Source organism: Camponotus vicinus, unplaced genomic scaffold, assembly GCF_025532165.1.
Source record: "Camponotus vicinus isolate PSW18456_S1 unplaced genomic scaffold, iyCamVici1.0 SCAF_1, whole genome shotgun sequence".
In the NCBI taxonomy this organism is placed as follows: Eukaryota; Metazoa; Arthropoda; class Insecta; order Hymenoptera; family Formicidae; genus Camponotus; species Camponotus vicinus.
The window spans coordinates 28,704,995-28,849,173 of record NW_028141945.1 but is presented as its reverse complement, the minus strand read 5'-3'; the positions used below and the strand labels follow the sequence as shown (position 1 = coordinate 28,849,173).

General features: G+C 32.5%; 8 protein-coding genes and 1 pseudogene across 12 annotated transcripts in view; 4 read left to right on the top strand and 5 right to left on the bottom strand.

Annotated features, from left to right (window-relative positions):
- The window catches only part of Kdm5 (Lysine demethylase 5), a 23,898-nt gene extending 3,131 nt beyond the window's left edge, over positions 1 to 20,767 (top strand). The window contains exons 2-18 of one of the 2 annotated variants that reach the window (XM_083101865.1): positions 3,292 to 3,508; positions 3,594 to 3,754; positions 3,994 to 4,362; positions 4,461 to 4,739; positions 5,361 to 5,853; positions 6,124 to 6,251; positions 6,503 to 6,697; positions 9,099 to 9,553; positions 9,632 to 9,893; positions 9,972 to 10,800; positions 10,875 to 11,083; positions 11,159 to 11,383; positions 11,515 to 11,596; positions 11,697 to 12,106; positions 15,678 to 15,804; positions 16,142 to 16,284; positions 19,161 to 20,767. In XM_083101865.1, the coding sequence (XP_082957991.1) occupies positions 3,292 to 3,508; positions 3,594 to 3,754; positions 3,994 to 4,362; positions 4,461 to 4,739; positions 5,361 to 5,853; positions 6,124 to 6,251; positions 6,503 to 6,697; positions 9,099 to 9,553; positions 9,632 to 9,893; positions 9,972 to 10,800; positions 10,875 to 11,083; positions 11,159 to 11,383; positions 11,515 to 11,596; positions 11,697 to 12,106; positions 15,678 to 15,804; positions 16,142 to 16,284; positions 19,161 to 19,208 (4,632 nt within the window). In that variant the 3' untranslated portion in view covers positions 19,209 to 20,767. Of the gene's footprint in view, positions 1 to 3,291; positions 3,509 to 3,593; positions 3,755 to 3,993; positions 4,363 to 4,460; positions 4,740 to 5,360; positions 5,854 to 6,123; positions 6,252 to 6,502; positions 6,698 to 9,098; positions 9,554 to 9,631; positions 9,894 to 9,971; positions 10,801 to 10,874; positions 11,084 to 11,158; positions 11,384 to 11,514; positions 11,597 to 11,696; positions 12,107 to 15,677; positions 15,805 to 16,141; positions 16,285 to 19,089 lie in introns of both variants that reach the window. The other variant, XM_083101946.1, reaches the window with a different exon arrangement.
- A 19,586-nt stretch (positions 20,768 to 40,353) lies between these two features.
- On the top strand, positions 40,354 to 41,624 carry LOC145968517 (uncharacterized; annotated as a pseudogene).
- Positions 41,625 to 51,600: 9,976 nt separating this feature from the next.
- On the top strand, positions 51,601 to 96,838 carry Fim (plastin-2 fimbrin). The gene is made up of 4 exons (XM_083101735.1): positions 51,601 to 52,052; positions 87,462 to 87,892; positions 91,852 to 93,067; positions 93,889 to 96,838. Exons 1-4 carry the CDS (start codon positions 52,002 to 52,004, stop codon positions 94,084 to 94,086), a joined length of 1,896 nt encoding a protein of 631 aa, XP_082957861.1. The 5' UTR covers positions 51,601 to 52,001; the 3' UTR covers positions 94,087 to 96,838.
- Positions 96,839 to 99,396: 2,558 nt separating this feature from the next.
- On the bottom strand, positions 99,397 to 100,110 carry LOC145968459 (uncharacterized). Its single transcript, XM_083093966.1, has one exon. The coding sequence runs from the start codon at positions 100,108 to 100,110 to the stop codon at positions 99,397 to 99,399; it is 714 nt and encodes a 237-aa protein (XP_082950092.1).
- Positions 100,111 to 101,801: 1,691 nt separating this feature from the next.
- Positions 101,802 to 106,818, bottom strand: LOC145974115 (uncharacterized). Of its 2 annotated transcripts, XM_083103922.1 has the most exons (8): positions 104,483 to 104,945; positions 104,213 to 104,368; positions 103,589 to 103,961; positions 103,174 to 103,497; positions 102,876 to 103,066; positions 102,463 to 102,694; positions 102,199 to 102,361; positions 101,802 to 102,111 (listed from the first exon to the last, which is right to left on the bottom strand). In XM_083103922.1, exons 3-7 carry the CDS (start codon positions 103,873 to 103,875, stop codon positions 102,286 to 102,288), a joined length of 1,110 nt encoding a protein of 369 aa, XP_082960048.1. In that variant the 5' UTR covers positions 103,876 to 103,961; positions 104,213 to 104,368; positions 104,483 to 104,945; the 3' UTR covers positions 101,802 to 102,111; positions 102,199 to 102,285. The 2 variants fall into 2 exon arrangements, with proteins under 2 accessions (XP_082960048.1, XP_082960040.1); XM_083103914.1 differs by lacking the exons at positions 101,802 to 102,111; positions 102,199 to 102,361; positions 102,463 to 102,694; ... (1 more) ...; positions 103,174 to 103,497; positions 103,589 to 103,961 and having other exon boundaries at positions 104,220 to 104,368; positions 104,483 to 106,818.
- Positions 106,819 to 116,099: 9,281 nt separating this feature from the next.
- LOC145968395 (uncharacterized) lies at positions 116,100 to 117,240 on the top strand. Its single transcript, XM_083093841.1, has 2 exons — positions 116,100 to 116,524; positions 116,691 to 117,240. The coding sequence occupies exons 1-2, from the start codon at positions 116,100 to 116,102 to the stop codon at positions 117,238 to 117,240; spliced, it is 975 nt and encodes a 324-aa protein (XP_082949967.1).
- Positions 117,241 to 124,534: 7,294 nt separating this feature from the next.
- LOC145974101 (protein GVQW3-like) lies at positions 124,535 to 125,725 on the bottom strand. Its single transcript, XM_083103891.1, has one exon. The coding sequence runs from the start codon at positions 125,567 to 125,569 to the stop codon at positions 124,853 to 124,855; it is 717 nt and encodes a 238-aa protein (XP_082960017.1). The 5' UTR covers positions 125,570 to 125,725; the 3' UTR covers positions 124,535 to 124,852.
- Positions 125,726 to 134,973: 9,248 nt separating this feature from the next.
- On the bottom strand, positions 134,974 to 137,948 carry LOC145972102 (uncharacterized). 2 transcript variants are annotated; one of them, XM_083100413.1, is made up of 2 exons: positions 136,895 to 137,948; positions 134,974 to 136,806 (listed from the first exon to the last, which is right to left on the bottom strand). In XM_083100413.1, the coding sequence occupies exon 2, from the start codon at positions 136,310 to 136,312 to the stop codon at positions 135,209 to 135,211; it is 1,104 nt and encodes a 367-aa protein (XP_082956539.1). In that variant the 5' UTR covers positions 136,313 to 136,806; positions 136,895 to 137,948; the 3' UTR covers positions 134,974 to 135,208. The 2 variants fall into 2 exon arrangements, with proteins under 2 accessions (XP_082956539.1, XP_082956621.1); XM_083100495.1 differs by having other exon boundaries at positions 135,233 to 135,435; positions 135,527 to 137,948.
- Positions 137,949 to 141,249: 3,301 nt separating this feature from the next.
- Bet1 (blocked early in transport 1) lies at positions 141,250 to 143,742 on the bottom strand. Of its 2 annotated transcripts, none has more exons than XM_083100200.1 (4): positions 143,704 to 143,742; positions 143,529 to 143,578; positions 143,284 to 143,450; positions 141,250 to 143,196 (listed from the first exon to the last, which is right to left on the bottom strand). In XM_083100200.1, the coding sequence occupies exons 2-4, from the start codon at positions 143,566 to 143,568 to the stop codon at positions 143,041 to 143,043; spliced, it is 363 nt and encodes a 120-aa protein (XP_082956326.1). In that variant the 5' UTR covers positions 143,569 to 143,578; positions 143,704 to 143,742; the 3' UTR covers positions 141,250 to 143,040. The 2 variants fall into 2 exon arrangements, with proteins under 2 accessions (XP_082956326.1, XP_082956413.1); XM_083100287.1 differs by having other exon boundaries at positions 143,656 to 143,714.
- Positions 143,743 to 144,179: the final 437 nt, after the last annotated feature.

Sequence of the window (144,179 nt, the reverse complement as noted above, 5' to 3'; positions counted from 1 at the left end):
AAGTTTGCTGATGTGTGCTGTTGAATTATAAAATATTTTCCATCATTTATACCGCCTAAATTTATGTGTTAAGACATTAATATTCTCGTATATACATATATCAAGAAAAATTTCTCAAAAGATATTTTTAATTAGCTATAGTTGGGTGACATATTTTAGATATTTATTATGATTATTTTGGATTTTTATATATGATATATTTTTCAAGTATTTATTATTTCGTCACTTTTTTATCATCTTATCATTATGATAAAATTCCAAATTTCTTTTTCATTTTATTAATACTTAAATTTTTTATTATTTAGGGATTTTATTATTCGGAATAATTTAAATAAAAATGCTATGAATTGTATGTGTGTGAAAAATGTATCATCAATACATGAATTAAATAATAATTTAATATTATTTAGAATTTATTTATTCAATTAGACTTATGATTTAATTTACTCAGTTAAGTGATATTGATTAGTTGAATTTAGTTCCTTCCCAGAAAAGGTACAGTTTAGCATAAAAATTAAATTTAAATTTTATGATTAAATGGAAAATATAAGGATTTATAATTAACAATCTATTTATATTGTCAGATAAAATCACATATATCATTTTTTTATATTTTTAAATTCAAGTAAATATTACTATGATATTACGTTATCATACAAGGAAGCTTTCGGGGCGTTTATCGATCATCTCGTTTCGTCGTTTCATCACATAATTCTTATGGACGGTTTATATACAGTGTATATATTTTTAGAAACACGATTCTACAATTTTTACGCGAGCATATATTATGCACTATTGATTAATAGTATATATGTATATTATTTCATGAGAGATATAATTTTGATTTTACTGCACTAAACAAATCATAAAAGTTTTGAATCCACTGTGTATAAGCTATAAAATAACAATTAATTTAACTGCCATTTTACAATGAAACAAAATGATGATCGTAATATATATCTTATCTTAAGTTATAGAACTTTCCATTTTCAATACAGGATTTTTTTATAAATCCTACATATATATGATTTTGAAATATGAAGTTTTACATTGATATATGATGTTTACTATCTATCTATCTATCTATCTATCTATCTATCTATCTATCTATCTATCTATCTATCTATCTATCTATCTATCTATCTATATATATATATATATATATATATATATATATATAGATAGATAGATAGATAGATAGATAGATAGTAAACATCATATATCAATGTAAAACTTCATATTTCAAAATCATATATATATATATATATATATATATATATATGATTTTGAAATATGAAATTTTACATTGATATATGATGTTTACTATCTATCTATCTATCTATCTATCTATCTATCTATCTATCTATCTATCTATCTATCTATCTATCTATCTATCTATCTATCTATCTATCTATCTATCTATCTATCTATCTATCTATCTATCTATCTATCTATCTATCTATCTATCTATCTATCTATCTATCTATCTATCTATCTATCTATCTATCTATCTATCTATCTATCTATCTATCTATCTATCTATCTATCTATCTATCTATCTATCTATCTATCTATCTATCTATCTATCTATCTATCTATCTATCTATCTATCTATCTATCTATCTATCTATCTATCTATCTATCTATCTATCTATCTATCTATCTATCTATCTATCTATCTATCTATCTATCTATCTATCTATCTATCTATCTATCTATCTATCTATCTATCTATCTATCTATCTATCTATCTATCTATCTATCTATCTATCTATCTATCTATCTATCTATCTATCTATCTATCTATCTATCTATCTATCTATCTATCTATCTATCTATCTATCTATCTATCTATCTATCTATCTATCTATCTATCTATCTATCTATCTATCTATCTATCTATCTATCTATCTATCTATCTATCTATCTATCTATCTATCTATCTATCTATCTATCTATCTATCTATCTATCTATCTATCTATCTATCTATCTATCTATCTATCTATCTATCTATCTATCTATCTATCTATCTATCTATCTATCTATCTATCTATCTATCTATCTATCTATCTATCTATCTATCTATCTATCTATCTATCTATCTATCTATCTATCTATCTATCTATCTATCTATCTATCTATCTATCTATCTATCTATCTATCTATCTATCTATCTATCTATCTATCTATCTATCTATCTATCTATCTATCTATCTATCTATCTATCTATCTATCTATCTATCTATCTATCTATCTATCTATCTATCTATCTATCTATCTATCTATCTATCTATCTATCTATCTATCTATCTATCTATCTATCTATCTATCTATCTATCTATCTATCTATCTATCTATCTATCTATCTATCTATCTATCTATCTATCTATCTATCTATCTATCTATCTATCTATCTATCTATCTATCTATCTATCTATCTATCTATCTATCTATCTATCTATCTATCTATCTATCTATCTATCTATCTATCTATCTATCTATCTATCTATCTATCTATCTATCTATCTATCTATCTATCTATCTATCTATCTATCTATCTATCTATCTATCTATCTATCTATCTATCTATCTATCTATCTATCTATCTATCTATCTATCTATCTATCTATCTATCTATCTATCTATCTATCTATCTATCTATCTATCTATCTATCTATCTATCTATCTATCTATCTATCTATCTATCTATCTATCTATCTATCTATCTATCTATCTATCTATCTATCTATCTATCTATCTATCTATCTATCTATCTATCTATCTATCTATCTATCTATCTATCTATCTATCTATCTATCTATCTATCTATCTATCTATCTATCTATCTATCTATCTATCTATCTATCTATCTATCTATCTATCTATCTATCTATCTATCTATCTATCTATCTATCTATCTATCTATCTATCTATCTATCTATCTATCTATCTATCTATCTATATATATATATATATATATAGATAGATAGATAGATAGATAGATAGATAGATAGATAGTAAACATCATATATCAATGTAAAACTTCATATTTCAAAATCATATATATATATATATATATATATATATGTATATATATATGATATTGATATATAAGAAGATATGAAGTATATTGATATGAAGATATTTGTTAATGAACTTTAAAATCAAAATATTTTTAGAATTTGATCTTTTCAATAAATATAAAAATAATTTTCTTGAAATAAATCTACTTCAGAAAAATCATATTTTTTTATAAGACAAATATTTATAAGGTCTAATGTTTGTTGCAGAATTGGCAGCCACCATTTGCCGTGGACGTAGACAAATTTAAATTTGTTCCGAGAATACAAAGATTAAATGAATTAGAAGCTAAAACCAGGATAAAGCTTAATTTCTTAGATCAAATTGCAAAATTCTGGGAGCTCCAAGGTTCCTCCTTGAAGATTCCACTTGTAGAACGTAAGGCATTGGATTTGTATTCCTTACATAAAATAGTTACAGATGAAGGTTAGTTTTATTTATATATGTTTTATTTATTATATGTTTCATATTTTACAGACTCATAGCTTTAATCGTTATATGTTACTTACAGGGGGTATAGAAACTGTAACAAAAGAAAGAAGATGGGCAAAAATTGCCAATAAACTGGGTTATCCATCAGGTCGAAGTGTAGGCAGCATATTAAAAAATCACTATGAGAGAATTTTATATCCATTTGATGTTTTCAAACAGGGAAAGACATTGTCAGATATTGTAAGTCAAAGTTTCACCTGCAGAAAAAAGATTTATTTACAAAAACAACAAATCGTGAAATCAATTATTTATAATTTAATAATATAATTTAATTATTAATAATAATAATTAATTTAATAATAATATAATTAATTGTAATTAATTATTTAATAATAATATAATTTAATAATAATTATTATCTAATAATTACTTGTGTGTGTAATTTCAATTTAATATAGAAGTGGTTTTGTTTGATATAGAAAATCGAGCCAGAATCAGACATGAACGAGAAGAGGGATCGAGATTATAAGCCGCATGGTATAATATCTCGTCAGCAAATTAAACCACCGAACGAGAAATTTTCGCGGCGATCGAAACGGTATTCCGGCCAAGAAGAGAAGCAGGATGTATCAATTAAACAAGAGGACTATAAAGAGGAATGCGATTCAGACAACGAATGCAAAGATAAAGTTAAAAGCAGGCATTTCAGTTTTGAAACGGATAAAAGCAAGGAGCTTAAAAAATTACAATTTTATGGAGCAGGACCGAAAATGGCAGGTTTTAATACCAAAGAGGGAAAGAAATCTAATAAAACACGCGGTTTGAAGCTTGTTTACGAGTTTGATCCTGTAAATATGATTTAACAATCTCCTATATTGTGCATTTTTAGAAAATTAAATCAGATAATTTAATTAGATATTAATTATCTTTTTATCTTTTACTTAAGTTGGCAAAATACATTTGTCACAATTGTGGAAGAGGTGACAATGAAGAGAACATGCTGTTGTGCGACGGTTGCGACGACAGCTATCACACTTTTTGCCTTATGCCGCCTTTAACAGAGATACCAAAGGGTGATTGGCGATGTCCTAAATGCGTCGCCGAAGAAGTTTCTAAGCCTATGGAGGCTTTCGGCTTTGAACAAGCGCAAAGGGAATATACATTGCAGCAATTCGGAGAAATGGCCGATCAATTTAAAAGTGACTATTTCAATATGCCTGTTCATGTAAGTTCTTATTGTTTAGACCAAATTACAAAATATATTTTAAAAGATTGCGGTGAATATAAATTAACACATATGTATATATGTGTCTATATATAATATAGGGTGCCCTGAATTTAAATATCAAAACTTTGAGAGCATATAAAGAATAAAGTAAGTAAAAAAATCCTTTTGCTCCTTTTTATTTTGTTTTGGAATCGCAATCTTATTTATTTATGTTGTCACTTTTTTTAATGAAGATATTTAAAATATAAGTAATATAAATGTATAAACATAAACAAACTATAGTAAACAGGATACAATAATCCTATATTGCCGTGTATTTATTTACGATTCTCTAATTTTACTTTAAAATGATTTTAATTCACTCTCTTTTCTTAATTCTATGCTCTACAACTTTTCGATAAATTTTATAATTTTAATTTTTATGTTTTTTTGATGAAAACTTTTTTTTCCATTTTCTCCAAAATGAAGCAAAAATGATCAAATCTTTAAAGAGATCTCTAAACTTTTTTTCTTTATTTACTGATCTCCTGAAATTTTGACATTTAAATTTGGGATATTGTATATTTATTTTATATTTATCTTCTATTTATTGTATATTTAATAAGTTTTTGTTTGCAGATGGTTCCAACATCATTGGTGGAAAAGGAGTTCTGGCGAATAGTTTCATCTATTGATGAGGATGTGACTGTAGAATATGGCGCTGATTTGCATACGATGGATCATGGATCCGGATTTCCGACTAAGACCAGCGTCAATTTATTCACCTGCGATCAGGAGTATGCCGAATCTTCATGGAATTTAAATAATCTGCCAGTCTTGCGTGGCAGCATCCTAGGTCATATTAATGCTGATATCAGCGGCATGAAAGTTCCTTGGATGTATGTTGGTATGTGCTTTGCCACATTCTGTTGGCACAACGAAGACCATTGGAGTTATTCCATCAATTATTTACATTGGGGCGAACCAAAAACATGGTATGGTGTACCTGGCTCTCAGGCAGAGCGCTTTGAACAATCCATGAAGTCTGCTGCACCAGAACTGTTTCATAGTCAGCCTGATTTATTGCATCAGCTCGTCACCATCATGAATCCGAACATATTGACGAACGAAGGTACATCACTGTTCATTAAGCTTAAAATTAAACAAGAAAAGTTCCAATAAATTAAAAGAAGAAATAAGATGTTTTTATCTCGTTAAAAGAAAAATTGAATAAATTTGGCTAGGAATTCCTAACAATTTGTTTATATCTATTTAAAATAATTTTTTTACTAAATATAGTTTATTTTATACCTATTTGAAATAAATTTTTTACTGAAACACTTTTCTAAATATATGTGTATCAAAATATATGTATCAAAATAATTTTATAATTATTTATTAGGAGTGCCAGTATTTAGAACAGATCAGCATGCAGGCGAATTTGTTGTGACATTTCCAAGAGCATATCACGCAGGTTTCAATCAGGGTTATAATTTTGCTGAAGCCGTCAATTTCGCACCTGCAGATTGGGTATGTAAATTGTTGCGCAATCAAATTCGCTTTTTTAGACCTTATTGAATTAAAAACATGGGTGTAATGTATTAATATATTCAAGAATTCAATTTAATTATTTAAGTATAAATAAAAGGCATTATTTGTATAAATGTATTCTATTATAATTTTGTTATTTATATATTTAAATATTTATTATTTATATATTAAAATATTGATATATATTTAAATTTCATGCAAATTATAATAAATTATATATCTTATTCCAGCTTAAGGTTGGACGAGAATGTATCACGCATTATTCGAATTTGAGGAGATTTTGTGTATTTTCTCACGATGAGTTAGTTTGTAAAATGTCATTGGATCCGGATTTGCTAGATATTGGTATCGCAACAGCTACATATTATGATATGCTGCAAATGGTTGAAGATGAGAAGAAATTACGAAAAAACTTGCTGGAATGGGTAAGTCTATATCTATTTTCTATATTTTTTGCTAAATAATATTTGAAGTCTATATAATTAATAATTATTATCATAAATTTCTAACAATAAGTGAAAAACTTTGACATTCTACATGAAATATTTTTTTTAATAAGAATTTATTTTGAGTTTTTAAATATTTAGCTTTAATTTTTTGTTCTTTAATTTTTAATTAAATAAATATATTTATTCTTATGTATTATAATTATTAATTTATATTATTCACGTTATTAGTTGTATTTATTTGTATTAGGTGTATCTATTTATATCATTACTTATATATTTATAAATATTAATGCATATACATACACTTATATGCTGCTTATATAAAGTGTTTGATATGTAATTCCAAGATTTAAAACCACTGCACATGAAGAAGTTTTAATTGTAACTATAAAACTCTAAGCAAAAACCGAGCAATCACAATCAAATATTCTCACTAGTAGTGTAAATGCTTAATTGTGATTCATTATTACATTTATAGTCTTACGATTATGACTAAAACTTTTTTACATGTAATAGCTTTTGTAGAAAGAGAAATTTTATGGGACTCTATATATGTATTCCATACTAATCATATACATACTCTACATTTAACACTAAATAGCTGATTCTATGTTTTATTTAATTTATAAGGATATAATCCTCGTATGTGTAGTTTGATTTTTCACACAAGAAAATCAATAGGTTTGTTCTTTTGTTGCTTCTTGTACTTTTCTTTCCTCTCTTTCTCTTCAACTTCAAAATATACAGTACAAATGTTTTTGATTTAAGAATATATACTCAGTTATTTTTTTAAGTAATAGAATTTTTAAAATGTGTTTTGAATAAAAGTTGTATATTGAAAATCTATATGATATGTGAATTAAAGAAAAATTTTAAATTTTAAATTATTTCTTCTTAAATATTGTCTATAATATTTTTAATAGAATATTATATCTATTTTGTTGTAGTTCTATAAGGTGTCTTACGAGAAATACAATAATATGCAATAAAGTGAGATATTTAATAATCATTCATAAGATATTGTTACTGTCATATTGCTTTTTTTATATGAGCAGAAAAAAACTATTATTAAAAAGAAAAGAAAACATTCTATTATTATTATTTAAACAATTTACAACTATTATTATTATTTAATTATTATTCTTATTACCTATTTATTATAGTTAATTATTTAAACGGTTTTAATAATTTAAACAATTACTATTGTTAATAATTATTTAAATAAGCCTATATATAAATTAGTTATTTAAAATAGTTATTAACTAAATTATCTGCATATCATTAAAAAAAAAATAACCGAGTATGTACACTTAAACTGGAAACACACTGTATAGAAGGCATCATTAATGTTTTCTCGCCCCTTGAAATAATAACTAGCATTGCATCTAGTTTTTTGTACATCATGGTTCAAGAAATTTTTACATAATTATGTAAATACATACATACATACATACATACATACATACATATATATATGTATATATTTCTTGAATCAACAGTCATGACATACAAATAATTAGACGCGATGATTCTAGCTATTATTCGAAAGAGGCTAACTTCAGAAACTAATGGCTGCGTTCAGCAGGAAAAGCTGCTTTGCAACTGTTGTAAAATTCGTGAATCTGATTGGTGTATGCTCTTAGATTCAGCCAAGATTAAGAGCATACACCAATCAGGCTCACGAATTTTACAACAGTTGTAAAGCAGCTGTTTCTGCTGAACGCAGCCAATGATGCCTTCTATACATCTCCATCTCATTTTATCTCATTTCAGTTTAGCTACATACAAGAACAAACCTAATGATATCGCACTTAAACACGCGGTCTCATTTCCAACATCGAAGAAATCGCCACATGCGAACACTGGCAATATATCTCCTACGAGAGAGAGATCAACATATTCAGGTCAAGCAGTACATACGGAGCGCGCGCTCGCAGCTCACATATGTACACATGCACACGTGGCGTGCGTGCGTATACGCGCGATATTGTCGTTGGACGTGTTGGAGTTGGCATAGGACTGACCGATCTCGTCCACGTTTATATAGATCCTGATTAATGCCGCCACGTATTTTTAATGTTCTCTCAATATTCTGTCAATTTATCATGTTTTCACCATCGATGTAATATTCGTAGTTCGCTTTACCGTTAGCCTTCATCGAAACCGATGCCCATTTGTCAGACGCGTCTCGGCAATTCTAGATTATGTAACTCACGTACGTACGTACAGAGGGTCAGGTTATGTTTTCGAAGCCTTGTGCCGTGTGCCATGATGCTAAACACGCATCTTGTCACTTATGCGTGAAATTAAGGGAATAGTGGGGAGAAGATTTTTCGGTGACTTTGAATTTCGGTTGAACCTGCTCTTCTCGTTCTAGGGCGTGACAGAAGCGGAACGGGAGGCGTTCGAGCTTCTACCGGACGATGAGAGACAGTGTGAGGCATGCAAGACTACCTGCTTCCTGAGCGCGGTTACATGCTCGTGCCATAACTCGCAGTTAGTGTGTTTAAGACATTTCGCTGATCTGTGCACCTGTCCACCAGAGAAGCACACTTTGCGTTATCGGTATACATTGGACGAGTTGCCCATCATGCTGCAGAAGTTAAAACTAAAGGCCGAGTCGTTCGACTCGTGGGTGACTAAGGTGAAAGAGGCGATGGATCCCAAAAATGATAAGATTGAGCTGAGCGAATTGAGGGAACTTCTCAACGAGGCTGAGAACAAGAAATTCCCTGAGAGCGAATTACTCACGGCTCTAACCACTGCTGTGCAAGATGCTGAGAAGTGTGCGAGTGTTGCGCAACAGCTGTTGAACAATAAACAGCGTACAAGGTTGATAGAATAAAAATTTCATTTTTGTAGAATTTTGTGATGATTCGTGCAATTTTATTTGCTTTTATACAATTCCAGGACTAGGCAATCGGTTGATACCAAGTATAAACTCACTGTAGAAGAATTAACACTTTTTTACAAGGAGATCACCAATCTGTGCTGCGAACTTAAAGAATCGGATGGTGTAAAGTTTATACTCGATCAAGTATTGCAGTTTCAAAAGGATGCGGAGGAATTGGAGTCGAAAGATGAAGAGTGTGATGTTGAGAAATTGAAGAAATGTATCGAATTTGGAGACTCTATTTGCATTGATCTGCCTCAACTTGTGCTATTAAAACAAGTATGTAATAGTAAAAATATATAGTTTTGTCTCTTGAAGAAAGATTAGATATATTATTACATTTTCTTTATTTCGCAGAGATTAACACAGATACAGTGGCTAGAAGAAGTAAAATCCCTCCAAGACGATCCGAAAGCAGTCAGCCGCGAAGAGGTGGCCAAGTTAATCGAGAAAAGCATGACGATACCGCCTCATTTTAGAATCGAAAATACACTGTCGGAATTGCATGCTTTAACAAAAGCAATTGATAAATGGGAAGAGAAGGCTAAAATATTTCTTCACTCGAAAAATAGACGAACAATTGTCAATGTGGAAGAGTTTATTCGCGAGGCAGATGAAGTCGAGGCATACTTGCCGAGCTTAGATAGTCTTCAAGACACACTGAATAAGGCGAAAAATTGGACAAAGCTCGTAGATGACATACAAGCGAAAGAGAACTTTCCATATTACGACACTCTGGACGACCTGATAAGGAAAGGCAGAAATATTTCGTTGCATTTGGATGCCCTTCCGACACTGGAAGCTACGCTATCACAGGCAAAAGCATGGAAAGAGAGGACTGCGAGAACATTCCTGAGGAAAAACTCCCACTACACGTTAATGGAAGCTCTATCTCCGCGAATTGGTGTTGGTGTGCAAGCGATGAAGACTAAAAAGCATAAGGGCGATGAGTCTGTAGGGGCTGTTTATGTCTGTGATACAAAATTGGATGACTCTAGTGATTCGGCAAATGTGGTTGCTGCCTTTAAACTAGCAGAGCAACGCGAGATGGAGGCAATGAGAAGCTTGAGGGAGAGAAATCTAATGAAGATGAAAGCCGATGTGGAAGATTCCAAATACTGCGTTTGCCGGCGACCAAGATTTGGCATTATGCTTCAATGTGAGCTTTGCAAAGATTGGTTTCACAGTAAGTATGGCAACATATATTGTAAATCATAAGAAAACATGATTTTCGCTATTATTAATCATCAATTTTTGCAGCAAACTGCGTGCCTTTACCTAAGACATCATACAAAGGTAAACCACCAGGTCCCAGGGACATAAAATTCTTATGTCCATGTTGTTTACGTTCTCGACGACCTCGTCTAGAGACGATACTAGCCCTCTTAGTGAGTCTCCAGAAAATTCCAATTCGATTGCCAGAGGGAGAGGCATTGCAATGCTTAACTGAACGTGCAATGAATTGGCAGGTAAGTATATATCACTTTTTAATATTGTTTAACTAAATGACATCTATATAACATTAATAAACATATAATATATAGGATCGAGCGAGACAAGCATTGGATACTGAAGAGATCTCATCGATATTGGCGAAACTTTCTGTGATGTCGCAAAAATTAGTTGAAGCGGCAGCGAGAGAGAAAACGGAAAAGATAATCAGCAGCGAGTTGAAGAAAGCAGCAAATAATCCTGAATTACATCAAAGAGTGCAAGCCATCGCACCTCTCAGTGGAGTGCATTCGGATGATAGCACACTTAGTACTGCTGTGAGTATCAATTGTACAGTGCGACTTGTCAATTTATATTTTCATCTTTTACATTATAAATAATATTGTAGTTTAAAATATAATGTATAAACAAAATATAAAATGTATAAACTATATTTTTAATATTGTAGGATGACGATGATGATGTCATTGCTATGGATGACGAACCAACGTGTAGCACTTTCAACAGCAACGAACATGCATATTCATATAGTAAGTTTTTAATTGTGACAAAGATATACGATATATTTGAAATATATTGAATAATATTTACATTGAATAATAAATATAATGTTTTGTGTTATTACTTTAGTTTCAAAAATTCGGCGGAAAACTCAATCGGATGACAGCGGTGGCGAGTCGTTTGGCCTATTATCGTCAAACGCGAGATTACGTTTAGAAGAACTGATGATGGAGGGTGATTTGTTGGAAGTTGCTTTAGACGAGACGCAACATATCTGGCGTATTTTAAGTCACATGAATAATCATAACACTATGAGAAAGTATAAGTCATTCGAAGAGGTTCAAGTGAATGCCAATCAGGAGATAAAAGACATAAAAAAACGAGGAAGGAAGCGGAAAGAGGAATTCGAATTGTTGAAAAAAATTGGACGGCAGAAAGTCGAAGAAAAAAACGCGGTTAAACGAAATAAAAGCAATCCTGTCATTAAGGAGAAGAGACAGAGCAGTTCACCGGTTCTCATGAAACGTGGACCTCGCAAGGTATTTGACTCTCTCTTTCTAATTTATATATCAATAAATTTTTATTTTATTCATACACACATACACGGAAGTTATTAATTTATACAAAAAAAATACAAGATGTAACTCATATCCTTTAAATACATAACGGGAGAATCTTGTTAGCATATTTGAATAACATATATCCATTCATATCAATTGATAAAATTTTTACAAAAATTCTCTCTTAAAAGTGTTTCTCTCTATTTTGTACCTTTCTTTTGCTAATGTTTTTTCTATGTTGATAATTTTGTCTTTATAATGTAAGCAGTTGGCAATTGCCTGATAAGCCAAATTGTGAATTATGTCTTTAAGATATAAATATATTTCTCTTTATATATTCAATGTGTAATTGCATAACTACTTGTGTTTATATATTTTTAATAAAGTACTGAATATGCAGTACATATTCTTTATTTTAATTTTTAATGATAAATGAAAATATTATGCAAGTGAAAAATATTTATTTTCCATTCAGCTTTTTTTGATACATTTGTAAATCTAATTTAAACTTAAATGGCTTTGTGTTTTTTTTCTTTTGTATGAGTGAAAAATTGCACCAAAAAATCTTTAAAATATATATACAGGGTGGCCCCGGACGTTTCGACCAGACTTTGGGATCTTATAGAAAATTTAATTCTGAAGAAAAAATTTCATATAAACATGGGTCGAAAAATGCTTCCTTAAGAAGTTATCGCTCAAAAATCTCTCAAATCGTGATTATTTTACACATTTTTCCAAATATCATGGAAGATATGCATCTTTTAACAAAAAGTACCGAAACAAAAGTTGTAGAAAATTAAATTATCTTTCAAATGAGATAAAAATGATTGTTGTACGTTCCACAGGCGCGTGTTCGGTTATTTTATAAGAGCGGTGTTCTCGAAACTTCTGGAAATCTTGAGAACGCGATGTCGAGTCGTGAGAAGGTGACTTTTATTGTTTTGTATTAGAACTTGGCTGTCGTTCGAGTTCTTAAATTTCTGACTGTTTGCATGGTAGAAAGAATACATACAATAGTCAAATTCTCATACCCGTGTTACGGATTTTATCGTGATTGATTTAACGCACAAGTTAATGCAGAAGATTCGCTTTGACTGTGCTTAATGATATTTTGAACAGTATTGTTTAAATCAATTATCATAGGAGAATGAAAGGAAGAGTAGAAGGTGAAAAGAAAATGAAATAAAAAGAAACTTAATAAATTATTTGAAAAAAAGACGAAAAAATTAAAAAATAAAAATCTTTTTTTAATAAAAATAAAATAATTTTTGAGCGATAACTTCTTAAGGAAGCATTTTTCGACCCATGTTTATATGAAATTTTTTGTTCAGAATTAAATTTTCTATAAGATCCCAAAGTCTGGCCGGAACGTCCGGGACCACCCTGTATACAGGGTGACCCATTTTAACATAGGCAGCCAAATAACTCGAAAAATAAGCAAGATAGAGAAAAATGTTTTAGACAAAAGTTGTATGGTTTCGAGGGGGCCATAAGATGGTATCATTGGTTTGACCTTGAAGAGTCATTTGAAGGTCACGTGAAGGTCACTTCAATTTTTTTAAATGGAATACCCTATATATTTTTGTACATTCTTGTAGCTTATTTCGAGAGCTTTCCAAAACACTATAATTAACTTTTATGTACAAAATAATGAGAGGAATCAATTGGTGTAAAGAAAACACATAATTGTTTTTAAGAAAAAATATGGAATTGTTAATTGCAAATTACATATTTTTTCTTCGAAACAACTATGTGTTTTCTTTACACCAATTGATTCCTCTCATTATTTTGTACATAAAACTATTAAGGTAAGGTAATCGAAAAATGAATATTTTACAAGATATTTTACGGTTTATGTAAAATTAAGAAATTATTTCAAGCCTCATAACTCAAAAAATACTTAACGAAAATGTACTTAATTATAGTGTTTTGGAAAGCTCTCGAGATGAGCTACAAGAATGTACAAAAATATATAGGATGTTCCATTTAAAAAAATTGAAGTGACCTTCACGTGACCTTCAAATGACTCTTCAAGGTCAAACCAATGATATCATCTTATGGCCCCCTCGAAACCATACAACTTTTGTCTAAAACATTTTTCTCTATCTTGCTTATTTTTCGAGTTATTTGGCTGCCTAAGTTAAAATGGGTCACCCTGTATACTGGGTGTTAAAAAAGTCTGGACACGATCGAGAATATCTCGATAAGGAAGAGTTTTATTAGAAAGTGTTTCAGACAAAAGTTGTATGGCTTCGAGGAGGACATAAGATGGTGTCATTAGTTTGACCTTAAAGAGTCACCTGAAGGTTACGTGAACAATACATAGTTATTTTTAAGAAAAAATGGGTAATTGTTAATTGCAAATTACATATTTTTTCTTCGAAACAACTATGTTTTTTCTTTACACCAATTGATTCCTCTCATTATTTTGTACATAAAAGTATTAAGATAAGATAATCGAAAAATGAATATTTTACAAAATATTTTACGGTTTATGTAAAATTAAGAAATGATTTCAAGCCTCATAACTTGGAAAGTACTTAACGAAAACTAACTCAATTATAGTGTTTTGGAAAGCTCTCGAGATGAGTTACAAGAATATGCAAAAGCATATAGGGTGTCCCATTTAAAAAGTTGAAGGTGACCTTCACGTGACCTTCAAATAACTCTTCAAGGTCAAACCAATGGTACCATGTTATGTCCCCCTCGAAGCCATACAACTTTTGTTTAAACACTTTCTAGTAAACCTTCCTTATCGAGATATTCGGCCGTGTCCAGACTTTTTTAACACCCAGTATACAGGGTGTTCCTAAAAGGTCTCGTCAAACTTTAACCATAGATGCTACGTATCAAAACAAAGCAAAATGTCCATATAAACATGGGTCCGGAAAGGCCCCCTTCTGAGATAACACAGGGTGAAGTCACGTATCTTCATAGGCCTATTTGGCTCAATCACTGTAGTAATGATTTGCATCAGATAAGATGTTCAAAGTGGCCACCATGAGCAGCAATGCACGCTCCACAGCGTCGCACTATGGATTGTCGAACATTTTTGCTTTGTTTTGATGCGTAGCATCTGTGGTCCACAGATGCTGACAGTGAAGAAGTTTACTACTGTACGTATTACGTTAAGTACGTGCTCACTATTGCTGCTCATGGTGGCCACTTTGAACATCTTATCTGATGCAAATCATTATTACAGTGATTGAGCCAAATAGGCCTATGAAGATACGTGACTTCACCCTGTGTTATCTCAGAAGGGGGGCATTCCCGGACCCATATTTATATGGACATTTTGCCTTGTTTTGATACGTAGCATCTATGGTTAAAGTTTGACGAGACCTTTTAGGAACACCCTGTATATATGTATATATATATATATATATATATATATATATATATATATATATATTTATTTGTTTATTTATTTATCTAAACAATATATATTTTAAATCGAAATAGTTTATGACAATTGATTATAATTGATATTATAATTGATACAATTTACTTTCTGAATATCAGTTTGAATTCAATCAAATATGAATTACAGATGAAGCGTAAGAGTGAAGGTGAAGAAGGTCCTAGGAAGCGAGGTGGTAATCGCACGAAAAAAACCAAACAAGAAAGCTCAGATGAAGAGGATGACTGCGCGGCAGTTAACTGTTTGCGGCCTAGTGGTAAGGATTATTTTCTATATATTAGTAATGTATATAGTTGTGATTTTCTATATATTAGTAATATAATGATGTTAAGTTACAAATGTTTTAAACATAATAATGCTTTAAACATAATTTTATATTATTATATAAAAATATCATAAATTGTCTACACAATAAATATTATCAGTGTACATAAATTTTTTAGATTAAATATCGCATATTACATAATTTGTGCATATACTTGATTGATTGTGTATGTGTGTGTGCGCGCGCACATTTTAAAAATTAGATATTATTTAAAATTACGTTTTCTTTCAATGTTTCAAAAGATATATTATTTTATTTTGTTGTTTAGGTAAAGAAGTTGATTGGGTTCAATGTGATGGTGGCTGCGAAGGTTGGTTCCATATGCATTGTGTTGGTTTGGATCGTACAGAAATTGCTGAAGAAGACGATTATATTTGTAGCAATTGTAAAGAAGTCGATCAAAATGCATCGGTAAGAGAAAAAATGTTCGCAAAAACATGAATCGTATTTTGCTTTATTTTTCTTTTATCAGATTCTGTATGTTTTCGAATTATGAGTCTTTATTTTTCTATTAGTATATCTTATGATCTATTTTTTTATATTTTGTGATTTTATATTTATTTTGTGAATTACACACACACACATACGCGAGATCTGTCTGGAAAATATTCCTGAACTTTTCAGAAAATAGACCATTTTCTGACTCATATAAAAACTATTCAACCTTGTTACATTTAAAATGTTTCTTTTTAAATCTATCTGTCATATACCTCTTTTAAGTGCCTTGTTTAAAGTTTTTTTTCAAATTTATCTGTTATATATCAACTTTCTTTTATGTTTTTATGAAATTGTGAATATTTCTGTAAGTTTCACAAAATCATTGCATCAATTCACGATAATTTATTCATTGTTTTGCTTGTCGGAAAAATTTATAGTGAACTATATCTTCAGAATTGAAAAAAAAAATTGTCAGCATGAATATAATGTTTGATCGCATTTGCCGTGTTTTAAAAACTTTTCCATCACTCATATATTGCAATCTTAAGGTCTTATCTCCAAAAATATTTTCAATATTTCAAATATCTATAAAAGATTTTTTTAATTGCACACAAAATTTTATACGAATTTTTTGTTCCTTCAAATTACTCATTTTAATCGAACAAAAAATCGCCAGATGCATTAAACATGTACTATAAAAACAGACTAAATACAATGACTAGGCGAAATAGAACAATGGCTTTTTCTAGAAATCTTACTAGTTAAGAATAGAATAAGCCGCGTTTTATTGGCGGTTTATTTGAAAATTTCGTAAAAATCATACATTAATTTCAAAATATCACAAATTTTCTAAATTTGCAACATAATTGAATATGCATCAAACAAAAAATTGTCCAAATATAAATTGTTTGGTTTCGAGGGAAAAAAAGCACGATTTTTTTTTTATTTTGAATGGACCTGCAATTTCAAAATCATTTAAAGATCAACTTTAATTTTTATAATACAAACTTTTTTACATATTTTTCACATATTTGTACGTGAAAATTAAAACTTATTCTCTCCCCGACATTTTTCTCCTACCACCCAAGTACTATAATTTTTAAAATATTTCAAACTGAATAAATTATTCTTTTCTTATTTTTTGGATGTTTATTTGGAAAACTTCATTCAAGATAAAAAAAATAAGCCATATTTTTTCTTCTTGAAATCAAACTTTTGAAAAATTTTTTCGTTTCATATATGTATGTTTCTTCAGTTATTTTCAAAAGATATTAAAATGACTGACCTTGTATATATGTATGTGTGCGCATGCGCGCGTGCGTGTATATATACAAGGTCAGTCATTTTAATATCTTTTGAAAATAACTGAAGAAACATACATATATGAAACGAAAAAATTTTTCAAAAGTTGTTTGATTTCAAGAAGAAAAAATATGGCTTATTTTTTTTATCTTGAATGAAGTTTTCCAAGTAAGCATCCAAAAAATAAGAAAAGAATAATTTATTCAGTTTGAAATATTTTAAAAATTATAGTACTTGGGTGGTAGGAGAAAAATGTCGGGGAGAGAATAAGTTTTAATTTTCACGTACAAATATGTGAAAAATATGTAAAAAAGTTTGTATTATAAAAATTAAAGTTGATCTTTAAATGATTTTGAAATTGCAGGTCCATTCAAAATAAAAAAAAATAGTGCTTTTTTTCCCTATATATATATATACAGGGTGTCCTAGACCACCCGTACACCCCTTTTCTTTCAAAAACTAAGCATTTTAGAGAAAAATGTTTCAGACAAAAGTTGTTTCGCTTCGAGGGGGCCATAAAATGGTACCATTGGTTTGACCTTGAAGAGTCATTTGAAGGTCACGTGAAGGTCACTTCAATTTTTTTAAATGGAATACCCTATATATTTTTGCACATTCTTGTAGCTCATCTCGAGAGCTTTTCAAAACACTATAATTAAGTTAGTTTTCATTAAGTACTTTCCGAGTTATGAGGCTTGAAATAATTTCTTAATTTTACGTAAATCATAAAATATCTTGTAAAATATTCATTTTTCGATTACCTTACCTTAATACTTTTATGTACAAAATAATGAGAGGAATCAATTGGTGTAAAGAAAACACATAGTTGTTTTGAAGAAAAAATATGTAATTTGCAATTAACAATTCCATATTTTTTCTTAAAAACAACTGTATGTTTTCTTTACACCAATTGATTACTCTCATTATTTTGTACATAAAAGTATTAAGGTAAGATAATCGAAAAATGAATATTTTACTAGATATTTTATAGTTTATGTAAAATTAAGAAATTATTCTCATAACTCGAAAAGTATTCAATGAAGAAATACTTTATTATAGTGTTTTGGAAAGCTCTCGAGGCAAGCTATAAGAATATGCAAAAGTATATAGGGTGTCCCATTTAAAAAGTTGGAGGTGACCTTCACGTGACCTTCAGGTGACTCTTCAAGGTCAAACAAATGGCACCATCTTATGTCCCCCTTGAAACCATACTACATTTGTTTAAAACATTCTCTCCGAAACCGCCATGGTTTCGAATTACTTCGATGTCTCAAGTTAAATGGGACACCCTGTATATATGTGCACCTGTATATTTGTAACAATGGTTTACATAAAGATTCCTGTAAACACAGCACAGATCATTACATTTTCTTTGACAACATTTCATATATACATCTTTTGTTACATTATTTTCTCAATTATACATTCTATCATATAATTTCAATTAGAGCGAGGTTTTTCTTTTTTTTCTTTTAGCATTGTAGTCGAGATCTGCGCTAGATCTGACTGAATCATTAGGTCTGGATGCACTTCTTTCCCTTTCTTAGCCCCAGGGATACCACGGCAGCACCACCGACACTGAAGCAGGCGTCTAGAAAAGCGACATCCCTTGTCCTAGGATTTATTAGCCCACTTCATGTCGTCCGTTAGCTCTGCACGAGATTCCGGGGTGTTTCCGATAATTACGACTCTCGATCTAAAAACTCGCGATACGAAAATTAATGTTTATGTGATTGTCTTTAAACCATTATCTAAGAAACCAGCGACATTATTCGAGGTCGTACATTATTCGATTACTACAGTTTTACGAGCAGACAAACTTAAAAAGTAAAGTATTATAGTATAGTCGAATTACAACACATCGATTACACATTATGATAAACGTTTCCTGTTAACAGTGGCTTTCGTTTATATTGCGATTATATTTTTTTTAGATACTAGTAGTACCACTAGTCAATCATCTATTTGCATTTATATCGATATGTAAAATTTTCGTTCACGTAAATACGAATAATGTTGCACAATGTATAATAATATCAAAGAATCGTTTTTTTCCGTGCTTCCATATGCGCGTACACTTTATGCACGTCCTCGAAATTCGATTATACAGAGATAAGAAGCGCCCATTTTACTTTAATCTGCACGACTGTGAGAGTATTTGTCTTTATGTTTCATTGAATTTGTTCTTTTTTTTTTAAATTATCAACTTTGCATATTTCGCGCCGAGACGAATCACGGATGAACCGTTGATATACGTCATTTTCATAATTTTATAATTTATAGAAAAATGTTTTCGACATTATTATTTTACGTGTATTGCATCACACTGTGAATGATCGAATGAAACAGTTTTCTACGCGAGATGAAAGATCTGCAATCACGTATCCTTTCAAGCGATGTTAACAACACGATCCATAATGTGTGTTACCTTATTTTATCCATTGGACATTGGATAGACATGATTCCAAAATGGGAATATATCGCGAGTTAAAGTGACCTGGACAATGAGTGATACGTCGTGAGAACGTTTTCAGTCTATTGATAAAATTTGAAATCAATCAATTTCAGAATATTGTGTCGTGTTATGACAGAAAGGGATTTGGTCGGTCTTTTATACCGGCTTTTAAGTGTCTCTTGAGCGCACAAAGCGAGGATTTTCTTTGCGCCAAGTATATTATGTACAGAATAAAGTAAGAGATGTGTGTATTATGATTTTATATATATATATATATATATATATATATATATATATATATATATATATATATATATATATATAAGATGTATTAAAGCTATCAGATGGCTTTAATAGCAATTTCTCCGGCCAATTTGGAGACAATTTTTCCTTTGCGAAAAGATATTAATAGTTTCCATGTACGAGAACGATAAAATAAACAAAATAAATTATTCAGTTAGTGTTCTTTTAAATGGAACTTAATAGAATTTTAATCTATTACATTAAAAAATTAAAAATGTTTAAAAAGTGATTTGACATTTTCGCTAGGGAAAAATTAATTGCAAATTGTTCAAAGAATCTGCTATTAAAAAAATATCTGGAATTTTTGAGACACTATATATATTAGGATATATCAGAACACGTAGAATAAGTAAGCTATAGTTTGTATAAAATAAAAAGAAACGATTAACAAGCAGATATATAGATATAGTATCTACTCTGCCTTCCCGAAATAATAATCTGTTTCCTGTCAATTTTGCACCAGAGGCTATACAAGTGTATTGCGTTTTGCGTTTGTTCTTTCTTGCATTTTTATCGATTTCTTTAGCTATCTTTTCCCATTATCTTTGTTATTTAAAAAAAATATAATCTTTACAATCTTTCCTAATAATCTAACTAGCTAGTAGCTGTACATTTATTTTTCCTTGATATATCTTGAAAAAAAAATAATAAATGTGTCCACATGTAAAAAAATATCGTTCATACACATAACATTCATAAATGCGGATATTATAAGTGGTTATCATTTTTCCTATTTGTTTTTCCTATCATATTTTTTAAATAAAAAATTGAAAAAAAGTAATACTTGATTTATTCATCCCTTATAAGTATGAGTTTAAATTAGTGAATTCAAATATAGTTTAGGTAGTGATCAAAATAAAGATATTAAATCATTAATAAATGTAGAAATTTTGAATTTATATATCGTGATATATTATGATAAAATTACTAGTTTTATATCAATGTTTTGTTTCAAATGTTGTGTATCAATGTGTACAATTAGAATTAGGAAAATATTTTTTTATTAATTGTAAAGTTTCTTCATTAATGAGTCGATTTTAAAAAAATTTTTGATAAACTAAAAACTTAAATTTCTGCCGAAAACTGTCATTACTTTATAAACTCATATTATAGAATATCTATTTCCTGAAAAAACCTGAAATTTTCAGAGTTCCTTTTTATCTACAAAAATCAGGGAATTCTATTTAAAATTATATTTTATTAGAATTCAGGTATTAAAAAAAAATATGATAATTTTGTTCTTATATTGCGAGCAATAATTCACCGATTGGCCAAGTTGTAAATTAAGATTGCTTGCAATATAAGGGCAAAATTATATCAATTATAATTTTTTTTAATATTCTTGAATTCTAATTAAATATCATAAGAATTTCATGACATATATATATATATATATATATATATATATATATATATATATATATATATATATATATATATATATATATATATATATATACATACATACATACAGGGTGTCCCATTTTAACTTGGACAGTAAAATATCTCAAAAACTAAGCCCAGCAAACAAAAATGTTTCAGACAAAAGTTGTATGGTTTCGAGGGGGACATAAGATGATACCATTGGTTTGACCTTGAAGAGTTATTTGAAGGTCACATGAAGGTCACCTTCAATTTCTTGAATGGAACCTACATTTTCTCATTACATATTCTTGTAGCTTATTTCGAGAGCTTTCCAAAACACTATAATTAAGTTAGTTTTCATTAAGTACTTTTCGAGTTATGAAGCTTGAAGTCATTTCTTAATTTTACATAAACCGTAAAATATCTTGTAAAATATTCATTTTTCGATTATCTTACTTTAATACTTTTATGCACAAAATAATGACAGAAATCAATTGGTGTAAAGAAAACATAGTTGTTTCGAAGAAAAAAAATGTAATGTGCAATTAACAATTACATATTTTTTCTTCGAAACAACTATGTATTTTCTTTACACCAATTGATTCCTCTCATTATTTTGTGCATAAAAGTATTAAGGTAAGATAATCGAAAAATGAATATTTTACAAGATATTTTATGGTTTATGTAAAATTAAGAAATGATTTCAAGCTTCATAACTCGAAAAGTACTTAATAAAAACTAACTTAATTATAGTGTTTTGAAAAGCTCTCGAGATGAGCTACAAGAATATGTAATGAGAAAATGTAGGTTCCATTTAAGAAATTGAAGGTGACCTTCATGTGACCTTCAAATAACTCTTCAAGGTCAAACCAATGGTACCATCTTATGTCCCCCTCGAAACCAAACAACTTTTGTCTGAAATATTTTTCTCTCCCGGGCTTGGTTTTCGAGATATTCGACTGGTCGGATTAAAATGAAACACCCTGTATATATATATATATATATATATATATATATATATATATATATATATATATATATATATGTATGAATGTATATTTTTTTTCTTTTTGTTTATGTATTTAACGTCTTATCAAAATGCCGAATATGCAGTATACATTTTTCGTTGTAATTCGTAGTAACAAAAAAAAAAATGTATTATGGAAAGAAATGCTATCCTTACGAAAGCCATTTAGTTCTTTTTAGTACAAATATTTAATGCATTTCAAATATTTAGTACATACATTTTTAAATCTACTATTTGAAATTTAAGTGGCTCTTTATTTTTCTTCGTATAAATGAAAAACATTAACGTAAAGAAACGTAAACAAAAAGAAACAATAAGAAAAACATTTCAAAAAATTTTGAAAAACATAATTATAAAATAGAAATGTCGAGGAATTTTTTTCATAAAATTTGATTAGACAGCTTGTATTATTAAAATTAATTTTGTAGGATAATATTCAGACAAATGATGATTTTAGCATAAATCTGAATGTTTTTAATTATTACTCGTACAATTTCTACACAATTATTTCCAGAAAAAATTCTACATATAATCTAAAAAATAAAATATATTAAATAAATAATATATTAAAAATATTTAATATATTATTAAATAAATATATTATTAAATATATTAAAAATAAATTACAATTTAAAAATGTATATAATTATATATAAATAAAATATATATATATTTTTTGTATTAATATAAACTATGTATTAATATATACTATGTATTAATAACTCTCTATTAATATATACTATGAATAGGAAAAATGATAAGAAGAATAGTTAAAGGATAATTAGAAGAATAATTTTCGTATTGCTTTTTTAGAAAGAAATTTGAAAAATTAAAAAATTGCCTATATTTATATATATAATTATATATAAATTTATGTATAATTATTTATAGATAACTTTTATAAATTTCATTTTCTAAAAAAATAATGCAAATATTATTTTTTAAATTATATTTTTATTATTTTTCTTGTACAAGATATTTCAGAAAAAATGGCCCAAATTTTAAGAGTATCTATAAATCATAAGAATGAAGAAAAGACATGAATGTTGAACCCTGGAACTCTGGAAACGCTTTTTTTCAAAATTATAAACATTTTTAGTTGCAACAAATAACATGCCTCATATCGACATCTTATGAATTGTACTTTTATTCACTAATTACATAGCCTATACGTTCTCTCGATTTAAACTTGTTGGATTTTTAAGAACATCTTACAACTTTTGTTTACGATACTCCTGTTATTGTTGAAGTACTTTGAAATCATATTATCGTTTTGTGTGATAAAGTACGAAATATTCCGGAAATTTTTGAATGCCTTTAACAATTCATGAGACATTGATATGAGATATGAATTTTAATGCGGAAGAAAGTCGCTAACAATTTCTCTAATAAAATGTTCTTATAATGTTTATTGTAAATAAAAAAGTGTTTATAATTTAGTAACAAAGTGTTTCCATACTCATGTTTATATGAGTTTTTTTTATTCTTGATGAGTAATATATGCTCTTAAAGTTCCCATTTATTTCTGAAACACTTCGAAACTATGTATACAGATTATACAAAACAAAGAAATATTTATGTGGACATAATATATATGGATTATTTTTCGGGATGTAATATTTTATTTTATATACAAATTTGTCTAATGTGAAATTTCGCGCGTAGAACACTTTAGATATTGAAGAACAATATCCTTATTTAAGTCAGATTTATAAGAGAAAATTTTGTACAAAATTTTGTAATTATTTATTAAAAATCTTGAGTTTTTTCTAATATAGATATAAAAAAACCTAAATCAATTAATGCATTATTTTAATATATTTGTATAATGTGAACATACTTTATACATATATTAGACATGTATATAAATTTACATATACATGTATATATGTATATATGTTTATATAGGGTGTTTCATTTGAAGTGATGCAGCTGAATATCTGTTAAAGTAAAAAAGATGGAAAAAATGTTTCAGACAAAAGTTGTTTGACTCGAAGGGGGACATAAGATGATGCCATTGGTTTGACCTTGGATAATTGTTTGAAAAGGACACCTTTAATTTTTTAAACGGAATCCTCTATTTTTTATTACTTATTCTTATAGTTTATCTCGAGAACTTTCCAAAATACTATAATAAAGTATTTTTTCATTGAGTACTTTTCGAGTTATGAGGTTTGAAATAATTTCTTAACTTTACGTAAACTATATCTTACCTTAATACTTTTATGTACAAAATAATAAGAGGAATCAATTGATGTAAAGAAAACACATAGTTGTTTTTAAGAAAATATGTAATTGTTAATTGCAAATTATATATTTTTTCTTAGAAACAATTATGTGTTTTCTGTACATCAATTGATTCCTCTCATTATTTTGTACATAAAAGTATTAAGGTAAGATAATCGAAAAATGAATATTTTACAAGATATTTTATAGTTTATGTAAAATTAAGAAATTATTTCAAGCCTCATACTTGAAAAGTACTCAATGAAGAAATACTTTATTATAGTATTTTGGAAAGCTCTCGAGATAAACTATAAGAATAAGTAATAAAAAATAAGGGGTTCCGTTTAAAAAATTAAAGGTGACCTTCAAACAACTGTCCAAGGTCAAATCAACCATTTTATGTCCCCCTTCGAGTCAAATAACTTTTGTCTGAAGCATTTCTTCCATTTTTTTTACTTTAAGAGATAATCAGCTGCATCACTTAAAATGAAACACTCTATATATACGGTATTTCATATAAAGTATTATAAGATATTTCCTCCGAAACTTGATGTACAAAAAATATTTTAGACAAAATTGATAGAGTTTTGAGGAAAAAAATTGAATTGTGAATTTTTTTTAACTAATTGTAAGTTAAAATCATTTTTTAAGCTCATGTAAAAGTCAATCTAGATTTTTGGAAATGGAACCATGCTATTTTTTTATATAAATTGAATTTCGGCGTAAAAAGTTATAAGGATACGATGACCAAAAGTTAAATATATATGTATATTTTATAAAATATTTTATACTTTATTATGATAATATTTGGTAAATGTTTACTTTACGTCACACCTCTCGAAAAATTTTTATTTTCACATATGTTGTAGAGGATACATTCCTAAGTAATACACCGTTTGAATTTTGCGGCGCTCTCTCTTCGTTCCTGAGATATGCACTTTTGAAGTTTCACACTTTTATGTCATCTTTTCGTTATATCCTATTTATATATTTACATTTTTTGTTTACATTTGTTCATCACGGTTTCATATTATATTTTCCTTGTGTGTTTATATTTTTTTGTTTACGTTTGCTCGTTGTGACTTCCATGTCGCTAAGCTATAGAAATATCACAAATGTATGTGTACACACACACACACACACACACACACACACACACACACACACACACACACACACACACACGTGGGGGTGCAAGGGGGGCCTTCGGCCCCCCCTCCCGCAACCACCCCGCCGGTAGTCAAGGTGGACCTCGCTTTACAACTTACAGCATATATCCATTGTGATTGAACTCTTCGCAATGCGTCCCCTACCGGCGGGGTGGTTGCGGGAGGGGGGGCCGAAGGCCCCCCTTGCACCCCGCGCACGCGCGTGTGTGTGTGTGTGTGTGTGCGCCTATATTTCTTCTTAAACATACATGATGTGGTAAAATTATATTCTATTCTTGAAACTTTTTGTTAATAACTATTTAATAAATAACAATAAGCGGCTAAAACCTTCTGAAAGTTATTCAGAAAGATGACCTCGGGAAATGTAAACAGAAAAATATAAACATATTTAGAAACTAACGAAAAGATAATACAAGTAAGTATAAAATTTCAAAGTTGCATATCTCAGGAACGAAGAGAGAGCGCCACAAAATTCAAACGGTGTATTATTTAGAAATGTATCCTCTACAACATACGTGAAAATAAAAATTTTTCGAGAGGTGTGACGTAAAGTAAACATTTACCCAATTTTTTACGTAAACTACAAAGTATCTTATAAAATATTCATTTCTTGGTTATTCTTTCCTTATAACTTTTTTGTCGAATATTGTGAAGAAAATTTATTTATATAAAAAAAGGATGATTTCATTTAAAAAAAATTAAGCTCACGATTAAATGATTTTGAAAAATGATTCTATTAGTTAAAATTTAAGATTATCAACTTTTTTCTCTCTGAAAACTATAAATTTTATATGAAATATTCAGAAAAAATACAATAATACTTTATGAGAATCACTGTATATACAAGTTTTGTATATTATGCAAAATATTGTGAGAAATTTTGATACTTTATGAAAAAGCCCTGTTAACACACAGACGGAAAATTATTATATTACACTATTGAATGTGTAGTATAAGAAGGATATCAAAGAATTTAAGTAATAGAGAATCTATCGTAATCGTGAATGCAATTTTGTTTATAAATCGTACATGAATATGCTATGTTTCATAAGTATGCCATTTCATTTAAAATAGGCTGTGAAACAAAAATTTTCGATGATACGCATACGATATTTTTGTATAGATCGGTAAAACCGAATGATCGATAATTTTGATTATTGTGCTGAAAACATAGTGCAGAAAATGCATGTATACATATTTCTAATGGATAAGGTATATTACCGAAAACGTCAACGTATTAATCTTTAAGTTTCGATTTTTCTTTTTTTTGTATCCTTCCCCATAGAATGGCCGCAATGTTGTTGCAATGTCCTGTATTGTATGGCTTATTTCTATCTCATATAACGATGTATATTTGCATTTATATATTCGGTAATTTAAAATAAAATATTTTGTGTTTAACAATATTAGTATCTTCATACATATAACGAACATTATCATAAACAAGATTACCAAAAAAGTTATATAGCCATGCAACACAGAATATTACAGTAATGTTACTGCAATGTTCTATGCTGTATGTGTATGTTATAAAATATTTGTATTATATATATATTATATCTGAGTATTATCGTATTATTGTCTGCGTATTATCGTATATATTAATCCATATTATTATGTAATCACTTGTTAAATATCTAAGGTAAGTGCCTGTGTATTTTCAGCATACTGTTACATGCATTGATTTTTGTCGTTGTAGTATCGTTTTCCATAATTTGATGAATAATGACACTCGATTATATATAATTGTGCAAATATATTAAATTAGGGTAAATTGCTTGAGATTATTTCAATCGATCAAGTCATGACGACATAAAGTGTTGCATTTTGTTCGCGGTTAGTTTTGTAAGTATATTTTGCAATCTTGTGTTACGTATACGTGCACATTCATATATAACGAAATTGTTTTCTAATCTGTACATGTTATATTTTTAGAGCGAAATGTGTGTGTGTGTGTGTGATTTGTGTTAGAAATTTTTAAGAAAAGAAATATTTTTAGAAATTGACATTAATTATTCTTGGTTTATTAGATAATTTTTATACTTATTAGCACTTTTTTTAAGTTTTTTTTTATGCAGATTATTATTATATATTTGCAGTTTTCTCTATTAAATGAATATTAGTAGCGAATTCTAATATTCCGTGAATTATGTATTTTAGGCCTTTGTAATTTTACTAAAATTAATCTGAAAATCAAACGATGCATAATTTATTTATTATATAAGTATATATTGTATAAAATAAGACAATTTTATAATTTTCGATCGAAGACTTTAATTTAATAAATGTAACGATAAATATATTACTTTACGCAATAGGACTTTATTTATGGATCTATTTCTTTCGATAAGAAAGCAATTTACTTCTTGTTGTGTATATTATTTATTATCATATTTATCAATAAATCAGTTAAGGTTAGTGAAACTATTTAATTCTTGAAAGTACTTTTAATTCTTTGATATTACTTACTTAATCTTATTCCTGATTTATTTTATGCTCTTTTTCTCATTTTCTTAATATTTGTTAACGTCTCTCTATTCCTCATTATTTTCATTTTACTATTACTTAATCATTATAAAAACTATCACAAAATATATATTTTCTTAAAATTTTATAAACTACAATTTAAATTAGAAAAATTCTATATTATTTATATTATTTTATATTATTTACATTATTATATTACTTTATATTATTTATATTACTTTTTGAATGTAATCTTTTTCAATAAAATTTGTTTATGTTTTTATTTTTTCTGCCCTTCCACCCTTGTTAAAACTATTTTATATTTTTATGTTATTATTCTAATACTTGTAAGCGTTTTTCGAAACAACTTTTTTTTTTATTCAGAATAAAATGGCATAGGCAGCGCCATCATGCCTGTACATCTCTGTAGATATGTACAAAGTCGATAAAGTAGTACAAAATCGATACTAAGTGTAGTTATAAATATCTGAGTAGTATATATAAAAAAAAACTCCAATCAGAACCGCTGCACTAGTCCCATACAGCACACAAAGATTGCATACCCATTGCAGCAATCTTTCACCGCAACGTTGCAAATTCACTGCAAAATGTTGCTGCACCATTGTTGTGGGATTGCAGCAACGTTAAAATGTCCGCTTTTAGGAATATTGCAATATAAGATTGTAGCAATGTTACGGTGCAACGTATTTGTAATATTAAAACGTGTTTTGCTACAAATGCAGACACCTATTTAAATTTAATAAATAAACTTTGAAAATATAAAAAAATGTTTAAGAAACATAGGAAAAAATGCCTTTAAAAAAACATATATTAGTGTTTTTTATTAGATTTTTCTTAAATATTTATCTCAATAATATACATACAATTATTTTACATACATTCGACACCAGAATATTTTAATACGTGCAAATGAACTATTTTCTATTTACCCATTCAATTGAGAAAAATCTGTTTAATATTCTGAAACCCAATGAAGGATCCAGATTATTAAACAAATTATTTGTTTAATAATCTAGATCCCTCATTAGGATTCAGAATATTAAATAAACTAAGTCAGTTTATCAAAAATTAAACTGACACGAGACAAGAAATATAATTACTACATTAGTCCTTTGTAGACCTTATATCCACTTTAGATGAATTCGAATACGAGTTAGTTAAATTTGGTGTCGCCGCGTAGCGGCAAGTAAAGAAACACGTTATACATTTTCGCTATGTTAAAACGTTGCTGCAACATTGCCAAAGTAATATTACAAAATACCCAGTAAGCAAAATGTTAGCAGATTGGCAGCACATTGGCAGCAAATTCGATCAAAATCCCACACCAGAACCGTAGCCATCTGTGTCCGCATTAAGTTTTTGTTTTGGGGACAGAGTCTGTAAAACATAACCTCTGAACAAACTGTCGGCAGAAATCGAGCAGGATCTGCGCGATGCAACTTGATGGCAAATTGACAGCAGAAACTGCACAAGATTTGCGCTTACTTTTATTAATGTTATATAAATGCAACAAAATTGATTATTACAGGTGCTAAATAAGAATATTATATCGGCAAATTAATTATAATTTTCTTCTAAAATGACATATATGTCATATGTTATATCGTAATATATGTTAATGTAATATATGTTATATCGTAGTTATATCTCATATAGCGAAGGACTAATTCAATTTAATTAAATTAATAATAAAGTAAATGATAAAAGTAAATGTAACTTGTAAAACTGGAGATGTAATTTATTTAGAATTAAATTCTTGCTTTATGCCTCAAATAGGCAGTACATGAATAATTTTCCATTTATCATATTGATTCCAATCAGTTTAATATTTTGAATCTCATCTGCTTGTATCAGATATCAGAAATTAAAATGATAATTACTATATTTTTAGTCTTTTCTTCATATTCGCGACTTTATATATATTTCTGACAGAAATTAGATTACGAGAAAGTACAGCTCACGTAGCGGTAAGTGAAGGAACTATCGAATCATGCAAACTCTGTTCCGTTTCTGCCGTCAATCTGCTATCAGAGATTGTGTGCGCAGATTCTGCTCGATTTTTGTAATCAATTTGCTATCAAATTGCGCTTCACAGATCCTGTTAAATTTCTGCTATCAATCTGCCGTCAGTTATATCTGTAGGCTTTACTCGATTTCTGCTGATAATTTGACATCAAATTTCATTGCGCAGATCCTGCTCGGTTTCTGCCGACAATCTGTTGTCAAATTGCGTCGCACAGATCCTGTTCGATTTCTGCCATCAATCTGCCGTCAGTTATATCAGCAGGCTCTACTCAATATCTGCCGAGAATTTGATATCAAATTTCATTGCGCAGATCCTGCTCGGTTTCTGCCGACAATCTGTTGTCAAATTGCGCCACACAGATCCTGTTCAATTTCTGCTATCAATCTGCCGTCAGTTATATCAACAAGTTCTGCTTGTTTCTGTTGACAATCTTTTGTTTAGTTATGTGAACAGATTTTGTTGTATTTCTGCTGACATGCTGGCAACACAATCGAATATATCAGTTTCTTTATACAAACTGTAATCTTTCTGCCTTTAAAATTTGTAATGGGCATTTGACGAAAATCTGTTCTAACAGATTTGGTTATCTGGGATCTCTGCATTATTTTTGCAACATTACACTGCAGTGAGCAATGTTGTAACATTGCAGCAATGTTGATGCAAGTTTCTGTGCTGTATGGGGTAGAATTAAACCTAGTATAATATTAATATAAAATAATAAAATATTTTACAAGCGTTAATTAGACTTTTAACTTATAATTTAACTTATTAATAAGTATTAAATATTAAATGCTCTTGTTATATATGTCGCTATCACAAGTGAATAAATTTGTGTGCACCGTTTATAACTAAAAAAAAATACCATTGTACTGATTAAAATTAAAATGACAGTTACAATTACTGTTAGAACTTACATTAACTTTAACTTAAATTAAATTAAATTAAATTGTTATACTTTTAGTTCGCTGGCGTATTACAATACAATAAGAGAGAAAGTAAATAATCATTGCACAGTGTAGCGTACAATAGTAGGATATATATACATAAATAATAACTAAGCTAAAAATATCTATAACTAATTATCTCTTAACCTAAATAATTACTTTATTATCTATTACTATTTACCCACTCAAAACACTTCAATTATGTACGCATAGAGACCAGAATGGAGAGGGAAAAGAAGCTAGGTATTGATACGATTTATATCCGGAAAGGAATTGTGCTAATGAATTGATCCAGAGCTGGGACAACTTGAATATCATTCAATTGGAGCAAAATCTCTGTACTTAAATTGTTGTTGTAGGAATATGGTTTGAGATATTCTGTACGAGAGTCTCTCTCGATTTTTTTGTTAATAAACATTCCTAAAATACATGTTCCGCAGATTGATTTCCCAAACCACAATCGCATTCCGGTGAATCGTTGATATTATGCAACCATAGGCTCTCGGCCAGTGAAGTATGTTTGGATCTTAATCTATTAATTGATACAATAACTTTACGGCTTAACTTAGCCTTGTAGAACCATGGCTTCCTACTCTTTTTGAAGAATTCTTGGAAAAAATATGTTCCTTTATGCTTGCCTCTTTCTTGGACCCAATTCCATAGTTTGTTGAATAATTTTTCTTTCGCCAAAGATTTAGCGTCGCTAACAGATATTAGAAACTGTGTATCGTAGTCCGTAAAAGCCGCATCTTTAGCCAGTTCATCTGCTCTTTCGTTATTTTCAATTCCTACATGGGCTGGGATCCAATAAAATTTTATTTCTTTGCCCTTAAAAAATAATTTGTATGTTGAGTGAATAATGTCCCATATTAGATAAGATCTATTTCTGTAATTTTTAAAAGAGACTATAGCTTCCAGCACGCTTTTCGAACCTGAAAAGATGTATATTACTTGAGTGGGATCCGATTCTACTTTTTGTAATATGCTGTTAATATGGCCATGGCTTCGCAAGTAAAAATAGATGCCTTGTCTGAAGTACGATATTTAAAGCTTGTCTTATTAGCACTGTTATATACTGCAAATCCAGAAAATGGAAGCCCTTTAGTTTTTGAGCCATCTGTAAAAAAGTGAACTTGTGACTCTCTAGTTGGGAATAAATTATGGAACAGAGTGACTGAATGATAACTATTTTTAAGGAGGTTTCCTTCCTGAAAGGAAACATAAGGAATGAAAAATTTGAATTTGTATGGGTATAAACAAAAAGTAGGCATATCTGCTTAATAGAATAGATGATCAATTTGAGAAAAATTAAAAAAAACAATTATATAGTAACGAAGGAGGAAACCTTTTGACATTAATTGGATTTTCTAAAAAGCTCTGTACTCTGTGGAAAATATTATTAAGTGGATGGCTCGGTTGGGAGATTATTTTAGCTATGAAATTCATGCCTAGGAATTCCACTCTATCAGCGAAAGGAGGCTTGCAAGATTCGGCCATAATAACATTTACCGGGGTGCTTTTTCTGTAACCCATTGCCAGCCTTAGTCCTTGATTTTGTATGGTTTGAATTTTATTCCATAAATACTTAGGTACGTTGTACCATACAAAAGCGCCGTATTCTATTCTCGATCTAATAAGGCTTCTATAAATTTTTAGTAAAAGTGCAGGATCGGATCCCCACCAAGTGGAGCGAAGAAATTAGTAGGTATACTAGGAGAGTTCTAATCCAGGTCCTCTCAGGGGGGGGTGAGGCGCGAGGGGGATTTCGGAGGTGCGGGGGAATGACGTCACGCGGGATGGAGGGGATTTCAGCGGCGCGGGGGCTGCGGGGCGGGGGACGCTTGTTTCGGCGCGTGTTGGATGTTTTATCGCAAGTATAAGCAATATTATATTACATACCCGGTTTATAAATAATATAAACAGCGGTATTCCTTAAGCAATATTGTATTACATACCCTAACGCGTCGGGACATGTTTTCGTAAACAAAATAGCTCTCGCGGTACGCCCCCCCCCCCTCACCCCCAATATAAGTAATTCTAGATTTTTTCCGTTCGACGTATCCTTACAAAATAGCTCTCGCGGACCCCCCCTACACCCCCCTCACCCCCAATATAAGTAATTCTAGATTTTTTCCGTTCGACGTATTCTTTTCTCTCGCATTGAATTACGCGTCGCGCGAATTTATAAACAATATAAACAAATGACGCCCCCCAGAATCATCTTCCACGATTTTTTCTCGGAAGAAATGCAACGCATATCAGCGCCGATGTTCGGCTGCTTTGTGCTCTCGCGGTACACCCCCTCACCCCCAATATAAGTAATTCTAGATTTTTTTTTCCGTTCGACGTATCCTTATCTCTCTCATTGAATTACACGTCGCGCGAATTTATAAACAATACAAACAGCGATATTCCTTTGAAGAGGATTGGGCGGGTGGGAATACGTGCGAAGAAATTACATCATGATTTAGAGTTAAAACTCTTTATTCTTCTTTTTATACATATTTTTCTTACGTACTATGTGGACTAAAAACTAAAGCTGCCAGCTCGCAATCGACGAGTTGATGCTTGTTGAAAGCGTCACTCGCGCGTATTACATTCGATACTTCTTTCGGATTTATTACAGTGGACGCGATATTGGAGAATTGCGTAAACTTGACATCAACTGTTTCGATAATTTTATCCAATCGAGCAAAAGTTACATCTATGCATTGATCGAGATCGAACATACGATGTAACGTCGATTCGATCATCATCATGCATACGTTTGAAGATTCGAGACTTATGAGTTTGACGTCGTTAATCGTACGAACTCTCACTGTTAGCGGTCCAACGCTTATGAAATTGTAGTCATCTTTAGAGTCGTTCCGAAGGAAATTTTGAATATTGCGACGTTGCTCGTAGAGCATCCCTTCCACGTTTCGAGAGATAATATCAGTTCCTTTCTCCTACGGCAATCTCCACGTAACTCGGTGGACCCACGTTGATATCAATTTCGAGGAATTTGAATTCCGTAGCTGTCAAGGCGTATCGTCTACCTAGTATACGAACCGCACGACGCTTCAACGAAATGCTACGGGAAAAATTAAAATTAAATAATAGTAATAATAATACAATTTGTAAAAATAGAAAAATAGAAAGAAGTTAAACGAAACTTACTCGTCACATTTGTTCTCAAACGATGGAGTTTTATCACGATTCGATACATAATTATTCACGCGTCTTCCGACGCCGCTGCTGCTGCTGCTGCTTCTTTCGACGTAGTACATTTCTCTGGGGTTATGAAAAGTGAACCACGAGCAGTTAACGCGACACTGATCGTACAGGAATTAACCGAGTACGTGACGCTCATCTTCCAAAAGTATAATGTGGTGGGGGATCAATGCTTCTAACGCACTGAAATTTAAGAGAAGGGGAGATGGCGCTCGGACAAAAAATTCTTAGAAACGCAAGGAAGGATTAGAGTGGGGAAATAAGAGATAAAACATATTAATGTTTACATATTTTATTTGTCTTGCAATTCTTTCTGGCGTTGCGACCACCAGTTAAATATTTTGAATACATTTTGTAATGCGCAATTCTTAACATGTATTCCACATCGCATACTATTGGTAATACCTAATTTATTTAGAGAATCAATATCTTCGTAATCTACATCCATTTCAATAATATAGCCGTTTCTCGCATCGTCTAGTATATCGGTCAGCCATTTTCGCTTTTCAAGTCCTTTAACGTACACGACAGACAATTCTTCTTCTTCTTCGTGTATCGTACCAACGACAGCTGTTGTAATTACACGCTGAGCCAAGCCATACGGAACGTTTCCGTCTTTCCATTGTAATCCATGATGATTTCTAATCACCCATGAGACTTGACATCGCTCAGATTTTGTAAGCACGCTCCACGGTACGGGACTTGCGTTGTGCTCGTCGGTGCCGTTTCATACGGAAGGCTAGTCGGAAGCCAATATGCACGCGAATACCTCCACCGGCACTTATTTGGTCAGCAAGCGACCTTTTCAAGGATCCTCCATGGCAATCGGCATTGCATCCATCGAGCGAGATACCAACATCGCTCTGGAGTCGCATATCACTGTGTTAAAAAGCAGCATTAGGTGTGAGGTCTGGATAGCTCAGTGGTCTAGAGCAGTTGCCCGGAAAGCGAAAGACTCGGGTTCGATTCCCGATCCAGCCACTTGCGCCTCACATATTTTTCTAGCCTGCGAATATTGTTTTCTAGCAATTATTCGTTAGGCTGAAAAATGTGTGAATGCTCTCTCCACAGGATATGCGTCAATGCTGTTGCCACGGATGGATTCTGTCGCTCGTTGATCAAATGGGCGTAAAGACACGTCTAACCTCCTCCCACATACATCCCTATCTTTCTCTGGTCCACGGTACGGGACTTGCGAGAGAACATATCCCTTTCTCAGAACCGCAGCTTCCTTCACGACAAAATTTCTCCCGACAATAAATCCTTGTAGATCCACAAACGTTGGTACGGACATGACGAGATCTCTCGTCGAGAGGAATGACGAAACTCTAAAACCAATGCCTCGCAACACTTTGATTTATATCCTGCTCCTCTTTCCCTCTCTCTTGTGTCGATATTGTCGCGAACACTTAGGTGATTTTGCGTACAACGTTGGTCAATGGATTGTACTGGATCACGCGATCGTGTATGATGAGACAGTACGCAGTGGTATTCGTCGGCACGTTCTCCTTACACTCGAATTCCAATCTCACATCCACGGTTGCGCTCTTGACCGATTCGTTTTGTCGAGAACAATCGATAATCACGAACGGACCGTTACGTAGAAACATCGAGACGGTGAGACTCGGCTCGAGATACTCGTATCCGTAATAATTCTTGTAGAAGCGCGTGTACGTGTCGTACAGAATGGACCATCTGTTTTTATCGAAATCCAGGTTCATATCGTCGTACGGATAACATTCCGAGTTCAGATAGAGTTTCACGTTGATCAATTTGCAGTCGTCGAATCGACTCGTATCCTCAGACATAACATTTTTCCGGCCTGTTTGCAGAGCGAAGACAACGTAGCGTGGTTTCTCCAGCTGAGTCGCGGTCTTAATGGCCCACGAATGCTTGGTTGTACGCTGCAATAGCGGATACTCGTACAGATTCCACGAGCGAAAACCCATGCTGAGATATCGTCCGCTTTCCAGAGCACGCAGCATCGACAGTTTTTTAATCTCGCTCAACAGCACGTGTGGCATTCGCCATTGTATCTTGAATATGTTGATTGCAGGCTCCAGCGTCGAATCTCCAAGCAGACAATTGTTGCGCGATCGTATTAAGATCAATTCGTGACGAGCGTTAATCACCACGCGTTTGTAATCCTCGCAAAATCCCAATAACATGTAGAGCGGTACGCAAAAATTGAAGTGTCCATTCGCATTGGTCGACGCATCCTAGCCGGCGTTCCTCATAATCACGCTTCTATCGGATGATACCGTTACATAGTTTTTGAGCGTAGTAGTTATTCCTACGTTTCTATTGCGATCAATCTCAACGCCATCGAGTTCGTATCGAATCTCATCGAACATGAATGCGACGCAATTATTTCCCAGTGCCACATCAGCTCCTCCGTCAGCTGGTGGTCTGTTTTTCGTTAGTTCTCCCTCGATGTATAGGAAACTCTCATACGGCAACGTATACAGATCCTGTTGTTGTATGGGTATTCTTATCTCGTCACTGTATCCGAACATTGTATTGGCGAACGGGTTGTACGTGTGAGTCTCGATCTTGACGATACGATCGTCGAAGATCGGTTCGTCACCGATGTTGAGGATGTCGGTCATCGTTCAGCTGTTTCGCACCGGGAATCCCAAAGATTGTAGAAACGCAACGTTCGAAGTTTCTTTTTCTTGGATGATTGGATATTAGCGAACGTCGACGTTGTTGTTGTTGTCGCTGGCCTCGTAAAGATTGCGTTATCTCTCATGTCTTTCAATCCGTTCAACACGAGCATCTCATACGTCGCATACGTATGTTATCGCCGTAGCCGTCGTACGTGTAATCTTACGGTGATCTCTTCTCCTCGAAAATCGAGCAATCATCCGTTCTGGTCGACAACGCGTAACATTAAATCCGTAATGCTCCGCGCGATGATCAGCAGATAAATGATCTGCGCCGGCGTTTCCGATACCTTATATCCCGGTGGTACCCTCGGTGAAAATTCATGTATCGTATGAACGAGTTTGCCGTTGTTGTACGCGCCCGCGGTCACGTTACATTCTACGCGGATAATATTCACGTTGATAATGTTAATCGGCATGTTCAATTCGTTTTCGCGGCTCGAGAATACGATTCGAGAATCCTAGCAACGATCCAATGTTGTTGGGCTTGCTAAAGTTTATTCTGTATGCGCATTTGATCTCGCTCTTCATCGTATTGTAATTAGCGCGGAGCACTATCGGATATTCTCCATCTTCATAGTCACCGTCGTCAATGTGTTTCTTATCGCGATGTTTCCGTGAAATTGCATGTTTCAAAAATGCATGTGTATCTCGCAACTCGTAGAATCCCTCGGAATCCCGGAGAATCGTAATTTCCGCGTCGTCTTTGCCAAAGTAAAATTTATTATTCGAGGAATTCACATTCGGTATCGTGTGATAAGTCTCAAAATCCGTTAGACCGAGTTCGTATGCATCGTCGCCCAAATCTACGGCGGGAAAGAAGTTTGCCGCGAGAACGCTACTCTTCCCAGTCAACGTGAATGTCATAGACATGTCGGCAAAACTGTTTAACGAATACTGAATTAAACAGCGCAATATCCGTCTTTAAATTCGCACGCATCGACCGTTCGAAGAAACTGCAAGCACAATTGTCCGCAGATGCTCTGATCGTAAGTTTGAACAGGTGTGTGATTGTACTGTATCTTCGTTACGTTTCATCCGAAATATCGCACCAATTCATTCGGTGGTCGAAGATTGCCGAAACTGTCGAAATATATAACGCAATTCCCCCTCTTTGCGTACACTACCCAATGAGTACCTGGTTCTTCGACGTTATCCAAATTTACGATGCCGCTCTCGTTTTGATATATACCACCGATCGGTAAAGAGTTGAGCATGAAAACACCTCTAAAATATGGAATGCGCATACGTTTTGCCAATTGTAGCAATTATACGTTGGTAGTTGCGCCCTGCGGCATTTTTAGCGTCTCTTTGATGTTTTTTTTTTCTCGTTGAGGCTCCTCGTCCGTATTTGTATGGAGCGAGATATAATTCGCGACCTTCCATGGCGTGATTGTGATGTAGCATCTCTTGCAACTGACGTTGCGCGGCTTTTCCGTCGTTCACCGCCTTTGCTACACCAGCCGATCAGGGATCCGAGCGCACCCAACATTGGTAGAATCGGCAACACGCTGCCGCATTTCGCTACCGGAAGTATCCGTTTCTTCGCCGTTTTTTTCTTCGTCTTCGTCGTCGTCCTCTTCAAACCCATACCGAGCTTCGTCTTGGCTTTCATCGCTGCCCAGACAGCTGTGGCGGCGGCTCTCTCACCGAGAGTCGAATCTCTCGCACCGATGCGATTTCGTGCTTTCTCGGCGAGTATCCTATCCGCCGCGTGTCTCTTGGTGAGATCGTTGCTCCGAGAGTATGCTATATCGTGTTCACGACACGCCGCGTCCAATGGATTGATACTTCGATCGCCTCTGGCTAATCGCTTCTGCAATCGCGTGCCTGGACCGCAAAACTGATAGCCGGGAATATAGAATTCGATCGGAAGCGCGTTTATCGTACGATTTAAGAGACCGCCACCTCTTACAATTCTCGCTGACATTCGTCGCAATCTTTTATTAACGGTGGCGGACCGTCGATGTGCGTTCGCTGCCACGGCTGATTGTAATGTCGCATGCACGAACGATATTGTTGAACCTCCGAATCAGCCTTTATATATTCTGGAAGTTTGTCCCACAATCGTTCCACGTAATTACCAAAATTTTGCAGTAAAACAATCTTTGGGATATACTGCAGTGGTTCAGCGGTAAGCCAGAGAATGTCTCTTTTATCCGACAGAAGGAGAAACATTTTTGATACTGAGCGGTTTCGAGTCGAGACACCTCTATAAATAGATCTTCCCCCTCGTGATCATTCGCAAAATTAATTTGAAAGAGAAAACATGCGGTTCGTACGACAACCTTTGACGATACGTGTGACGAATTGCGATGACAGATTACGATCAATGGGGGACAACGCGGAGATGCGCAGACACGGTACGATGCTACCGACTACTATACGCGCGATCGTTTGCGGCCCCTCGAATTGTGGTAAAACCAACGTTCTGATAAGTCTACTGGAAAGTCCGCACGGTGTACATTTCGAGAACGTGTACGTGTACTCGAAGTCGCTGCAACAGCCGAAATATCGATATCTGGAGAATTTGTTGACGCCGATCGACGAAATCGGCTACTTTACGTTCTCCAATAACAGTGATGTCATTCCACCGAGCGAGGCACGTCCAAACTCGATTTTCGTCTTCGATGACGTGGCGTGCGACAAGCAAGATACGATAAGAAAGTACTTCTCAATGGGTCGTCACTCGAACGTTGATTGCTTCTATCTTTGTCAGACGTACGCGAGAATACCAAAACATCTTATACGCGACAACGCGAACCTGCTGATCTTGTTTAAACAGGACGGTACCAACTTGAAACACGTGTACAACGATCACGTGAATACCGACATGTCGTACGAGGATTTCAGTGAATTATGTCGTACTTGTTGGCAGCAAAAGTATGGATTCCTAGTGATAGGTAAGGACAGCTCGCTTACGAACGGGCGATACAGAAAAGGATTTAATGTGTTCGCGATACCGCAAAACGATTAGTCGCTGCCGACATTCCGTCGAGAGGAGTGAAACGCTCGACACTCTGTCGACATGGCTGGAAGCGATAATATTTGCGAGCGTGAAAAGATTGCGAGGCAGATTGAGAAAACGAGCGAATCGATCCGCAAGAAACATCGCGCTTTGAAGACCGGTAAGATCGACGATATCGCGGTCAAGACCCATTTTGGGCCTATTATCGAGCCACTACAAAAGATCGTCGACAACTCTAGCTCAATCGCGGTGAAAAATGAGCCGGAGAGTAACGTTGATGCGAAAATTAAAACGTTACCCATCAAGCAATACAAGGAGGAAGAGGAGGAAGATGCGACACCGAAAAAGAGGAAACGATTGAAAGCGAATCGTTTATCGACACCGCGTACATCCGATCTATCGGATGCTTTACTGGATGAACCGCCAATAACCTCTACACCGTCCGCGACAACGAGAATCGTACAACCCACGATACCCGAATCACTCGCAATCGAAAATGTTTTCGAAACCACGGGCAACCCGCTCAAAACATCTGTTCGAAACATGCTACAAACGTCGGAAGGTCAAGAAGTGTTACGAGAACACTTGGGGCCACTGGGACAAAAGTACATGAGCGCTCTCCTTAGTGGCGACGAAAAAAACGAGATCGATCACGTGTACGGTGTCTATTTCAACGGAGAATGAAATGCGTCTCGGTAACAAACGATTCGACATTGATAAAGATGACTCTATAATCATAGACAAAGTGAGGTACATTGGTACACCAGGATTATACGAGTTGATCTTCAAAAGAATTCCCGATGACGTCATATACACTGAGGACGACATGCAAAAATATAAGAGCATATTAATGGCGACGAGTGCGCATAAACGCAAATATGATGCGCAAGGTCGATTAAATAGCAACAAGGGATACAAGTATAAACAAATAATCGCACCGTTGATGTCGATCGAATCGAAAAAGAATAAATCCGGAACGGGAGTATTCATGCCGACGCTAACCGACAATAAGATCGATTACGTGCACTGGGACGACCTCAACGAGCTAGTGGATCGACTACGATTGCTCGACACTTCGCACCGAGCTGGCCACAACGCTCACGACAACGAGATCCTGTCGATCGTAGAGGAACTTCGCGAAGTCAGCCTTATTATAAATTAAATGGTGTCTCGACAAAACTAATCAGTCGATCGATGTCACTCGCATCGAAAAAAATCAACAAATTTGGATTATTCGAACGGAGAAATGATGCGATCGACACAAGCGATCATTGGGGTAAATTGGTGACGAGTTACTTGCGTCAAAACGCTCTGTGTCGCGTCGCTACGGACTATGACGCGAGGTCGCGCAAAATTCGCCGTGTAGCGCAACCTGAGGCTGATACCGATACAGTCAACAAACTGTACGTGGAACAATGCGTTAAAACGTTGAAGAATCAACAGAAAGAATCAGACGAGAAGCTGACTGCGTTCGAGAAGGATATGCGAGCTTTGCAGACTGCGATAAACGAGCTTCGGCGTGCGATTAACACTAATTCAGAAACGGCTATCAACCTGTAATGAGCTGTAGTGAACGACTTAGGAGCGACTATTGTACAATTATTGAACATCTACAAAGGCTTATCGAACATCTACGAAGGGTTATCGAACGACTACAAACGGTTATCGAACGACTATCAAACTACAATGAGTGGCAGTGATCGAAAAGGAAACGGCCGCGAACGAGGCTACGAACACCTCAGGAACGGCTGCGAACAAGGCTATGTACACGTCAGGAACGGCTACATACGAGGCGGCATACAACTCTGGAACGGCTACGAACGGGTCAGAAACGATTGCCAACGAGGCTACGAACGGGTCAGAAACGACTGTGAACAAGACTACGGACTACTTAGAAGCGACTACCAACAGGGTCAATCACGGCAACAAACGGGTGAAGAACGGCAGTGAACGGTTCAGAAACGACTATCAAACGTGTAAGGAACGACTATCGAACGTCAACGAACGCCAACGAACGGGCCAGGAACGTCTATCGAACGACTATCGAACGTCAACGAATGGGCCAGGAACGTCTATCGAGCGATTATCGAACGTCAACGAACGGCTACGAACGGGATTCTTTGTAATTTAGATTGCAATTTGAGTGCGCGGGACCCCTATATCGCCCGGTCAAATGACAATGATCGCGTACGCGTGTATCGTCTTCTTGCGTAAACGGTTTTTCGCATATATGACAATGCGTTGCGCTGTGATATTTTTCCCACTCTTCTGATGTTAAATCATGGGGACATTTGTCGTTAAAATAGTCTTTACACGTAACGCTAAATTTCTAAGTTCTTCGGTGAACCACAAAACGCAATCGGCGCTACGGCGAGAATTATAAATGGATAACGAGTCGTCGTACGAACAATGCACATAATACGCTATACTAAATACCCGATGGTGTCGGTACAAATTTTGCTGTTCTTCCTCCATCTTGACCAAAATGCATTCCAAGTCGGCGTATACGATGAATGGAAGCCGCTCCTTCCGATTAAAGTTGTTGAACTCGAGCCACTTGTCATTGTCGCTCGGCAATCGGATAGCGCAGTCGTTCATCTCTCGACAGTCGATCGTATGTGACTGCAGCTTGTCGTTTGAACTAAAGTAATGTAAACATCTGTAAAAGAAAATTTTTTAATTAAAGATTTATACAATGCATATTATATAAATTATATCAATTATATAAATTATTTTATATTATATAAATTAAACTTACCGGTCGCAGATATATCTTTGACCGTTGTGTTTGCTCAACTGTGAACTGACAAGTCGCGATAGATTCTTGATCCAAGCGAAATGTCCGACGTTGTTGCCGTCTTCCACGTACAACAAGTTGACGTGCTTATCTCGCTTCTGCTCCGAAAGACGTATCGGGACAATGCTGTTCTCTTTCTCGATGCTGTATACGTTGATCGATATATTGTTTGCAAGTTCAAACTTTTTAATTTGATTCACAGTCACTGGAAACTCAATGTCCCGGAGATTCAACACAGTCGCGTAATGTGGGTACGACGATTCCCGTTCCGTATGATTTTCAGCGGGATATAGAGCGGCGACCACTGCCCACGCGAAACACGCATTGTCTTTAGATTGCACGTTAACCACCGCTCTCTTCTCCGTAATCTCTCGCGACAATTTAATGTGACATCCCGCGCGCATAGGATTATATTTATTTACATTAACAGTCAAATTCTGTATTCGCGACAATGCCCAGCCACTATCGCGTTCCTGAAATTTTTCTAGTAATGCTAGGGTGGGCTCGATAACGCACCGTTCGTACCACTCGTGTAAATCAGACGTGCGAAAGAGTTCACAGTTTCTCGTATTGATACTTTTATTTGCAGGCTTATCACCCGACACAAATTCACCGTTGAATATAGTGTTCACTTTTACACTGTTGTGTCTTTTTATAACGTCTTGCACTTGCTCGAGCACGATGTCTTTGGTATCCTCGAGAAATTGACGAGGTTCGATATAGTTTGCGTTAATCACAGCACCGGTCAGAATACGGCTATCGAACGCGGTATCGATCTCTCGCCAAACGAGTCTTTCCGCGTTATTGTCGCCGCTGTAATCACCACCACTGCGTATAAACCGTCTCTGCAATCGAGTCTTTGCACCTTCGAGTCGCGCGATTTTAGCCACCAGAGATTGTCTACTTCCGATCGAGAGCCGCGGACGCTTGACACGACTGCGTTCTTCGAGCTGTTTGATAAATTCCTCGCAACGCTGCAGCCATGTAAAATACTCGCCCAAGGTGGCAATTTGGCGGTACTGTTCCATCAGGTCGCGTTCAGTCTCTTCGATGTTTTCCATTTTTTTCCTGTCTTTTTCACACTTTTAATACACACGTCACAATTTTCTATGGAGCACTTGCACGTGTCGATGGGCGTTCAAATCACGTACTATGATTTGATGCGCTTCAATCCTCCTTATATATATTTCGTCCTTTCTTATCTTTGTGAACGGAGGAAGCAAGAACGCAAAGCAGCCGAACATCGGCGCTGATACGTTGCATTCCTTCTGAGAAAATATATGGAAGATAATTCTGGGGGGGCGCCATTTGTTTATATTGTTTATAAATTCGCGCGACGCGTAATTCAATGAGAGAGATAAGGATACGTCGAACGGAAAAAAATCTAGAATTACTTATATTGGGGGTGAGGGGGTGTACCACGAGAGCACAAAGCAGCCGAACATCGGCGCTGATATGCGTTGCATTCCTTCCGAGAAAAAATCGTGGAAGATGATTCTGGGGGGCGCCATTTGTTTATATTGTTTATAAATTCGCGCGACGCGTAATTCAATGCGAGAGATAAGAATACGTCGAACAGAAAAAAATCTAGAATTACTTATATTGGGGGTGAGGGGGTGAGGGGGGTGAGGAGGGTGTAGGGGGGGTCCGCGAGAGCTATTTTGTAAGGATATGTCGAACGAAAAAAATCTAGAATTACTTATATTGGGGGTGGGGGGGTTGGGGTGGGCGTACCGCGAGAGCTATTTTGTTTATGAAAACATGTCCCGACGCGTTAGAGTATGTAATACAATATTGCTTAAGGAATACCGCTGTTTATATTATTTATCAACCGGGTATGTAATATAATATTGCTTATACTTGCGATAAAACATCCAACACGCGCCGAAACAAGCGTCCCCCGCCCCGCAGCCCCCGCGCCGCCGAAATCCCCTCCGTCCCGCGTGACGTCATTCCCCGCACCTCCGAAATCCCCCTCGCGCCTCACCCCCTCTGAGAGGACCTGGATTAGAACTCTCCTAGTATACCTACTGAAATTTGATAATATTAAGAGGTTTGATACAATTTGCGCTAATGTTATCAAAATGTTTATTCCTTTTCATATTATTTTGAAATGTAATCCCTAAAAACTTTGCTGTGGGCCTGGCATTAATAGTTATGTTTCGAATTTGGATAGATTCAATATTAGCCTGATTTCTATAAGGAATTTTACGAAAGACACATAACTGTGATTTGTTTGGAGCAATCTTAAGACCCATGTCTTCTAGCCAGTTATCCATAATATTGGCGGCTTGTTCTAATGTATCTAAAGCTTGACGAGTACTATAATCTGAGCAGTATATGCAGATATCATCCGCGAATTGTAGATATTTAATAGACGGTAAGTTATATGTACAGTTTTCTAGATCAGCTACATATAAAGAATAAAGTAGGGGACTTAGGATAGATCCTTGGGGTAAGCCCTTATTAATTATTTCTAATCGGTCAATTTCGTTGAATCGAAATTGTACTTCTCTGTTAGATATAAGATTGTAAATAAAATAAATGAATATTTTAGGTAAGTTGAGTTGAGTAAGTTTATGAATCATAATGTCACAGACAACATTGTCGTAAGCTCCTTGTATATCTGAGAAGAGTGCACACCTCTCCTTATTTTCATAGCTATTGGCAAGTATTTCTGCAGAAATAATGGCTAAATTGTCATGACATGAACGTTTAGCTTTGAACCCATATTGACTTACTGGGAGAAGATGATTACTTTCCAGCCAATGGTATAGTCTGTCCTTAATCATTCTTTCCAGTATTTTTAAAGTGCATTGAGCCAATGAGATTGGTCGAAATTTTTCGGAGTCTTTTTTGGGAATAAATAAAACGCCGAATTTTTTCCATTCATGCAGGAAATTTCCGGTAGTTAAAATTTCATTAAATATATGGACTAGGCATTCAATGAGTTCCTTAGGAAGAATTCGAAGAATTCTGTAATCGATGCCATCCGGACCCGGTGATGACTTAGGTTTAGAAGAATTTATGGATAGGTGGATTTCCTCATATGTGATAGGATCTTCGTTTTGCAGATTGAAAAGAACTTCTACAGGATTGGAATTTAAGCAAGGAGCAGATAATTCCTCGATTTGTTGATTAATTATATTAATTAAATTAGGCTTATATGAATTGGCCGTTTCTTTTCTGTGATACTTATTGCCCATAGCACGGATCTTATGCCATACGTATCCTATATTCGAGGATCGGCTAAGGGAGCTACAGAATTCCAAGAAGGATTCTTTTTTCCTCTTCCTAAAAAAACCTTTTGCCTTTTCATCCGCTTGTTTGTATTTTAAGAACAATTCCCTAGTATGACAAAATTTGAATTTAAGGTACGCGGCTCTTCTTGGTCTCACTAATTTGTCACATTCTTCATTCCACCAAGGATTAGATTTAAGTTTCACTCCGTTATGTGGATCAATCTTTTTACAGGGAGTATGATTTCTAATACAGCTTTCAATGGTGGCCATAAATGATGAATATTTAGTTTGAGTGTCTATAGAATTGTCTCTTACAAGCTTTTCGCATAGTGGAATATTAGTCTCAAGTTCCGTAATTGCGGCTGACCAATTAGTTTCAGTATTATAAATTCTATACGAATTGGGAAATCTCGTTTGGTTACAACTGACCCCCATGATTTCGATACGAATAGGTAAATGATCGCTTCCCCAAGAGTTTTCCAATACTTCCCAATGAGCGGAAATAATTTTAGGGCTATTAGTAAAAGAAATATCAATTGCCGTTTCTTGGGAAAATGGAGTGGAAAATCTGGTTGCTGACCCGTTATTAAGACAATAAAACTCGAGATCGACAACTGAATTGAATAGCTTCTTACCCTCTGTACACGTAATAGACCCGCCCCATAAAGGATGATGGGCGTTGAAATCCCCTCCAATAAATACCTTCTTTGTAAATTGTGTGAAGAATTGTTGCCATTCCATTGGTGAAATCGCCATATCTGGAGGTTTGTATAGCGATACTATTGTCATTTCTTCACCTTTAATGGACAAGTTGATAGCGCAAACTTCGATAAAATCTTCTTATTCGCTGAATATAAGTTGTTAACCAATTGATATTCTATTCCGTGTTTTACAAAGATGGCCACGCCACCTCCACGTCTGTCGGATCTGCAAGTCTTAATCGTATCAAAGTTTTTAATAAGAAATCTATTGCAATCAGTTAGCCATGTCTCAAAAATCAATATTATATCGTAATCTAAAAATTTTTTTTCCAATTCTGGTCTCTTTCTAAACATACCTTGCGCATTCCATTGCAAAATACGATATTTACTCATTATTAGAGTTTACATTAACGGTAGAGGGCGCTCCCTCCTTTACAGTATTAGAATATGATATGGGATTAGGCGGAGATTGAATAGAAATCTTACCATCATTGACAGAAGCAAGGAAAATAACAAATTTTTCAAACCAGAATTTGAGGATTTCCTCCGAGGGATAAGATTCTGAGACTCCTACCAGCGAGCGTTGCGATGAACTGGAAACAGTCGCCGCGTAGTTCGATGCTTCCGCAGAGGAAGAGAATTTTATCGCACTCGATTTGGGTGTACTGGAAGAACTTGTAAATCCCTTGAGTAAATTAGGTAGCATAGGAAAATCGTTACCTCTGAATTTGAACGATTCCTGGTGGTTTGTTGTACTATAATTCTTTTGGCCGTGTTATAATCTATGTTTTGTGAGGCCATTAGTTCTGTAATTTTCATTTTTATAATGACTTCTGGACATTCTTTTGCCAGTGATCGGTGGTTACCCCCGCAGTTGACGCAGTAAGGCACGTTTGAACCAGGGGTTTAATGTATTGTGTTTGCCTTCTCCACATGTTAAACAAATAGCATTGTTATGACAAAATTTAGATGCATGAGATAATTGTCCACAGTTATAGCATTGCCTAGTACTGGGAATATATGGCGCCATAGGCATCCTTGTTTTTCACATAATAACGTGTGATGGAATGGTTGAAGATCTAATGCTTAACCTGACCGTGGCCGAATTAATATAAGTCACTTTTCCGTCCTCATATTTCCTCATTTTTAATCTGTATATATCTTTCCGGTTGAAACTATAGCTTTTGTTACTACTGGATATTTCCTGTCAAATTTCTTCCTCAGAAACGTCAGCTGGCACACCTTTGATAATTACTTTTCGTGATACAAAATACCACGGAATTGTTATTGAATAATTTGACTTGAGAACATAGTCATTGCTACAAGCATTATTTGCGTCGTCTGCTTTGTTACATATGATAACCCACTTAAATCTGCTCATTCGCTCCAGGAGTTCAAATCTAACACCCATTAATTAGGTTTCTTGTTACCTCAACATCTAGTGGAGGACGAGGTAAAGAAGCTTCCTGATCCTTGCTCTTAAAAGTGACAATAGCTTTGTATGGTCCTGCATCCGTGCTCATGTATTTCACAGGCTCGATCGCCTTATTGTTAGATTTAGGGCTTACATTGATGGAGTTGTTCGAACTTATTAAGAAGATGGAATTGATGATGCAGATGTGTGTCCTGTCGGAGAATCCTTTTTACGATTCTTATTATATGGCTTCTGGTTGTTTTGAACCGGTTTTTTCTTTTTTGACATTTTTCCTAGTTCCCCTATCGCTTCTTCATTTAAGCTAGATAATAATTGCGATTTGTTTAGAGTCTCGTCATTCGGAAAGCTATCATTTTCGATGATTATATCTTTGTAACATGAATTAGAAGTGTTTGAAGCATGACCTGCCTCGCCCGCCATGTGGCGTGCGAGGTTATGACTGTCTTTCCAGTCTATTTCTACGTACTATAGTATACACCGTAACAATTTCCAATATCTCAAGGCACTATAAGAAATGCCGAGAGGCTAGGTAAGTATATTTAATTGGAAAAGGACTAATAACACCCACTTAAAAGATCGAAAGACTGCCGCACAAAAAACCCGCCAAAAAGCCTCCCAAGTCTCTCATGTCAAATTTCGAAACAACTCTTAAAAAGTGATTGTAAGAGGTGACATCTTTAGGGAATTCAGAAAGAATTCAGTTTATCTCTCTTAATCCTCCCTGCGAGGTAACATTATTTAAAAGAGGTCGATGTCCGTGGAAGCGTATTCATGTAACGGATGGAAGAGATAGAATGTCAATAAAGAGAAGCGAGAAAACATGAAAATACACGGGACATAAATTTCAAATTTAATACGACATGTTTTCTAAAAACTTTATCAGGTGTTTTTTCAGTGCAAATTATTTAATAATTTCGCATAATATACAGGGTGTCTGGAAAAGTAAGGTCAATCGAATAGGAGGTGAAAGAGGAGCACGAGTAGAACACATAATGTAAATAAATTTTTTTCGTATTCGCTATGGTTTAGAAAATACAGCGCTTTATAGGGGTGCATAAAAAGTGTTGAACCCCTTAATATTTCGAAAAGTACGTATTTTCGAGAAAAATGTTTTATACAAAAATTGTAGGGTTTTAAGTGAAGCATTACACAAAAAAATTAGTATGACCTTGAATAGCGTTCTCAAGGTCACGTAGATAACCTAGAAATTTTTAATGGGTATCCTCAGTTTTTATTGCATATTATTGTAGCTTATCTCGAGGACTTTCCAAAACAGTATAATGAAATACGTTTTTATGTACTTATTTAGGTACTTTTCGAAATATTAAGGGTTTCAACACTTTTTATGCACCCCTATAAAGCGCTGTATTTTCTAAACCATAACGAATACGAAAAAAATTTATTTACATTATGTGTTCTACTCATGCTCCCCTTTCACCTCCTATTCGATTGACCTTACCTTTCCAGACACCCTGTATATGTATACAAAAGTCTTAAATAATCTTACATACAAAGTGTTTACAGAAAATCGCCGGATATTTATTTAATAATAGATTTTTTAACTAATTTGGAGACAACTTTTTCTCAACGAAAATATTGAGAAACGTCATTTTTTTTGCAAGTTTCCAATTTTGCTATCACATATCTTGTAATTAAACATTAAATTAAATTCTATAAAGTAAACTTCATTTGAAATTAATTGGAAAACGTAATCTTATTAATTTATTAACTCTCTCTCTCTCCTTCTCTTTTTCCCTTCCTTCTTCTTTCCTCTTTTCCTCATTCTGTTTTTCTCTTTTTCTCTACAAAATTTAGTTTGTAAAAAATTCTTCTCCAATCGCTTAAATTAAAAAAAATATTGCTATAATTAAAAAATTATTGATACCTCAAATTTTTCGTTGAGGAAAAATTAAATTGGCTAAAGAATTCGTTATTAAAAGAATATCTGATGTCATACATGTGTTTTGTCATACTCTGTATTATATATATATATATATATATATATATATATATATATATATATACAGGATGAGTTTTATTTCGTGTGTCAATCTTTTTATCATGCGGGAGATTATCGACTGCATAATAAATTGATCGGTACATAAATGTCAATTATTTGGACCGACCGTATCAAAGGCTCGAATATAATGTGTAAAATTAAAGCAAATTAAAAGCTGAACTTATGCAATATGGATTTATTATTATTATTATTATTATTAAAGCTACGTATTTATTATTATTATTATTATTATTGTACACATTATATTCGAACCTTCGATACGGTCGATCAAAAAAGTTGACATTTATGTACCGATCAATTTATTATGCAGTCGATAATCTCCCGCATGATAAAAAGATTGACACGAAATAAAACTCACCCTGTATATATATATATAACCGTCCAGTCAATTTGACTGGATTAGACATATGTCGGGCTCCGAATTTTTACTTTGTATTCAAAAAATACACTAACAATAAATCTCGTTTAACGAATACACTCAAAAATAAAATTAGTTGTATTACTTAAAAAGAATATATATATATATATATATATATATATATATATATATATATATATATATTCTTTTTAAGTAATACAACTAATTTTATTTTTGAGTGTATTCGTTAAACGAGATTTATAAAAGATATATAAGATTTATAAAAGATATATAAAAGAATATATATATATATATATATATATATATATATATATATATATATTCTTTTTAAGTAATACAACTAATTTTATTTTTGAGTGTATTCGTTAAACGAGATTTATTGTTAGTGTATTTTTTGAATACAAAGTAAAAATTCGAAGCCTGACATATGTCTAATCCAGTCAAATTGACTGGACGGTTCGGGAAGATTCGTGAGTTCTCGGTGATGGTCGAGCTGCTGACACTGTATGTGTACGTGTATGTGTGTCTTCTCTCCGTACTCCTTATTCCTACTCCAGTGTTCGCTGCGACTCCGAGTAGGTGGGATGCTGTTGCGCGTTTAGCTTCGACTGGCTGATCGTAGAGTCTCGAAAACGTTTTTTCCAAAACGCGCCCCGCAACCGAGCCGTTTCTAGTCAATACTAAATATCGCGTGTTCGTGTTCGCGCAACGACATCAAATAAGAAAGTCGCCCATCGTGACCATCGACAGTGATCGTCGCACGTTGCGCGCCGCATTGTGTCACCGTGTGTACGGAGCATATACGCGAGTCACCGGTCCGAGTGGGACAGACGGTTTCAAAGAGGAAGTGAGAGAGAGAGAGAGAGAAAGAGAGAAAGAGGGCGTGAAGGAGTGACAGAGAAGCATTGACCGGGGTCGCCGTCGCGGAGAAAGGAAAGGCGGAAGGATTATATATTCGGGCAAACATGGCCACTGCGATCGACGACCGGCAGGAGCTATTGGAGCAATTTCAAGCGGTGAGTATTGTCCTCGGTGAGAAATTTGCGGATCTCGCTCACTTTTCTCACCTCACTTTTCCGTCGTCTTGACTACTCCACGCGGTTTCTTATCGATCGCCGGTTTTATCAGTGTGGAAATCTACCTGTCCTCTAGGTTGCGTCTCAAAATTCTCTCCTTGAAGTGGAATAGAGTTTCGTTGACCAATCAGGACAAGGAAATTTTTGTTTCTTCCATCCTGATTGGTGGATTGAACGCTACTCTCTATTCCAAGAGGTGAATTTTGGAATGTAATCCTGTAGAAGCCGCGCCGGTTTTGTCGCCACCCTTATCAGCCGGTGCCTCCTGCGCACCTGTGAATTAGAGTTGCAATCGACAACGTCCTTTTGAGGTGAATTATATCTCGCGCCAGGTCATTTTCCAGTAAACACAAAGTAACAGTAATATAACATTAATGTTATAATTTCCCATTCAACAATGTAACTGTTACGTACAAGGCATGTTACATTGCAGTTATGTTGTTGAGTGGAAAATTATAACATTAATCTTATATTACTATTACTTTGTGTTTACTGGGTTAACGAGATTCAACATGCCGATCGTACATATTCATTCCAAGCTATAAGCGGAATTGCGAATTTTCCGATCGTAAAAATTATATTGACGATATATAAAATCATCGGAACGATTGAAAATTTTTGTCTTTAATATACATATATTTGTTTTAAATATATAATCTGTATATATCCTATACAATTCTGTTAAATAGTTTTATATTAAACAATTTATATATAAAAAAATATGGATTGTAGTAAAATATATAAGTATATAATAAAAATTGTTCAAAATTAAAAATAAAAATGTACAAAATATATAAATTATGATACGTAATTAATATAGAATTATAATATATATATGATATATATGATACATGTATAGAAGATTATAACAAGAAGATTACGCAAATTTACATCGAAATTTCAACATTTCACATCATTTATTTCACATCATGTATTTCACATCTCAGTTAAATCTCTTTTCTAATGTTTTTTACGTTAAGCTTACGATCAGAAAAAAAAATAAACCTTTCATTCTTTCCAATTGTAATATGTAAAAATCGTTCAATGGAAACGATCAAGTATTTCAAACTCGATTGGTCATGGTCTGACACAAAATTATATAATTATATCCTTTCATGAACTCGTTGACTGAGCTTGAATTGTAAAACAATGATAAATTGTATAATTATGTTACCTAATTTTGCAATTTTAAAAAAGTTATAAAAAGATATTACTTTTCATTTCAAAAGGAAAATCCTTTAGGGAATGTAAAATATTTTGATATAAGAGTACTTAAAGAAAACAAATTGTATATAATTAGGAGGTCTCATTTTGCAATTTTAAAGACATTATAAGATGTTATTATTTTTCAATACAAGACTTGTAATTAGGAAATGAACAAGAATCCAAAATATTTTGATACAAAAACGTATTATTAACTCATAAATTTTATATGTTTGTTTTACAAATTAATTTATTTTTAACATGTGAAGAAACTCACTGGCTGCCTAATCTTATTACCAAAAAAAAAATTTGGCTAAACAAAATAAACACAAAATAAACACAAATTTTAAAAACAAATAAATAGTGCATTATATGAATTATTCGTTAAATTTTCTTTATGAAGAAGCCAACTAAACAAACATGTAAAATGTAGAGAGTAGATTACTATAAATATATACATATATATATATACATATGTATATATATATATACATATATATATACATATGTATACGTACATATTCAACATTTATACATAACTAAATTTTTAAATCAACAAACAGAAATCATTTATTTTAAATATAAAATGTGAATCACTTTTATTATCTTATACTTTAATAAATTACGCAATATTTAAATAACTTAAACTTAAATTTGAAATTTAATTACTTAAATTTGAAACTAAATTATTTAAGTAATGTAAATTAAGTAATACTTATATTAAGAATAATATAAGTTAATTATTATTATAATAATAATCAACTTTTATTAAACAAATTATTTAAATTTAAATTTTATATTTTGTATTTTTAAATTTTTATTTCTACAAAAAGTTTTTTAGTTTTATTAATATTATATAACTTTAGTTTTATTAATATTATATTATATAACTTTGAAAAACATGAATAAATATGTCATATATTTAGAATTCATTTCTATGTGATATGACGCAGCAATTTGTAGAAGTTTGATCAATGCATCATTTTTCGTCTACACATCTTCAGATAATACAGTTGATTGTGAGCAAAATTTTACGATATAGATTAAATATTATTAAATACCGATAATATGATCGTGCATTGAGATGTAGCTATGTATACATATTTGATTGATTGAATAATATTTTCTTTTAATACTGTTGGCAATTAAAACATAGATTGTGATATTGATGAAAAAACAAAGCTTGTTGAAACTGAGATAACAAAAAATTATACAATAATTAATAATTAATAGTTCCACACATACAATATTATGTGTCTAAAATAATAATTCGAAAAGTATTAGCAATAATTTTTGTTTAAGAAATGCAAATAATTATATTTTGCAATTTAGAAAATAACTCACATGTGATACTAATTAGAGATAACAATTGTTATTTTATAATCTAGAAGTCCAAATTTATATTGTACAAAATAAACTAGGAGAAAGGAGATGGTAGAAGAAATAGCCAATTTAAATGCCATGTATAAATATTCTCTAATCATAATTTCGTTTTTCGATGATATTTGTCCTTTGTGTCATCATCAGTAAATTTCGTGATCGCTCTTATTTTATTTCGTGTGAAAATAAATCAGAGAAATCACAAATATGTTTGCTACGGCTTTTGCAAGTATAATTAGTCTAGTTGCTACTCAATTGCATTCTATTCTTTGTGATAGACATTTCACGGTTGATCGATTCTGAGCGCATAACTGCTTGTTACTAAAAGCATTTTTTTTTACCATTCGCGATTTCGAAAGGCTACTTGACTACTTGGCTACTTGACTCTACTAGTTGATAACGATTTTTTACAATGAAACTATATGAAGGATTAGATCGTTTTATTAAATTTTTAGACGACATAATAATAAATGTATCTACATTTAGTAAGTAACTTTTTGTACAATTTTAATCCATTATCAACATTTTTTTGATAGAAATTTTATTATAATGAATAATTTATTATAATTTTATTATAATTTTTCATTATAATTTATTATAATTTTATTATAATAAACAATAATGGAAATTTTGTTATAATATTATATTAAATGAAAGGACTTAAAGATAAATTAAATTTCTCAAGATTGTCAATTCAAAGTCAGTAAACTAATTTTAATATTAATTATTAACAGTAATTAATTTTAACAATAATTAGTGAGACTTTTAAAAAATAAAAATAATGATGATTTAATTAAACTTCTCTATATGAATAATGTAGTCTTTTTGATGAATAAAAGATTATAAAACGTTTTAAACATTTTTATATGTACGTATAAACAATATATCTCACTGCGAAAAATCAGGCCCAACATGACATATCATAAAGTTGCAACAAATAAAAAGATAATAATAATAATGTTATAAAATTGATTCTTAAATTAAGTGTTCTTAAAATAAACAATTTACGAATTTATCACTCATCATTTAATTTAGAAAAATATATACAAAAAAAAATATATATATATATATATACAGGGTGTTTCAGACCACCCGTACCACCCATTTAAAAACTAAAGAAGTGGTTATTTCAAAAAAGTAAAAACATTTTCTTTACAAATCGGGTGCGCTCTACCGAATGGTGATATTTTCAACTTCTGGTTCCGGCCGGAAATAGGAGATTCAGACCGGAAGTGCATTTTTTAAAATGGAACCTCCTATTTTTTATTACATATTCTTGTAGCTCATCTCGAGAGCTTTCCAAAACACTATAATTAAGTTAGTTTTCATTAAGTACCTTCCGAGTTATGAGGCTTGAAATCATTTCTTAATTTTACATAAACCATAAAATATCTAGTAAAATATTCATTTATCTTACCTTAATACTTTTATGAACAAAATAATGAGAGGAATCAATTGGTGTAAAGAAGAAACATAGTTGTTTTTAAAAAAAAATATGTAATTGTTAATTGCAAATTAGATATTTCTTTTTTAAACTTTTGGTACTCCCTGTATATAAACTGTATTAGTGTTAATTAATTGTTATTATGATTTACGTTTGTTATTATGATTTATTATGATTTAAAATGTTTCCCGAATAAAAAAGTAATAATTGTTCTCAAAATATAGAATATCGAATTTATTGCTCATCGTTTAATTAGAAAAAGAGTATTTAAAAAAAATAACAGTGCTAGTTAGCGTAGAAGCATAAATTAAGAATTAAGTAAATATAAAGTATTCACTTAATTCTTAATTTATTGTTTCACAATTGTGAAACAATAAGAAATAAAGTAATTAATTCGATAAAGGCAGTTTGATTACTTTATAACTTACAAACAGTTAATTCGGAAAATATTTTAAGATTAAAGTAATTTTATTAATTATTTGCGTTAATATAGTTTATTCTTGTAGACAATAATTATAATTTATTCTTCTAGGTTATTAGCATTATGTGTACCACATATTCGGTTTATTTACCTAAATTAGACGATGAACAAATAAATTTATAAATGATGTTTTGAGAGCAATTAATTTAAGAATTAATTTTACTAAGCTGATATTGTTATCTCCTTATTTCTTGATTTTAACATTATGTGTGCAACATGTTCGGTTTATTTATCTAAATTAGACAATGAACAAATAAATTCATAAATGATGTTTTGAGAGCAATTAATTTAAGAATCAATTTTACCAAGCTGATATTGTTATCTCCTTATTTCTTGATTTTACTTTCATGTTCATTATGCGTTTATAAAAATTTAATATTTTCAATTTGCTGTATTTTTGAACAATCAGTTAGCAATCAATTTTAATGTATTTATTTTTTGATTTGCGATTCGTTTTTAAAACTTAAGTGCTATGTTTTTCCGGTAAATGTTTACTTTACGTCACACAGCTCGAAAAATTTTTATTTTCACATATGTTGTAGAGGATACATTCCTAAGTAATACACCGTGAATTTTGCGGCGCTCTCTCTTCGTTCCTGAGATATGCAATTTTGAAATTTTATACTTACTTGTATCATCTTTTCGTTACTTTCTAAATATGTTTATATTTTTCTGTTTACATTTCCCGAGGTCATCTTTCTGAATAACTTTCAGAAGGTTTTAGCCGCTTATTGTTATTTATTAAATAGTTATTAACAAAAAAAGTTTCAAGAATACAACATAATTTTACCACATCATGTATGTTTAAGAAGAAATATAGGCACACACACACACACGCGCGCGCGCGCGCGCGCAGGGGGTGCAAGGGGGGCCTTCGGCCCCCCCTCCCGCAACCACCCCGCCGGTAGGGAACGCATTGCGAAGAGTTCAATCACAATGGATATATGCTGTAAGTTGTAAAGCGAGGTCCACCTTGACTACCGGCGGGGTGGTTGCGGGAGGGGGGGCTTTCGGCCGAAGGCCCTCCTTGCACCCCCGCGCGCGCGTGTGTGTGTGTGTACACATACATTTGTGATATTTTTTAATTGTATTAAATTGTATTAAATTCTATATAAATTTAAATTGTTTACCTTTTTTTTATTAGAATATTTATATTAGAGATAGCAAACGTATTTATTAGAATATTAATTAGAGATAGCAAACGTAAACAAAAAAATATAAACATACAACTAAAATATAATATGAAACCGTGTTGAGCAAATGTAAAGAAAAAATGTAAACACATAAATAGGATATAACGAAAAGATGACATGAAAGTATGAAACTTCAAAATTGCATATCTCAGGAACGAAGAGAGAGCGCCACAAAATTCAAACGGTGTATTACTTAGGAATGTATCCTCTACAACATATGTGAAAATAAAAATTTTTCGAGCTGTGTGACGTAAAGTAAACATTTACCGTTCAAAATTTTAAAATATTCTCTTTATCTGAAATTTTAAATAAAAATATCTGGAATGACAGGAAATTTTCAGGGAATTTTTTTTACAAGATTTTAATGTGTGTAAGTATCTTGCTTGTGCAATTATGCGGAGTATTGACGTATTTTAGATTGTCGCGAATTTTTAGGACTTTTTTAAAAATAAAATTTTTGTAGAGTACTTTTTATTGAATCTTGCGTGATAACAAATAACGAGTTTGCTGTATGCACGAAAACATTTAATCAGTGTATTGGAATATCGGCATATTATACAATATGTAATTAAATTCATTGTCATCGAATAACAAATTATCATTCTCGCAGTTATAATTTTCAATCTTTGAATCGAGCTCTAAAATCGCAAATAAACGAAACTATTCTTTATTTTTATTAATCGAATTGATTTTATTTTTTTTAATAGACTTTAATTTAGGTCTGTATTCCCCCTCTCCCCCTCCGATAATGTTAAGACACAAAGATATTTTTTTACTGTATTTATACCGATATGTACAATAAAATTACGAGAAGAAAAATAAAGGCTGCCTTGAAAATAATGACCTTGCTATGAGCGAGATAGCGGAATTGTTCTTTTCCGCCACGATCATACTGTCGAGAAAGTCTTCAATTATCTTATTGATCGCATTACCGGTGTGAGGCAAGAGGCACAACCCTTTCCTACATCCTGCATGGTAAAATTGTATGCGAACGATGTATAAGAGCCATTCCAAGAGCGTATCACCCCCGTGTCGTGATGCGCGAATGATGAATCATCACACTTTAAAGTCGATAAAATACAATACAATATCCTGCTTGCGGAGGACACAAATCAGTTTTCCTTTTTGCGTATAAAAAATATTTCTTGAAAAGGAATAAATGATTCGTAACTATTATTTTTATACCTTTGTATATGATCATCTATCTATCTATCTATCTATCTATCTATCTATCTATCTATCTATCTATCTATCTATCTATATATATATATATATATATATATATATATATATATATGTATGTATATACATACATATTCGTCACATTTTTAATTATTTAATATCAATTTTTACTTATGCTTGGTATTATTGTTATTTATTTCTCATACAGGATTTTTTATCTTAAATATAGTTTCAATATTTTTTGTTCTCTTTTTTTAGTGCAACTTTTTTCCGATTAATTATTATTTTCTTTCTTATATAAACATTGTCTTTCTTATAAATATTTATCAATGTGAAAAATGTAATTTTTTAAGAAATATTAAAATATTTGGGCACGATTCCCATGACTTCGATAGTAGTAAATTTTGATAATATTTTTAACGGAGAATATTGGAAAAATATTTAAAAAATTCTACGACCAATAAATATCATTACTAAGCAATAAATATCATTAAAAAACAAAATTCATTCTATATCTAATCTGGATCCTTGTTGAGAGTGAACGTCGTTTCGTCTTGCAAAATACATATATACGGATATAGTGGGTTCCGCCCCCCCCCCCCCCCCCCTAAAGAGGAGCTCCACTTCCGGAAGATATAACCTATAACCCAAACCTATTCTGATTTATAACTAACATTTGGTTCGCCTTGAAAAGTATATGCCTGAACAACATCTTTCTTTAAATCGTAAAAAATATAATAATTTTCAAAATCGTAAAAAATATCAATAACATAGAAGTTAATCATTGTTCCATCTGATTTCAATATAAGAAAGGTAAACAATGTCAAACGAAAACGTATATAGTCTATATACAGTGTCAGGAAATTACATATTTATTATATCAGAATTAATATTGTATATTAATAATATCTATTGATCGTAGAATTTTTTAATTATTTTTCCCATATTCTCCGCTAAAAATACTATTGGAATTTATTTTTACATTATGGCGTCAAAGATATGGGAACCAATATTTGTTGTAATATTAAAATAAGTAAATAAATAAATAATAAAATAAAAAATTATGAACTATAAAATTTTATTTTATAAAAATGATAAAATAAATAATACTAATAATAAAGAATAAAAAAATTAATAAGTAATAATGATTAAAAAGTTCATGATTAAAAAATTTCACATACATTGTGAGTGTAATTTTAGAGTAGTATAATCCTTCTTCGAGATTTCGTTTTTTTTTCTTGAAACTCAGCTGGCTGTAAAGGCAAAAGTGTGAAAAAGGGACGTGTATTCAGTGTTTTTCTGGTGGATTACCCATCACCCTTTTGCAATCATTCTTGATCCTTTTAGTCGAGCGTATACTTTTTACGTCGCCGTAAGCATGATTATGTGAAATGCGTATTCAAATATCAGAAGATCGAGGGATTAAAATATACACATTAAAAAACTATTTTTTGTAAATAATTATAAGTAAATGAGTATGTCTGTGGTGCTTAATTAATAAAAAAATAGATAAGAAAAAATAGATAATTTCTTAACATTTAAACATTGAATTTCTTAATAAATGAATTTTAAAAAGTTTATCTTAACATTATATAATGAAAGAATATATGATACAGTTAATGATAATATAGATATTTAATATTAATAACTGCCAATTTATTAAAACTCTATTTATTTAATAACTTTTGAAGTTTTATTTTTTTTCTTTTATAGTCTCTAATGTATCTTCACAATTTTTTCATAATTTTTAATTACATTTTTGCCACATTCAAAAGTTTTTAATTAAATTTTCATTAAGATTGCCTTTTAATGATTTGCCATAAATAAAAACCATTTCCCATTTGAAATAAAAACACTTTATAGATTGCATTAGCATTGCAATATGTTTTTCTTTCAATACCATTTTTTGCAGGTTATTGAAAATGGAACAATGCAATAAAGTATATCTTGAATTGTGTGTAAGCTGAAGTGTGTGCACGAACTCGAGCGGTTGGAACTCGCATTTCGCTCATATTTCCTACCTAATATTCGCTTCTGGAATTTCGCACTTTATTTGCTAGCGAAGGCTATTCATCGTGTCAGCATGATAACTTTTTTCTTGTCGTGTTATCAAGTTGACGTAAAAATATCAAAGCATTAAGATTATAATTAAATTCGAATTATAACCACTGAAATTAAATTAGTTTATTTATTTTTTTGTATTTCTTATGTTCATTTATCTTATCTAAATACAAATCTAAATTGAAAGGATATATATTTTTTTATATGGGTATTTGTGTGTGTGTGTGTGTGTGTGTGTGTGTGTGTATGTATATGTATATACTCATTTAGAAGATATTAGAAATAGCAGTTTTGAAATCCAATTAAAATTTTTAATTCGGATTATCGGATGATTCGAATTATAAAATAATTAGAAGAAAATTGATAATATTATAGAATTTTATATATATACATATATATATATATATATATATATATATATTCAATTTTTAGCTGCATTCCTCTTAACTTAACTTTTTACGCCGAGTATTGTGAGAAATCGTTTTATATAAATAAATTATAGTGATTTATTTTTAAAAAAAATAAAGATGACCTTGAAATAATCTCATGACCTTCATCTAAGATTAAAATAATTCAAGAGGGATATCATCTTATATCCCTTTGAAATCATAAAACTTTTGGAGCAAGTATTTACCGCTGGAAGACTTGGTTTTCGAGAAATCCCTGTGTTATTTAAAATAAATCATTCTCTCTCTGTATATACATTTATATATGAGATATACATGGGTAGTAAACGTGATTTTCGCATGTATTATTACTCACGCGAGAACTATAACGGATTGTGCGTACACGCGAAAAGATTACTCCAGAATAAATAGGAGCACATATACAAGCGGCCACCCGAAGCGCGTCGTGTCATCGCGTTGGCACGTGCCGTTCTTTTCTTATCCAGTAACCGCGTTGGTCTTTCGTAAAAACTAGTGGGAGACCAACCACTGTGAATAAGTAGTGTTTACTCGTATAGTTCACTCGACATATACGTGATTATAACGAAAACAAAAATATTGACGTTAATATCAAAACAGAAATATGCAACAATACAATTTTATTATTTTATTGATTAAGATTATGTTTAAGACTTTTACCAAGTGTGCAAAATTTGCTTATTATTCAATTTGGACTTTTTCTGTCCATCGATTTCAAGATTTTCAATTTCTAAGTTTTCCTCCTTCGCTAATAATAAGAAGATTGAAACAATAATTAAAAATAAACGCTTGCTTGCTGATTATATAATAATAGTAAAGAAATGCAGATGTGTGTTGTTAACAGATGCATTTCATGCGCCGGAGATTCTTGAGATATCACAAAATCATGTAGTCGGTTGAAAAATATTTCACAGCTTCAGGAGCATGAAATTAATGCGGAATCTATTAATATCCACGTGAAAAATACAATATTTTTTTGTTTTATTTTATTGTTGATTAAAACAAAAAGATTTGAAAAAATATGCCGAAAAACGAGAATTAAATATCTTCATATAATGCATTTTTATAATTTATTAAATTTTATTAAAATTATTTAATTTTAGAAGGAATATATTATTAATGGTATTAAATGGAATACATTATTAATGGTATTAATGATGTTGATTTGTCTTAGAAAAATATTAGATGTTATTAAAAATTATTGTTATATGTCCTTCTTTTCTCCTTTTTTTCTAGTCATTATCTATGGACATTAGTTCGAAATTCTCGTGAAGCAAGTATTTGCATTGGTGCATCAATGTCAAGATGTTATTGCATTATATATTTATTTCGACAACGGGAAATGAGATAAGAAATAATTCGTTTACCACAGTAAAAATAATACATATTATCTCGCAATATTTATATACCTGTGCGTTTTAAGATATTCCTCGAACTTTTGCAAAGCGAGCCAATTTGTACAAACAGACGCAATTGCCGCAAGGACTGCTCTTATCATTAGAAGGCTAATAATAAGCTCACTATTTCAATTGTTGCTCAATTACGTTGCTACAACCTAGCGGCATGCTACAATTATTGTTATGCAATTCTACGCCGCTGGTATAATAAATGGGTCGCACAATTGACTATTTAAAAGTAAGATCATTGCGCAACTGTCCCTAAAAGGACATAAGGTCTAATGCACATATTACATATATTTTACGAGATTTTATTAATAAATAATTCTCAATGATTGGAGGTGTCTCCCTAAAAAATTGGAATTCTCTTTCTCTGGGAATTCCTTTTTAATCGGGGAATTTTTATTGAATTTTATTGAGACAGGAAATTTTTTCAAAAATCGTTTTTATTAATTTTATTCTTACATTGCAAGTCGACAATTCATTGATTAACCAAGTTGTGACTTATATGTATATGTTTAAAATATACAGGGTGTCATGAAAGTGATCATAATTTTAAAAAATTAAGGTAGATTGGCTCAAAGTTAGAAGAAAAGTCTTGTACAGTTATGCAATATTCGCAATAATTAACGAGAAATAAATTAAAGAAAATCGGCCAATGCACTCATCGCTCCTCCCCTCCCCAATCACCGTTTCGCCGCGCACCGCTATTATGTTACAGTGAGACCGCCTTCACCGCCACGCACTTCTAGCCACGCGCATTGGCCGATTTTCTTTAATTTATTTCTCGTTAATTATTGCGAATATTGCATAACTGTACAAGACTTTTCTTCTAACTTTGAGCCAATCTACCTTAATTTTTTAAAATTATGATCACTTTCATGACACCCTGTATATCTCTTTCTGTTTATGTATTCAATATTTTACTAAAATACTGAATATGCAATATACATTCTTCATTTTTATGTAATGTTAAAAGATGAAATATGTTATGCAAAAATATTTATCTTACATTTAATTGTTTTCAGTACATTAGCAGAAATGTAGCATTTAAAATTTATTTTTCCTTTGTATGAATAAAAAAGAATATTAAAAATGACAACACAATAAGAAAACTTGTTTAAATTTTTATTTTAAAACATTTTCTAATTTTATCTGGAATCTTAAATTTATCTGGAAAAGTAGGGAAATCTTACAATTAGGAATTTTTTTACAAGATTTGAATAGACACTCTAATGATGTATAACTAATTATTTTGAAGACGATCGATTCTATGCAGTTCAACTAAACATTATTTATGAATAAGTTTTTATTCGATGTTATTTAATTGTTAAAAAAATGAAATAAAATTATAAAAGTGCATTACTGACATAGAATTCTAGCCTTGTTTCTTGATAGCGGTCAGATTAATAGCGGTTAATGGCGCAATAATGTATGATAAGTTGTGATGAATCATTCTTGATATATTTAATAGTAATGTTTTTAACTAACTTGAGATTAAATATGCAAGAAATAAGCGCTATAGTGAATTGAATTATTATCATCATACGATGTATTTATATCATTTAAAATATTAAATAAAGTGAAATATATACTACAATTGTTATCATAAATTTTATTATAATATATTTTATTATAATATTATATTATATTATAATACTTTATATTTAATTATTATTAATTCCTATTACATTATAATTATTAATAATTAGAACTTTTTAATTAGAATATTTATAATCAGAAATTTATTATCGTGTAGAATCAATTTTTATAAAATGAAAATAATAGGAACTATATCAAAGAGTAATTTTTTTGCTGATACTTGTTATTTAACATTTATTGAATCTTTTCTCTTTGCGTTTAATATATTCCGCGCATATAATCAGCTACATTTTCTATCAATACACACACACGCACACACACACATACATATACAGGGTGTCCCATTTTAATGTCCCATCCCAAATAACTTTCTTATTTTTAATTTTAGAAAAAGATGTTTCAGACAAAAGTTGTATGGTTTCAAGGGGGACATAAGGTGGTGTCATTAGTTTGACCTTGAATAGTTGCTTCAAGGTCACGTAAAGGTCACCTTCAATTTTTTAAACGAAACCCCTTACTTTCTATTGCATATTCTTGTAGCTTATTTCGAGAGCTTTCCAAAACACTATAATTAAGTTAGTTTTCATTAAGTACTTTCCGAGTTATGAGGCTTGAAATCATTTCTTAATTTTACATAAACCATAAAATATCTTGTAAAATATTCATTTTTCGATTATCTTACCTTAATACTTTTATGTACAAAATAATGAGAGGAATCAATTGGTGTAAAGAAAACATATAGTTGTTTCAAAGAAAAAATATGTAATTGTTAATTGCAAATTACATATTTTTTCTTAAAAACAACTATGTGTTTTCTTTACACCAATTGATTCCTCTCATTATTTTGTACATAAAAGTATTAAGGTAAGATAATCGAAAAATGAATATTTTACAAGATATTTTACGGTTTATGTAAAATTAAGAAATTATTTCAAGCCTCAAACTCAAAAAGTACTTAACGAAAAGGTACTTAATTATAGTGTTTTGGAAAGCTCTCGAGATAAGCTACAAGAATATGCAATAGAAAGTAAGGGGTTTCATTTAAAAAATTGAAGGTGACCTTTACGTGACCTTGAAGCAACTATTCAAGGTCAAACTAATTACACCACCTTATGTCCCCCTTGAAACCATACAACTTTTGTCTGAAACATCTTTTTCTAAAATTAAAAATAAGAAAGTTATTTGGGGTGGGACATTAAAATGGGACCCTGTATATACAGGGTGTCCCATTTTATTTTTGTCAGTCAAATATCTCGATATTACTTAGAGTTAGAAAAAAATGTTTCCAACAAAAATTGTATGGCTTGAAGGGGGCCATAAGATGGTGTCATTGGTTTGATCTTGAAAATTCGTTTGAAGGTCACGTGAAAGTCACCTTCAATTTCTTAAACGGAACTCCCTATTTTTTGTTACTTATTCTTGTAGCATATCTCGCGAGCTTTCGAAAACTCTATAATAAAGTATTTCTTCATTGAGTACTTTTCGAGTTATGAGGCTTGAAATAATTTCTTATTTTTACATAAAACAAAATATCTAGTAAAATATTTATTTTTCGATTATCTTACCTTGATACTTTTATGTACAAAATAATGAGAGGAATCAATTGGTGTAAAGAAAAAACATAGATGTTTCGAAGAAAAAATATGTAATTTGCAATTAACAATTACATATTTTTTCTTAAAAACAACTATGTTTTTTCTTTACATCAATTGATTCCTCTCATTATTTTGTACATAAAAGTATTAAGGTAAGATAATCGAAAAATGAATATTTTACTAGATATTTTATGGTTTATGTAAAATTAAGAAATTATTTCAAGCCTCATAACTCGAAAAGTACTCGATGAAGAAATACTTTATTATAGTGTTTTGGAAAGCTCTCGAGATAAGCTACAAGAATAAGTAACAAAAAATAGGGGGTTTCATTTAAGAAATTGAAGGTGACCTTCACGTGACCTTCAAATGACTTTTCAAGGTCAAACCAATGACACCATCTTATGGCCCCCTTCAAGCCATACAACTTTTGTCTGAAACATTTCTTTCTGAAGTGCATAGTTTATGAAATATTCGACCGTTCCGGGACTTTTGGGACACCCTGTATAAAAATATCATACATAATGTTTTCCTTGTTCGAGCTAGCTCTACATCAGAGAAATGTGATCCGCGTGAGGGATTTCGCTATAGATTTGGTTAACAGAAGAACGCTGTACTATGAATGCGATCGTTATGGCAAGCAACTTATCACTCGAACCTCTTTTTGTCCAGCCAGAGAAAATTAATCTATGAATTCCGCCTCTGTGATACCAGCTGGGGATGTCTGCCGTCTATTTACCTTCGTGTGCTGCGAGCAGATTGAGTTCACAAAGTTCTTCAATAAAACGAATATATATATATATATATATATATATATATATATATATATATATACAAATATTATTTTAAAGTTTCAACATTTAACTTGTCTTGTCTTAATCAGAAGTTATGTGCATATCCGGCAAGGCTATAGAAAATATATCTTTTGATGTGATTTGTTCTCTTGACTAAATATTATACTTAATATAGACATAATATTAGCACGCAATTTGTAATAAATTAATCTGTTACTATTAAAAGAATAATTATATATATTATTTAATTTGTAAATAATCTTAGAAAAAAATTTGATAAATAATTTATATTTCAGAAGAGTTTGCAACGTGATTCAAAGTGCACGCGATATATTCAGGTCTCTATTTTTTTACTTTAACACTATAAAATTGTAAAAATCAAAGTGATCGGTAAGATATAATTCTGTTAATATATATCTGGTACAAAATATTTGGTATTTAATGATATTCGTGTTTCAAAGTATGCACAGCGGAAGAATAAAAATATCTGTTGTAATTAGAGGATCACTTCTGAAAAAGAAAAACGAAAATGTCAAAAAACGTGGCCGGGATTCCTTTCTCAGCTCCAGACAATGCATGTTTCGAAACTAATTCTCACATAAGAACACCCGGGTATGTACGTGTTTTCATACCGTAGTGCGTACATGCATCCTTTGTCGGTTCCGTTCCCACGCTTAGCTCCTTAATTACGCCATGTAGTTATAATTAATTCTTTCACGGCACATGACGAGGTTCTGCGATTAAGATTAACAACAAGGCGCGATGAAACGAAGCATTTTTAATTGCACATTCTGGAATTTTTCTAAGAATCAACTTTTGACTTTGCAGGAGTGTCATTTAGATACAAGACTTTTAATATAAATGGACTCGCAAAATAATAAGTTTATCTATTACTATTGTGATTTTTTAAAATAAAACATATATTTTAACATATATACACTAATAAGTATATATATGATTGAATAAGCTATTTAAATATTTAAATATTTTTGTTTTACAACATTTTGCGAAAGCTGCGAATTTATTTTATACACAAGAAAATGTCATTCTAATATTTTCTAAAAATTTTACAAAAATAATTACAATAATTTTTTTGGCGTTAGGTTTAAATTACAAATGTCTCTTCAAAATATAATAATATAATTTTAATTATAATATTCAACAATGTGTGTATAAATATGTATTATTCTCTCTGCAAAGTGATATTTTTAATTTATTTTTAAGGAATATACATATGTATACAGAGGAAATTTAAATAAGTTAGAAGAACAGATGATCGTGATGCTTTAATGGCGGCTAGGATATCAAAGTGATCATTTTTTATGGGCAAATGAGATATTTGAATTGATGAATCAGACAACGGATGTATCTTCTTACAAGACTTCGGTCAGCGGCTAATAAGTTCACTCGAGTTACTAATCTGGGCCACGTGACAGTGTCGAGTGCTCGCAATATTTCAATTTGTCAATCTCGCGACTCTGCTTTTCGTTCGTTTATTCCCTTGTACATGTCATTGAAACTCAATCATCGTTTTCGCATCAGCAAAAGGCGCAAACATCAAAGCGAAAAGAGCCTCACTTAAATAACCTCAATAAAATATGTGAATTCACGATTATAAATATCATTTTCTACAGAGCGCATAAATATTATTTTCTACATTTTAATTTAAATATAAAACTATATTATATTAATTATTATAGCGTTTATTATGAAAAAATACTGCGAAAATTGTAAATACAGTCTAGAAGGAGAAGCGAAACAGGCGGAAAATAATAAAATTCCCATGTCATTTTTCTAATTGCGCACTTGTATCATGCAGTACCGTTAATTTAGTCGTGCGATCATATGCGTCGGTATGCTAATTGTCCAACTTATTTATTTTTAATTGATGCCACGATATAGACATCTGACAAATACTAGAAAATGAGCTTAAATCTCGATGCCTGAGAGATTAGATTCGAGAAAACTTAACAGAATAAGGGAATCTTGATTACGATAGGAAATATATTCATCTATTCGTCATTACCGTTCTTGTTATTTTGACATTTCTTTTCGCGACCAATTATTAATATCAAAAATAGAAGCCGCCAATGGCAGAAGTGGAAGACGCGATACGAATTTTTTAAATATTATGAGGAACAGTGCAATTACTGTCGGCTTTTCTTTTGTTCTAGATCGGCTTGTAGGAATAAATCTGAATTATATGAGAAAGCAATATTAAAATATTTTTATATTTTAATATTGCTTTCTCATATAATTCAGATTTATTCCTACAAGGAAATATTAAAATATTTTTATATTGTGAACTCTCTTTTAGAGGCGTTCGGGTATTACAGCTAATAATTTGCGGAATTGTCGGCTGATAATTTCGTGTACTAAGATGTGCAAGATAGATATATAGAGAACACATAGTTGTTCTTAAAAAAGAAAAAAAAGAAAAAAAAAACGCAATTGTTAATTGCAAAGTACACATTTTTTCTTAAGAATAACTATATGTTTTTTTACATCAATTGATTCCTCTCATTTACTTTGTACATAAAAGTATAAGGTAAGATCATCCGAAAAATGAATATTTTATGAGATATTTTATAGTTCATGTGTAAATTCATAAATTATTTAATATCGCTAGTCAATTAATCAAAGGATCATTGGAAATAATGTAATCGACCAAAACTAGCCAGAATTTTTGTTTATTAATTAATTTTGTTTATTAATTTGTAATTTCATATTCCCGTATATACTTGAAAAGGACCACAACCATATGGTCGAAACGTCGTAATTAATAAACAAAAATTCTGGCTAGTTTTGGTCGATTACATTATTTCCAATGATCCTTTCATGTGTAAAATTAATAAATTATTTCAAGCCTCATAACTCGAAAAGTATTTAATAAAAAAATGCTAAATTATAATGTTTTGGAAAGCTCTGAAAATAAGCTATAAGAACATGTAATAAAAAATTGTGATTTCCAGTTAAGAATTTTAAGATGATCTACGTGAGCTTAACAATGCTATTCAAGATCATCCTAATATTACTATTTAATACGTCACTTAAAATCCTGCAATTTTTGTATAAAATATTTTTCACGAAAATGAATATGTGAATCGAAATGAATATTTTTCAAAATAAACGCCTGATACGGTCGCTCTGCAACACTCTGTATGTATGTATATATATATTGTATTGTATATATATGTATATATTGTGGCTTATAACTCTCTTAACTTAATAAAGCTCATAGTGCTTTGAAAAGCTCGAGATTAGCTACAAAAATGCACAATCAAAAATGGAGATTCCAATTAAAAAATTTTAAGATGATTTTTATGTGACGAGTTTTAAATGCTCCAAGATAAAAAAATACACAAAAACAAACACACGTACAAATTAACATTGCGATATAATGCATCACTTAATATTTTATATCATTTAATATTTATTTGAAAAATGTTTATTTTCCGAAATATTTTAAAGATTTCCGATACTATTCGTGTATCCTGTATATGCATCTTTTATCATATATTTAGATGTGTTGCTGAAAGATAATTCAGTTCGCATTCGCGCGCTCTACAATCTATATTAATATCGATTTTTTGATTGCTCAAAAGTGATAAATGATTATCTTAACGAAGGAACTGCAAAACATTACTTTATATGGCATCTTCAAGAAAATTTAGCTAACATGAATAAAGTATTTTATGCTGATATTTATCATGGCACCGTCGATGCTCAATAACGACTCTCTATCTTTTTTTTCTCTCTTTCTCCCTCTTTCTCTTTCTCTCTTCGGGAAATCGAGATTGATAGCGTCGAATATAGTCTGCGATTGTGAAAAAAAATGCTCCGCTATCGATGTGCTGTTGATTGATTATAAGAGTACGTCAATGACATGAGTCATTCAGTTGGAACTTATGAATGTTTGATTTGACGTCACCGTTTCATTACATTTGAAATCAATGACTCATTAAGAGTCGTGCTAATTTCACTTCCGTGAATTTTGAAACAAATGCTTTGATTGAGATCTTATTTAACATTACTTTTTCATTCATTTTCTTCACTATGCAATGCATAATACATTTATATTTACATAGTAATTCTCTAGTTCTAATCATTTTGATGTGATATAAAATTTGATATAAAAAAAACTTTCAACAATCATTTTTCTTTTTTCTGCGATTTTTTCTTTGTAAAATAAATTAAAAATTGTCACTGGAGTTTTTTTTTCAAAAATGCAGACTTTTTTGATGTTATTAAATTTTTTATGAAATTTCTTGTAATATTTTTCGTAATGGCGCAAAATAAATATTGTTTTGTTTCTGTAAAACAATTATGTTTTGTTCTCTTCTCATCATTGCTTCCAAGGTCGAAAGCTAATGAGTAATATGCGCAGAATATTTTTCGAAGAAAACATTCGCTTTCAAAATAAGGATAAATAATATATAAAAGAGAAAATTGCTTTGTTTGTTCGAGATTTACGAACCATGATTCATAAATAGAGTCGTACCGCTTCAATATATACATACATATATCTAATGATCTACGAGGGAGAAAATCAATAATATTCGCATATAATTTTGAATCATCGAAAAGATTATCATAACCGTTCATGACTCTAGAAAATGAAATCATGTATCAAAGGATATTTTCAATGACACAGTATGATTCATAATAATATTACATATCGTATATTTACGTGGAAGAAAATGTGACTCTGAGTAAAACATAATTTATTACCTAAGGTTAATAAGAATTAAATGCGCGAATAATAGAGTGGAAATTTTAAAAAAGATTAATTTCTTTTTGAAACTGTATCAATATAGTACAACGCACCAATTTTTTTGGTGCAATATCAAATGATTAAATAAATCTTATTTCGAGATTTATTTTTAATAAACATCCTTTATTTTCTTCTAAAGAAAGAGTATTTACATGAAAGAATTGAGAAAAATGTTTTAATAATAATTTATTATTTAAAAAATACTGTATTCTAAATTCTTCCCATGCATCACAGAACATTGCAGCAACATTACCAATGTTGTATGGATTGGTGAAAGCTATCTCATCAAGGTAATTCGATAATTTATGCGCCGTCAAGCCATGTTTAATCATTAACCTTTGTGACGTATATCTTTATGACTATGCAAAAATACTCTTGATGTATTTTTGTAACATGATTATTTTTGTAATATAATAATTTACGCATTTAATTGCTCAAATTATAAAGGATTAGCGAGATTATAAACTCAGCGTGGCACACGTCAATCAATTTACTCGTCATCGCCCACTGCCGATAATTTATGCCTATCATTAACCTCTTTCCGCGTCAGGTTTCACTTTCACACACGCGAGTTGTGAATCGAATCACGCGCGGATCAACGACGCGTGTAATACGAGTAAGACGTGATGCCTGCACACAATAGAAAAGTGATGATGCGATATTATAGCTCTGCGTTTCACTGTGGTCTGTATTATATTTTAAATATAATTATTATAAATGCTAAATATATTGCATATCATCAATAAATATTTCTAATTTCTATTAATTTTATATTTTGTTCACAAGTTTTAGATGTTATATGATGAACTGATTTTAAAAAATCTGATATTTATTTGATAATATAATTATACGGTTTCTAGATATTAAAATATAATAGAGACACAAGAATATAAGAGGGATTGTGTAAAAATTTTACTGGTATATTTATCATATAAAACTCATCATAAATTACATTCATTATTTTTTTTAGTATTACCAGTAATTATAATTAATGAAGATCTCTTTGTTTTAATTCGTATCGTTTAAATTGAAAGAAAGAGTGAACGAACATGCATGCGAGAGAGAGAGAGAGAGAGAGAGAGAGAGAGAGAGAGAGGGAGAAAGAGAGAGAGGGAGAGAGAGAGAGAGAGTAATAATAATTACACACTTATATGCATCGCTTTAGAATAATAATATAATTATATATTATATTATTTCAGAAATATCTATATCAATTTATTTTTTATAATATTTAATATTACAGAGTATTGAAAATAAATGCGGCAAATATTCACATATAGTGAAATACATTTCAAAAGTAAACAATGTTTATCTCTATAAGTATGTTCAAATGCATTTTATCAGTTAAAAATTTTCAAAATCATAGTAATAATAATGTGCATAAAAATCAATTACATGATACTCTAGATACGATTCTGTTTGAAACTTACTACGAAATTTATTACGAAAATTTTGAATTAATTGACTAACCAGATTGGAAAGAACAAAGATTTCTTTGCTTTGATTTATTGATTGATAAAACATTTCGATATTTTCTTTTGCAAATCTCAAACGAGGGGAGTATACATATATATATATATATATATATATATATATATATATATATATATATATATATATACAGGGTGAATTTTAATGGTTGTGTCAATCTTTTTATCATACGGGAGATTACCGATCGCAATTTTAATAAATTGATTGATACATAGATGTCAGTTAATTGAATCGACTGTATCGAAGGCCGAAATATAATGTGTACAATTAAAGCAAGTTAAAAGTTGAAATTATGTAGTGTGGATTTATTATTATTATTAAAGCTACGCATTTATTATTATTATTATTATTATTATTATTATTATTCTACTGTAATCAAATTAGGGATTTATTATTATACATATTCGATATATTAAAGCGGAAGAAATACATATTTAAAAATTCAATTCAAATTTAACACTTTAACGTTTTATGTAAAACTTTATTTCAAATTCCGCATTTATTTTTATGATAAATTTTTATTGTTTTATATGCTAAAAATATGGAGCAAAAAATTTTCTTCCTTCTTAAAATAAAATTACGCAATTGTTTCATAAGAATGTATTTCTTGTGGAACAATTGCGTGATTTTATTTCAAGAAGGCAGAAATACTACATACCTTTAGCGTATAACAATATTAAAAATTTTTATCATAAAAATAAATGCGGAATTTGAAATAAAGTTTTACATAAAACGTTAAAGTGTTAAATTTGAACTGAATTTTTAAATATGTATTCTTACTGCTTTAATATATTATATATGTATACGTAGCTTTAATAATAATAATAATAATAATAATAATAATAAATATAATAATATATATATTTAATAATAATAATAATAATAATAATAATAATAATAAGTGCGTAGCTTTAACAATAATAATAAATCCATACTATATAATTTCAGCTTTTAACTTGCTTTAATTGTACACATTATATTTCGGCCTTCGATACGGTCGATCCAATTAACTGACATCTATGTATCGATCAATTTGTTAAAATTGCAATCGGTAATCTCCCGCATGATAAAAAGATTGACACAACCATTAAAATTCACCCTGTATATATATATATATATATATATATATATATATATATATATACAAGGTGTTTCATTTTAATCCGACCAGTCGAATATCTCGAAAACCAAGCCCGGGAGAGAAAAATATTTCAGACAAAAGTTGTTTGGTTTCGAGGGGGCCATAAGATGATATCATTGGTTTGACCTTGAAGAGTCATTTGAAGGTCACGTGAAGGTCACTTCAATTTTTTTAAATGGAACACCCTATATATTTTTGCACACTCTTGTAGCTTATCTCGAGAGCTTTCCAAAACACTATCATTAAGTACCTTTTCGTTAAGTACTTTTTGAGTTATGAGGGTTGAAATAATTTCTTAATTTTACATAAACCGTAAAATATCTTGTAAAATATTCACTTTTCGATTATCTTACCTTAATACTTTTATGTACAATGACAAATAATGAGAGGAATCAATTGGTGTAAAAAAAACACATAGTTGTTTTTAAGAAAAAATATGGAATTGTTAATTGCAAATTACATATTTTTTCTTCAAAACAACTATGTGTTTTCTTTACACCAATTGATTCCTCTCATTATTTTGTACGTAAAAGTATTAAGGTAAGATAATCGAAAAATGAATATTTTACAAGATATTTTACGGTTTATGTAAAATTAAGAAATTATTTCAAGCCTTATAACTTAACAAGTACTCAATGAAGAAATATTTTGTTTAGTATTTTGGAAAGTTCTCGAGATAAACTATAAGAATAAGTAATAAAAAATAGAGGATTCCGTTTAAAAAATTAAAGGTGTCCTTTTCAAACAATTATCCAAGGTCAAACCAATGGCATCATCTTATGTCCCCCTTCGAGTCAAACAACTTTTGTCTGAAACATTTTTTCCATCTTTTTTACTTTAACAGATATTCAGCTGCATCACTTCAAATGAAACACCCTATATAAACATATATACATATATACATGTATATGTAAATTTATATACATGTCTAATATATGTATAAAGTATGTTCACATTATACAAATATATTAAAATAATGCATTAATTGATTTAGGTTTTTTTATATCTATATTAGAAAAAGCTCAAGATTTTTAATAAATAATTACAAAATTTTGTACAAAATTTTCTCTTATAAATCTGACTTAAATAAGGATATTGTTCTTCAATATCTAAAGTGTTCTACGCGCGAAATTTCACATTAGACAAATTTGTATATAAAATAAAATATTACATCCCGAAAAATAATCCATATATATTATGTCCACATAAATATTTCTTTGTTTTGTATAATCTGTATACATAGTTTCGAAGTGTTTCAGAAATAAATGGGAACTTTAAGAGCATATATTACTCATCAAGAATAAAAAAAACTCATATAAACATGAGTATGGAAACGCTTTGTTACTAAATTATAAACACTTTTTTATTTACAATAAACATTATAAGAACATTTTATTAGAGAAATTGTTAGCGACTTTCTTCCGCATTAAAATTCATATCTCATATCAATGTCTCATGAATTGTTAAAGGCATTCAAAAATTTCCGGAATATTTCGTACTTTGTCACACAAAACGATAATATGATTTCAAAGTACTTCAACAATAACAGGAGTATCGTAAACAAAAGTTGTAAGATGTTCTTAAAAATCCAACAAGTTTAAATCGAGAGAACGTATAGGCTATGTAATTAGTGAATAAAAGTACAATTCATAAGATGTCGATATGAGGCATGTTATTTGTTGCAACTAAAAAATGTTTATAATTTTGAAAAAAAGCGTTTCCAGAGTTCCAGGGTTCAACATTCATGTCTTTTCTTCATTCTTATGATTTATAGATACTCTTAAAATTTGGGCCATTTTTTCTGAAATATCTTGTACAAGAAAAATAATAAAAATATAATTTAAAAAATAATATTTGCATTATTTTTTTAGAAAATGGAATCTATAAAAGTTATCTATAAATAATTATACATAAATTTATATATAATTATATATATAAATATAGGCAATTTTTTAATTTTTCAAATTTCTTTCTAAAAAAGCAATACGAAAATTATTCTTCTAATTATCCTTTAACTATTCTTCTTATCATTTTTCCTATTCATAGTATATATTAATAGAGAGTTATTAATACATAGTATATATTAATACATAGTTTATATTAATACAAAAAATATATATATATTTTATTTATATATAATTATATACATTTTTAAATTGTAATTTATTTTTAATATATTTAATAATATATTTATTTAATAATATATTAAATATTTTTAATATATTATTTATTTAATATATTTTATTTTTTAGATTATATGTAGAATTTTTTCTGGAAATAATTGTGTAGAAATTGTACGAGTAATAATTAAAAACATTCAGATTTATGCTAAAATCATCATTTGTCTGAATATTATCCTACAAAATTAATTTTAATAATACAAGCTGTCTAATCAAATTTTATGAAAAAAATTCCTCGACATTTCTATTTTATAATTATGTTTTTATTCAAAATTTTTTGAAATGTTTTTCTTATTGTTTCTTTTTGTTTACGTTTCTTTACGTTAATGTTTTTCATTTATACGAAGAAAAATAAAGAGCCACTTAAATTTCAAATAGTAGATTTGAAAATGTATGTACTAAATATTTGAAATGCATTAAATATTTGTACTAAAAAGAACTAAATGGCTTTCGTAAGGATAGCATTTCTTTCCATAATACATTTTTTTTTTTGTTACTACGAATTACAATGAAAAATGTATACTGCATATTCGGCATTTTGATAAGACGTTAAATACATAAACAAAAAGGAAAAAAATATACATTCATACATATATATATATATATACAGGGTGTTTCATTTTAATCCGACCAGTCGAATATCTCGAAAACCAAGCCCGGGAGAGAAAAATATTTCAGACAAAAGTTGTTTGGTTTCGAGGGGGCCATAAGATGGTATCATTGGTTTGACCTTGAAGAGTCATTTGAAGGTCACGTGAAGGTCACTTCAATTTTTTTAAATGGAACACCCTATATATTTTTGCACACTCTTGTTGCTTATCTCGAGAGCTTTCCAAAACACTATCATTAAGTACCTTTTCGTTAAGTACTTTTCGAGTTATGAGGGTTGAAATAATTTCTTAATTTTACATAAACCGTAAAATATCTTGTAAAATATTCACTTTTCGATTATCTTACCTTAATACTTTTATGTACAAAATAATGAGAGGAATCAATTGGTGTAAAAAAAACACATAGTTGTTTTTAAGAAAAAATATGGAATTGTTAATTGCAAATTACATATTTTTTCTTCAAAACAACTATGTGTTTTCTTTACACCAATTGATTCCTCTCATTATTTTGTACGTAAAAGTATTAAGGTAAGATAATCGAAAAATGAATATTTTACTAGATATTTTACGGTTTATGTAGAATTAAGAAATTATTTCAAGCCTCATAACTCAAAAAGTACTTAACGAAAAGGTACTTAATTATAGTGTTTTGGAAAGCTCTCGATGTCAGCTACAAGAATGTGCAAAAATATATAGGGTATTCCATTTAAGAAATTTAAGGTGACCTTTATGTGACCTTCAAATGACTGTTCAAGGTCAAATCATTGTCACCATCTTATGGCCCCCTCGAAACCAAACAACTTTTGTCTGAAATATTTTTCTCTCCCGGGCTTGGTTTTCGAGATATTCGATTGGTCGGATTAAAATGAAACACCCTGTATATATATACTGGGTGTTAAAAAAGTCTGGACACGCTCGATAAGGAAGAGTTTTACTAGAAAGTGTTTCAGACAAAAGTTGTATGGCTTCGAGGAGGACATAAGATGGTGTCATTAGTTTGACCTTGAACAGTAAGAACTTAAAGAGTCACCTGAAGATTACGTGAAAGTCACCTCCAACTTTTTAAATGGGACACCCTATATACTTTTGCATATTCTTGTAGCTCATCTCAAGAGCTTTTCAAAACACTATAATTAAGTTAGTTTTCATTAAGTACTTTCCGAGTTATGAGGCTTGAAATCATTTCTTAATTTTACATAAACAATAAAATATTTAATAAAATATTCATTTTTCGATTATCTTACCTTAATACTTTTATGTACAAAATAATAAGAGGAATCAATTGGTGTAAAGAAAAATACATAGTTATTTTTAATAAAAAATATGTAATTGTTAATTGCAAATTACATATTTTTTCTTCGAAACAACTATGTTTTTTCTTTACACCAATTGACTCCTCTCATTATTTTGTACATAAAAGTATTAAGATAAGATAATCGAAAAATGAATATTTTATTAAATATTTTTTACAAAATATTTTAATAAAAGAGAAGTTATTTATGTATAAAAAAAATACAAAGTTATTTTTAAGAAAAGATATATAGCTACACGTTGCAAATATATTCATATTTTTTAATAAAAATAAACATTTTGAATTCAGCAAAGATGAATATAGATAACCGTTGAAAATCACAACGAGACGATTATTGACGCTATCAATAAAAGTATTGTGATCATGGTCAATGTCATGAACTTATACAACTCTTGTCTATCAATCCCAGATGTTGTCTGAAGAAGCGTTCAAATATTCATACTAAATTTTAAGATATCAAGAAAATAAATTATTAATTATACATTAAAATCAATAAAATTAGAAACTTTAATAAACACTGTTTTATTTACATTATTTGTTTCATATTATTCGAATTTAATTTGAGACAACATTGTAATATTTATATTGTTTGTTGATCTTAATTATCAAAGATTGTTGCTTATATACAGTCTGATATTAAGAAAGCAAAGTTGACCTTCGAACGCGTATTCTAATGACATTTAATCGTGCGTTATCTTTGTGTATATGAGATAACTGGTGGTATAATGTAGATGTTACTCTATGCACGATAGTGGCTTTTCAGCCACTGAAACATGTGTAACATATTTTTCATTTTAAAAGTAAATTAAGTGTTACTGCTGTTGAAAAATACTGTTTGGTCTTTTTCTTGTGATAGTATCGAAATATTATAATTCAAAATTTAACAATGATTATATAAATTCCACAAGATGTGTCTAAAATAACTTGAATGTTATAATTTATCATAATTTGTGTATAATGACTTTATTGAGAGAGAGAGAGAGAGAGAGAGAGAGAGAGAAAGAGGGGGAGAAGAGGGAAAGAGTGAGAGAGAGACAATATTGGGGAAATGACAATAAGAATAAATAATATTAATATAACATGATCTCTTGAAATAAATAATATTAACATAACATGATCTTTCTCTCTCAAAATAATTATTTATCTTTCTTTTCCGCTTTCTTTTGTCTCGTATATTTTTTTCATCATAAATAATATTTAAATCTGTTTTTTATTTATCACAAGAGAGACAGAAAGGATTTGTAGATTATATGTATATTAGAATAATTTGAATATACAAATTAAAAACCTTGAAGATTGCGGTCTGCTTGCTTGTTGATTTGTCTATATGATCTAATACAGTAATGCTGCTTTCGAATCCAATATACATGTGTGCACATAAATATGTGGGAAGAATCTTAAGATGGCATAGCTATATGACATTGCCTTGAAAGTGAGGAAATTGAATAATCGATTGTAAGATATGTATTCGCAGAATCACATTTTTACTCATGGCCATTTGTTTTATTTTTAGAAGCACGTTCGAGAAATGCACGCAAATCTATCGATTTAATATATCTAATTATCTATTTTATAAAAACGGCAACATTGAAATGCCTCTATGAAATGCTTGGAAAATCGAATCATAAGCAGTTAAACGATTGTTTGTAATTACATATTGATGAACAAGATTTTGATAGCTAATGTTTTTTTGAGAACGCACAATTATAAATCAAACAGGATAAAAAATAAAGCAAGAAAGTAAGAAAAAGAATCGTTTCTATTGATCTCACAGGATAGATATCAAAAGGAGTGTTTGCATAATTTTAATAAAATTATAGCCGCCATTTTAATAATATAATATTTCAGTAGCAAGTAATCTATATGTTATGAAAATTGCATCAAGCAATTAATATTCATATGTTTTAAGAAAGTTTTTATAACTTATCAAGAAGAAAACGCGCGTACATCTGAAGAGGCGATCCGAATAATGCGCTTCAAAAATGCACCGATGTTATTATGACGCAGGCCAATGTGTTATTACTTTTTTTACGCAAGCTTCCGCATAATGTACATGGGCATTCGCCCTAATCTTTAGATTATCTATTAATGTGTTAGAAGTGTGTATCTACAATACGTTGATATTTTTTTTCTTTTTGTTGTTTCTCTCTCCGCGTAATCCAATCGTGATTTTCGCGGGTACACACAGGATAGGGACATGTGCAATGTGATGCCGGGTGAAACCAGTTCTCAGGATAAAAGCGAAGAGAGAGAGAGAAGTTTGACCCCGAGAGTGGGCTCTAGGCTCTACAGAGTGCCTCATATTTTGCTGCCCAAATAAAGTAGCGATTAAATTCTGAAAAAAATCGACCGCATTTTTTTCTTCACGAGCATTATCAGAACAATTATGTTTCATAAAGAGAATTGCTTTTCTTGAATAATAACTAATTTATATTTATTTGGTTTGATTAAGAGGAAGATGTATGAGACTGACGTGTGCAGTAAGCGGTACGAAGAAAAAAAATAAATTAAATTGCAATATGTACTCGCATTTCATGAGTCAAAAATTAATAAATCAATTAAAGTCTAAATAAAAATCTACACGATCAAATGCAATCGATTTGTAATAAATAGCTTCATGAATCAAGAAAACAATGGAACAATAGAACATTGAAAAAGAAGTTTGAATAAATATATCAAATATATATATATATATATATATATGAATTTTGTATTAAATATGTAGAATTGTGCGCATTAAATTCTATGTGGATTTCACATGTGTGCACATAGGATGATACGTATTTCCCCTTCTCATGTATGATATCTGCAGTTGTTTTAACGTTTGACAGACAGGAAACGATAAGTGATCTTCCTAAAAGAGCTCTATATCAGTAAAGTTTCGAGATACGTGTGCCTATTTCTTTCGAATTATCAAATACTTCCGCTGCTTTGTTTTAATTATAATTAACAATTATATGCAATAGTCTTTCTGGAATACACTATAGTACTATTTTTGTATATTTTGTCTTTTACTAAAAAACAATTAGAGGAATACTTCAGTATCAGTATACTTCAGAAATGCACTTTACTTATTATGAGATAGTTATTATACGAGTATGGTTACAGTTTCTTTTGGTACACCGGCAGTGGCAGGTGTATGCATTTTAAGTGGCATGTACTATATATGTGACCTGGAACAGCATACGCGGTTAAGACCAATATATATAAAAAATTGTGTTTCATATATATGTTACATAATATTGCGCATAATGTCCAGTAACCAAGATTTTTAGAACAATAATAAATTTTTAAATTTTTATGTTTTTTAGTAAAATATATTATTTCAATTTATCGGATATAAAATTGAACATACAAACATAAAATCTTTATTCAGTCTTTATATTAACCATTTTCGTATTTTTTATATTTTTCTTATTTTGACCATAAAATACGTTCACATTTTTTATTATTTTTCTTCTCTCTTTATATTATATATACACACACACACACACACACACACACACACACACACACACATATATTTGTAATAATTCTGTATATAAGATATGTATAAAAATACGATTATTAAATGTATATATATATATATATATATATATATATTTGGATTTAATTATTTTTTATTTTATTTTTATATTCTAATAAAAATATGACCTATCGGGATATTTGGATAATTCAAAAAGCGATTTCCTAAGAAATCGATATAATAATTATACATTGTATAAATATTTAATTACATATGATGTGATTAATACGACATGATTCACAGAGCATGTATTTGTCTCTCTCTCCCTCTCTGTATCTATCTCTCTCTCAACTATCTTTTTGTTATTATAATTCAATATATGAGAAAGGATAAAAAGAAATTTTATTAGGAGGGGAATAACAAATATATTTGTTTTTGATAAGTTTGTGATAGATTTTTATTTATTATCCACTTTTCGGATTCCATCGCGCAGGATGATATGTGCGGTGAAGAACGCGTATTTTTATTTCCATTTGCATGGCCGATTGCGTCGCGTCGCATTCTGAAGATATCACGCAACTTCTTTGCATAAACATACAATGACAATAAGTGTACACTTTTGCAATACAATGTTTGGCACTCTAATAATCTAAATTTTCGATTATTCGACTTTTATTCTTTTATGTTGTTTACAAAATTATAGCATGTTCGTTATAACACTTATGGAATAATTTTGAAGAAATTTCTTGTGCGTTTTACATTCGTGGTGAAATAAAATGATTTTACAGAAAAAATAAAATTTGAAATAAATATAATAAAATAACTAAATTTTTAAAAAAATATTTTATTAAACGTATGCATATATACTCTGTGTGTAATATTACACATACATGCATACAGGATGGGGCATTTAAAGTATCACAAGCTGTTATTTTTGAAGGTATGCATTATAACAAGACATTTTATACAGAAGTTATTTGAATCGAAGAGAAAAAGATAAGGATATTAGTTTGATCTTGAGTATAAGAGCCAAGGATATACGAAGATCAACTTAATTGTTTTAAAATAAAACCATTCTATTTGTTTTATAAATTATCAATTCTTCGATGTAAAAAATTATGAAAATAGAATGGTCAAAAATTGAATTGTTTACGAGATATTATATATTTTAGTTATATATATGTGTGTGTGTGTGTGTGTGTGTGTGTGTGTGTGTGTGTGTGTGTGTGTGTGTGTGTGTGTGTGTGTGTGTATACACATATATGAAATATGTGTTATAAATTATTCATTTTTCAGTTATCTTACTTCTATGCACAAAGTAATGAGAACAAACAAATAATGTAAAGAAAACACTAGTTGTTTTCAAGAAAAAATATAGGTAGCTGCTTATTGCAAATGCATACTCAAAATATGTACAATATATGGAAATTAAAGAAAACTAAGATAAGAAAAGATTTGTAAATCTTTTAGAAATATTTGATTTGATTGATGCTTTTATAAACTTCTTTGGAAACTTATTTGGAAACTATCAAAATGCGTTATACATCTAGTAGTAGTTGTTTAAACTCAACATTTTTGCTTGAATCATTTAATTAAACTGTATCTGATTAAGTCTGATCTTTAAAGTGAAATATCTCGAAAATCGTGCATACATTTAACAATAGGATAAAAATATTAAGAGGGGGACAAAAAGAGAAAGTAATTACTTTGAAACAAAAAGGAAAAAGACGAGTTTCCATTTAGGAAAATAAATTTAACCTTGAATTAATTAATTTACCCTTGATTTAAAGTTAAATTGAAGTCACTATCTTATTTCCTGCTTGATGCAATTTTAGTCTGAAAAATTGTTTTCGTATTTCTTATATACATATATCTTATATATAACATATATCTTATATATATCTTATATATATCTTAAATTCTTCTTAAAATCTTATATATATCTTAAAATTTTACATAATGCTGAACTTGAACATACTTAGCTTGAAACTGTTTATTCATTTTTGTAAATAAGATTACTCTGTTCATATTCATATGTAATCAAAATTTACAATTAAAAGTGTTATGTGTACATATAATTCAAAAAATTCGATTTCAGATTTAGATAGTTCATTTCTTATCTAACTACATCCTATTCATTAATCACACTTTAACAATCATTTTAAGGTCAATGAAAGCATTTTAAGAAAAAATATTCGGGACAAAAGTTTCTTATTTTTCATCGGGGAATCCGAATTTGCAATAAAAAGTAGCATGTTCCACTTAAAAAATTTAACTTGCAGTCTGGATAGCTCATTTCCGATCGGCACTGGAAACTGAAAATATCACCATATAATAGAGCACCATATACGTAATAGAACATATCCGATTTAGTCATCAAGATTTTAACGATTTTAGATAAAATCTACTTTTTTTAAAAGGCTAACGATTTTAGATAAAATCCCTTTTTTTAAAAAAGGCCTGTACAGATGGTTAGAAGCACTCTCTCTCTCTTTCTCTCTCTCTCTCTCTCTCTCTCTCTCTCTGTGGGGGGGGGGGGGGCGGTGTGCGTGCGTGCGTGCGTGTGTGTACACATATATACATACTTATATACATACATACATATATGACATGAAACTTTATGTTTCTTAGTCAGATAAGTCAAAAAGTAACATATTCATTTGAATTTTGTCTTAAAGTATCTTTAGAATAGTTCTTGTCATTTTTAATATATCAAAATTTTAGCATAAATATTTTTTAATTGCTTCTTATGTGTATTAGCTAAATTATGTGTCTTATCTTTACTATCATAATATCTTGCGTTCCTCTCTTACGAAAAATTTGCAATAGAGAGATACATGTATAAAATCGAATTATATTTTTGACAAACCATATATGTTGTATTGTAAAAATTCTTCAGTTTCTCTGCTAGCATTTAGTAATGATATCGAAACATGGGAGAAACGATTATTTCATTATATTACTGATCCTGATGAATTTGTCAAATGCCTAATACGTATAACATAAACTAGAAACTGAATTGCTTCGAAAATAAAATCGAAAGTGTGTTGTTATCAATTTATTTTATTTTAATATTATAAATAATTACAGTTATAAATAATATTATACATATATTTTAATACAAATTATTTCAAAACTTGAGAATATCTATACTATATTAGCATAATACAATATAATAATACAATATACAATATACAATATACAATCTTAATTTTAACTTAAAAGATTTTAGTATTATAAATTATTTACTTTTTAAAGAGAGAGAAAGAGAAATTTTATTTTTAATTTATTTTAGCATATTTTAGTTAATTTATTAAGCATAATCTTTTCGTTTCTAAATGTTGCTTGTATTGTGTCGATTGATTTTTTCTGGATATTTTTCACCTATTTTCTATTTTATCATACAGTTGATAAGATTTGATAAGTTACATATTGATGACAGTCCTAGTATGTTCTTTCATGTCGTGATGATATGATACTTTTTCCTTAGTAATTTTTTTTCTTTCTTTGACAATGTGGAAATTTATAAGATATAAAGAATAGGACATTATGGATGAATTCTTTTAGGAATTCCAAGATTTAAATTTGTGAGTACTCTCAACTTCAATTTTTTTTAGTATCTTCAACGCGCACTTCTGGCATATCTTCGATTTTGTATTTAATGTGTTGAATCAATAAAAGTGAACACGAGGAGAATTTCAAAAACTGGTCTTTTTTTTTAATGCAAGTTTTCTTTTGCTAGTCTACATCTCGTAATCAAGGAAAATGTAACATCATATCATCTTGTGTATGTATGTATGTGTGTATATATATATCTATATATGATAAACGGAGATTGATTTATACTTACCTTATCTTCTTCATAAATCGGGAACTGATCGTATCTATTTAACATCATTATCATATACTCTCGATAACAAAAATGGAATAGATTTTAAATTTATGATTATCCGACATTTACGATAAAAATTAAATGCTAATTAGCTGGCGATTCGTACATACGGCATTGCATTTATGGCAGCATTTCTCTAGAATAGTATAAGGAACTACTGATTAACCACGATGCAATTCCACCTTCTAAGAAGTTGCACGCAAGATTGTTCCCGTCATTATTGTATATGTCTATTATTCTCACGCGAATGATTATGAGCGATGCTTAGTCTCTAGTAGAGTTTTTCGCTTGTATTTCTTTCGTGTAAGTTCTGCGACTTTGCAAGAATGGCATGGGTCTATTTCTTACACAATGTATTTCTTACGGAACTTTAATGGTGGGCGCAATCATACAGGAACTAATTAAAACGATCTTGAAATTACTCATTTTCTATTATTCGTTATATCGCCCGCGTGCAATGTAAATTTAAATTACTATAATATTCCATGTTAACATGCATGTTGCAAGTAAAAAATCTTTTTAGACCAAATCTTTTAAAAGAGTTTATAAAAAGCTTTTATAAAAAAATTGAACAAAAAGTATATAAATTCTACATAAAACTTATATACTTTTAATTTATTAATTTGAACAATAAAAATATTAAAAAACTTTTTAATTTCTTTTATTAAAAAAACGTAATTTTTTAAAATACGTTTTTAAATAAGTAATTTTTAATGCTTCGTTTTAATACTAGAATTAATTTTGGAATTTTATATAAGTTAAAGTACGTATATGCGTCAAAAGTTTTTAACAATTATAGATAAATTGAAGCCATCAAGAGGTATGATTGTTTATATCTCATATCAAACAGGCCCAGCATATATATATATATATATATATATATATATATATATATATATGTAATGTTTTTTGGCAGACACACAGAATCATTAAATTATCATAAACTTAAAAATAACACATTATGATAAAAATAATTTCCACATCTTTTTTTTCTGATTCTAACAATGTTACCCTTTTATTTTTTTGATATATTTTACGAAATCTATTAACGCTCTTTATATGAATATGATCATTAAATTAATTGTACTTTATTATCTGTTGTATACGCAATCATCCTTCCTTAATGAACACATTTTCTTCCGCATAGAAATCGTGTTGCGGAAAAGCTATTGCTACAATGTTACCAAAGGCGATGTTGCAAATTTGATTTATCTATGGTTATTCACAATTGTTACCCAGTGCCAAAATGAAAAATTAATATGGAAAAGAATAAAAGAAAATTTTACATGTTGCTTCATAAAATTATTTATTTATTGTATTATATTACTGATGTTAGTACAGAGAAAATTTTTTAATTGAAAATATAGAAAAATAATATTTTTATCTCTAACAAGTTAATCTTCATATAATATTATCGAATTACATAGGCCTGCGAGGTTCAGTTACGAAAAGCAGAGTAGGTGAATCTGAAAGATTTTGTGACGCTGAAAACGAATCTGGCTGTAGAATTTCCCCAGCACGTCAGGTTTTTGAGTAATTTGTAGTTAAATGGCCCAAAAATCGCTATTTTGGCCAATTTCATGAATTTATTGTGAAGAAACCAAATTTTTTGAAATCTATCAGATTCACCTACTCTGCTTTTTGTAACTGACAAAAGCTCAAATTTCGCAGGCCTGTGTTATTAATGTTATATTAATGAAATAACTGATCATTTTCTTCGTTGGATAGATCGACGCAAACGGAGATGGTTTCATCAATGTTACCGAACTGCGAAATGCATTGGACGTTTGCGGTTTTAAGATGCCAGGCTACAAGGTGCGTCAAATGATCGAGGAATACGATGATAAACAGCGATTGGAGCACAGAGGTCGTCTTTCCTTCGAGGAGTTCGAGAAACTTTGCAAGGAGCTCAAGGCTAATGAACTAGGTTCTACGTTTAAACATGTCGTCTCGAAAAAGGAGAATCTTGAGACTTTAGGTGGGATTTCTGAAGCATCCAGTGAAGGTACCACACATTCCGTCAGGCTCGAGGAACAGTTGGCATTCAGCGATTGGATTAATACCAATCTTTTACATGATCCCGATTTGAAGCACTTATTACCTATTGATCCCGAGGGAAAGGCGCTTTATGACAAAGTCAAAGATGGAATATTGCTCTGGTATATATTCATATTTTATTTTATTGTTTTATTTTACTAATATTAATATATTTTTGAAAGATTAAATATGAAATAAATTTCTAATTGCATTTATTACGCTTTAATTGTATTTTAAGATTTAATTTTAATATGTTTATTCTCATATTTAAATTAATAAGTAAAAATAATTTCTTAATAAATAGAAAATTTATGACTAAATAAATGAAAATTTACTGCGTCTTTTTAGGTTTTTCTTGTAAAAATACAATTAATAAACAAGATACTTTAACGCTTGCAACTTATCCAGCTACTAACTTATGTCAATTCAATTATTAGTTTCTTAAAATTAATCTCGCATTACCTCAAATTTTCCCACATAACACACTCTTTCTATTTTAATCTAATTAGAAGATCTACCGAGTACATAGTTCCTCACACACGATAGTACGTAGTACTTCTCATTCTCCCTCTTTGTTCCCTCTCTCTCTCTTTTATCTCTCTTTCTTTTCACCCTTTTCCTTTTTTTCTTCGATTTCTCTCTTTTCTTCTCTATATTTTTTTCATTAATTTCTCTTCTTTTCTCTTTTTTCCTAATATTCTCTCCATTTCATTTTAACTTTTCTCCTCCTTTTTTTCTAATCTATTATCTTTCCCAACATGTTCCTATATCTTTTTCTTTCTCCTACATATCTTACATTTTCTTCTCTCTTTATCCCTCCAATATCTACTTTCTCCCATTTTATTTTCTAGTTTAAATCTTGTTATTTATTCCATCTTAATTCTGACCAATATTTTTTCAGATAATCTGGTATTCTTTCTGCTTTTATCAGTTTGCATCATTTGTTATGTAGAACTTTCGATTTTTATTTATCTCTTCTTCCTCTCCTTTTCTCTTTCCTTATTCTTCACATAGTATCCAGCATTTCTTCCTCTCTTTTCCATATTATCTCAATTTCATCTAATTCTTTCTCCATGAAAAATTCATTTATGTTCTCTTTCTATTTTCTATAATAACCCTTTATCTTCTTAAATCTTTTTTGATTATTTCTTTACTTTCAATCTTCTCAATCTTCTTCCCCTTCTCTCCTCCAATTAATTTTAAATTCCAAGTCTTCTGTACAGTCCTACTTGCTAACTATCTCCTGCAACTCCTCTCATATCATATATCCTGGTATTCTCTAGTCTACATCTAGAATCTATCTTAAATACTTTTCCTCCATTCAGCTTCTATAATTTATAAAACCATTCAGATTAGGGTAATCAAATAACCATCTTAATAACTATCTTATCTTTTTCTTAATATCTCTCCAAATTTCCTTTTCCCTACATCTCACATCTGTTCAATTCTTATTGCCTCTTTTATCATATTCCTTATATCTATTTGCTTAGCTATATCTTATTCCTTATATTTATGTCTTTTTTATTTGCGTGAAACATATCTCAAATATTGTTTCTTTAACTTCTAATTCTTTCCTTTTTCATCTCTAACTTGTTTTTCTCGTATTTTCTTATTTTCTATTATATTCTCCATTATCATATTATCTTTTGTATATGTATATTATTAATTTTCTTCTATGTTTCTATATAAAATGCGCTCCTCTGATTTATCTAGTTATTCTATTAATCTGCTTTTCTTTTTATTTATTTTTCTATCTTTTGATTTTTCATTTTTTTGAATATTCTTTTCTTCTTCCTTTATAATTACCTTACACCCAGTTTCTCTTGTTCTAATATTAAAATATTCTCCTATCACTATTCTCACTTCTTTTCACTGCCTTCATCCAATTATTTCCTCAATCATTCTAATTTTTTCTCTAAGTCCTCTCTCACTCCTACTGTTCTCAACTTTTTCTCTCCGACTTTTATCCTATTAGTCATTATTTCTTTTTCTATTATTTCCACTTTTTTGCCTTTAATGCCTTTATATCTTATCCTTACTACATATTGCTCTTCGTTTCTTATTTTTTTTTGATCGCATATGTACTTCTTATTTCTATTCTTTCGATAGTTTGTCCTTTATCTGTAGCAATTTTTTTTAGCCAACCACGTTTCCTTGAATGCCATTACATTCTATTTTTCAATTCTCTTCCACAATTCTTTATCTTTATTCTTCATCTCTGTCACATTCTAAAATGTTACCTATCTTCTCTTGCTTTCTCCCCTGTAATTATCTTTTCTTCTGTCTTCCTATCTCTCTTTCTCTTATTTTTCCTCTTGTTTGCTCTTTCATCTCTTACCCTTCTTTTCTCTTTATTCTTTTTCCTTCCCTTTGTATCTCTTTTCTTTTTTCTATCTTTATTTCTATTTCCATGTACATCTACTTTTTCTTTTTTTTTCTTATTTCATCCTCAAAACCCTTCTCGAAGGTTCTCTTCTCTCCTATCTCCATTTTCTCTATCACTTTCTTCTAATGTATTTTCCATTCATTTTTTTTATCTTCCCTTTTTTTCTCGATTTTCATTTCTTTGTATTTTCTTTCCATATTAGATCTTCTATCACTCTTTCTTTTCTTTTCAGCATTTTCTTTTTATCAATTTTTTTCTGTTCTATTTTTTCTTAATCTTATTACTATCCTTTTTTTTTGGTAACTCGAGGGAAATCCTTTATGGATACCCTCACCCTAGGAGAATCGGGTGAAGGCTATGCGGGAGTCCCAGCAGCAACCTAACGTTGGTCCCGCCGATGTACCCGCTAAAACCCCCGAGGTGGCCTTCCAGAGGGACGGGCAAGGACCTGGAACTTACAGGGTATTACTTCAGGTCCTTGACCGTAGACTCCCCTCCGCATTTGGGACTCGGTGATCCTTTGGTTGTTATCACTGGGTCTCCTTCCTGGGGGACAGCATTGTGCGACCCTCCCCGCCTTCTCGTTCTTTATTGCGGACAGATGTGGCGTGGCCTTCCTCGGGGGTCCGTTGCTAGCCGACACGGATCCCCCTCCCCGCGCCGACTGGACTCCAGGGTCTTATTACTATCCTGCCATATCATGTCCTTCCAATCTCTTTCTTACTTTTTTTATCAATACTACTGTTCCTAGTTTTCTAATTAATTTTAATATGTTTTTCTCCCTATTTCTCCCTTTATCTCCTTTTGTTTTCTTCTCTTTCTTTCATTCTAATTTTCTCTATCTTTTTCATTCTGTCTGTTTTCACATTTCATTTTCTGTACATTTGTTTCTTTTTTCTCTTTTTTTTATTCTCTATTTTTATATTTATTTCTTTCATATTCTCTCTTTCTTTTCTATTACTCAATGTTTTATTTTTTTTATTTTTTAAATTTTATTTTTTATTTCTTTTTCCTTTCATCTTTTCTTTTTCTCCTTCAATTTTTCTTTCATTTTTTTCATGTCTCCTTCTACCACTTCATTTTAACTTTACTATCGTTTTCTTTTAATTCCTTTTTCAATTTTTTCAATAATTCTACAATATTCTTCATTCTTCCTCCTGTCAGTAAATCTCAACAATTTCTAATCCTTCTGAAATGTCTACTTTTGTTTTTCTTTTCTGTTTATTTTTTCTTTTCCATTCTTTCTCTTTTTTTTTTAAATAATTCTTTAATATTTCCCTTCTCTTTTCAATATATTTCTTCGTTATCATCTTCTCTTTCTCATTCATTCTCTTTTTACATCTAATTTCATTTGCTTGATTCTTATCTATGTACACACTATTAGATGATCCATTCGCACAACTTTATCACATCTCTTATTATCTCATTATCATTTATTCTTTCTGTTCCCACTTTCCTAGTTTTCTTTTTCGTATTTCTTACTTCTCTTTTCTATCCCTCGCCTATTTCTCTTATCTGTGAATTCATCTAATTTCTAGTGCTCTTCTTTTATTGTATATAGATTTTAATATTTAAAGCAAATTAAGATATCGAAATTATAAATTTTTCTCTGTTAATTTGTTTTAGTAGATAAATAATCGTACAATTTATTTATTACATTCTATTGCTGAAATTAATTTTTCACCTATTTTTCAGCAAAATAATCAATCATTCCTGTCCGGACACTATTGATGAGCGCACGATTAACAAGAAAAACTTAACGTTGTACAAGAAGCACGAGAATTTAACGTTGGCGTTGTCCTCGGCTCAATCTATTGGCTGCAATATCGTAAACATTGACGCTCACGATCTCACGAAAGGCTCACCTCATTTAGTGCTGGGACTGCTCTGGCAGATCATCCGAATTGGCTTATTCAATCAGATTACTCTCGAGAATTGTCCTGGTCTTGCGACGCTTCTGCAAGATGGCGAACGAATCGAAGATCTGCTAAAACTATCTCCGGAGGCCATTCTTCTCAGATGGGTGAATCATCATTTGGAAAATGCTGGCATCGCCAGACGGTGCAACAATTTCCAATCTGACATTACAGATTCTGAGATTTATACTTATCTTATCAAACAAATTGCACCTAACTCGGCTGGCATCACCTTGGAGGCCTTAATGGAACCAAACCATATGTCCAGAGCAGAGATCATGCTTCAGCAAGCCGCTAAACTAGGCTGTCGTAGCTTTGTAACTCCTAGTGATGTCGTAAACGGTATCTACAAGCTCAATTTAGCCTTCGTTGCTAATATGTTCAACAATTACCCCGGATTAGACAAGCCAGAAAGCAACATTGAGGGTTTGGAATCTCTCGAGGAGACGCGAGAAGAAAAAACTTATAGAAATTGGATGAACTCGATGGGTGTGATGCCTCATGTCAACTGGCTCTATTCAGATCTGGCTGATGGCTTGGTTATTTTCCAGCTGTATGATATTATTAAACCAGGTACTGTAAATTGGAACAAAGTGCACAAAAAGTTTACGAAGCTCCGGAAGTTTATGGAAAAGCTGGAAAACTGCAATTACGCCGTCGAACTGGGCAAACAAATGAACTTCTCGTTGGTGGGTATCGCCGGACAAGACATCAATGACGGAAACGCAACCCTGACATTAGCTCTTATATGGCAATTGATGAGGTCATATACCCTATCGATCTTGACGTCTCTAGCTGGTACTCAAGGAAGCACTGTTGAAAAAGAAATCGTCCAATGGGTAAATTCTAAACTTCAGACGGCTGGAAAAATTAGCAGCATCAAGGGATTCCAAGATTATGCGATATCAGACGGCAAGGTTGTTCTTGATCTTATCGATGCTATTAAACCCGGCTCGGTGAACTACGATCTGATTAAGGAAGGTGGGACTGAAAAGGTAAGGATTCTGTCGATAAAGCCTTTTAATATTCATAAAGCTCGTATTAATATTTGCTGGATATCAAGCATACTATTTAGTCTATTATGATAATTATTTTCGTAGCTGATCAATTTTTCGCGTCAGTTATTTGCGTTACATTCATATTATTAATATTAAAATATTATATATTAATGATGATTTCTTAATAATAGTTTGAAAGAATTTAAATAACAAAAAGAACAGTTTTATAAATTTCAATTGAATTTTAATTTGTTAAAAACTAAAAAATTAGTTAATCAAAACTTTTCTAAAAACTATAGAAGAACTCTAGAAGAAAATATGTCCAGTGATATATCCAAAATTACTACACGATCTCAAAAATGTTCACAGAACATTCAAAAATTAATAAACATATTTATTCGCGATTTTCTAGTTTTCTTTTAACGCAATAAGATGCTATCGTAATACATATTAATGAAATCCATTTAAGTCAATCTTGAAGGGATTCTCACTTCGATCAATAACAATCTACAGTTGTATAAACAACTCCGAGCCGAGTTATGCGCGTATCGGCAGAAATGTTTGTTTATATTGATTTTATCAACATGTCTAAAATCAGCGTGTACCTGCAAATCACTTTTTCTAATCGGCGGATATAAGTCTTTACGCCCACGGGCATTAATCTATTAGTCATAATTAACATTCAACGAATTCTGTCTCGCTATCTTTCTAAAAATCTAAGCGGTTGAAGCCAATCAATTGTGCAGAAAAGAGAAGCACTTCAATCTTGTTGATTTGATTAATTGTTAACATTTATCGTTTTGTCTTTCGCTGCGCAGGAGAATTTGGACAACGCTAAATATGCGATATCCTTAGCGCGGAAATGCGGAGCACGCGTCTATGCCCTGCCAGAAGATATCACTGAAGTGAAGCCGAAAATGGTGATGACGGTATTCGCCTGCTTGATGGCCATGGATTATATTCCGAATATGGACTCTGTGAAAAATCAGCCGAATAATGTGAACGATAGCCAATAATGTTGACGCCGATTTTGTCTCATCTTTTGTATACAGAAACTTTCGAATCGGCCATATCGCTTCACGCCTCTTCCACGAGCGTAACACTTGTATATACGTAGTTTAAGTTAGCTTGAGGAGAGCAGGAAATATTACTACTAGGAAGAGTTGACAAGACGACGAAGAGAAGAACTTGGGAATCCTGATGAAATCCTATTTGATTCCCGTTTGAACGAATAATGCGAGCGATTATAGCACAAATCATATGTTTGACGAAGGAAATTATTTTATTGTAAAACTTAGATATTTCTTGACTCCATAACACATAAGTATATAAAATATCAATATAATAGTGCATTGTGATACTTTAAATATATATACAATGCAGTAAGATTTTCACCTACAATATTAACGATTGAAATTTGAAGTAAGTTTGAAATAAATGGATTTTTTAAATTAATATACGACAATTTTTCAACTAAAATATTTAAGATTTATGCCGTACATCGATATTTTCATGCTAGAAAGTGTATTTTATAAAGAATGTGCAAATTATGTCTCGAATTGGCATTATTTAACTTTAAGTATTTTTTTCGGGTACATAATGATTGATTGCTGCTATGGGATTCTTTTTCATCATCTTTTGTAATCATATCATTTGTTTCCACTCAATATATTATTTGTTGTTACATTGTAAGAACCACTTTTATTGAGAAACGAGCAGATAAAACATGCTAAAAATCATCGAGATATACTTGCAACGCATACCGAAATATTTTAAAAGATGAATATACAGGGTATTTCAGACATTAATTTTAACGATAAAAGATTTTGAGAAAAGTTCTAAGTTTAATTAACGAGATATATTGAAAATACAAAATTTTAAAAATTATTAGAAATAATAACTTCTTTAGAAATTTTCTCTTGAAAATTGATTTTTTATTTGGCTGAAAAAATTAAGGAACATTTTGTATATATATTTTAAGTAAATAAATTATCTGGCGCATATTGCATATGTATAGAGTGAATGAAGTTTACTATGAAATTTAAAAACTCATATATACAGAGTGTAGACAAATATACTTAACATAATGTATACGTATATTTGATAGTATAGATGTAAGAAACTTGTGATCTGTTCGAATTGTTATTTTACACGCTCTCAGTGTTTCACAGCATCTATCAAAAAATCATACGGGGTCTAAAAATCATCTTGTTGATTCAGTTTCTTGCGCATCAATATCGTAAATGGATTTTATATCGAGCATAATATACAATGGCTATATGAATTACACATCAAACAAATATCTTACATTTCTTCGTATGCATATACATATTAAACTTTATATACATATTAAATGAAAATATCGACGAATTTTTATACACTTTGTCTGACTCTAAACAAAAATCCATTTTTGAATTAACAAAGTGGAGGCTTTTGATACTTCATCGTTGAAATCTGTCTACGCTACTCTAGCGCGGTAACAGTTTCTATGACATATATTAGAAACAATGTATTATTTAAAAATATCAGTTGATGATTATGTGCGCCATTAGTCGCCAGATTATGTGCGTTGCAAATGGACAGATAATAAATAATAATAATGTAATAATAATGTAATCATGTTGACACATAGAAATTATTATAATCGTGCCATTATTACTACTGAAGTGTGATTTGATATTTATATGATATTTATAATCAATTCCAAAATCGAAACGTACTTATGCAATAATGAGTATTAAAATAATATTCGTGGTTGTTTTTGCAAATAAGAAAAGGTAAAATGCAGATTACTCTTCTTCCATTTCTCTCTCTCTCTTACACACACACACACACACACACACACACACACACACACACACACACACATATATCCATGCACACCATCGTTTTTAAAAAACAAATTATTCTTATGTATAAAACAGAGATTCAGTTTTAAAATATAAAGTGATTGAAATTCTTTTGAGAAAATTTGAAGAGGGAAAGAGAGATTTCATTATATTGCATATAATTAACATTTTTAATAAGCATTAAATCTTTAATAACGGAAAGAAAAGAGGAAAAGATATAAATTAAAGAAAGTTTATGAAAAATTTCAACATACTTTGCATAATTATCATTGACTTTAATAATAGATCATTGATTAATTATTATATTCAGATATTAATTCAATGTATTAGATGATATAAAAAATTATTTGCAATGAATATAATTAAGTGCAATGCCTGTTAACGAGATTTGTATAGATACTGTTATTATCTATACAAATGTGTAAATTTCTAGTGAGCCTTATTAATCTCTTAATTGTAAATTTCTTGTCTTAAGACATCATTGCATTATTATTCCAAGAGTAAGCAGAACGCGTGCGAACGCGTGATTGCAACGTATTCATATAACGTATATTAGTAAAGAAAGAAACATTGCTTGAGAGGAAAAAGAAAAATTGCTTGAGAGAAGAAACTGAAAAATTAATTAGATGTAAACTTGAAATATTGAGTTATATATTTAATTATGTTTTTGTATTCAACTTCGAAAACTCTCTCGAGGGCAATTTGACTAATTAGAGTTAAGTATTGCAATCATTGAATAACAATTTGGATTTAGAATTACTGCGTGCATTTCATATATACACATATACATGCGCCACCACACACATACAAGTGTATACTATGTATATTGTGTGTGGATATGAACGTATTATGCGTCCATCCCATAGTTATAATTTAACGTGTATGTAATTTAAATAAAAGAAATTTATTATATACATTATATGATAGCTTACTGCTCTTTACTATTAATTAATAAACTAGAAATGGTGCAAAATAAACTATTGGAAAAATAATTTTACTTTTAATAAATTACAGTGAGAGTTTTTTAAACGAATATATCTTGCAAAAAATGTTGAAAAAAAAATATATATATATATATGTACATATATATAATACATATACATACATATACAGGATGTTTGACGTAAGATGTTTCACCGAAAATACACAAGTAGATCTCTAAAACTGAATTAAACTGAACTAAAAAGTCTCTTATAACATTTTACAAGCAACCACGTAAAATTTCGAGATATCAATTAAAAAAGATCGATCAATCGGCGCGCGATCTGCATGGCTAGTGGCTAGGGCTAAGACGTATACTCTACTCTCTAAAAGTGAATAAGTGTATTATCACTGTAATCAGTGCTGTACTTATAACTGCTTGTAATTAGTGTATTATCACTGAAAAACAGTAAATACTCACTGATTACAAGCAGTTATAAGTACAGCACTGATTACAGTGATAATACACTGATTCACTTTTAGAGAGTACATCTAGAGCTCACAGACATCTATATATTACTAGACTGCTATATATAATCTCTAAATCTCTAAATTTTGCTTATATAAAATGTCCTCGCATTTTATGTAATAACGTAATCTTTCCTGCGCATGCGCCAAAATAAAGTATCAATTTTCATTCATTTTGTATTTTAATCGTTAATTGTATTTAACCTAATCTTTTTTCTTATGATTTTATGACAATGAGATACAAATGTACAATTATTGGATGCCAAAGCACAGTTAATGAAGAAAAAAAGAATAAAATTTCTTTTTATCTTCATTAACTGTGCTTTGACATCTAATAATTGCCCATTTGTATCTCATTGTCATAAAATCATAAGAAAAAAGATTAGGTTAAATACAATTAACGATTAAAATACAAAATGAATGAAAATTGATACTTTATTTTGGCGCATGCGCAGGAAAGTATTGTTATATTTTGAAGACAAGTAAATAGTAATAATTAAAATAATAATTATTATAAAATAATTATATAATTATAAATAATAATTATATAAATAATAATAATTATAATAATAATTTATAATAATAATAAATAAATAATTATACAAATTATAAATTTGTAGATTAATATAAATTAATTATGTAAATTATATTATAAATTATTATAATAATATAAATTATTATAAATTTATTATTATTATTATATTATTATTATTATTATTATTATTATTATTATTATTATTATTATTATTATTATTATTATTATTATTATTATTATTAATACAAGTAGACAGTATGATTATTCTTGTGATGCTACTGTGTCTCCTGATTGTTTAAAATCATTTGTTGTAGGTTAAAATAAATAAAGCAGAGAGTGCCCTTTTATTTTGCTCAGGATTTAATTTAATATATTGCAGTTCCTTTTACAGTATATATAACTTAATGACACGACTATACAACAAAAAGAAAATAGACAAAAAAAGGAATTTACACGTTACCCAGGTAGCACACGTTCGTTTTATACGGTTCTTAAACGTATCCAATATTTTTTAACTGTAAAGCATTAATAAGAAACGTTTCTATAGAAATGCTTTTAAAACTATAGTTAAGGAAACGTATTTTTCACGTTTCTATAGACAAAATAAAAACTAATTTTTATTAATTTCAAATTATATATACATATATACATACATATAAATATAAATATATATACATAAATATATATACAGGGTGTCAGGAAATTTTTCGCAGTCCCGAAGTGTGAAGGTAGATTGGTTCAAATTAAGAAGGAAGGTCCTATACTATTTTGCGATATTCGCAATAATTAACGAAAAATTAATTAAAGAAGATCGGCCAATGCGCGTGGTTAGAAGTGCGTGGCGGTGAAGGCGGTCTCACTGTAACATAATGGCAGTGCGCGGCGAAACGGTGATTAGGGAGGAGAGGAACGATGAGTGTGTAGGCGCGCGGCATACGCACTACTACGGATGCCCCTGCCTGTGACTTCCTTCGTGCTTGGACCCTGTCGACTTGGTACTCGCCATCGAGTCCCCTTCCCGGGGGAGGGCTTTGTATTGCCCTCCCCTCTCTCCTACTACCTCTGTTGTGGACAGACGGGGCCACACCGTCTGTCTGCTTTCCTCGAGGGTCCACTTCTGATCGACCCGGGTTCCCACCCAGGGCGACCGGACAGCCGAAGCAACGCACTCGCGCTTGTACCCCAACCATGAGGTACTCTATCGCGCTCTGCGCACTCCTGGAATGAGAAAGGGGGAATTTTTTGTCCCCCCTCCCCTCTCTCTCTACTCCCGCCAGGCCTCATAAGCCTTTCTGGCCCCCCACTCGGGGAGCCCGCACCTCCTCCTGGCCCCTCACACAGGGACTCAAAACCTCTTACTTCGAGAGACGTCGAAAGACGAGAGGAAGAGCATGCTCCCGTTCCATTCCGTTCGGGTGGGGCTGGAGAGACGAGGGGAGGAATGCGCCGGTGGGGATGACTCTCCCCTGTTTATTGCATCCTCCCCTTAATTATCATTTCCCCATGGGAGATGAGATCCCTCCGCCCCGATTTCCCGTCCTTGTTCTCCTTCTTCTAGGAGGGGGCGGAGAGGATGAAGAGGAGGCAGGGGGCGAGCTCGTCCCCTCCACCATACTCTCCTCCTCCTCGTCGTCATCGCCATCAGCAAGGGGTAACACCGCCTTCCGACGCCTGATCCGTTCGGCCGCCTCCTTCTGAAGCATAACAGCCTTACAGAAAGAGGCGACCGCCTTGCATTTATCCTTGCTTCCGGCCGTCCTTGCTATCAGGACCGGAAGCGAGAGATCCTCCCCTGCGATGTCGGTCAGAGCATGGCGCTCAACGTTCCAAGCCGAACATTTGGCCAACGTATGTTGCGCCGTGTCTCTGCCTTTCCCGCAATAGTGGCACATAGTGATGCGCTCCTTACTTATCCGACACAAGTATTCTCCGAAGCAACCATGCCCGGATAGCACCTGCGTCAGACGGTAGGTCACCTCACCCTGAGCCCTGTCTAACCATGTTTCTAGACAGAGCTGGATGGCTCCGACGGATCTCTGACCCGTGGTGTTCGGGTCCGAGAGGTGGTTGTTCCACCTTTCGACCATCGACCGTCGGGAGTGGAGCCGGATGGACCTTCTTATTTTCCCGATCAGTCTGACCTGTTTTCCCAGGAGCTCCTTTTCTTGCACATAGATGTCTCTGTACATCAGTGCAGAGAACTCCATGGGGAGAGTTTATTAAGTCTGGTCCGCTCTCTTTGACCGATAAGCCGTGATTTTCGTGGGATCCGTGCCGCGGCCTTATTGTCTTAGATGAATTTCACTTTCGGGTTAGGCGTTTTCTTTTTCGCCACCTAGCGGCGAGACGTGAAGCTCGTGGAAGTATATGAATATTTCTATTTATCCATTGGATATCTTTGATAGCTACTTGGTGAATATACACTCACACGCAAAAAAAAACGGACTACTAAATTTTAGCAAAATATTTTAACATCTTTTAATGGCAACAAATCAGCCAAAAATCACCGTATTGATATGAAATAAAGCTCAAATTAAACAGTTCTCTTAAAAACTAAAAAAACCAAATTTGAGTTACAAAAAATGTTTTACAAAATGACGAATGCTGAAGATAGATTTTGAGAAATAGAAAATAAATTTTTTTTAAACTGCTGCATTGCTTAGGAAAATCGGCTCCCTGATACAAAAATGTTTTCAAGCTTATTCATTTCTTAACAAATCCATATTTTAATAAATTTTCTACGACCTCTTTATAAAGTCATACCGTTTTGAAGAAAATGTTATAAAATGAAACCTTATAAAATCTGCAATTCAGAAACAAATTTTCATTAATTTCTTATTGAAAAACTTTTTCAATAAGAAATTAAAGTGTAACTCGATACTTCACATAGAGATAAACGGTCAGATTTAAATCTTTTCTCAAAACGAGATATAATTTTATCAAAAAAGATCGTAGAAAATTGATTAAAATATGAATTTATTAGGAAACAAATGAGCTTTTTTAGAAACCTATTTTTGTATCAAGAAACAAAAATTTTTGTAAAATTTTTGTACCAGTTAAAAGAAATTTGTTTCTCATTTCTCAAAATCTGTCTTCAACGTCCGTCATTTTTAAATATTTTTTGTAACTCAAATTTGTGTTTTTGCTTTTTAAAAGAAATGTTCAAGCTTTAATTTGAGTTTTATTTCATCTTAATACGATGATTTTTCGCTGATTTATTGTTATTGAAAGATGTTAAAAAATTGTGCTAAAATTTAATGATCCCTATTTTTTGTATGGGAATGTAGATATGTGGATGATATATATACATCCCCAGTGAGAAATGGAAGGTCGATTTGACGTTGATTCGACGTCAAACGAAGACATCGAAATTTCATGTCGATTCGACGTCTTAGTGACCGAAATATCGATCTCTCGTCGACGTCAAAATCACATCGATTTCAACCAGAACCCACGAAAATGAGCCTCGATGTCAATTCGACATTGCAGAAGCCAAAAATCGATCGCGATCGATCCTAATCCACAAGAAGTGGACTTACAGATGGGCGTGAAATGTAAAAAAGGGCAATGCAAACGAGATCAATATATTTGATTTAAACATAAAAATACTTTATTCTTACCAGCTTAACTGATATATGTAGATCTCATCAAATGAATAAAAAAAAAACACTAGTACTTTAGATACTTTGAACTCTTGGATATCTGCAGTCTATATGAATTTTTTTATGACTAACAAAATATCATATTTAATTATACTAAATGACTCAAACAAAAAATACAAATAACACATTTGTACTTTAGATGCTTTAAACTCGGATATCTGCAGTCTATATGAATTTTTTTATGACTAACAAAATATCACACTTAATTATACCAAATGACTTAAACAAAAAATACAAGTAACATATTTGTACTTTAGATACTGCTTGTGTGAATCTACAATTATTAGAAATTCACAAAAAAAATATCACATTCAGTACTAATAAATGAATCAAAAAATAAAAATCACATTAGTGTTTGAGATATTCATTATACCAAACGACTTTAAAAAAAAGGAAAAAAACAGCAATTAGTACTTAGGTTGTCTCATTGACTTTGCTTCAGGGGTCCTTGACCCTCTAATCGCCAAGGTGCATTCCGCAGCCACGACTTGACTGCCTTGAGGCCATCAGCAAGTTGGCTGCCTTTATACTTGCGCAGGAGTATTGCTGCAAAAATTTAGAAAAGAGGTTCAAAGTATGTAAAATAGGTACTATATAAAATCCAACAGAGTTCAGCAAGAGATAATGGCCTACCTTCAATAGTCTTCCACAAGCGAGTTTTTTGGAAACCTAATTTTTGCTTTTGGTCATCAAAGTTAAAGTTAGAAGCTAAACCATTTGTCATAACTTTACCCAATAAACACATTGTAGCATTATATTCTTTGGGTAGAACAGGAAAAGCATCCAGGTAGTCAGTCTGCAAACAAAATCAGAAGTTATCAGTAAAACAAAATAGGCCTAATCAAGTTGCCACAGACTTACAATAAATCACATTAAGGCGTTCATTCAGTTACTCACCGTGTACTCTGGTTAACACTCTGCTCCAAAAATTTTTCGAACACGTCAAAGTCTTCCAATGTTTTCAAAAGCAGGGATGGCATACCTTGTGGCCTTGTAATTCTCTTTTCATGAGGCATTAGGATCCTGCATAACTTGCCGATACTCATAAGTGCAACATCAATCTTGCTGCTGAGGTCATCTATCATTTGACGGATCATAGCAATGTCCTTTTCTTGATAAACCGATGAACCTACCATTGGGGACAAGACAGAATATGACAGAAAATTAACGAAAAAGGAACTCTTGCTTAATCGTCAAGCCCCCCCTCCTTTCTACTGGGGCCACACACACACAAGAACAATAATGCACATAATAATACAATGGGATTGCCCAAAAATGCACAACTATTTTGGAGGAAAAGAAAATCTTACCATTGAGGCCTCCTCCTTGCTCTGTGCATATCATCATAGGGTTCATTATGCTCTGGTTGAGAAGACCAGAACTCTCATGAGGAAATGCAGGAATAGGTGATTCAGTGGCTGTACAGTTGAGAGCTGATGAGCCTGAGAGTGCAGAACTTTGATAACCTTCAGCATCCTTTTGTGTAATCAAAGTGGATAATCTAGATAAAACATTCAAAATTAAGAAAATTCATTAGTCAACATATGCAATTAGAAATTTGAAATAAAATATCCTTCAAAAATATTTCAAAATGAAGAAGTGTCCTACCCAGCAGAGCTTTCACCTTGAAATATATTTCCAAACAAATCCTTTTCATTTACCAACGACTCCTCAATTTCAAATGATTTGACCTTAACTGGGAATGATTCCTTCACATCTAAATGGTCCGACAACTCATTAGGGCTACTCTGCGGGATGAAAGAGGAGCCTATATCAGTAGTTTTCTTCTCTTTAAACTTCCCACGCAATGCTTCTAGCTTTGCCAAGAGTTTCTCTCTGCTGGACATGGTTGTATTATCTTCCACTGCTCTCTTTTGGGCACTTTTGTTGATGCGTGCCACTGAGGATTTTATAATTGAATTGGCAGATTTTCTATCACAGACATGAAAAAATGCAAGTCAGAAAAAAAATTATTATTTGTTATGATGAATTGAAAAATAGTAGCAAATATAACTCGATTTACCTTGATCTTTTCGGGCTTCCTCGTGAGGGGAATGAGGATTCAATCTCAGCTCTGTGCATGTTATGCTTGCCTTTCTTTGCTTTTGCATTACTTTCATAATTTTCACTTCTGGTGGTTTTCTGAGAATTCTTTGGTCCTGATGGACTAATTGATTCCAGTGCTGGCACAGGAGGTGGGGGAGGAATATAAATCTTGGAGTTTAGCCTCACTCGCTTCCTCTCAGCTGCTTCATCCTCTTCGGATTCCAATGAAGAGAGAATTCTCTTTCGCTTGGCTTTCCTTCTCATCCCCCGCCCAAACTCAGTTTTAGTCTCATATGCCGAGCTGAATTTTATGATGCTGATTAAAGTGTTTCTGGCAGCTATGTAAGATTCTGTCAAAAAAAAAAAAAAACATGATAGTACAGTAACACCAAATATCATAGAAAATGAAACCATAAACAGGAGAGAAACTTTGTCAGTACAGAATAAACTGCGCCAACACCTGACAACTTTTACATTCATCGAAAATCATAATTTATATGCAAACTCTTTCAAACATAGTACGTAGTCATGACAAAAGAAGACTTCGTCAAAGTGCTAGATTGAAGCCACATATCATGAGCATTACTTCACTGTAACTTACCCTTGTATCTTTTAACCTCAATGCAAAGTTTGTCCCAAGTTTTGGGGTCAGCTGCTCTGTTCTCTCGAACATAAAGTGTCACATTCTGATTGTTAGAGGGCTAATAGGTCATTCCAATCATGTTTTCATCCACTTCAAGAAGCCATTTAGACAGTCCTATTTCATAGAAAACGTTTTCTTCAAGTTCACCCTCAATATCATTGTTATAGAACAATTTCAGCACAACAAACTATAAAAATAACAATAAAATACAAACTAAATTACACCTACTGAAACTCTTATTGTTGGCATGTGTGCAGGAGTGGCACACAGCAAAGCGAATTTCTATCTGGCATAAGCCAACATTTAGCAACAATGTCAGCAACTTCAAAAACACGTCTAGCTGCACTAAGGTTGGACACTTTAAATATTCCCAGTTTAGAAGACTGCAAGGGGTACACAAAAAAGTCAAGTTTCTCCTGAAAGCAATTCCCAACCAAACTGACAACATTGTCGTTACCACACACAATATTATGGAGGACAACTACCTTCCCGTTACGAGTCTTAAAACAAGAATCTTTGCCATTCACATGAAGCATTATTTTGCCAATTGTGATTCTCTTATAATGATTTCCAGGCAAAACTTCATCATTGTTAATATATGGTTGAGACAGAGAAACTTGAAGCTCTTCAGATGGTAGGATAACTGCATTGCCGTTCAACTGCCTTTCACAATCTCGAAAAGCAACTTGCTACAACGGTTGGTAATGAGATTTTAAAGTTTGCTTCAAAGACTTCAATGCATTTTCAAACTTGAAAGCACTAAACTCATCCAGTGAGCCATGCGCCTCACACTCCTTTGAAAGATGACACAAAGCGTGAACATTGTAAACAACAAATACATGACCATAAATTTGAATGGAATGCTGAATAAATAATTGCAGTAAATTGTCAGCATATTCACGCATCTGTTGGGATTTCACAAATACTGGACTTCCAAGAATGTACAGGGCAACAAATAGAAGCAAGAAGTTGCGATAAACATTAATGTCCAAACAATCACGGAAGACTTGCACCGAATCATAATGACACATGCGCCTGAGTTCTGTACCTTTATAAAGTTTTAAGTACTTTAATGATCGTGGCTTACGAGTGAAGTCGAAAGGGCATGTAGAAGATAGCAAGTCTAATAAATCAGAAATTGCATCAACAGCGGTCCAGTGCAGCTTCCAACCACCATTCCATATTGTCCACACAGATAAAAGTCGCTTGAAAACACCTAGATAATCAAGTCGGAACTGGGTCACCATTCCTGTACCAACAAATTCCAGTGGAGAACGTCCCTCATGATGGTTTGGTTGAGTCTGGTTTCTATAAGACTCATCAGTTCTCAGCCCCGCATCTATGTCAGCATATGTCATTCTGTTTGCAATATATTCACCATGAACACAGCACTTCTCACAAGAGCAATAAGCATTGTGGCGAACACAGCACTTCACAAAGGCCCGTGCTGGTGCGTCTAATATGTAATGCCGCACATGAAACGGGTAGACGACATCATTGACAGAATAACCCTCTCGAAGTAAAGAGTCAAGCTCGGGGACAAAATCATACAGATATGCATACAGATCATTTGGATCTTTTTTTCCAAGATAAATGCCTATAGTAAAAGGCATGTTTTCAGTGCCAACTAAATAACCAAGAATAGGCCAAAACTTCAATGGCGAGCTTTTTGAAAGCGGCAAACCATCCATGTTGACATCAATGACCACCCTACCATTCTTCCTTAGATACTCCTGTAGATCCATTAAGTCCAAGTTCTTTCGAATACCCTTGTACCACATGAGGCTGCCATCTTCCCACTCCGACACTTCAATGTTTCTTGGAGTTTGCAATAACGTTTTGTACGATTTTGTTTGATTTAAATTAGGGAACACAACTGACAACCTAATCAACAATTCATCTAGCTTCCTCATGGATGCTGCACCACCATTTCGAGCCCACTGACGGAGAATTTCCTGAACATATTCCTCTACTTCAAGATTTTCACCTTGATCAGGATTGCTCTCACTGTTACTTCTCTGACTGTAAAGGGATGTATCTCCACTCCCTGCTGATGCTTCCTGTCGATTAAGGATTTCTAACTCTGGAGCAGCTCCCTCATCTGCATCACTGATATCATCACTGTTTGAGTCCATCACATCATTATGCCCAACAATATCTTCAGATGCAGAACTGTTACGGTCAGACCCTTGGGAAGCAAACTCATTGACATCGTCATTATCGTCGTCGGTTGGGTACAGAGCATCTGCAACATCCCTGATAGCAAGAAGCTCCTGCCTCCTCCTTAAATATCTCTCCACCTGCCGATTTTGTCTGCGCAGCAAAACGTCTCTCCTGATCTAGCAACAGTCAACAAGCAACTTTAAAATGCATAGGACTTAAGATCTTCAGAAGACATCAAAACTTTGCATCAGTAAAAGCTGGTGACTGCTTAATTAATTCAGATGATTCTCCGAAATGCACACAACGAGATGTGTAGGCCTCTTATTCCTACGAACACTCATCCATGATACATACATTAAAACATGGAGAACATGCAAAGTCCCGAAAGATTATAATTCCTAAATTTGAGATATATATATGAGACATTGTCCCGAAAAGTCAAAATCGAAATTTAAGAAGTGAGACAAAATCTTGAATTTCCGATTTAGAAACATCAAGCTCTTCACACATCTTTATTTGTGTATACTTTGAAAAGACAATTTTTATAAAATAACCATTATTTGTGTATATTTTGAAAAGATAATTTTTATAAAATGACACAAAGTTAATTTTTATATTTATAATAAAATACGGAGAAAATAATTTTATTTTATCTCGATACTTTAGACATTTTAATTATAATTTTTATATAATTGAAACTTTATAATATGTATAATTGAATCTATTTTTTTCTTATTTTCATATAGTTGAAAACAATTTTTATATAATTGAAACTTGAACAGCATGTTTAATTATAATTTTTATAGAATTTAAACTTTATTATAATTTAATTTTGAATTATAATTTTCATGTAATTTATTAAAGTTTATTATTATTATTTTCATGTAACTTATTATATTCTCTGTCATAATGGTTTTTAGTCATAGAATTGGTGCTATTTCATTGAAGATATATTCTAATATAGGTTTATAATCAAAATATTTTTTGCTTTCCATAATAACCCATGCAAAAGGTATACCCTAGGATAAAAATATGCAAAACTTGCAACTTGTTTATTTAATATAATAATTGATACAGCACTTGTTATATGTATATTGCGCGCGCGCGTGTATGTGTGTGTGTTATATTGTACAGACAATTTAACAATTTTGAAATTACATGATTGAATTTGATCTACAAATATACATTCAAAAAATATCATTATAAAATAAAAAGCTAACAAAATAATACAATATATATTAACAACTTATGATATATATATTAAAGAATAATTTCATTAATATATCAAACAGAAAAAATCTAGAGAAGAAATTTGTCAAACAAGAGCAGTTTGAAAGTTGTTGCATTAAAATATTTTATCGATTCGTTATCGATCGTCATATATTCAAATATTATCATTATGCTTCATTATGTTCTGTGTCGTTCTGTGTTTTCTCGAATTGTCTGTTTTTTTTTTAAATAATTAGAAAAATGAATCAAACAGAAAATGAACGTTTTTCTCTTAGAAGACACGAATATAATGGATACTCATACGTGTGTGAAAGTGTATCATGAAAAGCGAACAGTCAATATGTATGTAATATCCCAGCAAACGCAGAATATTACGGCAACATTGCGGCAATATTACAACATTGCAGCAATGTTGCTACAATATTCTGTGTTTGCTGGGATACATTATTATGACATTACATATACATTATACATACGTTATATTATATTCTATTATATGCAATCATTGCATATTATGCATGTTTATTTGAGAAATTGTATTTAATTATTTACTATAGATATTTATTATGCAAAGAAAAAAGAAAAGGATGTCCTGGATGAGGAAAATTGAAAAATGATAGATTTCGTCAATCTAAAAGACTACACGATCATCCTGCCGATGATCACGCTGAAAATATTCGATTGTTTAAAGAACAATTAAAGCCTAAAGTTAAAAGTGATTTCCGTGATATAAAACATATATATGATGATGTGAGCAAAGAGTGAGTGTGCATAATATATATCAATCAAATTTTTTATGCTTTAATATATGTTGTATTTAATAATATATATTGTATTTAATATATGTTTTATTTAATTTAATATATGTTTTATTATTTTAATTTTTTTTTTACTATAGAAACATAATATTATTATTTGAGCTTGAACTGAAGAAAATAGGTTAGGTAATTCTTGATAAAAGGGTCGAGTTACCTGCGACTTAGCATGCGACTTGACCAGCGACGCAATACAGTCGTTTGAAGTGAATATATTATACGTACCGGGGGAGGTCCCTCAAAGTTCTCGTTCCACATTCATTATTATTTTTCACAATCAAATTTCAGCTACTTCCACAGTTTCCAGCGATCTAAAGCAGTGATGCCAGAATTAAGACGCGAGCAACATGCAACCGGAGTGGAGGGGATAACACAAGCGAACCGCTTGACAGCAGCTGAAGCGCCGATTGGCGCCAAGCTTGAAAATGAGTGGTTCGAACTTCTATGCGGACGATCATTTTACAGACGAATAAAATATTGCCAATTGTAATAGTTGCGCGCATCAACTCCCAAATGTTGCCAAAGTACTTACCGCTGTAAATATTTGTCCCGAATATATATATACAGGGTGACCCATTTTAACTTAGGCAGCCAAATAACTCGAAAAATAAGCAAGATAGAGAAAAATGTTTTAGGCAAAAGTTGTATGGTTTCGAGGGGGCCATAAGATGGTATCATTGGTATGACCTTGAAGAGTCATTTGAAGGTCACGTGAAGGTCACTTCAATTTTTTTAAATGGAATACCCTATATATTTTTGTACATTCTTGTAGCTTATTTCGAGAGCTTTCCAAAACACTATAATTAAGTACCTTTCTGTTAAGTACTTTTTGAGTTATGATGCTTGAAATAATTTCTTAATTTTACATAAACCGTAAAATATCTTGTAAAATATTCATTTTTCGATTATCTTACCTTAATACTTTTATGTACAAAATAATGAGAGGAATCAATTGGTGTAAAGAAAACACATAGTTGTTTTTAAGAAAAAATATGGAATTGTTAATTGCAAATTACATATTTTTTCTTCGAAACAACTATGTGTTTTCTTTACACCAATTGATTCCTCTCATTATTTTGTACATAAAACTATTAAGGTAAGGTAATCGAAAAATGAATATTTTACAAGATATTTTACGGTTTATGTAAAATTAAGAAATTATTTCAAGCCTCCTAACTCAAAAAGTACTTAACGAAAATGTACTTAATTATAGTGTTTTGGAAAGCTCTCGAGATGAGCTACAAGAATGTACAAAAATATATAGGATGTTCCATTTAAAAAAATTGAAGTGACCTTCACGTGACCTTCAAATGACTCTTCAAGGTCAAACCAATAATACCATCTTATGGCCCCCTCGAAACCATACAACTTTTGTCTAAAACATTTTTCTCTATCTTGCTTATTTTTCGAGTTATTTGGCTGCCTAAGTTAAAATGGGTCACCCTGTATATATATATATATATATATATATATATATATATATATATATATACACACTCATATAAATAAAATATAAATTTTATTATTAAAATTTTTATTAAAAATTAATATTAAAAAAGATAAAAAATAAGTGAAAAATCAATAAAATAATAAAAATGAATTTATTTTAAAAAATGTAGATTTTTAGATAATTTTAGTGAAAAAAATAGAAAAAATATTTTTTTTCATTAATAAATATTTTATATAATAAATATATATATATATGTATATACAGGGTGATTCAAAATAACCCCTGTGTCCCTGAAATGACGTATTCTTGAATCAATTCTAAGACGATTTTTCCTTCGGCAAAATTTCGTCCGAAGCTTAGTTTTCGAATTATTAAAGGAAGTAGTTAACGTATGACGGGTCGAATACAAGAGGCAGGCAAGGGTGGCGCGATTCACCGTCAGACGCGGGAGCTTACGCGGGGCGCCTGCTGCGAGCAGCTGATCGCTATACACATACAGACACACATGCGAACACATACATTCTCTCTCTGTCTGTCTGTCTGTCTGTCTGTCTGTCTGTCTCTCTCTCTCTCTCTCTCTCTCTCTCTCTCTCTCTCTCATTCGCTCACTCACCTGTAATTTTTTTTTTTTTACGAGAGAGGGGAAAATGCATTTTATGCATACCCACCGGTCGATCCAGTGAGTTATGTGGGACTCGAGTACCAAGTCGAATTACCAACTCGGTACTCACTACCCACTAAAAACCCCTCTCTTTTCACGAATTTCCTTTAACACACTGTCCCTCTGACTTCCCGAGATCTGTTTTCACATAACGTCAAAAAATAGTTATTATTACCTTGTTCGATGACTTTTGATGTATTGCTGTAATTGCTTGAAGGAGAAATGAATTTTCCGATAGATCGTACGTTCTCAAATTTAACGTAGATATCACGTTGCAAAAGACAAGAAATCCACACTAAATTATTAACTGAAAGATTTTCTCCTTTCATGAACTGTATTCTTTTATAAACTTTAACGTAATCACATTTATTTACTCACTCGATGAGACGAGAAATTTACTAATGACTCTCACTAATCACTATTAATCACTCTCGAATAATAACTGTTGGCGATTAAAAATCACTCGATGAAAGAAACACGCGCGGACACGTTACTACACGACGCGACGACGCGACAATGCGACGATAATTACTCGGCGACTGCAAGCAGTTTTTTGTCATGGTAGGTTGCGGTAGGTTAAGGTACTACTGGCGCAATCGAACGCGATCATGTGTTCGATTGAAGAATGCGGTAAACATAATAAACATTTAACATATTAATATTATTATTATCATGAATGTGTGTGATATCCATACATCGTATATCTATTTAAAAATTAATTAGATTAAATAAGTGTTTTTAAAATATTTATTACTTTTACTATTATCTTAAATAAATATTTAATATTAATATTTTATGATAATAGTAAAAGTAATAAATATTTTAAAAACACTTATTTAATCTAATTAATTTTTAAATAACGATAATATAATTCTAATAGCGATAAATCGCGTTCGATTGCGCCAGTAGTACCTTAACCTACCGCAACCTACCATGACAAAAAACTGCTTGCAGTCGCCGAGTAATTATCGTCGCATTGTCGCGTCGTCGCGTCGTGTAGTAACGTGTCCGCGCGTGTTTCTTTCATCGAGTGATTTTTAATCGCCAACAGTTATTATTCGAGAGTGATTAATAGTGATTAGTGAGAGTCATTAGTAAATTTCTCGTCTCATCGAGTGAGTAAATAAATGTGATTACGTTAAAGTTTATAAAAGAATACAGTTCATGAAAGGAGAAAAACTTTCAGTTAATAATTTAGTGTGGATTTCTTGTCTTTTGCAACGTGATATCTACGTTAAATTTGAGAACGTACGATCTATCGGAAAATTCATTTCTCCTTCAAGCAATTACAGCAATACATCAAAAGTCATCGAACAAGGTAATAATAACTATTTTTTGACGTTATGTGAAAACAGATCTCGGGAAGTCAGAGGGACAGTGTGTTAAAGGAAATTCGTGAAAAGAGAGGGGTTTTTAGTGGGTAGTGAGTACCGAGTTGGTAATTCGACTTGGTACTCGAGTCCCACATAACTCACTGGATCGACCGGTGGGTATGCATAAAATGCATTTTCCCCTCTCTCGTTAAAAAAAAAAAAAAAAAAAAAAATTTACAGGTGATTGAGCGAATGAGAGAGAGAGAGAGAGAGAGACAGACAGACAGACAGACAGACAGACAGACAGACAGACAGACAGAGAGAGAATGTATGTGTTCGCATGTGTGTCTGTATGTGTATAGCGATCAGCTGCTCGCAGCAGGCGCCCCGCGTAAGCTCCCGCGTCTGACGGTGAATCGCGCCACCCTTGCCTGCCTCTTGTATTCGACCCGTCATACGTTAACTACTTCCTTTAATAATTCGAAAACTAAGCTTCGGACGAAATTTTGCCGAAGGAAAAATCGTCTTAGAATTGATTCAAGAATACGTCATTTCAGGGACACGGGGGTTATTTTGAATCACCCTGTATATATATATATATGTATATATATATATATATATATATATATACAGTACCCTTCATAAGTTTGGAAACACTCTATAAAGATATACAATATAAAGAAAATAACTTTAATTTTTTTGCCGGATGTTATATCCTTCTTCTTGTAAAATAATAATCTTGACTCGCAATTCATATGGAATCTGGCACGTCGGAGCCATTTTTAATGATTGTAGTAATTTTTGTTACTTTTACAGAAACTAAAATCAAACTGCACTTAAATAAGTTCTTATTACTCTGATGTATGTTTCTAATGCGCGTAAACATTACAGGCATTCCACTACAGCATCTGATATGCTGTAGTAGCACTAATTGGCAGAACAAATCAACGCGCGAAATTTAACTCCGAGCAGTTCGGTGCCGCGTAATAATTATTTGGTATATTTTCGGTATAAACAGGCGTCATAGCATCATTTAAACGTCTTGCAATATATTCATATGAAAAATCTGCACAGATTGCTGCCATGCGATTGTTTATCTGTAAAATGCAATGTGTTTCCAAACTTATGGAGGGTAGTGTATAATAAATTTTATTATTTAATTATAATATATATGTATATATGTATATTATGAAATAATTAATTATAATTAATTATTTATTATTAATCATTAATATTATTAATCTTTAATATTAATGTATAATATTAAAATTTTAAAATTAAAAAGAAGATTAATAATAATAATTAACAATTAAGAAGGATGAATATCATTATATATGAATTAGAATATCATATAATTTTATTAATATATAAAAATATATGATCATTAATAATTTATTAATCATTATAAATAAATAATTATTTATTTAATTTTAATTTAAATATTTAATTATATATAATATTAATGATATATATTAATAATTATTTAGATATAAATTTATTAATTTGTTGTTTAATGTTTAATTCGGCTGAAGCAGAGCTATGCAAGCGAATAATAATATGAAGCTGGGCTTCGATAATTTTAACATATGCACTTCGAGCCGATATCAACATCGAAATGACGTCGAATCGACGTCGTTGGAATAAGTCTTGTGTAAAATCTTCTTATGGGAAAGGATCACAAATATAGACGTCTAAGATGTTTAATAGATGTCCAATAGACGTTTATTAGACATCTTAGACGTCTAACAAACGTCTATCCGACTTGTCATTTCTCACTGGGAAGGAGGGCTAAAGAGATGTCAGAAACCAACCACGGTTATGTTTATTTTACACGAGTTCATAACACATTGATATGAGGCATTTGTCGATCTCAATTTCGACTCGACGCGTCCCAGATGCATAGACATCGAATCAACCTCTCACTTCTCACTGGGTCTACTAGTTATCTATAGAGGATATGGACCGCATATAGACATTTAGACATTTATTAGATATCTATTGGGTAAATTTTTCCGTGTAGGTTTTATTATACTTTAATTATATAATATTGTTACATATAATACAATTAAAGAATAATGAAATTAAATCAACCAAGTCTTTGAAAATGCCTAATATAATCGACTTTTCGCTTTGCCGAAAGGTGACTTTTAATTTTCTGAAAATGGTCGACCTTAAGTCGACTCATAGTCGATAGTTAAAGTCGACAATAAACCATACTAGAAATAGTTAACTAAACGTCAACTTAAAAAAACGACTTCAAGTTGACTAAAAAATGTCGACTATCAGTCGGCAAATAGCCATTTGTGCTGTGTGGGAATATACTGATTCATTTTTAGAGAGTATGTATGAATGCATTATTTTATTAATTCCATAAAAAAACAAACGTTTAACAAGTAAAAGAAAAAAAACATATTTTAAGCGTATTTTAAACGTTTTTAAAACGTTTTTTTTTTATCAAAAAAGGAACGTATCTTTTAATGTTCTTCAAGTGGACATTTTAACTAATCAGAAACGTTTTCAAGAGTCGGTTATAAAACGAATATGTGCTACCTGGGTATCGTAGCGAACAGACACATGTGGAACGAAACGCAAGCACACGCGCGACGACCGGCAGGGCGGAAGAGAGCTCCCTCCGGCCGGAGAAGAAGTCGAAAAAAGGGGGGAGAAGAGTATTCCCCCCCTCCCCAGAAAGAGACTGGTAAAAAGGGGGCCGATCCGCCGATTTCAAAGCGGCCTTTCGATACCACGCCAGTCACTTGCCCGGTGGAAAGCCGGGAGGAGGCGATGGTCGTCGAATAAAGATGAACCATCGCCTTCTACAGGCGAACGTTAAGGCACCAGGGCGTAGAATCTTTTACTCCAAACCCTGGCGGAATATTGATTTGGCCGTGGTGGCCGAGCCATACCACATTCCAACCAGATCCTATTGGATCGATGATGTGGACGGCTTGGTCACCATTATTGGCAAATGCGGCGCAGACGCCCTCCCCCTCTCCTTGTTGGGAAGAGGGGAGGGTTATGTCACCGTTAAATGGGAAGAAGTGCCATGGTGGGGGTGTATTTCTCATCTAACCGTGACCTGGCTCAGTTTGGCGCGTACCTGGACCGGTTAGCGACGGAAATCCATCGCCATTTGCCCGGTCCGGTGCTCGTCGCGGGGGACCTCAACTCCAAGTCGGTGGATTGGGATTCCCCCGCGACGGACGCGAGAGGCCGGGTCTTAACGGAATGGATGGCGGAGTTGAACCTTCTGCACGAGGACTATAAAAAGTTGAAGAAAATTCTGCAGCGTGCCATAAAGAGGGCCAAAAATAAAGCCTGAGGCGAGCTCCTGGAGACCCTCAATAATGATCCATGGGGACGCCCCTACCTGATCATCAGGAAGCGCCGATCACAGAGGGCCTTCACTCCCAGGTCCTGGAGGATATAATCTTCAACCTTTTCCCTTTTTTCCAATGGGGGAGAGGCGGGGCAACCTCCGGGACAGACGGTCCAAGACTGGACTGCCGATCTGGGGGTCTCAGAGGAAGAGCTGGCCAGGGCAATCAAAAGGCTCCGGGCGAAGAATACCGCCCCGGGGCCGGACGGGATCCCTGGCCGTGCCTGGGTCTTGGCCATCGGTGTCCTTGGGGACCGACTGAGGCGGCTTTTTACAGCCTGCTTTCAGTCGGGGCGATTTCCCCCCAAATGGAAGGAGGCAGGTCTGGTCCTCCTCCGTAAAGAGGGGCGCCCCGCGGAGTCTCTCCGCGTATCGCCCGATATGTCTGCTGGATGAGGCGGGTAAGCTTTTTGAGCGTGTGCTCGTTGTCCGCCTCAAACGGCATCTGTCCCTTATGGGTCCCGATCTGGATAACTGCCAGTTCGGATTCTGAGAGGGCAGCTCTATCGTGGACGCGGTTTTACGCGTTAGGGCCCTTTCGGATGAGGCTGTCTCCCGGGGTGGAGTGGCGTTGGCGGTCAGCCTTGACATAGCCAACGTCTTCAACACCCTGGGAGAGTATAAGGCGTGCACTCGGGTATCACTGGGTGCCGCCTTATATGCAAGAGGTGATCGGGGATTACCTCCGGGACAGGTCCGTGACATATCGGGCGCGATACAAGGTACCGTATCGGAGGGAGACGCATTGCGGGGTCCCGCAGGGGTCGGTCTTAGGATCACTCCTGTGGAACCTCGGCTATGATTGGGTGCTGCGGGGCGCCCTTCCCCCGGGCCATGGTGTCGTTTGCTGTGTGGACGGGGGGAACAACTGGGAGGAGGCCACCCGCCTCGCACGAATCGGGATGGCATTGGTTGTCGGTTCGCGCCTTGGGGCTGACTGTAGCGCTTCATAAGAGCGAGGCAATGTTCGCTACAAGGCCTCGGCGGAAGCCGTCATTTCAGCCCCATATAACCATCGAGGGAGTCTGCATAGAGGTGCGACCTTATATGAAATATTTAGGGCTGTCGATAGCCACTGGTGCTTCAGAGAGCTTCTGCCGCATGGCCCCCTGTATTGGGGCAGCTATAACTTCCTTTGGAAGTTTGCTGCCCAACATCGGGGGACCAAAGGACAGGGTCCGCCGCCTCGGGGGTGATCGAATCTATGATCTTATATGGGGCCCCCGTGTGATCCAAAGATTTGATGGCCAGTCGATGCAGTACAGCCGTGCTGCTTAGCCTGCAGCGGAGGCTGGCCATCAGGATCACACGGGGTATAGGACCACCTCCTGTGAGGCGGCCCTAGCGATGTCGGAGTCTATTCCGTGGGATCTGCTGGCGGAGATATACGCCTCTCTATACGAATGGCGTACCGCTCTCCGCCAGTGGGGTGTTGTTCCGACAAGCGGCAGAAGTTGCTAGGTACCAAGCCCGGCAGCAAGCAATATTTAAATGGAAGGAGAGGCTGGCCTACGCCAGGGCCGGCCTCCGAGCTGCCGGGACCATCCGCCCGGTCCTCGAGGACTGGGTGGATCGACGGCAAGGCGGGCTCTCTTTCAGGTTCGTGCAGATACTCACTGGATATGGTTGCTTCGGTGAATACATGCACGAGAAGGCAAAGCGCGAGCCGACAACACAATGCCACCATTGTTCGGAGGTGATGGACACAGCGCAGCACACCCTGGAGGTATGTCCTGCCTGGGATGTGCAGCGCCGTGTCCTCAGACAATTCGTAGGCGACAATCTCTGGCTCCCGATCGTGGTCAAGGCCATGGTTGGGAGCGAGAGTGCCTGGGGCGCAATGGTCTTCTTCTGCGAGGATGTTATCTCGCAGAACGAGGCCGCGGAACGGGAATGTGAGGACGATCCGTCCTCCGCTCCCATCCGCAGGAGGAGGGGAGGCGCTAGGAGGAGGGCTTATGCTCGGCTACCCTAGCGCCTCCAGCGGGGGATTATTCTACCCTCACACCTCCTCTAGTAGCGGGCCGAAGGCGGGGCTTACACTCCCCTCGGCTAGGGACTGAGGGGACGTTCTGTGTAGAGACACAGCGACTGGAAATAAGTTAGCGCTGGAAGTGCATATTTTTTAATAAACTATAGCTCAAACGATTGCTCCTTAATTGCTCCGTCCGAATCTACAATTGCTCCCCTTCTAAAATTAATAGTTTTTTTAATATTTGCAAAAAACGTAAAATTGACCATTTTTACTGAAAAACATATTTCTAATGGTTTTCGGCAATTATATCCGGTATAAAGCGATTGCTCCCTAATTGCTCCCTATTGCTCCATCATTAGTTTAACGATTATTGCATTATTTTATCGAAAATTAACAAATTAATCATTTCACTAGTGACGACGTCGTCACCTATCGGCCACTTATCGGAATTATATATTTTAATAGTTTTCAACAATTATATCCAACATAAAACGATTGCTCCTTAATTGCTTTACATTGCTCCATTGTTATAATTAATCATTATTGCATTTTTTAATCGAAAATTAACAAATTAATTTTTTTTTTATTAGAGAAAAAGAAGGCTATGGCAGCGCCATCCAGCCGGTACATCATGTTATATGGAGTGTAGTCGATAACCTAGGAAATTACTTAGGCCCATATTCTGAATCCTCTTTTATCGATAAAAGTGCCTCTAAAAGTGGCATATAAGCCTTCTGATTGGCTACAGGCCGCTTTTAGGAGCACTTTTATCGATAAAAGAGGATTCAGAATATGGGCCATAATAATCAATTACATCAAAGTTAGGTATAAAAATTATCACTAAGAACCATAATTATAATATAAACTTATTTAATAAGCTAAATCTTAGTCTATCTAATTACATAGAGCCTTGTATCAAAATACATATATACTATACGTGAAAGAAATTAAAATAGTCGAGATAAATTTAAGTAGTTAAATTAATAATTATAATGGGCTTAAAACTATGGAAGACAAATGTACGCAAGTCAATATTAAGTGTAAATAAAATGAAATGAAATGGAATTTACAGAATTAAAAATATTAAAATTAGAGTGTTTTTACTCAAGTAAAACAGATACGCCTATATGCTATATGAAACTTATACAAAACGCAGCTTATAAATATGTATATATATATATATTTATATCTATATACACAGACTAACTTAATTACACATTTACACACACACATATATATATGCACTAATCTACATAAATAAACATACACACCCACAAACGTGCATATCTATCTAGAAATCTTGCATCATATCGCTGTATTGAGTAGTGGAAATTGGAGCAAATGTCCGAAAAATGATCAGGAATATATAATAGACACAGTTAGACATATCCAAAAAATACGGATAAAAGGGGCAGAGCAGAATTTATCATATATGAAACGGAATAGAGCAGATAAATTTTTCTAGAGCTGATAAAAATTGACTATTGTCGGCTTGTAGTAATAGTGTTAAATTAGATACATTCATGGAATTTAAAATAATAGTGTTTTGGGAAAGTATTTCTCTTTCCCTAATGATCATTGGACATTCTAAAAATACATGTTCAGTGGATTGGTCAGCAAGGACAGCTGGGCGAGTCAATTATGTTGTGGCGCCATAGGCTCTTCGCTAAGGATGTATGTCTAGATCTCATTCTATTAATGAAGACAGTAGCTTTCCGGTTTAGTTTTAGACCGTTAAACCATTGCTTTCTTTTTGGTTTAAAAAAGTTTTGGAAATAATAAATTCCTTTATGAGCGCCTTCCAGTTGGGCCCATGTCCATAATTTGTTATATTGATCTTTTTTCCATAAAGTTTTTGCGTCACTAATAGGTAGGGGTAGCTGTACGTCAACACCAGAGATAGCCGCTTCCTTCGCCAATTTATCAACTAATTCGTTACACTCAATCCCCACGTGTACAGGTATCCAGAAAAGCTTAATTTCCTTGTTAATAGAATAAAGTTTATAAATAGATTGAATAATTTCCCAAATTAAATGGTTTCTTTTTTTAAAATTCTTGTTAGAAGAAATAGCTTCTAACACACTTTTTGAATCGGAGAAAATGAAAATCAGGTTAACTATGTCAGACTCACATCTTCGAAGGGCAGTGAGAATGGCCATGGCCTCACAAGTGAATATAGACGCTCTGTCCGAAGTTCTTTTTTTAAGGTTCAGGTTGTTATTTCTGTCATAAACAGCAAATCCTGAAAACGGTAAATTTTCAATTTTGGATCCATCCGTAAAATAATGGTTTTGATTTGAGAGCAATGGGAATAATGAGTTAAATAAACGAGATGGCTGAGAGTCTTCATTAAAAAGTATTCCTTCTTCAAAGGAAACCTGTGGGCAGAAAAATTTGAGAGAATAATCATATAGACAAAAAGTAGGAACATTACTTTGATGAAAAAGGTGCGCAACCTGAGAAAAGGAAGAGTGACATTCGTACAATAGAGGTGCAGATATTCTTTTTATCAGAGTAGGATTGTTCAGATGGTCGTCCATTTTGTTAAAAATAGTGTTTAATGGATGGTTAGGCTGGGAAGAGGTTCTCGCTATATAATTGTGTCCCAAAAACTCAACTCTATCTTTAAAAATGGGTTCGCAAGACTCAGTCAAAACTATATTTAGAGGAGTACTTTTCCTGTATCCCAAAGCTAGCCTTAAGGCTTGTACCTGAATAGATTGTATTTTATTCCACAAGTATTTTGGTACATTGTACCATATAAAAGAGCAATATTCAATTTTAGATCTAATGATTGATTTATAGATGTTTAAAAGAAGAGAAATGTCCGAGCCCCACCAAGTGTTGCGTAAAAATTTAATTACATTGAGAGATCTATAACGCAACTTGTGCAAATATTATCGATATGTTTGTTCCATTTAAGATTATTTTGCAGCGTAACTCCTAAGAATTTGACAGATGGAGATTCGAATATAGAAGTATTTCTGATACGGATAACTTCAATTCTGTTACGGGCTTTTGGAGTCGTCTTTCGGAAGACGCAGAACTGTGTCTTATGTGCTGAAATTTTTAGTCCTAAATTCTCTAGCCAATTAGCTATATTCTCTACTGCATTTTCAAGAGAGTTAATAGCTGTATACATAATTATATCCGAGCAATATAGGCATATGTTAACAAATTAATCATTTCACTAGTGACGATGTCGCCACCTATCGGCCACCTAACCGAATTAAATATTTTAATAATTTTCGGCAATTATATCCAATATAAAACGATTGCTCCTTAAGTGCTTTACATTGCTCCATTATTATAATTAATAATTATTGCATTTTTTAATCGAAAATTAACAAATTGATCATTTCACAAGTGACGACGTCGCCACCTATCGGCCACCTAACGGAATTAAATATTTTAATAATTTTCGGCAATTATATCCAATATAAAACGATTGCTCCTTAAGTGCTTTGCATTGCTCCATCGTTATGATTAATAATTATTGCATTTTTTAATCGAAAATTAACAAATTAATCATTTCACTAGTATCGACGTTGCCACCTATCGGCCACTTATCGGAACTACATGTTTTAATAGTTTTATAGTTTTAAACAATAGAGTTGATATATTATTTTTGAATGTTCGCGCCATTAGCCGTTCAGCCATGTATTCCGATAGGCGACCGATAGGTGGCGATGTCGTCACTTGTGAAATGATTAATTTGTTAATTTGCGATAAAAAATGCAATAATTATTAAAATAATGATGGAGTAATGTAAAGCAATTAAGGAGCAATCGTTTTATGTTGGATATAATTGTTGAAAACTATTAAAATATTTAATTCCGATAAGTGGCCGATAGGTGACGACGTCGTCACTAGTGAAATGATTAAATTGTTAATTTTCGATAAAAAATGCAATAATTATTAATTATAACGATGGAGCAATGTAAAGCAATTAAGAAGCAATCGTTTTATGTTGGATATAATTGCCGAAAACTATTAAAACATTTAGTTCCGATAAGTGGCCGATAGGTGGCGACGTCGTCAATAGTGAAATGATTTATTTGTTAAATTTCGATAAAAAGTGCAATAATTATTAATTATAATGATGGAGCAATGTAAAGCAATTAAGGAGCAATCGTTTTATGTTGGATATAATTGTTGAAAACTATTAAAATATTTAATTTCGATAAGTGGCCGATAGGTGACGACGTCGTCACTAGTGAAATGATTAATTTATTAATTTTCGATAAAATAATGCAATAATCGTTAAACTAATGATGGAGCAATAGGGAGTAATTAGGGAGCAATCGCTTTATACCGGATATAATTACCGAAAACCATTAGAAATATGTTTTTCAGTAAAAATGGTCAATTTTACGTTTCTTGCAAATATTAAAAAAAACTATTAATTTTAGAAGGGGAGCAATTGTAGATTCGGACGGAGCAATTAAGGAGCAATCGTTTGAGCTATAGTTTATTAAAAAATATGCACTTCCAGCGCTAAGTTATTTCCGGTGACACAGCGTCCTTCTCGCTAAGTTCCTCCCCGGAGGGACGACGAGATCGCGTGGCCGCATCTTGCCGCCATATTTGTTTGAGGGGTTGGGATTGTGAAACACCCCAACAGGACAAGGACCTCTCTTTATAAAATGGAGAGAGGTCTTGCGTGCGGGGGGGGACCGCGGACGAATGCGCAAGCGATCCCGTGGCCCCCCAATCGCGCGCGATAGCGGCCACCATGGGGTTTTAGGGGGAGGTTTAACTCTAGGAGTCCCGCATAACCCCCGCCAATTTCTCCAAGGCGAGGGTATGCATAAATGTATTTCCCCATGTATAAAAAAAAAGGGCGGAAGAGAGCCAGTCAGATCCGCGCGCCACGAAGCAAAAATTTCCTTCTCCGCGAAATTCAAACTCCTATTATTCCCTCACTTTTAGATTTCGTGGGCGATCTCGAAATCTAGCCTTTCCACGTGCTCTTCAATGTTTTTCTTAGTATTGCCTTAGTAAGAATATTTGCATCATTTTCAAAATGCTCGGCACATAATTACCCACACAGCACGAATGGCTATTTGCCGACTGATAGTCGACATTATTTAGTCAACTTGAAGTCGTCTTTTTAAGTCGACGTTTAGTTAACTATTTTTAGTACAGTTTATTGTCGACTTTAACTATCGACTATGAATCGACTTAAGATCGACCATTTTCAGAAAATTAAAAGTCGCCTTTCGGCAAAACGAAAAGTCGATTAAATTAGACATTTTTAATTAAATTAAGCATTTTCAAAGACTTGATTGATTTAATTTCATTATTCTTTAATTGATTATATGTAACAATAGAAATATTCATATACTTCCACGAGCTTTACGCCTCGCCGCTAGGTGGCGAAAAGGAAAACGCCTAACCCGAAAGTGGAATTCATTTAAATAGTAATATAAGGCCGCAGCACAGGTTCCATGAATCACGGCTTATCGATCAAACAGCGCGGACTATTATAGCCGCATCTCCTCTAGCTTCTTTTGCAAGGAGCTCCAGAGCTTCATATAAATAACCACAGACGGTTAATTATTTTTTAATTCGATCATATATGTATCTATATACAGAACATTAAATGAATATCCATCCAAAAATAAATATCAATATATACGTAATAAAAAATATATCTTTATATGATAAATATCCACTGAATGTTGTACAGATATTTACAGGATATTTACATATTTTGTAGATATTTATAAAACCTCAAATTGCGGACATTTGGATATCTACAGCATCTATAATAGCTATTTTTCATATATTCGTGGATATCTTTAAGCCTATGAAGAATATCTAGTGCATATCTAATACCAATTATTTTCCGTATGGGAATTAAATCGATCAAGTTTTTAAGAAATGACATTAAAATAAAAATTTTAGTTAACGAACATGACATTAAATTGACTGAAAATTGACTTATAATCGCCATAAAGTTGACTTCTAAGTCGACTTATTAGCTGACTGACAGTCAGCTGACTACAGTCGAGTCATTTGTCGGCTATTAGTCGACTTTAAGTTGTCATTCAGTCTTTGAAGTCGACTTTAGACTTTTTCTGCCGACTGACAGTCAACTAATAGTCGACTTGGTGCTGTTTGGAATCCTTGGAGCGCAGAGGCCGCACATGATATTTTCATAACACTTACCGCTGGGTGCTAGGATAGTCATCCTTGAATTGCAGAGTTCGCGTGATATTTTTTATAACACAAGCCGGTGAGCACTGGGACTGTCACCCTTGGATAGTAGAATTCGTACTGTTGATATTTTTATAAAATAAGCCGGTGGATGTTGGGACTATCATTCTTAGATGGCAGAGTCCGCACTGGCGACGTTTTTATAAAATAAGACGGTGGGTGTTAGGACTGTAATTCTTGGAAGACAGAGACTGCATCGGTAATGTTTTCATGAAACAAGTCGATGGGTGCTGGGACTGTCATCTTTGGATCATACAATCCGCACTGATGATGTTTTCATAAATATTTTATAATTTTATAAATTTTTATAAATACAAGAAATGAAAAGAATTAAAGTTAATAACTATTTATTTGGTTCACACAAATAAAAAACATGTTATTAATATTAATATAATTTTATTATACAAGGTGTATCGTAACATGTGGGACCCACTTCAGGGATGGATAGGGGGCACACCAACAATGAAAAAAGTTCATATTAACATGTGTCCTATTTGATCTTGTTACAAAGTTACAGGCCGTTTAATATTTAAATAACTGGCAAATCAGGGTATTTCGCAATATTTCCACGGAAATGGATAGGTCGTGGAAGACCTACTGCCTGGCCTGCTCGTTCCCCAGATTTAAATCCATTAGATTTTTATCTATGGGGCCACTTGAAGGCAATTGTGTATTCTGCACCCATTGCCAGTGTTGAAGTTCTACGTACACGTATACAAGAAGCTTGCCAACAGATCCGACATACACCTGGAATATTTGAAAGAGTGCGACAGTATTTGATACGGCGACTGCATGCTTGCATTCAGAGCGGAGGTAGCCATTTCGAGCACCTTATATGAATGTAACCGGTTGTCGGTTATTTAAATATTAAACGTCCTGTAACAAGGTCAAATAGGACACATATTAATATGAACTTTTTTCATTGTTGGTGTGCCCCCTATCCATCCCTGAAGTGGGTCCGAAATGTTACGATACACCCTGTATACATATACGAGGTGTGTTCAAAAAATAAGGTGACTTTGTAATTTTCTCAAAAAATATTTATTTATTCATCAATATTTATTTTGTCCTCTTCAAAGTAATCCCCCTCAGATATAATACATTTGTGCCAGCGCTTTTTCCAGTCTTCAAAGCACTTCTGAAATGCACTTTTTGGTATGTCCTTGAGTTCTTTCAGCGATGCGGTCTTTATTTCCTCAATCGTGGCAAACCTCCGTCCTTTCATGGGTCGTTTGAGTTTTGGGAACAGAAAGAAGTCGCAGGGGGCCAAGTCCGGTGAATATGGTGGTTGAGGCATGATTATGGTGTTGGTTTTGGCCAAAAAACTACTAACAAGCAACGATGTGTGAGCAGGTGCATTATCGTGATGCAAAAGCCACGAATTGTCTTTCTACAAATTAGGGCGTTTTTTTCGTATTGCATCACGCAAACGGCGCATAACTTCAAGGTAATACTCCTTATTAACCGTACGACCTTGTGATAAGAACTCGTGATGCACTACGCCGTTGTAATCGAAGAAAACGGTGAGCAAAACTTTCACATTTGACCGAACTTGGCGTGCTTTTTTCGGTCTTGGCTCGTCTGACTGCTTCCATTGGGATGATTGGGCTTTGGTTTCGACGTCATAACCATACACCCATGTTTCGTCACCAGTTATGACCCTTTTGAGCAAGTCTGGATCGTCATTGACGTCATTAAGCATCTCCTGAGAGATGGACATGCGACGACTTTTTTGGTCAAAATTCAGCAGTTTTGGAACAAACTTTGCTGACACACGTTTCATGCCCAAAATATCGGAAAAAATTTCATGGCATGAGCCAACTGATATGCCAACATCTTCAGCAACTTCTCTGATAGTGATTCGACGATTATTCAGAACCATTTCCTTTACTTCTTTAACATTTGCATCTGTTGTTGACGTGCTGGGGCGTCCAGGGCGAGCTTCATCTTCAACATTTTCTCGGCCTTCTTGGAAGAGTTTGTACCACTTATAAACATTTTTTTTACTTAGAGTACACTCACCATATGCCACTGTCAACATTTCAAGCGTTTCGGAGCACTTAATTCCATTTTTTACACAGAATTTGATGCAAATCCTTTGATCCATTTTTTCGACAGCAACAGATCGCCGAACACGCAAAACAGTTCTAACCTTTATGTCTCTCACATACAAACAAAAAATGCTATATAGCTGAAACTGTGAACATATGTTCGGGACGAGTGTACCAACATAAGAAAAAAAAAAATTAAAAATCGAACGTACCTAACCCGCGAAATTTGAAAAGTCACCTTATTTTTTGAACACACCTCGTATATATACTGGATGTTAAAAAAGTCTGGACACGGTCGAATATCTCGATAAGAAAGAGTTTTACTAGAAAGTGTTTTAGACAAAAGTTGTATGGCTTCGAGGGGGACATAACATGGTACCATTGGTTTGACCTTGAAGAATTATTTGAAGGTCACATGAAGGTCACCTTCAATTTCTTAAATGGAACCTACTCTTTCTCATTACATATTCTTGTAGCTTATCTCGAGAACTTTCCAAAACACTAAACAAAATATTTCTTCATTGAGTACTTGTTAAGTTATAAGGCTTGAAATCATTTCTTAATTTTACATAAACCGTAAAATATCTTGTAAAATATTCATTTTTCGATTATCTTACCTTAATACTTTTATGTACAAAATAATGAGAGGAATCAATTGGTGTAAAGAAAACACATAGTTGTTTTGAAGAAAAAATATGGAATTGTTAATTGCAAATTACACTGGGCATTTAGCCCAGACTTATTATACACAGTTCATGAATAGAAAACAAAGAAATTCAGAAGATTTAGCTTCATTGAGTGCGGATTTGGAAAGACTTTCGCGCCTAGCTTATCCCGAATGCTCTCATGAAGTGAGAGATAAAATTGCTTGCGCGCAGTTTATAGCCGCGCTGTCAGACGGATTTCTTAAAAGAACTTTGCAATTAGAAAATATCACTTCTTTAAAAGTCGCTGTAGAAAGAGCGATGGCTGTTAAAGTTATCCAGGAGAATAGTTTTTCGAAAAGTAAATTTGCTCAAAATGATAATAAATATAATAAATTTAACAAATTTAACAAATTTAACAAACAAAAGAATAAGGAAAATATTAAAAAAGAAGATGAAGGAAATGGAAAGAAATTTGCTAATGGTAAAAGCAATAAATTTCAAAAGAATAAATTTAGTCAACAAAAGAAAGAATGTTGGCAGTGCGGCGCGGAGGGGCACTTTCGTTCGGAATGTCCGTCTTTGGCGGAAAACAAGGGCTAGTCGAGCTTCGTGGGGCAGGTTCGACTATTATGGCCGAAGCCCCAGGAATTGTTAATCAATGAATTTTTAGAATAAGTAGAATTAAGAAGAGTTTCTTTTGTTACAAGGGTATTATTGACGGGAAAACTTGTTTGTTTAAAATTGATACGGGCTCCGATGTTTCGGTTGTGAATGAGAGATTGATTGGAGGGTCAAAGTCTCGTTTCGAAATAGAAAATTGTTTTCTTAGATATCCGACTGGAGAGACCATTTCAGTCAAATATAGAGTCAATGTCGAGATCGGGTTAGGGAATTATCTTTTGGAAATTCCAATGTTAGTTGCAGATATTTCCGATGATTGTATATTAGGGACTGATTTTCTTGAGAGAGTGAAATTAGACAAGATCTTCGAGTCAGAATTTGGAAAACCTGAAAAGGAAAGTGGAAATGAATTTTCTTGTTCCCGAACTTTAGAAGAAAAGGTACCTTATTTCTTACAAATGTTTTTCGAAGAAAATTCTAAAAATCTTTCTTCTTCTCAGAGAGATATTTTTGCTGATTTTCTAATAGAATTTCAGGATGTTTTCTCAGAAAATTTAGTTGCAAGAAATTGTGAAGTTTTGAAGCATTCCATCAACATAAAAGATTCCAAACCAATTAAACAAGCTTTTCGAAGAATCCCGTTACACCTTAGAGAAGAGGTTGAGCACATTATTCAGGAGATGAAGCAACGAGGTGTGATCGAGGAGTCTCAAAGCCTTTGGGTTTCCCCTGTAGTTTTGGTGAAGAAGAAGGATGGTTCGCTTAGATTCTGTGTGGATTATAGGAAACTGAATGCAGTCACGGTAAAGGATTCATATCCGTTGCCTCGAATTGAAGATATTCTAGATCAGTTATCAGGGAATTCCTGGTTTTCCACTTTGGACTTAAAGAGTGGGTATTCGCAGGTGAAGGTAAGCTCCGAAGACAAGGAAAAGACGGCATTTTCCGTAGGTAATGGATTGTGGCAATTTAAAGTCATGCCATTTGGCCTTTGCAATGCTCCGGCGACTTTTGAACGGTTAATGGAGAAGGTTTTACAAGATATTCTATCAAAAGTTTGTTTGGTATATCTTGACGATGTCATTGTTTTCAGCAAGACATTTGAAGAAATGGCCAATCTTAGGAAGGTTTTTCTTCGTTTGCGTACAGCAAACTTGAAAATTAATCCCCAAAAATGTTCTCTGTTTGGAAAGGAGGTAAAATATTTGGGACATATTGTCTCCGAACGGGGCATCTCTACGGATCCTGAGAAGATCTCCGCTGTGAAGAATTGGCCTGTTCCCCAGAATAGAAAGCAGCTTCGAAGTTTCCTTGGATTTTGTTTCTATTACAGGAAGTTTATTAAAGGTTTCTCCTTAATAGCTAAACCTCTGTTTACGCTTACGGAGCATCAGGTAAAATTCGAATGGTCTTCTTCTTGTCAAAAAGCATTTCAGGAATTAAAACAGAAATTGATTTCTTCACCGATTTTATCCTTCCCCAAGGAACAGGGACAATTTGTTTTGGATACAGATGCTTCGAATCACGGAGTTGGAGCAGTTTTGCCACAGGTTCAGAATGGCACGGAAAAAGTTATCGCCTACTTCAGTCGAGTCTTAAATAAAGCAGAAAGGAATTATTGTATCACACGTCGGGAGTTATTAGCTATTGTGGCTTCATTAAAATCTTTCCACCATTATTTGTATGGAAGAAAATTCAAAATTCGGACGGATCATATTTCTTTTAAATGGTTAATATCCTTCAAGGATTTGGAGGGACAATTGGCCCGATGGTTAGAGAGATTACAGCAATATGAATTTGAGATTATCCATCGAAAGAGACATCTACATCAGAATGCTGATGGATTGTCAAGGCGCCCTTGTTCTGAATTAGGGTGTGCTTATTGTTCAAAAGTGGAACTTAAGGAGAGTTCTGTTGCCCGAATAATTTTGAGGGAAGATAATCTTGAAGAATGGCGTAAAAGGCAAATAGAAGATTCCACTATTTCAATGTTTTTGCGAGGAAAGGAGTTAGGAGAACGTCCCTGTTGGCAAGTAGTTAAACAGGATGTTTCTGCAAAAATTTATTGGTCTTATTGGGATGCATTAGTTTTAAAGGGAGGAGTCTTATTTAAGAAATGGGAATCTCCAAATTTTAAATCCGAAGTTTTTCAGATAATCGTTCCTAGGGATTCCATCAATTAAATAATGGAGGAAGCCCATGATTCTGTATCTGGTGGCCATTTTGGGGTGAACAAAACGTTAGAAAAGATTCGGAAACGTTTTTACTGGGCTACTTGTAAAAGCGACGTGGAAGAATGGTGTCGTTCCTGCAGAATCTGTGTGGCAAAGAAAGGCCCGTCAGAAAAGGGAAAATCTCCTTTGCAAATTTATGATTCAAGTTCTCCTTTCGAGAGGGATACAGATATACTTGGTCCTCTTCCAATTACCTCAGCTGGAAATCGATATTTATTAGTAGTCATCGACTGTTTCACTAAATGGGTTGAGGCTTTCCCATTAAAGAATATCAAGGCGAATACGATAGCGGATATTTTTGTGAAACAGGTCATTTCTCGTCATGGAGTTCCATTAGAAATCTACACAGATCAAGGGAAGAATTTTGAATCGAGTATTTTTCAAGGAATAACACGTCTTCTAGGAATTAAGAAAACTAGAACGACTGCCCTACATCCGCAATCAGATGGTCAAGTTGAGCGTCATCATCAAACGATTCTGAATTATTTAGCTAAATTTATTTCGAAGGATCAAAAAGATTGGGATAATTGGGTTCCCATGTATTTATTAGCATATCGTTTTTCAAAACATGAGGCTATGGGGGCCTCTCCTGCGGAACTATATTTTGCTCGAGATTTAAGATTACCATTAGATTTATTGCGAGAAAGCCCTCCAGAGAGAGGGGAGGAGGATTCTTCCGAGAATCATGTTCAAAGATTAAGGAAGAAATTAAATGATGTTCATAATGATGCTAGGCGGCATTTAAATCTTCAATCTCTTTGTTCTAAAATTCGGTACGATCAGAGAGCTAGAAAAATTAATTTTGATGTTGATCAGAATGTTTGGTTTTATAATCCTCGTAGAGAAATAGGAAAATCTCCCAAATTACAAAGTAACTGGGAGGGACCCTATAAAATAGTTAAGAAACTTAGTGACGTTGTCTATGGAATTAGAAAATCGAATAAACATAAATGTAAAGTGGTTCATTCTGATAGGTTAGCCACTTTTCATGAGCGACAAAGATTGTTTTGAGGGAGTTTTTCGGAGCCCGCTATTCATTTAAGATTATTTTAAAAAAGTTTACATTTCTGCTGCATAATTCTTTTCAGAAAAATTTCATTTGAATTTGACGAGGGAAAAAGAAAGATTAAGGAAGGAGAGAGAAAGACGACGATAACCAGAAGGGATAAAGGCTGTCTCACCCACGGTTTTGACCAGTGGTTTTCCCGTGGGTCTTCGGGCGAATGCCGAGGCAGGGGCCTGAGGAGTTCTCTTGGGAGAACGGAGGGTCCACGGGAAGATATCCCCCCCTCTTGCCTGAAGATTTTAGTCTTTGGAAGAGATTTATGGAGTCAATAGAGTCGTTTGATCCCAAGAAGGTGTGCAGTTCGGTAACCTGGAACATCAGTTCAGGGAGAACATGGAGACACATCGAGAACTATAATTCGATCAGATTCCTGAAGAAACTTGCCATTTTGTGATTGTCGCGACGACAATCTTTCGAAGAGGAGGGCAAGTGTTACGTCCCTGGTTTGAGTCGCGGTCGAGTCTGTCTTGAAAGAGGAAGAAGATCTCGTCGTCAAGGGATTGTTGATGGAGCAGCCGTCATTTGCGTCTGGAACCAGCTGTCAAGCTGAGCGGACGTGTTTCTATTTACGAGCCGTTGTATTATCTTTCCGAGTTATTGCTTTTGTTTCTGTGTTGCCCATTAAAGTTTCGGTGTTACAGAGAACCGTGTTATTATTTACAAGTGCGCGAGCGTGTGTGCGAGCGTGTACGCGAGTGCCGATCGTTGTGTCGCGCGTTTCGAGATATATCGTTCCGCGGACGCAACAATATGCAATAAAAAATAGAGGGTTCCGTTTAAGAAATTGACGGTGACCTTCATATGACCTTCAAATAACTCTTCAAGGTCAAACCAATGGTACCATGTTATGTCCCCCTCGAAGCCACACAACTTTTGTCTGAAACACTTTCTAGTAAAACTCTTCCTTATCGAGATATTCGACTGTGTCCAGACTTTTTTAACACCCAGTATATTACATATACAGGGTGTATAAAAAGTACCGGGACGGTGAAATATCTCGAAAACTAAGCATTTCAGAAAAAAATGTTTCAGATAAAAGTTGTAGGATTTCAAAAGATCTATTTACTGGCGTTATGAGTTTGGGTGGCGTCGCCAAGGTCAGAGCAAGGTCTTTTGGAATTTTTTTGATGGGACCCTCTATTTTTTATTGCATATTCTTGTAGCTTATCTCGAGAGGTTTCCAAAACACTATAATTAAGTTAGTTTTCATTAAGTACTTTCCGAGTTATGAGGCTTGAAATCATTTCTTAATTTTACATAAACCGTAAAATATTTTGTAAAATATTCATTTTTCGATTATCTTACCTTAATACTTTTATATACAAAATAATGAGAGGAATTAATTGGTGTAAAGGAAACACATAGTTGTTTCGAAGAAAAAATATGTAATTTGCAATTAACAATTAATAACTAAAATATAAATGAAATTTTTGTTGGATCACAATGTGAAGCATATCTTAATAATTTAGTAATAGAGGATCATATAGACGGGGTGACACCGGATTGACCACGTCGCCAATTGGCCAATTCAAAATAGGATTCTCTGATTGGTCAATCGTTGCTGGTTACCCTAGGCACAGGTCGATATAATTGGCTGTGGTCAATCGCAACGTGGTCAAATGAGGCACTCCCTTCTTTTTAATATTAATCTCATTTTTATACTTTGTGTCCAAATTAATAAAAAATTTAAATAAATTCCCAAAGTTTTATTATCTATTATTATTCATAACCTCAGCACTTGGAGGTGACGTCCCATGGCGCATATCGCGATACGCGCGTATCGGGTGTATCAAACTCTGTGACCAATCACAGATGTTCCGCTTTTCAATACGTGGGAGTTTGATTTTCTACTGTCCCATGGAGCGGATTAAACTCTTTGCACAATGCTAGGCAACAAGCAATAAGAACAGAAATAGTATCTATTTTCTGCTTCTATTGGCGAATATTTTCTGTTCCGCGTTTATTGGTGAATAGTTTCTATTCCTTATTTCTATTGCCTGTTGCCTAGCATTGTCCCATACAGCACACAAAGATTGCATATACATTGCAGCAATCTTTCACCGCAATATTGCAACGTTGCAAATTCACTGCAAAATGTTGCTGCACCATTGTTGTGGGATTGCAGCAACGTTAAAATGTCCACTTTTAGGAATATTGCAATGTAAGATTGTAGCAATGTTACGGTGCAACGTATTTGTAATATTAAAACGTGTTTTGCTACAAATGCAGACACCGTTTTAAATTTAATAAATAAACTTTGAAAATATAAAAAAATGTTTAAGAAAGATAGGAAAAATGCTTTTAAAATAACATATATTAGTGTTTTTTATTAGATTTTTCTTAAATATTTATCTCAATAATATACATACAATTATTTTACATACATTCGACACCAGAATATTTTAATACGTGCAAATGAACTATTTTTTATTTATCCATTCAATTGAGAAAAATCTGTTTAATATTCTGAAACCCAATGAGGGATCCAGATTATTAAACAAATTATTTGTTTAATAATCTAGATCCCTCATTAGGATTCAGAATATTAAATAAACTAAGTCAGTTTATCAGAAATTAAACTGACACGAGACAAGAAATATAATTACTACATGAGTCCTTTGTAGACCTTATATACACTTTAGATGAATTCGAATACGAGTTAGTTAAATTTGGTGTCGCCGCGTAGCGGCAAGTAAAAAAACACATGTTATACATTTTCACTATGTTAAAACGCTGCTGCATCATTGCCAAAGTAATATTACAAAATAATGTCTCTGCATTATTTTTGCAACATTACACTGCAGTGAGCAATGTTGTAACATTGCAGCAATATTGATGCAAGTTTCTGTGCTGTATGGGGTGCAAGGGGCTTTATGCGGTAGCGGATTCAGTGGATCGCTGAATCACGGGATTATTCTGATAACGATTACGTCGAAACAGTCTCATAATTAGTGATTCGCTGATTCTGCTTCCGCGTAATCCGCTTCATGGGACAGTAGGAACCAAACTCTGGCGTACTGAACACACGCGCACAAGCATGTATGCATCTATAAAGTGGTCTTCAAAAGATTTTTTCCAAATAATTATTATCTTAATAATCTCATGAAATAAGATTGTTTTTTTTCTATCAAAAACAAAATGAATTCCGAAACTGTGCTACTAGCTATTTTCTATTTTGTAAATAAATTTAAACGAAGTTATAATATTTATTGTCAAGAAGACTTACGATACAAAATATTCCGAATATATGCATTGTATACAATTTTGGTAAATGAAGAAAAATCTAAAAAAAAGCGACGATTTTGGGTGCGACCTATATTTACTGTACATTGGCGATTATTACAAAGAGCAAGTAACAATTTCCTAAAAGAAATGGATTGAAGACAAAAAAAATTTGTCAATTATTTTTGAATGAATTCTATCATATTCCAAGAATTACTTAAATTAGTCGGTCCTTTCATTGTTAAACAATATGTAGTTCGAGATCCAATTCCTCCTGAAATGCGTTTACAAACCACGTACATGTGATGCATCGCATAGCACTCGAATAATGAATTCAGGGCTGCGTTCGGAAACATCACCCGAGTGTACCCGGGTATCGTTTTATCCTTGTTTAACATTCGGTGAACAACAAGGATAAAATGATACCCGGGGGCACTCGGGTGATGTTTCCGAACGCAGCCCAGCGAATCATCAGCGTATCAAAAATGACGGATCGTCTGTCATTGGTTGGAGCTCGATACGCCCGATACGCTTATATATAAGAAATATTTATAAGTCCCTTGTTTTATACAAAATGTCACATACTTACCTTATATATAATGATATTTTTAATCAGTTCTACTGTCTTTACGTTACGATTTTTTCTGTGCGTTGACTGAAGTTTAAGTTTACGTACGGAGTTAAGTTTACGATCAATTCTTAACGTAACGTAATGCGTTACGGAACACCTTGTGCAGAGGCCTTTACGGTTTTACACAGATATCCTTTGGATAATTAAAAGTTTTTGAAGTATATCCGGTGGTCGTACCTAGGATCAACTTTTGCTATGTGGGTATGGACCTCATATATAGGCATTTAGATATTTATTAGATATCTATTAGATAATTTTTTCTGTGTGGGCGGTTATGAAACATTTCAAAGAAACCCAGTCAGCCAAGTCTGCTCGAACAGATTTTGTCAAGGGCTTGCTACAAATTCTTGTCATCAAAAAGGCCACAATTTGCGTACAAGAGTTGCTATTACAAATTTTGATAGCAAATTGGCGGCAAAAACCGAGTAAAGCTTGTTGGCAAAACCTGACAGCAAAAAGAGAGCAAAGTTGCTAATATGCTTGACATCAAATTGTCAGCAAAAATCAAGCAAGATCTGCGCGCATGTAATCTAACGGCAAATTGACGACAAATTGTAAGCAAACTTTGCTGACATAATCTGACAGCAAATTAGTGACAGAACCCGAGCAAAGCTTGCTAATATCCCAAGAAGCACAAGTACATCCTATGTACGTACAACGGACGTCCATATCGGACATTGTGTACATCCATCGGACGTCCATATTACCTGCAGCGGACGTACAAAAGACGTCCACTGTACGTCCGTTTGCAACTGCTCTGGACGTCCATAAGATGTCCATAAGACGTCCTTTAGTGGACGAATTATGGATCTTAAATGGATGAATTTTGGATCTTGAATGAATATGAATACGTGGGAAAATGTTTTATATATAATTGTGTACATAATTATGTATGGATTTTGGACTTGATCTAATCATATATATATATATATATATATATATATATATATATATATTAAATTATTTTTGATTATATATAAGTGGATGGCATTATGTATCCTTTATAATATATAAAACATTTGGCCCAACAAAATTAAATAATAATATAATTTATCTATTTCATACAAAAATTTTAATATTTTACATAAAAATTTTACAGCTATGCTCTTTAAGCCTATAAATCATAAAACTTCAAACCCCATAACCCAAATAATCGAATAACCCTGTGACCCTCTGAGGTCGGGGTATTTCTCGCTACAAAACCTACATTCTGCCGAACCCAAGGAACAACGACGTGGACGTAGCAGGCTTCTGTTTCCTTTGGGGTGCTTTATTCACGTGAGGTCCCCTTGTTTGTGATAACGCACTTGTTTTTCTTCGAACGATTTACGAAGTGAACGCCGCTTACGATTCGCCCTGTTTATTCCTACATCTCGTTTCAAATTCCAACAATAGTCCGCCATCATATTTACACCCCATGTTCCTTGGTAGCGCTTCTCCATATCTTTCATGTCTTGATGACATCTCTCTCCCTGCTCCTCACTGAAGTCACCGAGTTTGTCTGGAAAGAAATCGACATGTGAGTCTAAAAAATGCAACTTGATACTCATATTACACCCTAAAATCTGATAGTTTTTAATCATATCACTCACCAATTTTTCATAATCCTGACTTTTATTATTTCCTAGGAAGTTCTGAGAAACCTTGCGGAAACTAGTCCATACAGCTTTCTGTGCATCCGTCATGTGGGCTGTGAAACTGGCATCGTTGAAGAGAGTCCGAATCTGCGAACCATCAAAAATTCCTGCCTCTAGCTTGGCATCACTGAGTTTGGGCAATTTCTGCGCTATATATTTGAAACAGTTTCCAGTTTTATCCAAGGCCCTCACAAATGGTTTCATTAAGCCAAGTTTCAGATGCAGTGGAGGAATTAAAATTTTCGATTCATCTACAAGAGGCGGTTTAATGACGTTTGAGGATCCAGGCTGCAGTGACTTTCGTTTTGGCCATTCCTTCTTTTTGTAGTGATTTGCTCGATCCCTACTGTCAAAAAGGCATAAGAAGCAGGGGTATTTAATATTTCCGCTCTGCATCCCTAGAACAATTCCAATAATTTTAAGGTCGCCACAAATCCTCCACTGATGCTCCGAATATTTTATTTTTTCTAGAACGATTTTAACGTTTTCGTAAGACTCTTTGAGGACTGTGGAGTGAGCTATTGGTATAGGAGCCAGGACGTTTGTGTTGTGAAGCAATATCGCCTTCAGACTACGAATAGAGGAGTCTATGAAGAGCCGCCACTCTTCTGGTTTATAGACACCAGCTTTCAAACTATTCATTAGTCCGGCGATATTGTTGCAGTATACTAATTCCTGTGATTTATCCTGGGTGAAAAATGGTCGCAACTCCTGCTCTCTGTTCCTATAAACTGAAATCATTGTCTCCTTTTTTCAGGAGATTCTTCTGTTTCAACCTTGAAGCCAGAAGTTCATGAGCTTCTTTTGACAATCCTAACTCTCTTCCTAAGTCACTCAATTCTTCTTGTGTAAATTTTTGAGGCATCTCGTTTCTCTTTTCCTGCTCTTCGTCGCTTGCACTTGATTCCTCCGATTCTTCTCCACTAATCTCCATATCTATGTCTCCTCTATCTTCTATTTCTACGGCACTATTGTCGGCCTCACCACAATTCGTTGGAATCAAGACAGCTGGAACCACTTTACGTGTATAGATATACTTGATTTTAGATCTATTTTTCGTATAGAATCCATGAGTGACGGTCATGCAAAAAAAACAATCCTCTCTTGATTCTTGATGGCATGCTCCATACGACAGGTGCTGAGTATTTTAAATTCGAAAGGTCCTTCTTCTTGTAACATGTTGTTAACATGTTATAGCAGTTCGCACAGATGGTATGTGGCACCCAGTTTCTATCCTGATTTAATATATCAGATGCGAAACAATAGTTGTATGCATCACAGACGACATCAGTGATTTTTTTCCGGATATTTGATGGTACATACATACCACAAACATAACAGAATTGGTCCGGTTTGTTCTGATCATCATGTTCATGTTGACTAGAGGTTCTGTCGGTTGTGTTACGTCTTGTAGCTTCATACTTTGTAGAGGCCAAAGTACCCACCTTTACAAAGCTGCGGTTGCATGATGACGACGCCTGCGGGCCCGCTTTCTCACCCCGACCAGCCGCCGATACTGGGGATCCGACTCCCTGCATCGTAAATTTTTTTCGTGTGTTTGCCATGACGGCATGAACGCCGTTATCCAGGGTCTCTGCCGGATCACGGATCAACTCCGTTGCCCACCGTCAACCACGTGGAGGTGCCCTGGACGCAAACACACGAAAAAAAATCGTTCTCGGAAAAACATATCGATTAAATACGACACTCTAACGCGTGTGAAAGCGTATAAGTCTCTTTCTCACTGGGTCATGGGGTTATGGGGTTTTGGGGTTATGGGGTTTGGGGGTTATGGGGTTGTGGGGTTATGGAATTAGGGGGTTAAAGAGCATAGCTGTTTCAAACATACTGAATTTCGCGGTTTGAACGCTCATAAGTCTCTTTCTCACTGGGTTATGAGGTTATGGGGTTATTGGGTTATGGGGTTTTGGGGTTCTGGGGTTTGGGGGTTATGGGGTTATGGGGTTTGTTTGGGTTTTTGTTTTGATGTTGTTGAGTTTTATCATTTTTAGCCTATTTTTTGAGGTTAGAAAAAAATCTGACGTGATGGGGTTATTTGGACATCGGATTCGGTTTCAGCATGGTCGATTACATATAGTAAGGTAGGTCAGGTCCCAGGAAAAATATTTTTGATTTTTTTTGTGGAGCTGTGTTATATATAATATCACATATGATTTTGATCAGAGCATACGTTTTTGTATATGCTTAGATATGATGTCCATCTCTGACCATTTCTGATCATAAAAAATGATATTAGATACCTCACGTTATTTTGTACAATCAGACATAGTCAGATACTGATATCATATCTAAGCATGTATAAAACCAAAGCAAAGGTTAGTTTCATGTATGCTTTGATATAAATCATATATGATATTATATACAGGGTGTTTCATTTTAATCCGACCAGTCGAATATCTCGAAAACCAAGCCCGGGAGAGAAAAATATTTCAGACAAAAGTTGTTTGGTTTCGAGGGGGCCATAAGATGGTATCATTGATTTGACCTTGAAGAGTCATTTGAAGGTCACGTGAAGGTCACTTCAATTTTTTTAAATGGAACACCCTATATATTTTTGCACACTCTTGTAGCTTATCTCGAGAGCTTTCCAAAACACTATAATTAAGTACCTTTTCGTTAAGTACTTTTTGAGTTATGAGGGTTGAAATAATTTCTTAATTTTACATAAACCGTAAAATATCTTGTAAAATATTCACTTTTCGATTATCTTACCTTAATACTTTTATGTACAAAATAATGAGAGGAATCAATTGGTGTAAAAAAAACACAGTTGTTTTTAAGAAAAAATATGGAATTGTTAATTGCAAATTACATATTTTTTCTTCAAAACAACTATGTGTTTTCTTTACACCAATTGATTCCTCTCATTATTTTGTACATAAAAGTATTAAGATAAGATAATCGAAAAATGAATATTTTACAAGATATTTTACGGTTTATGTAAAATTAAGAAATTATTTCAAGCCTCATAACTCAAAAAGTACTTAACAAAAAGGTACTTAATTATAGTGTTTTGGAAAGCTCTCGAGATAAGCTACAAGAATATGCAATGACAAATAGTAGGTTCCATTTAAGAAATTGAAGGTGACCTTCATGTGACCTTCAAATAACTCTTCAAGGTCAAACCAATGATACCATCTTATGGCCCCCTCGAAACCATAAAACTTTTGTCTGAAATATTTTTCTCTCCCGGGCTTGGTTTTCGAGATATTCGACTGGTCGGATTAAAATGAAACACCCTGTATAATCATTTAAGATTATATATGATTTTACCTTTCTTTATATAGACAAATATAATTTTTCCTAAAAATTATATCTTGCATTATATATTTAATTAATTATAAGTCCTCTTTATAAGTCCTTTTAATAAATATTCTTAATAAATAAGAATATATTCTTAATGAATAAGAATTATATAATTTGCGACTTCCACGCCGCAATCTGGATTCCTTGTTGGGATTCAGAATATTAAACAGATTATTTGAAATTAGACGGAAAAATACTTTTTAACCAATAATTAAATTTATTTGACTTCAACAAAATTTATTAAATCCAAAGAAATATTTTTCTCTGTATATTAAGAATATCTCTTTAGAAGATTTTCCTCTTAACTTAAGAGGATCCTCTTGGCGCCTATTTTAGTGGTATATATTCTAAAGATAAGTGGCATATTCTTAAGTTAAGAATACAATTTTTTCGGTATACTCTTAGTGGTACTTAATTTTCAGATCTGATAATATTTATTCATATATGATATCATATATGACTATATTTGGCAAAACATAATTAGATATTGACAAAATCCATATATGGCCAATTTTATATGGACTTTTTTCCCATATTCTGAATCCTCTTTTATCGATAAAAGTGCCTCTAAAAGTGGCTTACAGCCAATCAGAAGGCTTATAAGCCAATTTTAAAGGCACTTTTATCAATAAAAGAGGATTCAGAATATGAACCATGATATCAATATCTGACTATGTCTGATTGTACAAAATGACGTGAGGTATCTAATATCATTTTTTATGATTAGAAATGGTCAGACATGGACATCATATCTAAGCATATACAAAAACGTATGCTCTGATAAAATCATATGTGATATTATATATAATTATATAAAACTGTATATAATTTTACTTTTTTTTATATAAATAGACATGGACTTTTTTTTCCCGGGTATATATGTTATATATACCTATATGTATATATATAACGGAATTTAAAAGAAATTGCAATATTAAACTTTCGCGCATCGCATATGAATAGACAAAAATAATAACAAGACGCAATATAAATTATTATATATATACAGGGTGGGCCATTTTAATCTATGCACCCAAATTTCTTTGTACCTAAGACAGATACGGAAAAATGATTCAGACAAAAGTTTTATGGTTTCGAGGGGGCCATAAGATGGTATCATTGGTTTGACCTTGAAGAGTTATTTGAAGGTCACATGAAGGTCACCTTTAATTTCTTAAATGGAACCTACTATTTGTCATTGCACATTCTTGTAGCTTATCTCGAGAGCTTTCCAAAACACTATAATTAAGTACTTTTTTGTTAAGTACTTTTTGAGTTATGAGGCTTGAAATAATTTCTTAATTTTACATAAACCGTAAAATATCTTGTAAAATATTCATTTTTCGATTATCTTACCTTAATACTTTTATGTACAAAATAATGAGAGGAATCAATTGGTGTAAAGAAAACACATAGTTGTTTTTAAGAAAAAATATGGAATTGTTAATTGCAAATTACATATTTTTTCTTAAAAACAACTATGTGTTTTCTTTACACCAATTGATTCCTCTCATTATTTTGTACATAAAAGTATTAAGGTAAGATAATCGAAAAATGAATATTTTACAAGATATTTTACGGTTTATGTAAAATTAAGAAATTATTTCAAGCCTCATAACTCAAAAAGTACTTAACAAAAAAGTACTTAATTATAGTGTTTTGGAAAGCTCTCGAGATAAGCTACAAGAATATGCAATGACAAATAGTAGGTTCCATTTAAGAAATTAAAGGTGACCTTCATGTGACCTTCAAATAACTCTTCAAGGTCAAACCAATGATACCATCTTATGGCCCCCTCGAAACCATAAAACTTTTGTCTGAATCATTTTTCCGTATCTGTCTTAGGTACAAAGAAATTTGGGTGCATAGATTAAAATGGCCCACCCTGTATATATATATATATATATATATATCCACACAGCACATGATATCATTCGAATATTCTATACTCATACTGTAAATATACGTTACAGATGTAATATACTGAGAATATTCCTATAACATCTCTTGTTGTATATTATTTTTCATATATTCTTAAAATATACTTTGAATATCTCGTATTAGTATATTCTTTCTCGTATATTTTCAGGATACTCTATAATATTGCATGTGTTTCTTCATTTTGCCGCTACGCGCGCCACCAAACTCGTACTTAATTTTTGATGAAATGGATATAAAGGACTGGTACTAACATGAGTTTCAAAGTTTCTTCTTTTTTTCTTTTTAGTCAGTTTAATTTATAATAAACTGACTTAATTTAAAATTTTTCATTTGTTTAGTAATCTGGATTCCTTGTTGGAATTCAGAATATTAAACAGATTATTTGAAATTAAAATGAGAAATAATGTGTCTGCGTTTATTGCATTTATTGAAAATATTTCTATTACATATGTGAATATACTTTATGATATACTATATGAATATATATACATATAATACATACAAGTTCTCAGTATCTACATGTGCTGTTAGGGATATGTGTATTTGATATAAAAAATTTGTATATGATACAAGTAACTTGTGTATGATACAAGATATTATATTTATAAAATAAAATAAAGTTTTTTCTACGTATAAATAATTTCAATTATTTAAAGAGAAAAAATTAGAAACTAAAAATTAAATATCCATAAAATGGCTTCGGAACGTTAAGGTTTGCTCACAATTTGCCGACAATTTGACATCAAGCATTAGCAAGTTTTGCTCGGGATTTGCCATCAATTTGCTGTCAGGTTATGTCAGCAAGATTTGCTCACAATTTGTCGTCAATTTGTCGTCAAATCTTGTCAACAAGCTTTACTCGGGTTTTGCTACCAATTTGCACTCAGGTTTTGTCAGCAAGATTTACCAGCAAAACACGAGCGTATTGCGGACATAGTTGATGCCAATTTGCTGCCAAGTTTTGATCAAATTTGTCGTCAATTTGCTGGCAATTTGCGCGCAAATTGCTTATTGGGAATATTTGTGAAACGTTTTTGAAACGAATATGTGCTACCTGAGATATTAATGAACTTATATATGTTTTAATTAAACTAATATATATACTTAAAACAATTGTGTGACTTCTAATTTTTCTAATAGATTATTCAAAGTTCCTTCTATTTTCTATTGTAGAACATATATATATTTAAGCATGTATTTTATATTTTTACAACATTTTTAATTTATGTTTAAGTTATGTTTCTAATGATTTTCATGAAAGAGAGTCTTGAATCTATATTATAAATATTCTTAAATATCTTAATAAATCATTAAAACAATTATTAAAATTATAAATTATTAAAAAAATAAATTTATACATTACGAATTTCGAATTACTTCAGTCAAATTACTCCATTTTAATTAAACAAGCAGACTCCAGATATTGATTACATATCAACTTCATCAAATCATTTTCTTTCTAATATGATTATCAAATCATACATACTTAAGAAAAATTAATCATTCTTGGAAACATAATTAAGTTATATTATTTTTTTTAAATAATAATCTGTGCAAAAGTATATATGAATTGTCATGTTACTCCAATGTATTTTTTTTTACAATATAATAAATGAGAAAACAAATTGCTAAGCATCTATATTAACCATATATTTATTTGTTCCATTAATTAATATTGCACGTTATTTAAACTTATAAATATTAAATGTTTATAAATTTTAATTTATACATATATATACATATATATATATATATATATATATATATATATATATATATTTGTAATAGAATTGTGTAAATAGAATTCACAGTAAAACTAAACAGTCTCAATGTATTACTGCTCTTAATTATAAAAGACCGATGTTTTTGATTCGCAACATCAAGTCAAATGCAACATTATTGATGAAATTTGTTAAAGATTGTGCAGAATTTAAAGAAAAAAATAAGAATTATAAATTAAAAAAAAAATAGTATTTATTTCTAATGTATGTCATATTTCTTTCTACGCGTAGATATAGAATAACTAATATATATTTTTATATACATATACAACAATGCAATCTTAACAAAATGAGAATAAACTTTTTCATATAATTCACAGATTCAAAGATAAGCAAACTACATAACTTATTTAAAATTTCCAATTTTGACTTAATTACATCTTATATACATTTTATCTTAGTTATAGTTTTTATGACCAATCATTTAAATCTCAAAACTGCCCACAATATAAAAAATACTGCTATAGAAAAAAGGAACAAGTATAGGATATAGTAATTGTGGCCTGCTTTTGCTAAACGCAAAACACGTGTCACAGAACCTGATAAGGAACCACTCGTTCTTTCAAAATCATCATCCTAAAATAAACTTTATTTTTTAGATGAAAGATTAAATTAAAACGAGATTGTATATTTGTCTTCAAAGAAAAAAAATAATCAACTAACCATATTTCTTAACAGTTTGTCTTGATATTTTACTTCTGTACCAATGTCAATAGACAAAGATTTTAAAGCATGAATTTTATGCTTTAACTCTTCTGTCATTCTTTCACTTTCGTCTTCTATGGCATTGTGGGTAGATGTACTTGGTAATGGTTCGTAGCTATAACTTCCTGGAAATATAACAATTATGTGTAAATTAAGAATTTATTTATATATTTACATTAAAAAATGCATAGTTAAAACCTTACCTGAATGAGAACGTCGCATATTGTTAGGAATCTTGATCATCAATGTAATTCTAATTATATAAAAATATACAATTTTTTATTATCTTTCTTCCAATAGAATTTAAATATCATTTATATGACTAATAACCTGTATTTAACAGATTGACAGTTAATTTTGTCAGATATTTATACATACATAGATTTGTTCTCTCTCTTCTTTGCTGAACTTTCTGCACTAGTGTAGTGCTCTTTATTGCGATGCAATATAGGTTTGTTCTTTATGGCCATCACACATGAAATTCCATAAGCACGTAAGACGTAAACGTAAGGAAATCGACCAATCACGGTCAAGTATTAGCCCCTCCAAGGGGTCAAAACTCGACCGTGATTGGTCGATTTCCTTACGCTTATGTCTTACGTGCTTATGGAATTTCATGTGCGAAAGCCTTTAGGGCCTCCGTACAAGGTGTTTCGTAACGCATTACGTTACGTTAAGTATTGATCGTAAACTTAACTCCGTACGTAAACTTGAGGTGAAAGCACATAAAATTGTATAGGAGCATAACCATAAGCATAAAGAAATTGATTGGTCCACAAATATATGCATAAGAAAATGAACCAATCAATTTTCTTATGCTTATGGTTATGTGCTCCTGCAATTTTATGTGCTTC

Bases quoted from the DNA above. Each gene is read 5' to 3' on its own strand.
- LOC145972102 (XM_083100413.1), bottom strand. From the start codon at position 136,312: ATGATTTCAGTTTATAGGAACAGAGAGCAGGAGTTGCGACCATTTTTC.
- LOC145974101 (XM_083103891.1), bottom strand. From the start codon at position 125,569: ATGGATCAAAGGATTTGCATCAAATTCTGTGTAAAAAATGGAATTAAG.
- LOC145968395 (XM_083093841.1), top strand. From the start codon at position 116,100: ATGGTGTCGTTTGCTGTGTGGACGGGGGGAACAACTGGGAGGAGGCCA. The intron at 116,525-116,690 runs GTACAGCCGTGC...GCTCTCCGCCAG, and splicing joins TTTGATGGCCAGTCGATGCA to TGGGGTGTTGTTCCGACAAG.
- Fim (XM_083101735.1), top strand. From the start codon at position 52,002: ATGGCCACTGCGATCGACGACCGGCAGGAGCTATTGGAGCAATTTCAA. The intron at 52,053-87,461 runs GTGAGTATTGTC...TTCGTTGGATAG, and splicing joins TATTGGAGCAATTTCAAGCG to ATCGACGCAAACGGAGATGG. The intron at 87,893-91,851 runs GTATATATTCAT...CCTATTTTTCAG, and splicing joins AAAGATGGAATATTGCTCTG to CAAAATAATCAATCATTCCT.
- Bet1 (XM_083100200.1), bottom strand. From the start codon at position 143,568: ATGATCAAGATTCCTAACAATATGCGACGTTCTCATTCAG. The intron at 143,451-143,528 runs GTAAGGTTTTAA...TTATATTTCCAG, and splicing joins TATGCGACGTTCTCATTCAG to GAAGTTATAGCTACGAACCA. The intron at 143,197-143,283 runs GTTAGTTGATTA...AGTTTATTTTAG, and splicing joins ACAAACTGTTAAGAAATATG to GATGATGATTTTGAAAGAAC.
- LOC145974115 (XM_083103914.1), bottom strand. From the start codon at position 106,389: ATGGACTCAAACAGTGATGATATCAGTGATGCAGATGAGGGAGCTGCT.
- LOC145968459 (XM_083093966.1), bottom strand. From the start codon at position 100,110: ATGGAGTTCTCTGCACTGATGTACAGAGACATCTATGTGCAAGAAAAG.